General features: G+C 39.0%; 3 protein-coding genes across 6 annotated transcripts in view; 2 read left to right on the top strand and 1 right to left on the bottom strand.

Moving 5' to 3' along the window:
- Nucleotides 1-12,239: 12,239 nt before the first annotated feature.
- Nucleotides 12,240-67,803, bottom strand: pdgfc (platelet derived growth factor c). The gene is made up of 7 exons (XM_019267337.2): nt 67,782-67,803; nt 31,891-31,977; nt 29,719-29,911; nt 24,876-25,056; nt 14,339-14,546; nt 13,978-14,198; nt 12,240-13,312 (listed from the first exon to the last, which is right to left on the bottom strand). Exons 1-7 carry the CDS (start codon nt 67,801-67,803, stop codon nt 13,199-13,201), a joined length of 1,026 nt encoding a protein of 341 aa, XP_019122882.1. The 3' UTR covers nt 12,240-13,198.
- On the top strand, nt 64,724-92,533 carry glrbb (glycine receptor, beta b). Its single transcript, XM_010742918.3, has 10 exons — nt 64,724-65,213; nt 68,150-68,288; nt 70,901-71,007; nt 72,894-72,961; nt 78,895-79,121; nt 79,711-79,793; nt 81,246-81,386; nt 84,291-84,443; nt 87,767-88,059; nt 91,380-92,533. Exons 2-10 carry the CDS (start codon nt 68,167-68,169, stop codon nt 91,674-91,676), a joined length of 1,491 nt encoding a protein of 496 aa, XP_010741220.1. The 5' UTR covers nt 64,724-65,213; nt 68,150-68,166; the 3' UTR covers nt 91,677-92,533.
- Nucleotides 92,534-101,072: 8,539 nt separating this feature from the next.
- The window catches only part of gria2b (glutamate receptor, ionotropic, AMPA 2b), a 46,003-nt gene continuing 7,790 nt past the window's right edge, over nt 101,073-139,285 (top strand). For 2 of the 4 annotated variants that reach the window (XM_010742917.3, XM_019267352.2), the window contains exons 1-11: nt 101,075-101,541; nt 101,680-101,820; nt 123,139-123,378; nt 130,883-131,079; nt 133,239-133,292; nt 133,388-133,546; nt 134,960-135,127; nt 136,680-136,784; nt 136,920-137,027; nt 137,288-137,494; nt 137,663-138,030. In XM_010742917.3, coding sequence (XP_010741219.1) covers nt 101,457-101,541; nt 101,680-101,820; nt 123,139-123,378; nt 130,883-131,079; nt 133,239-133,292; nt 133,388-133,546; nt 134,960-135,127; nt 136,680-136,784; nt 136,920-137,027; nt 137,288-137,494; nt 137,663-138,030 — 1,832 coding nt within the window. In that variant the 5' untranslated portion in view covers nt 101,075-101,456. Of the gene's footprint in view, nt 101,542-101,679; nt 101,821-123,138; nt 123,379-130,882; nt 131,080-133,238; nt 133,293-133,387; nt 133,547-134,959; nt 135,128-136,679; nt 136,785-136,919; nt 137,028-137,287; nt 137,495-137,662; nt 138,031-139,285 lie in introns of all 4 variants that reach the window. The other 2 variants (XM_019267354.2, XM_019267353.2) reach the window with 2 other exon arrangements.

Here is a 139,285-nt window from a genome sequence, read left to right on the forward strand (position 1 = left end):
CTTTTGTAGCATGCTATATGTTGAAATCTTGATCACAAATTTCACAACAGCTTGTGGAAAATGAAAGACCTCTACTGGATAACAGCTACACCATTTTATGGACAAAAACATGACACAATTGTTTCGGTAACTGCAACATGAATTGCAGTAAGTGTGAACACAGTCGTTCGTTTCATTCATGTTTCAGCATTTACAAAAAAAAACAAAAAACGATTCATTTAACAAAAAGAGGTGGCAAGAAGAGATTCTTGGTTAATATTTGATTCAAAATATCAAGCAGCTTAACACTATGACAAGTTATAGCATCTTTTGTCTTGAGATTGTAGTAATCAATATAGCTATTATTTCCATTCAAAGTATTTAGAATAGCAAATACTTTACTTAAATACTTTGTCTACCTCTTGAATGCAAAAGAAATTAGTCTTTTCCAACCTATGCAGAAATAAAATGTTACATACAAACACATATGAAGCTATATTAAAAAGAGCACCAAATTCTTCATAGTGAGGAGTGAATGGTCAAGAAAGAATGAAAAGTAGCAGTCTGGCTAAGTTTATGCCCTGATATTTTCTGTCAAGAAATTCCTATAAATGTTTTTCTTACAAGATACTTTGGCCCTAAGGGGATGCAGCTGAAAGTGATGATTTAGGGGTCATCTAAGATTTTGCTACTTAAGCTTTGGACTGCGTTGCTTTGGTGATAGGACAGTTGGGTTTGTTTGCAGCCTCTGAGAGTACTGCCCAGTTTAACTACTGTGGAGCGCTGTCTTGCTTTTGACAGTTAGGTCAAACCAAAGCATCATGTTAAAAATGAGTATACTTTGAATCAGGATTAAACTTTCAATTAGTGATTTATTGTGTAGACTTAATGTTCACAGTACGTCCAAGGATCTGGGGAGAAATTTGGCCCTAGAACATGATGGATTTTCAACATCTACTATCAGGGAGTGTTTGCAGACATCACATAGAACAATGCTAACTATCTCAGATGTCTCAAATGCATTTGATGGAAAAGTTGTTTCCTTCAAACAATAGCTGTGTCCCACTTTGGGGACTGGATCTTCCAAAGTCTGCATTTCTAGACTGAAGACATCACAACAGCTCAATAACACATTGCACATGTCCCATTTCTTGTGCCTCAATTTAGAGCACACAGTCGTGACCGCATTGACTCATAATTACTATTTAGATTGCTCATAAGTTACTGACCAATATTTTGCTTTATTTAATCCACTTAAAATGCTACTGGAAGGTGTAAGTCAAAGTATATACATTAACCTGCTTCAGGACTGACTTTTATAAATGTAGCAATCTCTGTTTAATGTGGATAGGTTATGTCATGGCCTATACCCAATCTGCCAAATAAGATCAGTATCAGCAACTGGTATTGTGGTCATTTTGACTTCATTAGTTGACAGAACACTTTTTTTTTTAGGTCAGATGTCTCTATTCACGTTTTCTTCATTAGCATTGAACACTGATCTTGGTATAATTTTAAAGTTTGATTTTGTTCGATAACAGAAGCAAAGAATACAAAATATAAAAGACCACCGTCTACACAAATTTTGTGACAAGATATTCAAAGAACAAAATCTGAACCCATTGGCTAACATCTGATGACAAATTAAGCCTCTGGGAGTACAGCCAGTGCTTCTGAGGTTCCAGTGTAGAGAATATCCGGAAAATGGATAATGGATATCTGGGCCAAGACTTCTTCTGCAGTCAGATTAGCAAGTCGATACATGAGAATGATGAGAAAGACAGTGTTAATGTCAACAATGTTATGCTAATGCTAATCTCTATAAACAGCATTTAAAAAATAGCCGTCCGATGATTGCTGATTGGTTCCAAGAGTGCAAATGTGTTCCGTTGCTTTTGCTCTCCACAGGGACTGTTGTAACCAAAGTCCACTCAAACATGACTGGTCAATATTACTTGGACTTCTGGTGCCAAAATCTTAGTTCATTGCCTTACCTCCTTACATATTCTGCATGCACATGCGCATATCTTTTTACAAAGATTATTCAAATACCTTCAAAAGGACTCACTTTGTTATCAGAACATAAATGAAAAGTGTGAGGTAAATGAGTTCACACTCCACATGGCTTTCAAATCTTCACAGCTGAAGATATGTACCAACACCTGCAATATCTGTAAACTCGACTCCCCCAGCAGCAGCTTAGAGGAACACAGCTGGTGATCAAAGTCAAGCGCACCTCTTTGGATTAGAAAGGGCATTTACGGATAAAAATGCTACCACAGAACATGAAATAAAGAGATAAAAATGTGAGCATGCAAGAAAGAAATGTGGTGGTAGTAGTGAGCTTAAAAATGTAAAAACTAGAAAGAGGCTGGATTAGTTTAAGATATTTGGCAGGAAAGACAAACACTTGGCATCTAATGTAATGTTTGGTCTCCCTTCAAAGTGCATGTTGCCCACCATTACGTTTCAGAAATGGTGGTATGTTCAAACATTGTTCTTTCTTCCTTAAAAGGACACCGGCTGAGTCTATGTTTACAAGGTTATGTGATGGGAGAGTTTATTTTAGCTTCACTCAGGACTTAATTTGAAATTCTTGTCCACATTGTTAACAGAGAGAGAGGACAGAGAAAGGCTGATCTATTCAGAGCTCTCCTTGGTGTGAGTCTCATTAAATAAAACAGGATGTTTAAGGACTGCCTTAACGTTTGTGCAGTGTGCTCGGCTGATTCAAGTCAGTAGGACAAACATTTGCTTCAGATTAGTGCTGCGCTGATGCTATCACCACTGAATGCACTGATGTTGGGTGTTCACCGGTATACCTTGTATAATTATGAGCGATGTTGTTGAGATTTTCCAGAAGCTGAATGACTGGAAAGTCTGCAGGAAAGAAGACGCCCCATGTCATCAGCCAAGGCTAGTTTCCTAAATTTGTACACCTACACTACTAGAGTGTAAACTGACCCCGTCCGTTGTGTTTTTTTTCCCAGTGACCACATCAGTGGAGTTGATTTTTAAGAACTGCCTCAGCGGAGCCTCGACATGAATGGGACATTTAGAGGACTGCTGACTGGGACCTGTGTTGTGCCTCACATGTGGTCTGTGACCCTCATTTCAAACGGCGCTGCAAAAAAAAAAAGAGAGAGAGAAAAAGAAAACAGGATGCGTTAAAACATTTGACTCGGCCCATTTGTGCGTGTGACTAAAAGTGAGGCAATAGGGCAAGTCCAGGCTTGTAGAAAAGAAAAATAATTCATTGATGGTCAGTCTCCTGCCTGCTGTGCTGGATCCATGATTTAATGCTCGGCCCTTGAAATGCAAAGCAAGCTTCAAACCAAAACCTTTCACACAATCCTGTATAACCCTCCTGTGAAACCAACATTCTTACAGATACCTCCAGTCAACAATTCAACTTCTGTTTCAACACAAGACTGCAATACAGTTCCTCTTATCCACGCCTTTTGTCTAGTAATTTTATTTTTACTTTTGAGAGAACTTTGTACAAAAAAAGATAAGTTCTGATAATGTCTGTTTTATGCTTTGTAATATCTAAAAAAAAAAAGACTCATGTTTGATAAAACATATATGATAAAAATCATGCTTGCATGGGTAGTGCAGTTAAAGGTGCTCATACACACGCATCTCTAAAATAACACAACCTGGAAAACTCCAGTTTACATAGGGTTCCATATCACCCTTTCACCCTCAGAAAGAAACATAGAGTGGCATTAGAAGCCATCCATCTCTGTCTAGGATGTGACAGAGGGCCCTTGTGTTTAGTTAATACTCTGATGTTAAAGCTAACAAGGAGCAGCAGTGAGCTCTTGCTCTCTCATGTTCTAACTAGCTAAGTAAAAGAGGCAGTCATTGTGGCTGCCTGAAAAAAGAAGTGACATTGTTAGGGCAGAATGTGTAGCTATCACAACGCAAAACTTTTACATTTTTTGTGAACTTACTCTATAAATGAAATGTTTGAATAAACATTAGGTTTATTTGCAGATATACACATATGATCAACACAGTCAATGTCTTATGTTTGTCATTGCCCCAAACCTTTATCAAACTTTGATAAAAGTGAAGTTTGGGCATTGATGCAGAAGTTCCTCCATGTTAATTTAGAGAGCAGGCTGAAAATGACTGAACATAGAGCGAGAAGAAGTTAAATCAGTTTATACTTCCACAGTGGGAGAATTAATTGTGAACAAAAGCCGAGAAAATCCATCCATCCATCCATCCTTTATCTGTAACCACTTATCCTTATCAGTTGTGGGCTGGAGCATACCCCTGCTGGCTTTGGGTGATTGGGTTCGCGCTCAGTCATTCAGAGTTACCAGTTAACCTAGGGGACAACATAGGGAGAACATGCACAACTCCAATATCTAAACAATACTATAATAGTGAGAAGAAACTGTGCCTCATCGGGTACAAGCCAGGGTAGCATTGCAGAAAAACAAACACATTTGAAACTAAAGATATTAACGTTGGCTCTGTTCCATTTAGGTGTGCCAGACAGCCACACCTGTGAGTGAATAATGCAATTCCAGGACCCAGGCATAATAAACCATAAGAACTGCCCATTGCCTCAATCATGATAGTTAAAATTATTAAAGGAAATGTTGTAATGAGCAATCTTATTCTGCAATTCTGTGATCACAATAATTTGCTGTACTTGTAAATATGTTTGTCATTAGGTATATTTCAGCCTTTTTGTTTTGCATAGTTTGGTTTCCATTGGCTTGGCACATGTCTGGGTACATTGTGAGGAATTCTGGTGCATTGGTGGACATGGGAACCAGAACATGAAAAATTTAAAGTGTTTTGTAATTTTTATTTCACTGCAATAAAAAAAAAAAAATTAATCTTTTTATTCAATGTCTTATACATTCATGGAAGTTAATACATCCAGTAATGGAAACTTACAAGTGTCTCCTTCAATATCAATAAGCTTAATTCTGTGATGTTTATATGAGACGTTATGAAGGTATGTAAAATCAGGTGGCCAAAACTGCAACAGAGAAAGATAAGATAGATACAAAGGAGAATTATGCTATAGTTAAACAAAAAATTCAACTCTTCTGTGTATATTTAATCTACAAGATCAAAACTCCTTTTTTAACCTCTTAAACATCCACTTAGCTTTGAATAAAATTACCGTAATTTTTGGACTATAAGCCGCTACTTTTTTCACACGCTTTGAACGCTGCGGACTATACAACGGTGCGGCTGATTTATAGATTTTTTTACTGGCCAATGGCCACCCGGGGGCACGCTCTAGAAGTAAACGCAAAAGTGATACAGACATGTGGAAGATAATGCGCAGAAGAAGACACTAGTTTTGATTTTATTTTTGAACTGTCATTTTGCGCATCATGCACACACCCTCATCATGGAAAACACACAAAGAAATGCATATGATGCAGCTTTTAAGTCAAAGGCAATCGATCTGGCCTCAAAGAAGGAAATAGAGCTACTGCACATAATCTTGGCATCCCGCGTTGATGCCGTGTTGGTTGGCCGATTTTCAGGCACGGTTTTTAAAAAAGCGTGTCGTAAATTAAAACTTTTAAAAAATCTTCCGTGTACCGTCTTTCTGTGTAAATATCTCATGTTACAACATGAAAACCTGCAGCTTATATTCATGTGTGGCCTATATTGTACAAAATTTATTTTCTTTTAAAATTTAGCTAGTGTGGCTTATATTTAGGTGCGCTTGATAATCCGAAAATTACGGTAATCAGATGGTACTATTCTCATTTCATTAGCTAGCCCAGCATGTGGCAATCAACTCGAAGACAAGGCAATATGTGTTTTAGACAAAATATGAAAAATGTGTTTTCTTTGCCATTTAAACCACATCAGTGTTCAATCAGTCCGTAATATAACAGCAAAACATATGATTCAAACATATTAAATGTCTAATATAAAAGTACAGAAACAGTAAATCAGCTCCAGAAGTGCCAGGGAGAGTCTGCTTGGATATCTGTCAGTGTCAGAGGAGCGTTGGGATCCAGGTCCCCTGGCAGCCACATGGAGCTCCAAGTGAATGATTATCCACACACCCGTGGGAGACTGTGTGACCTTCACTGCCTAGGATCACATGCACGTGTCACTTTGCTCACAACATATCAGTTACCTGCCATGACATCTCCAACTTTGTATGTATGTAGATACAGATTCTGTCCATAACAGTCCCCGAGTCTGATTACTTCTCTCTTGCAGCAGAAATTCAGGCTGATAAACATTTTGTGAATTTTAGCAACAACAATGCCTCAGTTCTCAGTAAGCCAAATCAGTGCGCAAAGCACCGATGTTACTAATTACACCTGTGTTTTTTTCTGTTATGACATATGTCTGCTGTCTCTAATTCATTCTTCAGTGATTCAAATCCTCTTTACCTAAGAGGGTTTCAAAAAATTTTATTTTTTTGGCCCTTAATTATATTGAAATTTCATATCAAAGGCTAAAGAGAGAGCTGCCTTCCTTTTAGTTTGAATTCATCATTAGAGACCCACAAAATATCCCTTCGGGGTTAGAAAAACACACTGCCAATTAACTGGATGACACAGAAATCAGTAACTTTGACCTCGCTCTGTATTAGGGATGCATTTCCCTCGTAGCCGTCGGCAGGGTTTAGATGTTTGTAAGTAACAGTGTCAGCTGTGGGAGGCCTGTCAGAGCTCATCAGTCCAAGACCCTCTGTATATGTACAACACTGCCACCATCTTGTGTGTGTGTATTATAGAAGATATGCTATGACATGAATGTAGCTCACACACAATCACTGGCCCAGATGTGCTCAGGGATAAAGTAAGGCACTCAGTCTTGTGGTATTTGCTTAGAGATTTAGAAGTAAATTTCTATAATACAAGCAGAGGAAGGGACTCAAAAACAATTTACGCGTGATGACTTTTTAAAATGGTGATTCTTGCTCCATGATCTACTGTAAACGAACATTCTAGTAGATCATTCAGGTAAAGCACTCTATTCTGCCTGTGGTTTCTCAGTTTGGTAAAGTTGTGGAATATACTGTACACTTATGTATTTGATTTATGGCAGGATGTTTAATGCATAGTGTATTATAGAGTTCAGAGTAAATGTAAAAACGTTTCATCTTGGTGTGGTTATGTGCAGTGGTTAAACGTTCGACGTAATGAGGAGATGAAGGCTGAAATGGGAGACATCTGTCAAATGACTCAACGTACAGTATATTTACCATGGAGCTCCACTCTACTGTGCTGCTATGTAAATGATTCCCTGACCCATGATTAATACTATAGTAAAGTCGAGGAACTTACATCCCCTGAAACAACAACCGGTTCTCTGAAAACCGCTACTGCAGCACCCTATAATTATCAAAACATAACATGCACCCGTCAATTTGGCCTCTCCATCCATATACTGTGAACCAATTAGAGATGCTGGAGATGTCATCTGGATGGGGCTGCCATATTTTCCCCATAAGTCAATGCTCAAAGATCCAGCACAGTTATATATGACCTCAAGTTGCAATCGTTTCCCAGTCTGCATGTTGAAATTTATAGTCAGTTGCCAGTTACAGGAGATGGATGGTTGCAAATGTGAGGGCTCTGCAAAGGCTGTAGTGAATCTCCCAAGATCTCTTTTTGTAGGTGCAACAATATGGCATGAAGGAAAATAGGACAGGACTGTAACACTTTCTTTTCTGGATCACATCTATTTTCCATGTAGTATAGGTGATGACGTTTCAGACTGAATATGTTTTTCTGAGTTTGTTTGCTGGACTACTTTGACATTTTCATATGTAGTAGCTTTTCATCTTCATCTGTCACAGTTGGGGGAAGAAAAGCTTACCTGTTTGTTGTTGTTTTTTGTTCATTAGCATTCTACATAAGTCACAGCTAGTATGTGCTTGCAGCAAGATGTGACCCATGCTTTTAGAGTAGGGCATGGTAGCAGAACATTCAAACCACTTACATTAGAATAGATACAACAGCATAAAAATGTCACAATATCCCTTGATTGTTTTGTGGATCGTAATTAAAATGTCAGTCTTCCTTTAAAGGTAAGTTGACATAAATATACTTGAAGGTAGTTCATATTCAGTTAACAACAGTGCAGTCTAGGAATAGTTTGCAGTGATGGGAAATGACAGAGATATATGGAAACTGCACGACCACAGTTGTTGCTGCCATGGGCTAAAGTGCTGGTGGTTGAGATTTGAGACAGAGCCAGAGGGTTTTTAGGCCCTTGGGAATAGGCAAGTGTGACAGTTGGAATTTATGCTCAATATTCTGCAAAACATGCAGAAAGAAAGCATGTGAGCAAAAATCCAAACTTAAATCTAAAGGGGGATGAAATCCTTACATCACCAAAAATCAATGAAGATTCGTGATGTGATGTAATTTTATGGACTCGCTGTATACAAAATGAATGGAGGATGCAAAAAGAATACCTTAAACCTATTGGGGAATAAGCCTCTTGCTGAGAGTTTGATGAAAAGATCAATTCCACTTTCCTGTCTGTATGCTGAATTTGTATCTACAGCCACCAGCCAGTTAGCCTGGAAACAGAAGTCCAAAGGTCACACAATCCGTCTACCCATAGCTCGTTTGTCTTAATCTCTTTTTACAAGGGGTTATTTGTGGTACGATTGCTTGGCCTTGCATAGTGACTTTCCGGAGTCTTGTCTTCGCTTTAAGGCTTCCAGAAAACCAGCAGAGACTTGAGAAGTTAATTAGTTCTTAGTGAGCTGTAGAGGTGTAAGTAAACAGATTTTGTTACTTTTGGACAGAGCTATGCTAGCCAGCTTCCCCTACGTTTCCAGCCTTTATTAAGCCATCCATTTAAATGAACTAACTGAATACCAAACTAAATATAACAAGGAGGGTCATGAGGATCATGACAGACTGAGGGGGTGGAACAAACTCTTACAATCTTGGGTCCTATTTCTGTAGCTGCACAACGACCAGCAGAAACAACGCTCCAGACAGTTTGGTATTTTCCCGGCCTTGCAATACACTTTGTCTATTTGGTATTTTTGGAGGGTTTCAAATGAGGCAGTACGAAACAAGTTGTTGGTATTTTGGTGGAAATTGGGCCACTGAGAATAGACAACTCATGATTTGTGCAATTTCAGTCTGCTAACCTCATGATCTTCTCTACCAAAGCGAACAAAATACTTGGAGCAATAATACAATAATTATTAAAATGCAAATAAACTAATTTAATGAAATTCTCCACAACCAGTAGATGTGCTTCCATTGGCGTAACACAATTCCCCAAAAAATGTTTAATCTGGTATAGAAGCTTGAATGTTGCTAAAGCAGTTTTGATGTCTCAAATAAGTTAATAATAGTGATTATAGCATTATCTTTTATTCATAGCTGCTTTATCGTATAATATTTCCTTCCAGTTCATTAGATTCTTAAGGCCCACGCCACGGTCACAGGAGGTGATCGCTGCCAGTCTAATCTATGAGACCACTCACACAGGGCACAGTGAATCTCAACAGAGCAGATTGCACCAGACAGGAAATCGGATACAGAATGAACGTAATACACTTCTGCCCCCTTTCAAAATAAAACACAATACGCAGTTCATGTAGCTTATCACAACTTCACATCGACATTACGTCATGACCGTGAGCAGTCAATCAATCAAAGGCTCTCAATATCAACAATGAGAGACTAATTGTTGAAGTGGAACAACACACAATCATTTATGACACAACAGATGCTTTTTATAATCTCCTCCACGTCAGAGAAGCAAAGTCAGCTGTTTTTTGTTGTTGTTTTCTTTATACACAGTTTATCGCAGGGTCTTGCGTACGTCCAGGATTCAGGATTCTCGTGTGAACAGGCGCCCAGTGTGATTTGACGCCGGGCAGAGGACAGAGCTAAACTGTGGCGCAGCCGTTCCACGGCGCTTACATCCCCTGTGTGAGTCCCCAGTTACAGTCATCTGAAGGCAAGGTTTACACGCAACGCCATTTTGTGCATATATCCACTGTATTTTTTTTGGTTTAATCATATGCAAATGACCTCAGGCTACTAGAGAATAACCATACACCCCAGCTAGAAATCTGCGTGAAATGTGATTGGCACACCTGTTCCATAGCGATGGGACCAGTGATATGACTGACAGTGCATCTGTTAATCTGTTCACGCCTTCTGATTTATTTTCTCTTCTCCCAGCTCCCAGCTCCTGCACCTACATGAACTAAAATAGTAGATAATGAAACACCCACACTGTCTGTACACCCAGGACTTACTGCTTTGCACTTGTTGTTGCACTTACACAAGCTTTTGTCTTAATGGATTTCACAAAACTATTATGCATACATACAGAACTGCTACTGTATATGCAATTAAAGTTAATTTGTATAAGGGATAAGGGAACCAGATGAGAGAAAAAAATGATGCACCATCCACATTGTTGACAAAGAAATGTCAGGGGCACATCATTCATCAGTGAAGCATTCTTTTCTCAAATTATGTGTTTGGAGGTGTAGGAGGCTCCATCCTTTCAGCTATTCAGGATATGCAGAGGAAAGGTCAAACCTGCAGTTTATTAGAGGTTAGTCCTGCGATTTCATCAAATCAGTCCTTGTAGGAGGAGGTGTTTGAGCTGAGTGTGTTGTGCTTGTGGTGGAGATGATTCATGTGTAGAGGAGGCAGAAAGAAACTGTCCTTGTGCCTCAGCCAGTGCCTGTGTCAAGCTGCAGAAGCATAAAAAATAAACTCATGAGAGTCTATGGTTTTTGTTATTGGGTAACATCTGTGGTGCTTAGCAACTGCTGGTGTAATGTCTGCACTACCTTGTGAAACAGCGAGTTTCTATTCAGACAGCTCTTTTTTTTGTCTTCAGCCCACAGTGGCTGTAACCATTTATGCTAATTACTTAGGTTTTTTTTTTTTTTTACGAAAGTTGGTTGCAGATTAAGAGTTTGTTTTTCCTATGAGATAAAATAACTTAAAATTTAGTTTATTGCATTATGTAGAGACACTGAGGCTGCATTGGTTGGGCATGTGGGTGATGGGTGGAAGCGTCAAGTGCTGGATTGTAGTTGCATACATCAACACAAACACGGTCACGCATACACAAACACACTAAGAGCCTGACCAACTGCCCATGCTGTGTCACATCTTATGCCAGTGGAGTGAGGTTTCCTCTGCAAAGAAACACTGCACCGATGAAGGAAGTCAGTCTGTTTAATATTATAAAAACCACACTGGGAGCCGGCTGGTTTATGCAGTAGCATCTGGCGTCACTGCAGATGCCTGCCAGGGCGCACATTAGATCAGAATAATTGGCCAGGACAGCAGCGTGAGATGGACAAATGAGAACCTCCTCCTGGGTGACCTGATGGCCGAGGGGGAGAATGAACAACACTGCTTGATGTCTGATAAGGAACTTGTGAAATAAAAAAAAACAACAAAAAAACATAGATAAGCCTCTCTTAGGTCTTATATGTCTATTTTAGGTCTTATCTATTTTAAGGTAATATTATATGACAAAAATAACAGTAAGTCACAAGCACAAAATACTAAAATTCTGCATGGTAACAAATATGGCATAGGATGTTCTCTAAAACATTTTCTTGCATAATGCAGCACCATCTTTTAAACACACACTTGACACACATGAAAAATGGGTGGGTTTAAACAAAAGGTGCTATCTTCTACATTGTGTATCGGATCAAGATGTAAATACCTGGAAATAAAAGCTGAAATGTTGATCTTTTATCTCATATTCATCTTTTGATGTTTTCAGTCTAGAGCAAAATCAAGGAATTTGCCTCACTGTTCTAATACTTTTGGAGGAGACTGTATGTATTGTATGACTTGTAGTTGTATGGAATAAAGTTGAAAATAAATAAATAAACAAAAATGATGATCACAAAAAATATTGTGTGCCCTTCTTCAAAAGATTAGATAAGGTTGTTAATGCTTTCATTTTATTTAGATTTCACTTGGGCACACGCAAAAGACTTAACTGTGATTTTGTTGACTGCTGTTCTTTTTTTTAAGATTATCATTATTTTGGCCAATGGCATCTTTAAACGTATCCAGCATTGGGTATCTTTACTTTGGATCTCTGGTACATGCATCACTTTGTGAGTGGTTTAGCTGTTGTTTATTATTGGTTGAAATTATCTTCTATCTTTGTTCTCTATTGAGTTGTGACACTGTTTACCAGTACTAATTACTGTACCTCCATTCAGAAATGGAAGAATTTATTTTTGATGTTCAATACAATGAAATACATTTATTGCAAAAGTAGAGATAAATAACTTTGGCATACAGAAAATGAAAAACATCCATGACACAATCAAAATGCAAAATTACTAACAATAAAAACTGGCGGCTAATGTTAATGTACAGTGACACATGTAGCAAACAAGACATTTTGGACCTAAATTTCCCTTTCATTAAACAAATAAATATTTAATATGAACAATCTCAAATGTAGCATGAATTGCTTGACGCTAGGCATTCCTTAAGCAAGCAGATTTGACATTGCTGAGATGGGTCAAATGAAGAACTGATTCAACATTTATCCTTACCTTGAGAATCTTTGGTAGAAAAAGCATGATAGTACAGAAAAGAAATGGAAAAGACATATGTACACATAATACAGTCTTATTAGCAAGGCATTCCAGCGATGCTGTGTTTTACCACAGATTAAATCTGTGGTAAAACAAGAGAAGAGGAAAGGAAAACTGCTCATGAAAAAGCACCTTTCTTTGCCTTGAAGGTAATAATAGAGGTGTAGGGGGGAGTAAGGCAGCTGGAGCCAGTTCATGTATAGACATAAACGGTACTTGAACAAAGAAGCTCCCATTTTCCATGACAGTATCAGCCCACTCTGGTTGAACTTTAAAAAAGACCTCAAGAAGAAGAGGAAAAAATGCCTCAATGTTCTTATCTCTGAGGAGCAGAAGAAGATAGTCTTCAGAGCACATAAGTAATAGTCCAGAAGCGCTCCAGTGTCTTTTTGTCTCTGTAAAATGCACTCCGAGCACACTATTGGTATTCCACAGCAGTCAAATCCATTCAAGAGATTTATTAGATTTCAGTCGGTTCCACTCAATCCAATTAGCGAAAGGACAACAGGATAAAGGGAGAATCTTGTTAGCTTCCAGTGGAAGTGGATGAGATACAGAACATTGCAACAGCGACAGAGGTTCATTTCTAACATCCTGCGTAATTCCAGTGGCAGCTATTAAACATGTCAGAGGTCAGTCCCAGTCATCTTTGCACACACAGGCACACTCCTCATGGTGCTCCAAGGGCACATCAGTCATGGACTTCTGCAGGCCTCTGCCACCGCTTCGGTGTTTCAACAGTAGAACCTGGCAAAAAAAAGAGGACGCTTCAGTTAACAACTGGGCATCAAATACTTTCTGTAAAGCACACTAAGTCAGTACTGTAGGTTATTCAGAGACTGGTTTGTGTACCAATGCATTCATGAAGACACACAAATGGTTTTTTACCATTTTTCAAGGTTTTAAAAGGACAAAATTGGCTTTTCTGACCCATTTCACAGATTTTTGATAATTTCAGTGACTTAATCTCAACAAGTGATTTGCATTACATTTCACACAAAGTATGAAACTGACAAGAAAATAAATATATTATATATTTTGAACAGCTTTGTTGAGGATTGCTTTTCTTCGGGCCTTACTAGTACAGGAGGTAGATTTCATGGAATCTCCAAATCGAAGCATGAGCACAATGTGCTCAACAAATGTATGTCAATCACTGTACTGTAAAGTGGTTGAGTAAAGACTGAACTACCGAAACTGCAGGATCACAGAATATGCGCACTAAATGTTTCCGGTAATTTCACAACTTCACCTCTGAAATGTTTTAATTCTGAACTGATATACCTGTAGAGACGTTAACGCAAGAAGTAGAAGGGAAGGAAAATACCGCGTGAAACACAAGGTCAATGGCAGTCTCACTACAAAATTATTGTTACATGTTCATTGTATTTCATGATCAGCTTGATATTTACCTCATGGTACTTCTTTGTGACCCTGACGGGAACACACTGGCAGTCATAGCAGCGGTGAGAGCAGCAGGTACAGTTCCCACCACAGCGTTTCACTAGGAGGCAGCTCGGCCAGAAAATGGCATCTGTTCTCTTGAGCTCCTCACGCAAGGACACAGAAAAGTTGCGTGGAGTGCAACTGTACAATCGAACTTCTTCCCTCAACAGATTGAGATCGGCCCCTCCTCCAAGACACAGAGAAGACATCTTCATAACACATTTTGTCAAAAAAAACCAAAACAAATTCTCACAAACACAAATCGAGCACTAGACTGCTGAATCTATCTTTTAAATTACAGTAATTTGTAAAATAAATATATCCTACCTTTGGCTTTCTTATTATGGATGAAGGATTTCCCCAGCACATGCCATGTAGGTTTGTACAACTCTTCCATATCCACCTGCCATCGCTCTGGTTCCAGGTACTTCATGACCTCCTCCACAGTGGTCAGTCCTGCCACAGCCTCTGACAACTCCTCAATACCCTGCTGGGATGGAGGAAGAACCACAGGGACTTCTGGCTCGGATACACTCTGTAGGGAAACCAGCAGATCCAATGGAGAGAGATGGAAAATAAAACAATAAATACTGTAAATCAAATGTATCTATGAAATTACAAAAGAAAAGTGAATTCAATCTTAGGGTGCTACAATGGACCTGTACGTTTAAAAAAAGTGTCTTTCTCCTTCAAAGTAATGTAATGCTCATGTGATCACCATATATCCTATACTCCATATCAAAAAAAGCCTCATTGCACAAGCTGCCTTACTTTCTATGTCATTTAAGAGCTTGTAAGCTTGCTCTAGGTTCCGTACAGTATATAAAAATGAATGTAACTTTGTAAGCAGTGGCAAATGTGTTTTATTTCTATAATGTGAAACACTGTTAAGGCATAAAAAGAAGGGGGGGGGGGTTGACTGGGTAATGGTACATTTTATGTCATAGTAAAAAAAGTGGGTTTAAATTGGGTTCAGGCTCATTAAATGCTACAGTGGTTTGGACTTGAGTTGAGTTAAATAGAAATGACGATGCAAGCCAGCTGTGGCCCAATTTAAACTCTATGTGTTAGACCTGGTAATGTGTGGAAGAGTTGAAAATGAAGGTTTTGCTCAGCATTCCCACACTGGTCATCTCTGGATAAACACTTTGCCACCTCATTCTGAGAACTGATTGGGAATATCATTACCCAAGAATATACACATATATATGTAGAAATTGAACAAAAATATAAATGCAACAACTTTTTCTCCTGTATTTCATGAGCTGACTTGCACACAAAAGGTTTCTTTCGCTCAAATTGTGTTCCAAAATGTGTTGAAATCTGTTAGTCAGCACTTTGCTGACTTCTTTGGTATATTAAAAAAAAGATAAACCATCCACCTGGCATGGCATATCAAAATGCGTATTATAAAGAATGTATGACACAGGTATGCCTTAGACTGTAGAAGTAAAAAGCCACTCTAAAATGTGCAGTTTTATCCCAAAAAGAAAGACAAAAAACAAACACAAACATTTTGAAGGTCTAAACTTTGGCTATTTCACACAGAAAGCAGGCAAAGTCTTGACCCACCCCACTCTGCACACCATTCACATATTTTCCATCATTCATCTGGTCTTGTTGATGGATTTATTTGCTCTGTTCCAATGCCACCATTTTAAGTCATGTATAATTTTTCCTGCTTTTCTTCCAGTTGTGCTTCCTGTAGTCTCAATTTATATATGTGTGTTTTCCATTAATGAGGTTTATTTAACGATATTACACTGGCCCTTTGTCAGACACACCACTTACCCAAGGTCCTCTTAAAAGCTTTTTTATTTGCTATTAACAGTAGTTTAACAGTAATATTTGTTGATTCCCATTAGACTTTCTTCAGAGAAAAAGAACCATATAACTTGTAAGAACATTGTGTAGCACTTCAAAACATGGTTATTTTCTTACATTAAAAAAAAAAAAACGACCTGAGCGATTTACATCAAGTCCACATTCACACTTTGGGCCAATAAAGAACCAAATCCATCTTTTTCAGGATAATCCCCTCCATGTCAATGGATTGGTGAATGTGTGGTGTATTGGTAACACTTTCTATGAAGACCACATCTGTAGTCATATTAGCATTCATAGTGAATTATAATTGACTACACTCAAAGCATAATCCTTTCTGATGTAATACATCAACAGTCATAAAACATTACAGATGTGACCTATAATTAACTATAATTTTAAGTGTCTGGTGTATGGTGTATCATCATGACAACCTATACTCACCTATACACACACCTCAACAATCAACTGTACTAAGAACTTCGATGCAGTGTTTTTAAGTTATCATTATATGCGTTAAGTAAAGTGAGGTAAATATTGATGCATTTTATGATAATTCATATTTCATTCAAATGTTTCAGCATGGGTGCACATAGGCCTGAAATACACACACATGCACATACAGGAACTTTAGACACACATTCACATACACATAGTCACATTCATGCAGTTGAGGGTTTGGTGCCTTGCTCAAGGCCACCATGACAGTGCCAAGGATGTGAACTGGCACCTCTACAGCTAATAGACCACTCTCTGTACTATGGCCCGTGCTGAATGTGTTTCAGCTACTATGGTACTGACTGATCCACTGTCACCCATTTATAATTGCAGCCAACACTGTGGGAAACTTTAGTGTGTACCTGCCTCAGCTTAAGCCTGTTATCTGACATACAACTAAAAGTGTTCCTTGCACTGAAGTTGACTGGAAAAAATGAATGAATGGCATCATTTTTTTTATTGTCAAATGCAATCACATCTCTGTCTCCTCTTCTGCCCATTTTGCATTACAACATTTGTCCCTTTAGCTCCGGCAGGCAGCAGTACTATTTGTTTCAAGCTCGCAACCCTCCAGGCTACAGCGTGCAGTCACAGAGAAGATTGATACCTAAGGTGTTGGTGTTCCCACGAGAGAAGAGGCTAATCTGTTAAACCTTTCAGTCCTGTGACGCTACGTTTGTCCAACATGTCAGCTTGCTGGTCGCTCTAATCTTATGTGACTGACAGGTAGAAGGCAACATTGTGACAGTTAGAAAAAAATGCAGCTTGTGGAGCATCTGGCAGCTGGGCCTTTAAGCTTTAGGAGAAGCAGAAATGGTTGAAAAGAAAAAAAAAACATGATTCCAGGAATCCTGTATCTTTCTTTTGATGACTTATGGCAGTGAATTAGGAAGAAACTCAGTGAAAAATTAGGATTTGGAAGAGGAAACATTTTCCATGGCACTAATATTGCTATCATTCATGGTTTGATTCTTATTTACTACTTGTGCTAAAAGTGTTAGTGTGAAACCATCTGGACAAGTGGTTATTTTACAACCACCGTTAGAGCCAACACAGACATATGGAAAAAGCCATTTTTCACCTTGACTACACACAAGACAAGTGATTATTAGTAAAGCAGATAAGAAAGTGTATTGTATTGTATTGGCATCTTTTCACTGAGTAACAGATGTAATAAAGGAAACACCAAGAAGACGTATAAGCTCATGCAATGCACTCGAAATCCAAGTCCCTCTTGGTGTTGACTTTAACATAAGATGCCAGTGGTTTGACATGGCTATACCACAGGCTACAAAAATACAGCTGATGCACAGCTGTGCTCATGCCACGGATTTGACTCATTCTAATGGGTCTGCTGAACATATCTTTGGTTCATTTGGCACCTACTGAGATAAACAGACACAAATGTGAAAGGAATATTTGTGGAGAAAGAATTAGTCATATAACATCAGAGAAATATAAGTAAGAGTAAACTGAACCGTCTCTGAGCTGTATTTCCAGACAACACAGAAAAGCCGTGATTCTTATTATTTAAGCCTTGGCAGTGGCTAACAGCACGGACTGGAAGCCATTAACAGCTTGTGAATGTCGACGGCGCAACACTCCCCCAATTAGCGGCACTCTGCAAGCTCAGCTTTAGACAGAGAAGCCAAGCAATACTTCAGAGACACATCAAGACAGTGTGAATAAAGCTATAAGTAGTAGATGAGAGCTCCCATTTAAAAATTTCCCCAACAAAGTGCTTCAAATGGGACCACCGACTTCTCACTGGCATAAATTCAGAGCAGTTTCTACGTGTCAAGTTTCACATATAAAGGCTTCATGCATGAACACATGCACAAGTTGACAAAAAAAACAAAAAAAACTGCGAACTACAAGAGAAGAAGACTGCTTTTGAATTATGTTCAGCGAAACGACTAGTGATTTATGGCAAAATAATTCTAGACATATGATTTCACATGTTTAGATCCATGATGGATGATTTTTGTTTTAGTAAACAGAAGAAAACTGTTTTTAATTAACATAACTCAAAAGCTCTTCATTTGTTGCCATGTGTGTGTTAATGAGGGTGAGGCTGAGTGAGCGCAATGACATTTGACAAAGCCTTGGAATAGACAGAATGCTGAGATAACATGTCGAGATGACAGATGGACCTTTGCCACGGAGGCATTGGGTCAGTCCAGGTCCTGTTGCAGGTATTTACTTTTGGCTGGGTGACATACATGCGTATGTGCAACACTGTTTATTTCCTAATATTTCCCGTGAAAAGAATATCCTGAATTCAACAGTCCCCTACATAAACAATGGCCATGACACTGCATCAGTGTTACCACAGGCTTTTTGTATGTAAGAAGGCTTGTAGTATATAACTGAGCAATGTGAGGTGATGTAGATTTAGAGACCTAATTTAAAAAAAACTTCTGGTGATTTTGAACAATCTAGTTCTAAACTAGAACTTTTTTTTTCAATTCAGCTCTAAGTAGATCTTGACTTATAATCCGGTATCTCTTTCATCCCTACACTGCACCTGCACACCTTTTTCCACATCACATAACTTTGTGCCAGGTACAAGTCACACACCACCAACTATTTCACTGATTTTGGTGAAACTGGATCATATTTTATCGAGAAAATGGTTTCTGGTCTCAGTGATGTACAATGTTTCCCAATGGATAGTGGAGGAAACTGTTGTGAACTATAGCAGGCTGACTGACAGACTGTGAGTTTTGGGCACAGGGGAAGTGTTAGTGTTTGTACCACAGGTGTTTTGGACCACTGGAGGTTTTCAAGCCTGGGGTGAGGGGGAATGCTGATGGGGAGCTGAGTGGGTCTTGTTCCAGAACCATAGCTGGTCGAGCGGGCAATGTCGTGCTGGGCTTTTTGCTGTTGGACTTGTAAGTAATATAAACTGGCTATGTTAGCAAAGTTGTGAAGTCGCTAGTTTGTGACCACAAGTAATATAATCAAAACAAACGCACACGTTCAGCTGTCCATATTTACAACAGTGGTATTACACTCTGAATGAAACTGGGTGTGCAAAAACATCGACACAATGTTGCTTTAACATTTGGGAATTTAGACTAATAAACTCAAACCTCAATTAAACAAGCAGACCAAGACAGGCTGAACGTAGAAATTAGAGACCCATTGGAGCTAATCTGCTGTTCCAATACTGTGAACATAATAATACAAGCAGATGCATAATATACTCAGGCAGCAGGACGGTATTTAACAAGATTCCAATTGTGTTTAGCAAAGAGCACTTTCATTTCAAACCTAGATAACCAGAGACAGAAATGTAAATACAAAACTCTCTTGACCCCCCCTACCCCTCAAGGAAAACCTTGTTTCCAAGCTGTGATTACCTCATTTCCAGCTCTCTTTGTTCTCACACAGCACAACCACATGATCTTATTTCTGGTGACTAAAATGACAGGTTCAGCTAACTATGTTGAGATGAAAATTCTGAAATAGCATCTTGGGAGAGCTCTGGAAAACAATATCTTCTCTTTTACATGGAGTTGCAAACCACTTCCTTGCACAAGAGAGCTTTGAGTAAGCAGCAAGGGCTGTTGTGCGTGAATAAAGTGCTTTTTTCTCTCACTCTACGCCATACACTGCAATTGAGGTTGGTGTAAAAACAGACCTCAGTTTCATCATGCCAACGGTAAGCCTCCTGCATGACTTTCGTTACTATCTGCTTTGACTAGGATTTTATTCCTTGCTTCTTCTGTCCTATCTCCATCTATTCAAGTCCAATCCATTAAAATAAACAAAGCTGATAAAGTGATCTTCACGCCTAGGTAGTAGTGGGGTTTAATTCTGCATTGAGACCTCACAGAGGTAATGATGTATGTTTTGTTTGCTCATTCAATCCACCACTCAACACACCTCAAGCTCCATTGATCAGATTCCCTCTCTCTTATGTTTTAACAACCTCTTTGCCTCGGCTCTTTCACTTTTCCTAAAATCTCTTCCTGTGAATTACAGACTGGGCCCTTTTTTTCCCTCTTCCATTCCATGGAAGTGGTGGGGAGGGATTATTGCTTGTTTAAATATAAACTAAAGTGCCGGCCCCTGCGTGGCACGGGGTTCCAGTAGCTTCTGGTTGACCACAGAGGAAACAGAGTGCTGCTGTTCTAGCATGCTCCTCCTCTGTCAGAGGAAAGTTCAAAGGGAAGCCAGACTGAATTAGTAGAGGCCAAAGCTTCCTTTCCCCCCCTCATGGTTTCCACACCATCTAGATTTGGAATATGAAAGACAAACTTGGTCCCTTGTTCCATCATATAGTTAGTGGCAGACGTCTCAACACCACAGCAGTCACAATGGTTTCATTTTCCTGCAAAATGATGATATTTGACAGTTTTGTAGGGTGTTTTTACTTTTACTTTCATAAAAGTATTTCCTAAAGTGTAATATTACATTGTAGCATACAGCATAGCTATTGATTAGTATGGGTGTGCACTGAACCTCAATAATGACTTTTTTATTTATTTTTACAGGGCTGCTTATGTAACATTGAACTTGATCTTAAATTGCTTTTGTAGAAAAACAAACTAAACTAAAATTCTTAAAGTACATCTTTAGAAAAATTTGGTTTGGCCAAACAATAAAGAAAACAATGTGAACTGTTCGATAAAAACAGTCCAATGTCCAAAAATCAATTTATTCAGGAAGCTTGCTTACTTAAATCTAAAATTGGAACTGTAATGGGACACATTGAGCATCTAAAATGAAAATCTATGTTTACACAGTCATCAGTGAACCATTTAATATTTTATATGGATTTGCGTGGATTGTGAGCAAAAGTCGATTTTCGAGCCTCAACTCTCCTGTTTCTGTCCACCTCAGTTGGCAAACTATCAATAACAGGACCGTCCTACATGTTTCCACAGAGCACATTGGTCTAATTAAAGTTATTTTACTATTTTAGATTGAAATCAGCATAATCCAGGTTAATGGCCTCCTGACACTGATGTGCTTCATCAGTCTGACTTGGTTTAGGACGATCACAGAGCTTGTTGTCTGTCCTTGAATGAAAACTCAAAATGTTATTTATCCAAATCTATCCTCCTTCTATCTATCCTCCATACATTATGTAACAAAACATATAGCACTCTAAATGCTGATTGTAAATGTGAACAAATATGCACATTCCATACATAGAAAAGAAGTCATCAAAACGAAAAGTGACGTTTGTTTTTCATGTATGTTTGCAATTTATCAACCAATATTGTCATTCTGTATTCTGACATAATGCGATTTTATTATTCTTATTCTGTTCTGTCTGTTCTCTAAATATGAAATGCATTACATGTCTCCCCATCCCAGAGGAGACATTCATCCTCTGTTGCTCTTATTGAGTCTTTTTTCATTCTTTATTTTTTCTTTATGGTAAATAGCTTTTGGGGGGAATGTTTCATCATCCAAATTGTAGTTGTAAGTATAGATGATGTTGTATAGTGTGCAAACTGCAAAATTGCAAAAAAGCTGGACTAAAATAGACTTGACTTTACTTGGCTTGACTGAAACTCAGGTACAATATTAACACTCATATAGAGACGTTTAAAAGGATACCCAGCCCTAGTGAATTAGATACAATAATTAATGTCTAAAATGTCCACAAAACAATATCAAGGATTGTATAGTGCCTTATGATGACTTTAATATAGCACAGACTGTCGCTCAAATGAGTAGAAAGCGATCATTAGATGGCACTTCCCTCCACTTCAGGGATTTTGGTGTCTTATTGGATTAATCCATCTCCATAAAGCAAGACCTTGCTCACGGCTGTAACATCACAAACTACTGCAGTCAATTGATGGTAAATAGACAGTAAAATTTGAAAATGATCATTACTGAAGATTGAGTGAGCAACTTTCTTCTCAATAACTTAGTGATCTGCAATAATTCAACACAATGTATTGTCTCTACCACAGGGAATTTCTGTATTTTGAGAAACGTAGCTTTGATACTCATGGTATGTCAATGAATGCTGTGTCAGGTTGTGCGGCTATCAGCAATGTTGTTTTGAGTTTTAGGGGTGAAATAAGAATGCAATAGTGAGGAGAAAGATGAATATAAAAATATAAAGGTTACAGGGAGAATACAAAGTGTCTATTTGTACTTGTCAGATTTCACAGTGCTGCAGGCCATTAGGGATTAATGAGGAGTAGAGCTGTTTACTTAAAGCAAGTGAACTGAACTTAAACATGACAGGTTAAAACATGGCAGTTGTCTCTTCAGTTTATCTCTGGCTTTTGTCAGTGAAAGGAGCGGGGACGAAGGGATTCTCTCATTGTGTGTGGTCTAAAGATCAGGACAAAGAAAAAAAAACAAGTGAAAGAGAATGAGGAATGGGAAGAGAATGGAGCAAGACAAAGATGGCAGGCACAGTCTTTTAGCATTTTTTTATTGTAGTTATGTAAGTAGTCGTTGGAGTCAGATGGAGACAAAGTTGATCTTGTATATCAAGTTTGTTTAGCTGCTTCATCACCTCTGAATTGTTTACATTTTCAGATTGTTCAGAAATTCAACTTAATCTTAATCATAGATGGTTCCCTTGGTAGACCAATCACAGCTTTGTATGTAGGAATAAGCATGGGGGTGTCTTCTTTCTAATGCGCCAGCTAATATGGACGTGATTGCTACAGTTGTACAAGTTGTAATCTAATGAACAACTTTTGAACTGCCATATATACTTCAGCATTGGTGTCTACTACATAACCCAGGCCTTATTGGCGACTGCTTCCCCCAAACAGGAAGAAAAAAAAAGTTATTCTCAGAGAGATCTTTGAACCTATTGGCTATCATCTGATGACGGTTCAGCCAGTGTTTTGGTGGCTTCCAGTCTAGCCAGCGGATATCCGGAAAACATATCTGTGTATAAGACTTCCTGCAGTCTGATTTAGCAACTTGATTTGTGAGAATAATGCGAAAGATACATTTTGACTAATCTCCATGAACAGATATCTACATATGAATGCAGATAACTTTTTTAAAAAAGATAATCAAAAGCTAAATTGTTGTCAGATAGCAATGGGTTCTGGTGTTCTCCCTCTTTTGCTCTGCACATGAACTGTTTACCTGCATAAAACTAAAGCCCGCTCAAACATGACTGGTCAATATCGCTTGGACTACAAACAGAAACATTTCTGATGCCAGGATAGTGCCTTCAGATTCTGCATACATATGCAGATAACTGTTTGTAGAGTCATGAAGCATGACGTTACAGTATAATCTGACAAATATTTGTGCTTTGGCTCCACCGGTTGATATTTAGCTAATGTCTTTTTTTAACATCACAAATGTGAAACAGACCTCAAGAGGACAGTTGCTGCTGGGCCACTGTGTTCTTCACTGGCCTTTAGAAAAACTGGTGATGTACTGAATGAGTTAAAGCTATGCACACGCTGAATTTTATTGGAACGCTTCTGTCAAAAGTCTAAGAAGGTGAATGGAAACAAATGTTAGTGTGGGATGGAAGTAGTGATTATAGTCTGTGCTACAGGCAAAGACAAGCAAAATTGAGAAATAACAAGAAAGAGAAGAAACTGGTCGTGTTTGGTTGCCAGAATATGTTTCAGTTCTATGTATAGAGTACAATAACATGGGTTTCTTTGTGAAGTGGGGTATTGTAAAAACACATAAAAGGGGGTATTACTTTTGAACTTTACTGTATGTGATGATAAAATGCAAGCAGAAAATGAAACAGACAGACACCAGTGTGACAATTTTCCACACAAAAAGCACTTCTATCTCATAATTCCTACTTTCATTTCAAGGGCTTGAATGAATCCCCCTGAGGGTCAGAGGGACCTCTTTGTGAATGTGAAACCACTTATTTTCTCCATCTCAGTCTCAGCAGCACCATCAGTGACATTGAGACACCTCGCCTGTCACTGGATCTATAGATACAGTAGAGGTTCAGAGGCTAGATGGTTTTATATAGAACAGTAAATAGAACATAACAGTTTGATTATTTATAAATGGAAACAATACCAAAGGCAGAAATTGAGAAAATGACAGTGTTTTGAAACCATTTTAAGTGGATGTATTTGGATTTGTTGTGTTATGTTGTGTGTGTATAACTTTTTAGAACTATTCCAGAGTCCATTGCAGAAAATCCCCATTTTAATCATTGAAGGTATTGTTTTTGGCAACTATACCGTTAGGTTGCCAATGTGATTGTACCCACCGCAGTCATTACAGAGGCCATTGTGGACATTTTGTTTTGTTTGTGTGGAAGTGTATGAGCCGTTCTGGCTTGTGTACATATTCATAACTAAAATAAATGTTGGAGCCAGATGTTCCAAAGTGCTTAAACCTAATTTCTCCCCACTGATGTTTAAAACCTCGGGTACACATAAACATAAATGGATGATTGCAAATGAAGACACCATGTTTAAACCAGCAAATTAATTTAATTGTGCTTGCATGGGGAGATGCTGTCATGTGAACTCCCTGAAGTTGGAGATGGAGGCAGAGAAATGCTATGACAGCTAAGCGCTCAGTAACTCTTGACCATCGATATAGTACGCACCACAGGCAGGAGGGAGTAGTGGATGCAGAATCCCGGCTCAGAGGGGAAGTACTCATCAGAGATGAAGCGGATCCTGATCTGATTGCCTTTGGAAGTGTGACTGGCTGGTACCGTCTGTGACCCACACCAGCGACCCAGGATGGTCTTCTCAGTTGGATCCTCTATCTCCACAAAGTCGTACCTGGTAGAGTGAGACAGAAAAAAAGAAGAAATTACTTTAGTTTATGAGACATCATGAAGAATATTGAGCTGTTCCACTGTCTTCAAATTGGCTTTGTTAGTTATACCTGAACCATCTTCTAGCTTTCTTTTAGCTTTCATAATATAGACATAGACCTCTACACATGCATGTAAGTTAACTTTAACTTACATGCATGTGTTAACTGTATTTTTGCTTGTAAGCCTGTCAGCACTATTCATATTCACCATGTCACCTCAGCTGTGCCTCACCCTTCTCAAGGTGAGATTGCTAATATCAATAAAGCTGCCCAGGGAAATAAAAGGTTTAACCTCATTAAAAATAAATAAATAACAGGAATATAAATATCTTTACAGCGGGTTACAATATCTCAGAAGTGACAGGTGAGATCTGTCTGTTATTTACTGCCTGAATTAAACAAATTAAAATGGGCAGCATATTGCCAGTGTATTGGGGACAAATCTCAGGATGGTGGACAGCTGTTCTTACTATTTGGCAGTTGTGGCTGCTGATGCAGCCTTTTGACAGGCCTATTACACTGATGCTTCATGTTGTCATTGATGAAATATCGTTTTTAATTAAACCTTGCGCTCGTTATACTGTATTGTATGTTGACTGTGGGAGAGCTGCAGGCATCTTCACTTGGACTCCAGAACAGATTCTCAGCTGTTTGAAAACTCACTTGGTAAATCTACATGATTGCTGCTTTGTGCTACAAGGTTGGAATATCATTGTGAACAAAATCATATGAATAGCTCTATGAGGTTATTTTGCAAACTGATTCTGCAATAAGGTGCTTTCATTTCTTAATCTTTATTATATTGAGTATTCAGAATCGTATTTCCATTTTTGCTGTCAGCAACTCCCCCTCAATACCCGCAGAAAAGAAACCCATGTAATTGGACTGCAACAGAGTTTAAATTATACAGTATTTTTCTGGATAAACATTACAGTCACTGAAAGCAGCAGAAGCTGTTGGTGGTTGAAAATCATTATATACAAACATTGTATCTAAAAGGATCACATGCACGTTTAAAAAAAATAATATTTAGTTTAAACACGATGGGTTTAAGGACTTTTGAGGGTTTAGTGTCACGAATTTAACCAAACAAAAAGATATTATAAATTTGAACTGAGAAAAGTATAAATAAAAGCACCATTTTGCTTGTTGTGGAGATCAAACTTTGTGACTCTGTAATTACATGACAGTCTCTCTCTCTGCTGGTCACCCTGCCAACCCATAATACCAGTAAACATTATGAAGTGCACAGGCATATGGCCACACTCCAGATTCTTTTAGTGTGCCAAGGCTAACATCGACCAACCTCAGCACTTAAGACACGCAGTTCAGGAGTTCAGACTTTATTATTTATACCTGTGTGTGTTACCAGTGGCTGCACTGCATTGAATACTGCCTTGTTTCACTGACTCTTCACAGTCTGGGATTAATCACTTTGCCATTTGCGTCAACAGGCACGCTAACCTCTCATTCGATCCTGCCAATTCGGTTATTTGGATTTCAAGGACATTGTTTACATTTTGCACAGGCTTGACAGATTCAGCTCAAGCTGGTTTCAATAAAACAACATGGAGGGACATGAGCGAGACTAAAAATGGATTTTCTGTGATGTTAAATAAACTGACGGGGAGGGGGGTCGATAAATTTACTGACTCTGCTGCCTTTGATTTGAAAAGTTAAACAGGAAGTTTGTAATTTGCACAAACAAACACATTGGGGAAAGGTATAACTGAAACTTTACATTCACAGTTTAAATGATAGACAACTGCATGAACTATAGAACACTTATTCATATAGGTGCAAACCAGACTGGCGTGAAATGATTTTTCGAAAAAGGTTAAAATATCAGCTTAGCTTTGTGCCTTTTCTATAGAGGTCAGTGAGGAGAGAAGCTTTCCTCCCTAAAAAATCAGCTCCCAGACAGCTTCCTGAGAGCTTTGACAGATGGCTCATCAATAATGCAGGACGCCCTGATCATTACACATCGCCATGTGTTCAGAATCACCATGTCGAACAGCGGTTTCTCAGATTTACAAATGCACTGACATACATACCAAACTGCATGTACAGTCACAGTGAACAGGCTCAGAACAACAAAGGAATCTTATATACTAACAGACGTGCTAACACCTTCCTGCACGCTGCAAAGAAACTGTGTTGAACAAAGCTTTCTCCTGCATATTGTTTTTCCTTGTACATTATTAATAGATACAATATACACTGCTGATATGATGCAGATTAGCAGCAGGAACACTGCTTTTTAGCCATCTCCTTTCAGACTGAAGACAGACAGCATAAATGCCTTTTTGAGAACAGTCCTGTCTGTGAGCCGCCAAGCACGACTCCGCTGCCATGCCAACCAGCAACAAGACCAATCCCTCTCCAATATGCCTCTCCTCTAGTGGATTTGGTAAGAATGCTTTTCATCATGCCACAGACAAACAGAATAGCAGATGAGCATTTGACTACACAGCCTCCCCTCTCATCTTAGCAAAGACTTCTTGCTCCAGGCTTGCTTCCAGAGCCGAACACATCTCCCACTGTTGTTTGTTTTATCCCCTGCCATTGCTGTGAATCACTGGACAGGAGATTACATTCTTGTTTATTTGCATTACATTGTTCAACGACACAAGGGTAAGAGCAGTGTATCAGTAACAATTCTGTATGGATGTTTTATTTCTTTGCTGTAACACCAGTGGAATGAAGGTCTAAGGGCAGATCTTGTGAATGCATTTGTAAACACACATGCAAGAAAAAGTAGATATGCAGACGAGGGCAGAGGCACGTCAGTGTGAGTGTGTGCATGTGTGACAGAGAGAGTGTGCGTGTGTGCTTGAGAGTAAATGAAGAGGAGGGGTTGAGAGAAATGACAAGTAGATAGACTTGTGAGTGTGTGTCTGTTTCTGCTTGTGATTGCATGCTGCATTCATCTGTCTGCTAACCCTGCCAACAGTGTGTATCTTGGGATCCGATCAAAACCTGTTGCGCTTTCAGTAAAAGAAGGGAAGGGATGAAAAATGTGAGAGCTGGAGCAGTAGACGTGGCGATGACTTGCATGACCCCTGAAAAAGGATGTTGTTATTGTCTCTCGCCCCTCTCCCTCAGGACGCTGACTAGTGCAGTCTTGTAAAAGCAGAACGGCACAAAGGTTGTCAATCTGCACCCTGCCCCTCTGTGGAACTTTCCCCTCGCGGGGTTTCGACAGCTACACTAACCTCATTCGTCAAAAATCACCCAGCCCACCACAGAGGTGTGCTACTCGAATTACCTCCACTCACATCATGTTTTTTTTTCTGATAAGCAACAGCCAACAAAGGAAGGATACGGGAAGTATAATGTGGAGGCATGGATCCTGGATACACATTAGACAATTAAATCAGCTGCAAACCCGTCTTTAACTCGACTCTGGGGGAAAATCTGAGTCACAATCACAAACACCTTATTTATCAATGAGGTTGAATGCCCAGGAACTGTCTGGACCAAAAGCATACTGATTCATCTTCTTTTAATTTCCTGATGTGTGGAGTCAATTTCTTAAAAGACGTTGCATGTTTATCTAGTGCTGCCATGTTCAACATCTAAACCTTATCAGCTGTGGAGAAAACTGTTATTCACCTTGCCATCCATTAGGGGGCTCTCCAGGAGTGACTAGGAAGGTCACCCTCCCCCAGCTCTTCACTGATTGGGCCCCTTCATGCTAACCAGTCAGTTGTAATATATTGACAGCAGGGCACTGAACATAATGCACAGAGGGTAAATCGATCGTTGAGGCTTGGGATCCCCGTTTAAATTGAATGGCAACAGAGGCAAACCCAGGCAGTAATTGAAAGTGGGTTTCTTTAATAAAGCAGAGGATGTACGTATACACTGTATATGTGTGTGTTTGTGTTTATGTGTTACCCCACATGTCTTTCAAACAATCATGTGAACATCTAAAAATATCGAGTACATCAACTAAAATATGCTGGGCTGAACTACGTCATCATGGGGGGGGCGAAACAAATCACCTTGCTGCTGGATTTTCAATATTCACGAAGCTGACACGGCAGACCAAAGGCAATTTCACAAATGGCCACACACTCTAATGCTAAATCTTTAAAGATGGTCTGCAACACAGACAGAACACATCTTTGCCCGAGCCCATCGTGTTTCTGGCATGTCAACTTGGGAAGTCCCCATTTGATGAGAGTTAGCCGTGCAGCTGAAGGAGGTTATTGTACCAGATATTATTTCCATTTAGACGATTAAAGCTTCTTTTTTTTCCTTATCTTTCAAAATAAAATGTTTAAACAAAGAATACATGGTGCATGTTAACCATGTCATTACACTGGCCCAGTAAGTTAGCCTAGCTGAAGGACAAGAATGAGGAAATATATCTACAAAATCATTTGAATCTGGGCCCTTGGCTGCGTGTCATCCCCTTTTTCTTTCCTGTTTGTCTACTACATAAATACTTATAAACATAAAATAACCTTTACTTTGTCCAAATACCAAATATAAATCAAAAACCACTGACCAGCCTCCTGCTGGTGTTGGTCTGTTAGCACAGAGACACTCTGACCCCCAAAATGAAGTGAGATACTGAATTAGGATACTAGAATAATTCAACTACAGTATGTTCTTACTTGCATATGCCATCTTCAGGGTCCTCCAAACCAAACTTCTCATCAAAGGTGAACTGGATCCTCATGTTACTAGCGGCCACCAGTCTCCAGACCAACACGATACTCCTGGGATAAGTGTGTGGGAAGTCTGGGCTCTGAACCATTCCCTCCCCAGTCACTGTTATGATCTTCTCCTGATGGGAATCTTGCACTCCTGAAAGAGCAAACATAATGTTTGGTGTTTTGTGTGTATTGTAGCAGTTGGATTTGTTTAGATAGGGTTTGGATCGGGGAAGATGCTAAGCTTGTGATGAAACATAGACAAGCCCCGTGCAAAAGGTTATGCAGTATGAAATATTTACAAAGTGCTTAATATAAAAAGACCTGCTCAGTTATTGTTTTACTGACCCTTTGACAGTCTGGTAGTCCCTGACATACTACGCAAACATTAGCAATACTTACCTGTTACATGAACAAACTGATTATTCAGGAAAATTATTGAAAAATTGTCCACACTGATCACACCAACAGCAACATACATACACATACACAAAGGCATGCAAGGAAATATAAACATACACAACTTTCAACAGCTCTAAGTCTATTAAGTGTTTATCATTATTGATATTATTTCGATTTGTATTGCATGATAGAAAAAACTGATGAGGCAAACACAGTCTTGGACCTTGGATCTTGTGGCTTGTAAAAAGAAGCCTGGACATGCAGCTGAGTCACAGTCAAAGCTTTACTCTGATAGGTACAAGAGGTAGGGGGATAAGTATTGGGTGTGTGAGGGCAGGGCTGAAATAAGAGCTTAAAGAAGTGTGGAAAGGGACAGCAACAAATCAACAGGTTAGTGGAAATGCCTACAAATCAGCTGAAAGTTGGAGAAACGTACATGAAAATCTGTCTTCCTGAAACTAAACTAAACCTCGGAATTATATTATCTTATTCTTTGTACGCAGTCCTGTGTTTAACTGTGTGTTGATGACTCCACAAATCAAAAACATTAGCTCAGTGCACAGTACTTCATAGGGAACACTGCCTGATGGGTTTCTCCAAGCTCCTTTCATAAAGCCATTAAGGCCTAATGGGACCAGTGGCTGCAGGATTTAATCAAACAGTCACAAGTGCTGCACTCAGTCCCACGAGGCTCCATCAGGCCCCGTCACCTTCAGGAGAAAAATTGCCAGGATACTTCCACCTGCGCCTCACAACGATTGCAATGACAACACCCTGGAGCCATGTTGACTACAGGACTGTTTTCAATTCACCAGGTCAAAAATAATAAATCAAATGTATGTAAGTAATACACAGGGCCATCAATGTCTTCACAGTCTGAAGTACTACACAGAAATATGGGCGCAAATAGCTTAGCACACAAGAACTGGATGCAGAAGAAAACAGGAAGTCCATAAGTGAAAGGATATTAAAGATAGTAAGATAACTGCTCTCTTAGTTGGACTACATGTCTCATTTTACATATCTGCATGTGAAATGCACATGTAGAATTCTTATGGCCAAATTCACCATGGAGGTTCACTGTATGTAGCACTAAAATAGACGATACTTTGGTATGACAAAATAATTTCTCACAATATATTGTATTGCTGTAGCTACATTTGAGAGAGCAGCGTTCTTAGTTAGTCCCGTAAAGAAACACCGTGCTATGTAATACAAAAATAAATTAATGAAATATAAAACTGAGACAAACATTTGAGACGACAGAAGGCTGCACTGTTTGTTTTTTTTAATATGATTATGATGTGCAGTGTTGAATTTGATGACTCACTTTCACAGAGATTACAGCGATAAATTTATCCTATCCTCAGCCAATCATGAATTTGTTTCGGCAGTATTTATTTTTGTACGACTGATGATCATTCAGTATTCATAAACCAATCCAGTACAACCAGCCGTCAAAGGAACCAGCAGGGGTTTAATGTGCTCAGGAGCAGGAGTGTGCTGCTGGAAGTTTGTCAGTGCATTAAACGGATGAGTAACCATTTCCCTAGTGCAACTCATATAGACAAATTTATATTTAAAACACATTTTGAGCTAGATTGCTCTTTATTTTGCCATAACTTTGATTTAATGATGTGATTCATACCCAACAGGGCGATTCATTCCGAGATTATTTGCTCACAGCAGAAACAAAAACACAGACAGGTTAAGTTTGTGCCATGTGCTCACCCTGTATAATGTCGAATAACAGTTCCACAGCAACCGAGTTTCTCAGGATGGGTCCAATGAAAACAAATCTGTCTGAAGGAGTGGTCACTGAAAATAAGTGAGAGTGAAGTGAAACCAACTTCAGCAGGGTGCTGTCTGTCTTTCACTGTGTTTTGGTCATTTAAAGTCAGTAACAGTTCAAAGAGAGCTGGCAGTTCGCTCCCCTGTTGCTACGCGTGTCACACTCTCACAGGGCATACATAACAACTCGGATCCTTTGTTTTCTGAAACAATGTGTCCTTGATTTGAGAAAGAGATAGGCAGAGGCAGGCTGAAATGTTAACTGTCACTGGTAGAGCCAGCTTCTCTCTCTCTCTCTCTCTCTCTCCCTCTCTCTCTATATATATATATATATATACACACACACACACTATATTTAGTGTTAAAAGTATGAAAAAATTAAAAGTAAAAAAATGAAAGATCAGTTCCAACATGACCGTGTTTGCTTGCTTAGCTTACATACATGGGCAAGCAAAAACAGGTTAGATTTATGCTTTATTGTTGATATTAGTTGTCATTTTTAACGTGAGAAATTGCTTTTTTCGTGGTTTTCTTAACATAAAATCTACCTGTAGGCTTACCAAAAATTAGTATAGCGTCAATAAATTTAGTTTTCTGGTTTTCCGTTTTACTTTTGTGGTTTGCTTTTTATTGCTGGTAGAAATGTGTCCAAGATTTCTCTCTCTCTCTCTGATCCAATGAAAGCAGCATTTCAAGATGTAACTTGACGACATCCGGATTTTCACACTTGGCACCCTTACTGATGCTGTCTATCAAATAGAGTAAGTAGATAAAACAACAGTGACGCTTTCTTTAAAAACAATTACTTCAGATTATGGATACCACTTTGATGTTTTCATTTGGGTTTGGTGGTGAGCCAGATGGGAAAAGATTGAATGACAGTGTGCCAGATGCAAAGGAAAACAAAGCCCGGGCATGACTTCTCCATGAACAGACTCTTTCATAACTGTGTGAAGAGTTTGGCCTCAAGTACCAACTGTCTCACCAAATAAGGGCCACCTTCTTCGGGGTAAGCTTGTGCTAAATAATTTGTGCACTCCTTAAGGCCAGAAAAAATACACTTTATCTATTATTGTATTTAAAATAAAAACACTTAGAGCCATATTTTGTGGACTCAAGACTATCCAAATAAATCTACCAAACTTTGTGTCCCTGCAGTCAATATTTCACTGATTTCTTTTCAGTAAGTAATGCAAAAAAAATGGCTGATTGCTCTTTTAATCTTTGGTGCAAGTAGCAGCAACATGCTAGGTTTGATTGACTGTTTTTATATTCATTTGCTGGCTCAGGAGGAAACAAGCCGGTAGCTTTCATGCTATTAAAGCTTGGTCCTCTATCATGATGACATGTTTTTAATTACATCTCCATTACTGTGAGCTCCAACATACAGCCTCATAAAGTACACAAGAAATAATGTGAAAAAATATATATGGTTCTTTAATACATATGCCCAGATGTATGCTATGTGTGATATGATGTTCATATGGTACTAATAGAAGTGGCCAAAAAAAGTATACACAAGTATAAATAATGGCTCCTTTGTAAACTAATACTTGGGAAAATCTTTTAAATAATGATTGGAATACATTTTATTAAGACTATAATTAATGGAAGAACGTAAACAGAAAATTTGCGGAGAAAGGAGAAAAAGAAGAGGAAAAAAAAAAGGTCTTGACATGAAAGCATTAGGTCCTGATGAAAAGGTATTCCAGAGATCTGCATGGATGAAATCACACTTAATCCAAAAAATCTGCAGATATCCTGCGTAATCCTAACACACTCATCACAAGTAATTGCAGTAGGTGGGCGAACAATGTGTTCACATTCCTCTTCGGTTCAGGTCTTTGTGTGAGAAGATCAAGAATGAACCATCCAAGTGATTCTTTGCTGTGGATCTTTTGTTCTCTTGCATCAAAGCAAAGAGAAGAAAAAAAAAAGAACGTTCACCTTCAGAGTACATCAGCTGACAGCCAATATTTGTTTAAAGCAAGATCCACAAGACCATAAACCAGCTTCCTTCCTTTTTTTCTGAACCTTTTTATCAACCTTTTTTTTTATATAAACAATGCTGTCTTTTCATGTGTCTCTCTTTCCGACCTGCCCATTGATGTCCTCCCTCTCCAATTTACCCTCTGTGCACTTTAAAATACAGAGACACGCTACCAGTTGGGCTGGATTCTGGGTGTAACTTTGACTTGAAAATGACCTCACTCTCAGGGTTAACCAATGTCATCTAATGATCAGAGAAGTGGTCCCCTAGAGTAAATTACCTCAAACATGACTTTTCCTTGACCTACTTTTTTCCTCTGTGAGGAAAGTAGAGCTGACTATTAAGGGAGGAAGTGACTCTGAATAAATAGGAGCCTATACAGTGCAGCCATTGTGCTTTGTTCACACGTTAGAGGGTGAACCATTCATGCTGTTAAACATTAACCTTTCCCCTGCCAAAACAAAAGTGGAATGCACATGCAGAGAACCATGGACAACTCTCAATACTGCCATCACTACTTCTAGTGAGGACAATAACTAAATTATAATAGCAGTAAAAGAGTGATATAAAACAGTGCTCACCAATAATGCAGCTCAGTGTATACAGTGCTGTGCATTAGCAAATGTGCACAAAAGACACTTACAAATCCCATATACACACTGACACACAGACGTGCATGCATACCCAGATGCATTTATTAATGTTAGATGCCTTCAAGTAGAGATTAACTAATGAAAGCAGCAGCTTTGTCTGGAATGCTGCATGCATCTCATAAAAAAGCAGTGGGAGGAATGAAAAGCATTCACTCTGGCTTCTGTTAGGCTCACTAAATTCATCTTTCTTCACAAGATATCATTACAGTGTCTCACTACATAGGCCCTTAGCCTCTGCGTTTATCTGGTGGTTGTGCTGCATGATATAGTGGACGTGAACTTTGCTTTTCTTCTGCAAAGACTAGGAACATTTACGCCTGCCTGCCTGAAATATGAGGTCAGACAAGATACTTTTGAAGTGGAGCAGCCATTATTTACCATTTCATTTGGTCCTGCCTAAAATTAAATACATAAAAAATGTGTTGAAAAATTCTCATACCATTCAGGTCAGATTAAATTAGAATGGATTACACTGCTATAAGGTTTGTATTTTCTCTGGAAACTGGCAGATTTGTTATTTTCACACATTATAGGCTAAAGATTGGTCAAATATTATTACATAGTGTTCTCCTAAAAGACTCATGGATCATAGATAACCATTCACGACAGCTATTTCCTGTATGGTAACTGATAGTCGAGTTACAGTGACACTAAATCCAAATTGTTTTTAATGCCAACCCTGTTACCTGCTGATCAAAACGAATGTGAGGCCCTGAGCAACAGAGTTGAAGCAGCTTTGGTCAGATGATGAAACTATATCTAACAAAGAATTCCCTTTTTTTTTAATGCATGCTTTTCAGGCTTGATCCAGTCACTGCCACATCTGCTGCTTATTAAGACGGTGCAGTGGTTACTACAGGTGCAGTAAATTCCCGACCCTGCTAAGAATATTTATTGCTTTTGGGTTTACAGTTAGTTGGGCAAAGAAAGGGTCTGAAACACGCCATGAGAATCTTTCATACCATTATACAATCATTTGACTGCATGGGACCCTATGGGTCTGCCAGGCATATGCTCCTGTGTGTTGGGCTGTAGAGGAAGAAGGTTTGACACTCAAATTGCCTGTAGAGGTCGCTGAAATGAGGGTGAGAAGATAGCAGGAGCTGGTGATGTACAGGAGATAACTCCCCATAAACAGAAACTTGACTCAGGAACTTAATTTTTGTTGAACGCACATATTATGTAAAATATATTACAAGACACTAAAATGTCCATTTGCACTGTATGTTAGGTCGCAGTGAAGGATCATTTAGTCAGTGCAGATATATGGTGTGACTAATATCTTTCTCTATGTTTGTCAGTGTCTACTGTATATTTGAATCCAATGTGTGTGTTTTTTATATATCATGATACATATTTTTATTAAAGTGTGTATTTATTTAAATCCAATACAGTTTGATTGATAGCACGGGCAAAGCTGCATAATCTAGTTTATCCGACCCAGTGATTAGAGGCAATCTCATGGGAGAAATTTCACAGATAATATTGATCACTCTTTCAATCAATAACTGCGAATACTGCTGAAGAGCTGCTGAAGTGCCCTTTAGCAAAACAGCTTCACTCACCTCAAGTCTTACTAGAACAGAACAATGGACGCTGTTTCCCACTAATAAATAAATGATGATAACTGATGATACTTGAACAGTTAACTATCTTGACTGGTTGGCTTGGAGACAAGCCGCGTCACTGAAATTGGCCAAGTCACTGTTTCAGTGCATCCATTGTTCCCATGTTGGCAAGTAAATATCACAATGTATACCTATCTTTCTTAAGAATATACACACAGAGTCACCCACAACTGCAACACAACCACATAGGTTCCAGAACAAAACGTGGTTTCAGTATGAATACTATTCAGCGATGCATTTTAATCATGGTTCCAAACATTACATTTGCAATTTTGCATTGACACTGAAGGACGTCAATACAAAACAAACTTTTACAGCATAATCCACCTCAGTTGTATGAATCTGGACCCATGACAAATAGGTTACACCACTGGTCATAGAGGACAGGATATCTTTGTGGACTGATTAGTACAAACAATAGCAGGGATCTCAAATAAACTGTAAATGTTTTACATCTACAAAAGCAAAAACATCCCACAAATAATGTTGCATTTTCAGTTTAGGCCACAGCTCCTTTCTCTGTTTACTTCACTTTCTAAACATCTTAAACTTCAGCTTCCTTCATCAACAGGTGGACACTTATGACCCGTGAAAGTCTTTTAAGCTAGAGTGGGTCAGTGGTCAAAGGTCATAAGAAATACAATCAGTTCCAGTACAGAAAGAACTGAACCCTGGGGTTTTGCTGTGTCGTAACATTTATTATGTGATACTTTATTGATCCTGCCATGAAATACTTAATTTTCTTGCCCTTCTATCCACAGGGAGGCCACGTCAGCAACCATGCAGGGGGCCAGCTAGTAACGACCTGCTCAGGAACACTTTAGCAGAGCAGATAATTTCTAGTGGGGGTTGCTGCACTCACAGACAGAAGGGTGGTCTCTTTCTAACCAAGAGGTCAACCTGGCCAAGTGGGCAGGGGGGACATCTGTTGACACCTGCTGCAGAGGCAAAGCAAAACATCTGCAGTTTATATCAGGTGACTGAACCTGATACCACTAGTTTGTGTGTGAGTGTGCATGTGTATGTATACACAGTCATATTCTATTTACAGCTTTCCCACAGAGGGTTCATATTAGGTATATGTTTATGTGTTTATATTTGCCAACAGAACAGATGTCCAACGACATATGCCAGGTATGTTTCATTTTCTGTTATAACAAACAGTAAAGTAGAGTACTGCTTTAACTGCTAACATTATGACCATTACAATATATTGCAAAAATGATAGAATATATATGGTTAATTCTTCAATTAAAAATAGCCAGAGTTGAACAACATAAAAAGCCCTCAAGCCCATGAAGGATTTAACTTCCATAACTGCTATGAAATGTACCCTTAATGCAATGCAAGTGTTATCTGAGTAATGATTACAAATTGTGATAAGGCTTTATAAAGCCACAGCTGCAGGCTGCTAATGATAGTGAATGCACTATAGTGTTCAAACACATGCAATGCTGTGTGAAAAGCAGACACACCAAAGCTAAACTGAAGTCTTTCAACCCCTCAGGCTTTGGCCCGTCCAGAGGAGCAACTGAAACTCGTCACCACACAACAGCTTCTCCTCAGGTTGCAGTGCTTCCACGCCCCTGAATGATTTCTTGGGGCCTCTAATTAGTGCCCACACTTGTGTTTGGCATCCAGAAAAAGGAAGATTGAGTGTCAGTCTTTTCACTACAGCCGTCTATTAGTTGACCCTGTGGTATTTTGTGTCTGAGCCCCTGAGCCTGGATTTAGACATGATATCAGCACCAAAATCAGCCATAAATGAAGGACAAATCCATCCAACCTCAGTATTTGTCCTTTAGTATGCCACTAATTCCAGGCAAACCCAATGCAGTCTTTCTTATTTGTATTAGAAAAAACAGATGTTTTCCAGCATCAACACTGATTTAAAAAAAGAAATGAATAAGTGTCAAAAGGGAGATATAGCTACTACAGCAAATGAAAAGTGTTGCACCAGTAGAACTTTTCAGCGACAAAGAAATTACAAGACCACTGACAAAGATTAACAAGGGATCTTTACCGTGTAAAAACACTAAAGCAACAACCAAGAAAACAAGAAGACTATAAATAAAGAACCAAAACTGTTGCTAAAGCCGTCAATAATGAGTAAATATCCTATAATATCTGCACAAATATGTTTCATGTGTGTGTGTTTTTTTACTTTATGTACACACAACAAGTTATAACAGTGTACAAGACCCTCTGTTTCTGTCTTTAATTAAAATCAAGGCCTGCTGTCTAATTAATGCAGGGACCCCAGCTTCAATTTTCTTGTCAGCTGTCAAACTCAGAATCAGTATCGAAGTTAATTATTGTTAAGTGGTTGGACTGATGGTCTAGCACAAAAAAAGTAAAAGGACTGTGAAATGTTTCTCACAAACATTGAAAGATGGACTTAACCTCCTCTTCTGGTTGGAAACCTGACGTTGACAGATGAACCACGTCTTTTTTAAACTTCTTTCCACAGCTGTGGACGGAAGCTTCAGGCTGCTTTGTAGTCACATCTGTGAGCTGGACAGCTGGATGTTTGGAGAAAATTACAGTCTGATCTGTGGAAAACCAGATTGGAAGACAGCTTTGCCATACCAGGTCCAGACACTACGATTTAGACCCATCAAAGATGCAGGTTTTACAGTGAATGTAGCTGAGAGGATTGATAGCTGATTACAATTCACTTTGTAGCTCCCTGGCTCCAGGACAGAAACACTCAAATGTGCAATGAACAGCTTGGAAGAGGTCAATGATGTTTCCAAGTAATAATTTCTAAATTGATCTGGGACCACACATATCTGTGCTGGAAAGCCAGTAAAGCTTAGGTTGTAACTTGGATTATGGCCAAATTCACATAGCGATTCAGTTTGTCTTCACACATCTTCATCCCTTTGTCCCATTACTTTAATCTCATCTTAAATCATGAAAATCCAAGTAGCATTGCGTAGACCTCCCAATGCTCCCTGTATAAAATGTACTAAGCATTGTAGCCCCTATATAATAGTCATCTATAAAGAAGAGCTGTCTAGATTTCTAGAGAATCCTACAATTTACACAGCAAACATAACTTCTGAACAACCCTTTTCACGAAAATCAAAATCAAGAAAATGGGTGCAGCTTTCAAATGTCTGATAAGATTTTCAGCTGTGGCAACTGTGAATGATTAATCCAAAGCATCAGACAATGAGACATGTAAAAGAACATTTTAATTGTAGCAGTTCAAGAGTAAAATTCTCTGGTCTCTTTTTCTTCTTCCAGTTTCAGATTGATTTCTTCAAGTGGGTTGCCCTGGATCTCTAATTACTGCCACCCCACCAAAGCCTTCATAACCTTTTGGCCCAGCTGTCTAGAGAAGAGGAGCTGCAGTGCAGAACCCAGGGTAATGAAAGTATATTCCTTTCAACCTCTATTTACCAAGGGAGGATTTGCCGAGCACAACTGCTCTTTTCCTGTAACATCCTGTTCTCGCTTAAACAGATATGGACCTGTTGCTACCCACTACAGCCACGGTTACTTGCTTTGGTCAAATGACACCATGACGGCAGTTGCTGAAAGAGGTGAGAAGTGTGTCTATTACCCAGCCAAAAAGTTCTCACAAGATTCAAAGTGACCACCTCCTGGTCAAAAGCTTGAATGCCAAAACCAAATGCATGCCCTTCAAACTGCAGGGAACAATGCCTGTGCATACATCCCAGCATAACAACTTGCCAAAGGGCTGGCTTTACTAAACCAAGCAAGTTTGTACCTGGCTCTTCAGAGCTGACATGAGTAGCAATTTGAGGATTAGAAAATGGGAAAATTGATGTTTCTGAGGGGAAACGTCTGTAGGCAAGGGCAGTGACTTAGTGTCTGCAGGTTAATTCCCCAAAGAGGGGAATACAGTTATTGTATAATTGCAATGCTGCTCACAGACCAGTTCCGATGGATCTATTCATCTAAGGGTTTCGGAATGATTTCAATAACTATTTAAGCATTGTTTAAAGAATACATTGGAGTGTAAACACATTTTTGAAAGCAAAGTCAGGACCAGCAAAACTCTGAAACTTCAAATCTTTAAGAGAGAAACACTTAATCTCACTCTCCCCTCCCTCTGTCTCTCACCGTTCCTATCAAATGCAAACAAGATATAAACATAAAGATTTTACATCAGTACTATGGCTTTGACCCTTGCAAGTGTTATGGTTGGTTCCTCTGAATGTCGATGATTTACAGAAACTTTCATATGGATATGAAAAGAATTAACTTCTCATGGCCACCTCCACTGCAGTTTTCCTGTTTGCTCAATGCCTGCTCACGTCAAAGGCAGAAATTTATCACTCCCTACTGATTGATTTGGGCAGACTTATCATGCTGAATGAATGAACTGTAATGAAAAGCCAGTTAAATCTGTATTCTCAAGTAAAAGTGGGACATTACTCTTCGATGTAATTACTGAACACAAGATGAAGCTGTGGATTCAGTGACTTTTTTGTGTTGCACTCTGTCTGAATCACTGACCTAATAATTGGCTGCCTCTGCAGTCTAATTCCATGCGACTTATTAAGGCAAACAAAAGTGATTCTCATTTGTCTGCTTTGTATAAACACCTCCTGCAACTAAATTAAAATACCTGCAGCTGTAATTGTAAAAGTCACTCACATCTAGTAAAGTCGGTGGTATGTTATTCAATCTCTCTCTCTCTAGAGTCGATGTGATTACCTTTAAAACCATTAGTTTCTTTTTGCACAGGATGAATTTTATTTTAAAGGACCAGTGTGACCGATTTAGTAGGGTCCACCAAGGAGAAACTATGGTCACTGTGAAACAGTAGAAACATGGCAGTTCACCATGGTGGACTCTGGGTATCTGTCGGACTCGATATCTGTAGAGGCTCATTCTGAGGTAACAAAAACAAAGTCATTTGTATCTGATTACACCATGATGAAACCTAGTTATGCATATTATATTACATTTCTGCCATATTCTGTAAATAGAACATGGTAAATTTTACATTATATTCTTGACCTTTTAAGTAATCCCTCATTTTGCTGAGTTTTCCCTTGCCCAAGTCAAGGGTCTAAGGACAAAGGGTGTTGCATGCTGTATAGTTTGTAAAGATGCCTGGGCCAAATTGTGATTTGTACTTTTGGATAAAAAAAAAATAGAGTTTGATTTGATGTGACTTGTAATGATGTTACCCCTCTCACTCTCCCCCACCCTCTCATTTTGGGGAATTGTTTGAGAAATGACAAATAAATAGAGACACTCAGCACCCAATTTGCCCTTTTAATAGTCTACACAGGACATTAAGCCTCTGACTGTCCAACTGACAAAAGGCCTATCAGCATTGCTCTCTGACTCTCTCTAACAGCTCATAAAAAAGCCTTTCAATTATGTGTGTCCATTTGCCTCTAAATATATCCCTGCTGTTTGATGCAGTTGTTATCAGAAAAACATGAACAAATAACGGAAGCACACAGCCAGCCACTAAAAGCTTTATTTTATCTTTGGATCAATAAATATTCATGAAGCTGCATTTAAGGAACAATAGCCGTGTAATTACCTCCTGAGATAGATAGTTATAAAACAGATACCTTTCTCCGATGCTTGAGGAAAGTGGATATGTAGCTGCGTCTGGGTACATAATATGGACCAAAGATTGGCACGAACCAAAGTTCTTGACCAGATTTCTCCACCAATATTAAGAGGGCTGCATCAGGGTTAAACTCCTAAAAGTCCTACAGTGTGAGCCTGGCTTTCTGTTCCTGATCTTGTGTCTTTTTAGCTGCGAGCAAGTCCACATTCAGGAATGACCTGTTTTTTGTTCAGAGTTTGGCAGACAGCAGACATTTTGACCTGTCAGGTGAAACAAATTTCATTAATGGTGGTGTCACAGTCAGTTATGACGCATGCACAATATAAAATGTGCAATGGTCTATTAATTATAGCAATTAGCTGCTAATTTTTCCCATTATTAATGCTTCTGTGTTTACCCTTTTGTTAGTGCTGTAATTATTACTCATGATTTAACAATGTGTGATGTAATTCTCAGTGCAACGGGCAATAAGTGACCTGATGAGAACTGCTAAATTATCATTTAATAGCTGCAAAAGAGTTATATGTGCCAATTATGAGAAATCGCCTGAGCTAAGATGACTCATCTGTGTTGTGAAAACATGGGCTACTTATATTACTCATCTTTTAACAACTCTTTTAAAGGGTGATTATAGTCATAACCCATCATGGAGAATTCATATGGTAGTTATCTTACCTATTAACTCACACCCAGTTCACAATAGCCTTTATTTGGCAGTGAATGAGGACAATGCCCTTTTTTATATACCCTTCAAGCAACTGTATCCACTACAAATTATGTCTATCACATGGTAGCCTTCAGTATATCATCATTTGTTTGATTTGTTTCACTCTAAATCATTTGAGGCATTTTAAAATAGTAGTTATCTTAAATGTTTAATGACATAAGACATGAACTCAAGTTGTAGTATGGTCATATCAGTTTAATTTGTATTGGCCGTTACTGACTTGATTGGCAAACTGCCCAGTTTACGTCATGTTAATTATCGCCTTGATGGAAACACATGGAAACTCATTCCAGAACAAAAATCTAATATCTAGCCACATTCCGTCAAGATTAAAGGCCTTGAACTTAGACAACAAACCTTTTGGACAACTTTAGAACTAGATTATTATTATTATAAGATAATTTTTTTGGCATTTTCAGGACTTATTCCTGACAGAGACGGCTGAAGAGTGACAGGAATGCGGGAAGGAAGAGAGAGACAGGGAATGACATGCGAGAAAGAGCCACAGGTCAGATATGAACCCTGGGCTTTTGCAGCAAGTACTGAGCCTTTGCACATGGGGCGGCTGCTCTACCAACTGAGCTAAACAAGCTTGTATATTTGGAAAATACAGTTGTTCACAAAATGCTTGGGTTGTAGACATGTAACTGTCTGTAACAAGGAACTAACGTGGGTTCCTGTGTAAATGTGTTCATGTGTAAATAAAATTTACGTAAGTTAAGTTCTGTGATGAATTCACTCTGTTCAACATGATAGAAATACTGGCAGCAATAGAGTGTTGAAAAATGTTTTATGTTCACAGCATGCATGCAAGCATGTCGATGATATGCCTGAGAAAATCCATCACCTCGAGCATCCAATGCTGCAAATTAGGCCAAAAAACAAGCCAACTCTCTCAGTCTCAGTTGAGGCCTGTCAACAGGTGTGAAGGCAGACAAAGTGCTGAACAAACTTTGGCTGTCAAAGCAGAAAATGAAAGATAGATTTTGTCAAACAGAGTTGTGTGCATGAAAGATCTGCCTTGTCAATGGCGTCTCATCAGTTGGCGTGGTTCCGGGGCCCATTTTAATGCTGTCATCTGTAAAAGCCCTAATTAGAGGCAGCTGAACAGATGCTGCTATGATATTGAGGGAGAAGGAGGTGGAGGAGGAGGAGACAGAGGAAGAAGGGGATTAACACCTTCTCTGCTAACCGGTCGGTAACTTGTCATGCTCTTCTTGCAGAGTCTGTCTTTCTCTCAGCATTACTCATTCAGAAGGTGTCTTTCCAAGCTGTTATCACACAATCTTTCCTGTGAAGAAGAAAATGGAGTGAAGAAAGTGTTGGAGAGATATAAAGAGAGACAGTAACACGTTTAACATTCTGGTCAGTCCATTTCATATAGCTTCAAAGTGATGTTCTGCAATGGAATCTAACATATTCATGTAATCTGAGCAGTTAGTGCTTGTCATTGCAAGTTTGTACTGCCCTTCTTACAGATCACCACTATGAACGTCTCTATCACGTCTTCTTCTTTACTTGACTATCTGTAGGTGGCGCTCAACAAGTGGATAAATCAACAGCATTTGTTTACAGTGCACAATGATGAATTAATGCAAACCTAAATATTTGGGATGTGAGTTATGTTTGATTGAGGTAGATATTATCCACGCTTAAAAAGCATCACCTTCAGATGAAAAAAAGCCCTCGACATACTATGTTTCATAACTGAGATTTAACACCAAACATTAAACTGCTGACAGAACACATAAGACAGCAGCTGTATGTAGAACAAACACACATTAATATACAGCAAATATGCCAAGGCTGAAAACACAATGTAATGAATTAATCAATAATGTTTTCCTTTTCCAAATGTCTGTTACTGACTTGAGTGGCACACTGCCCAGTTTATGTCATGTTAATTATCACCTCGATGGAAACACAAACTCTCTCCACACTCATTCCAGAAGAAAATCCAATCTTTAAACACATTTATTCAAGATTGAATAACCCTGAATTTACACAAAATAACACAGGACTTTTTCCCACCATTTGACACTATGTTATGTCACCAACAGCACTAAACAGACCTTTCTCACAGTCCTCATTTTCACTTGTCAGTCACAGGTCTGAGTAAAAACATCAATGAGAGCTGCACTGCATTTAGTTTTGCAAGTTCTAGGACCCTTATGTTTTGTATTCTGGCACATTGGCACGGTTTACTGGCACACCTAAATGGAGCAGAGCCATAATTAAGCTTATTAGTTACACCTGTGCTTTTCCTGCCACGACATGTCAAAATGTCTGCTCTGAGAAACGCATGTTAACAAGCCAAACCCTCTCTGATAAGACTCTTCATTCATTACTATTTGTTTCTGAACAGTGCAGTCAAAATGCATCCCACCTACAACCAAATGACTGTATGCCCTACTGCCTAATACTTCCTGCTTTGGTGCAGCCATGGAAAAAACAATTAGCTTATATCACATTACTTCCAGTTCTAATCTTATTTGGTATCCTCTTAATACAACATCTATTCCCAATGTGCAATCCCAGATCCTTTTTTTAAACACCCCTATATTTTCAACTCTTGACTGAATTCGTCATGTGTTGTATGCCTCAACCTTTACTCTGAAATAAAACATCGGGGCACTGAGTCTTTTCCTCTCCACACTTCTGCAAGACGTGCCTAACCACCAGAATCAGATTCCCTTTTATTCATCAAGTAGGATACATTTACAGACATTGAGCATGGCAACGTGCACAAAGACAAATCAGCTACTCATAGTACGGACTGGCACTAGACTTCGGCAGTCAACTAGATGTCAAAGTAACAAGAGAACTAAAATGTGAAAAACAACTGGACATCTCTGACTTACAGGAAGGAGTGTGTATGTTTCGTTACAGGACTGCTGAATGAATAAAATGCACCCTTCCAGTAAATCGCCACGCGTTGCCAAGTTATTTCTTTCATTGTACAAGGACAGCAGCTCCTCACATTGCAACAAAGTTACAGATCTCACCTTGTATCATATTCACCACCAGAGTTTTCTCAATGAACAACTTGGAATTGAATGTGTCAAGTGTCAGGATATACATCCACTGTCAAAACAGATGTTTAAAAAATCATTAAATGCATACTAAAGTATGTCCTCTATTAACCTTTGTACCATCTGTCCTTTTTTAGTGAGTGTTACAGTAGAGTAAAAATCCAGATCACCCGTAGTAGAAGAAACCAGAGTGATGGAATATGACGTTGTAGCTCCAAGACAAAACATTTTCCAGCAGGACAGACATTCCTGTATTACAGAGAAGCTGACTGGAGTAAGAGGTAATTTCACTCTTATTTAGTTAAATGGAGATTGCTGTGGGTGTTGTTTAGCGTAGCTACACACAAACAAATGCGCACACAGTTGGCAAAATCATTCCAGTCAGTCATAAGATCTAATAGCTAATGTGCATTTTCATTCCATTTGTGCCATAGTAATGGATACCCTCCCATGAGGATCCAAGTGTAAGCATGCCATGGCACAGCGTATCCAGTCTGCACCGATAACCTATTTGTGCTTTGGGAAAAGCCATACATTCTCAAAATAGTATATGTGATTGGGTTACCGTCTCTGTATGCCACTGGCACAGTGTCGTATATCACATCTCACCATGTGCTAGGTGACATAATCCAGCCAGCATGGGACTGCGCTGCTCCGATGATTACTGGGACAGGTGTGTTTTTTATTTCTCCCCCTAAATGCATTAGAGCTGGGATATTTCACATCTCCATTTAATAGCTTCTGGTTCTCACTCTCCTCCAATGGCACATAAAAAAGACACAGTGGTTGTTTTATTTCCATGGACATGCATGACTTATGTGTTAGTATTATAAGTATTTTAGGTAATGGAAGTGAAAGTAAGAAAAATGCCACTGTATAAACTTTGGAGGGATGTGGGTCGCACCCCGTGTTACATGAGCAAGATTTACATTCACTATGCAGAAATGAGCTCTGGCAAGCCAAACAAGCTCAGTATTTCAAACCTGAAGGACACGAGGCTGCACTGCAGAAACTACTATACTTTTATAAGTATTGAGCCTAAATACTAAATACTAAATAACTACTTATTGATCACATTAAAGGGTTCAAAGGGTTATTTTTTGAGAAGCCCAGTCCTCACTAGAACTGTATCGACTTAAATAAATACTAAATAATGTAAACTAACATTATAACCTGCTGTAGCCAGTGCACAGAGCTTACAAGTTACTATAGCATACACTCAATATGTAATATATGAGAAATTAACCAACATTTCACCTGACAAGCAAGTTGCCATAGATTACCTGTAAATCCTTACCTTAAGATCTGATTGAGCTCACACTGAGCAGTAGCTAAGTATAAGTCCATTCAGTGGCTTACAAGAAGAGGTTTTAAATATGTTTTGGCATTCATTACGTTATTAAGAAAAGATTATTTTAAGATAATTATCTGGGTTTAACTGAGCCCATTCCAAGGCACAATCTGCCCTATTACATTCTGTAAGCACAGCACGCACTTTTTTTTTGCACAGTAAGGTTCTGAAGTCAGTAAAATTCTGTAATTATAGTTGCATCTTCGTTTTTCTTTTTCTTTCAAATGCTCAAACCAGGCATTTATATCGCGTCTGCAATGAAGTGTCCAATGTGTATCCCTAACTGTATGAGGCTTCTCACACATCAGTAGCTCTCATAGCTGCTTTCTAAAATTAGCATCATTAATGATGGTGCTTGATAACCATGAAATGTCTCTGCTGCATCTGGTGAATGTAGTAGCTCACGATTTCACACATGCGGCAGCCTTCATATCGTAATGAACAGGAAGGGAGGCACAAAGCAGTGAAGTGAAACCAGTGGAGTTTGTGGAGTCTGCCACAGTGGCGAGTTTGAGACAGTGTGTGTTTTTTTTGCTATCAAGCTATGTGGCTACATTGTGTTTTTGTGGAATTCTTGGATGAAAGGATTAGAGATGAGAAAAACATTATTTTGAAAGAAAATATGCTCCTGCTGGGAGGATTGTTAAATAAAGGTCTTCTTTGCACAATGTGCTGCTATTATGCAGTGAATGTCTGAAGGACCAGAAGGGGAAAAACAAAGTAAAAGTATGCATAAAAAAGAATGGTTCTTGATCCATTTTCATTTTTTACCTGATATAGAGCTAATGGCCAGTATGTATGATCATTACACAGTTATTAAGTTATTCAGGAGATATTCATGAACTAGAATTAACTTTGTTACTTTACATGTTTCATAGACAGATAACTATTTTAAATAGATGCACCTACATAACACTTTTGTCCAAAGTGCTTTACAAACTGCCGCTCATTTACACTCACTACACAGTGCTGGATTGTCCATCAGGAGCAATTTGGGGTTCAGTGTCTTGTCCAAGGACACAGGAGGAGCTCAGGATGAGACCATTCATCTACCTCATTGTACAGTGTTACCAAGAAACTCTTATGCTATAATATCATGCAAGACACAGCTGTGGATTTCTTCTGTATTTGATCTGGGTCAAGCTCCGTGTCAGTCAACTGCACAGTGATGCCCATGAAACCCAGTGAATTGAAGAGTAGAGACATTACATGACACTTTGAAATACCTCTCTGATAGGAGGTGATGACATCTGCCAAGCCATGCAGACATTCCCTCCAGAGATGGTATCCAAGGTCAACTCATCTCGCTGCCAAGATTTTTAGTCCGGCGGAATTCCAGTTGCCATAAGACAAACCAACACTCAAGGACAACTGAGGTCTGTGTAAAAACAGTGCCATGCTGGCAAGGTTTCACAGCCTCAGCTTGATCCCAGCCCTTTATTAAAGTAAGCTTCTGTTTTAAGGGGAATCAGTTCTGTAACAACAATAAGAATGATGATCATTCCTGCCAATATTTACAGAAGATCAAACGACTGTCATAGTTTTTTATACTACATAGCTTAGGAGATAAATCCATTTGCTTGCCTTGGCATGCAATGCAAAAGGCGCATAAATTACCACTGTGCTACTTTGACACCCTCCCTCATTTTAGATAAAGGTATTTAAGTATATAAAACCATGCTTTTAGGGAAACATTGGTTGGGTTAAGGTGATTCTGCTGTAGTTTTCACTTTTTGAATGCAAACTGCACATCTGTTATGTTGTTTGAGGTAACTTTCGTGACCCTTAAGTCTTTCAGTGCTGCTAAAGCTCACCTTACTTTTTAGATGTGTTGTTGACCCACACCAGCAATATGTCAGTGAAAGCAGTAAAACAGAAGGTCGGGCCAAAAAAACAAAGGGAGCTGAGGAAACGATGCTAACTCGCAGTGAATGACAGGTATTTGCTCTGACAAGTAATCTTGACTTTTGGCAGACATACTCCACCCTTCATGTTTAGACTACACCAGGCAGACACTTCCCTTTGCCTGTCAGAATCAATGTTAGCATTGGGACTATTTACAGTCCCTTGTTTAGAAGACTACATTTATATACTGTACATTTTTCTGTTCTAGGAGTCTCAGAGGCATGCACTTGACTCACAATTGCTCATTTTCTTTTGGCTTTGTTTTATTCAGTCTGCCTTATGTTGCTAGAGCTGCTTTGCTCTGTGCCAGCTGGTCAGATTGTAGCTACTTAACTCATTGTGCAGAAACAGCTGATAACATTTACCAAGTCCTTCCGCTAAGGAAGTGAAATTGCTTTTCAATTCAAGTCATTTAATTTTGTAGATAAGGAAATAACACATGGTAGAAATGTTATCTGTATTTATTTTGCTTGTGAGGGAAAGATATAATAAAGAATCTTTACAACTGGCAACTGAATTTGCGATGAATAATTGACAAAGCCACAACATTTAAAATGATATTGCCAAACTGATGGTGTAACCTGCGGTCAATATTTATCTGCAAGATGGTAATATTTCAGAAAGTGGGTTTCTTATTGAAGGGTGGCCAAAGGAGGCAGAACAATGAGGCCACTGCAGAAGCTGAGCTGATAAGAAACTGAATGAGGAGAAACACAGCCAGTGCGACACCAAATATATTATTTAAAGACATTATTTATACAGGCAGTGTTTGCTGAGCATGAATGAGTTTCCTCACCAACACCCTGCTATTCAGACAGTTTCAGACACACCTGGGAGCTGCACTATACGCCTTGTTGTTGAACTGATACTGGCCAATCTGTAGCTTGGAGTTAAGTGTCTTTTTTATGGAATTTTTTCAACCTCTCAAGTTGTGACTCCTCAGTTTCTTGCAAGCTAGCTAACTTCTTAATCGACTCCTCTTACCGCTTCTTCTACCACGGTCTGGATGAATACTCTATTCTGATTGGCTGCAGGGTCTCCACGCACTAAGTAATTCCAGTATAACTGCCTGTTCACTGTCCTAAAGTCATTCATTCATTTTCCATAACCGCTTATTCATATCAGGGAAATCACCTGCATGTCTTTGGACTGTGTGAGAAAGCTACAGTACCTGTAGAGAACATGCAGACCCCACACAGAAAGGTCTCCAGACCCAAAATCTTGTTGCTGCGAGGCAATACTGCCAATCACTGCACCACGTGCCGCCCTCTGTTCTCAGATAATGCATTGAGATAAATGAAATAAAAAAATCTGATAACTTATTTACAACACTGAGCGTTCATTACCTTAAATTAGGCCAGACAGGTTCTAGCTCGGTTTGTAAATGTCTGTGAGAGGTTGCGTGTGTGTAATTTTCAGCAGCAGTAGGTAACTGTTTTCAATGAAAAAGCCCTTATAAAGCCAGTGTGTGCTACCTGTTCTTACAGTTATCAGGTGATACACCCAGCAAATACACAATTTGCTGGGTGTGTAAGCTGTTTGCTAACACATTTGCCTGTTTTTTTAAGGTGTTAACATCTTGTGCTGCCCCCAAGTGGCCAAATCATCTATTATTGTTCAAAGCAGAATGAAATACTCATCCACTTTAAGAGAAGAGAACTTTACTAACATTGCTTCAGCTGGGCACAGACAGATCTGACGTCTGTGGAGAGCATTTCTTCTCCAGCAGAACTCAAACACGGGACCCAGTTCCCTTGAAAACTCCCTTGGCTTCTTGAGGAGGTGGGGGAGACGGTGCTCCCGTTGCCTAAAATGACAAACAGCAGGCAGGCGGTGGCATGCTTTCCTTGCCAAATACAGCACTCCACGTTCAAATAGTGCTGACAGGGAAAACATAGACACTGTTATCCAGGGTCCCCCACTCTGGAGTGAGATGTTGAGGGGGGAAAAAACTCTTCCTGCCAGTAGACATAGACACGCCTGTATTCAGTGGTCCAGGATTTGCTTCTATCGTGGAAAAATGAAACAACTGCAGATTTGGGGGTTTTCTTTTGATGTGTTTAGGGACTTTCAGGATGGACGGGCCCATGAAACCAGTTAAAAATCCATTGTTCAAATTAAAACCAAGATTGGCCTAATTGAGAAAATAAGAAATCATTTTAACAATCCTGACAAACCTCTTTTTATATTAGGTATATGGTTTTCAACTAACAATAGTGTTATGCTCAGTGTAATTGTTGCCCTCTTTTCTTCCTGCTGAGTTCATTGAACATTCAAGCCATCCATTTTCTTTGATGGTTTTAATTCAGCCAAGCACACTGGCTGCTATTGCACTGCCCGCTATAATGATTAACTGCATAGCGCGGCATTCATTCACTCAAGCATATCCATCAAAGTACAGCCTCTTCTAACTGGAAACAAGTTTTCCCAGGGAAACAGGCTCAGGAAACATCTGACCTGTATTAAAGAATGAATGGAGATTCCAAGACCTGCCAGTTTTGTCTTACTGGTTTAAGAGGTGTATCGTAATTTCAAATTAAAACACAGAGTTAAGCACTGTGGAAACCACTTAAGATAACATAGTGGAAACTTGAATGCCAGCTGGCCACACTTGAAGCTGCCAGTAGAAGAGGCTTGCACCTACAGTAGGCTATGTAAATCACTATGTTTGGTTTAGCCAGGACAGATTTGGTCACAATCGGCTGAGAAAAAACACATTTTGATTGTTCTTAACTTTAACCCGTTAACCAGTTATCTATGCTAGATGGCTACCTGCAATACCTTTGTGTTGTAGCTGCCATTTCCAAGGGGAAAAAGCAAATTCAGAAGGATCTGTCATTGCAATAGTTACTGAATGCATCTAAAATGGACCCAAACATCTAAAGTGAATTAATTTAAACCACTGAACACATTATCTGGTTTCTATGAAGTAGGCTGTTGTGCTTCAGCTCCCCATTAGTGGCACACAAAACTGAATTTTAAACTCTGTTATTAGATTATTCTTACCAAGATGCTTCCTGAGAGTGCGGATATTTTCTAATGTATTTGCTAATCTATCAACAGGGAGAGTTTTGTGCCTGTACAAGCCTTAGAAGTGCTTCAGCTGTCAGCAAACTAACAGAAATGAACAGGACTTTTACGAGCCAAACCCTGACTGATCAAACTCACTCCTCCCACTTCAGTGTGCTATTAATAACTGTTCTCAGCCATCTATGAATGAATGGGTGATGATGTACACTTCATATTACATCTGAAACAGTCATGGTTCCTAACAAGGCCACCCACTTTCTTTCCTGTTTTTAAGTCCCCACTCTTAAACTGCTTATTTGTCTGCATCATAATCTAATGAATGCACAATGCACCTCTGTATCTTTAACCCTCCATGTATGTTATGCATACGTGGAAAACTGCACATGGTCCACATGGGCCTGTGACCTTTATAACCTCAATCCTCCCCCTAATCTCGTAATCTTTAGCGGAACAGCAGCCTCTGTGATCATTGGCAGCTCTAGTGCGTTGCATACCTTCCTCCAGTGGTGCTCTAGGGGGATATGTAGGAATATATGCAGGTAATCCACATCTCCTACTGATATTTGCAGCCTGATTTTTCTTATAAGACCTGGGCCTGTGCTTATGGGTGGGCTAACATGGCCTTCTATGAGAAAGTAAAGCCAGACCACTTATCTAAGAGAAGTGATGTGAAGAGGCGCCCCCTGAGATGATCTGTGTCATTGGGAAGCTCAGATGCATCTTCAACTGGATGTGGAGTCTTATTCAAGTGGCAGCTCTGCCAGCAAATCATAGCCTAATAGAAAAAGCCATTGTAAACACTGTAGCATGAACAAATGCTATCTCAGTGTAATGAAACAAGCTTATAGAGGCCATTATTATGCTTGAAGACGAGGTGCAGCTATTGCTTTACAGTGAGATGCATGAGTCTAATTGTGTAAACGGGAAAACATTGATTGAAAGCACTCTAAAAATGCCCTCAATTAAATACATAAACTATAAATCATGTAGTTTTATATCAAATCACAACTCTGTCTCCCGTGAAATACATTTATACGCTACTAATTTTCCTAAAGGCCTAGAAGAAACACAGTGCTGTCTGTGATTCGTGTTGTTAGATTTAGGCAATGAAAACACTTTCTTCAGAAGAAAAGTCCATGCTTTTGGGTCACTGTAAATATTTCCTAGACCAAACCAAGTGAATTGAGTTGCTGTCTGTTTTTTCGTTATGTTTCTAAAAAATCTAATCTTCAAATTTGGAAAAACACATTTGCAAATTAGTTATGTAATTTTTAGGAAACCTAAAAGGCTGCTATGAATGAAGACTTCATTTTTTCCCTTGCCAGTCATTGAGAAAAAATATGGCTGCTATCCTAAAATGCAAAAAACATCTTTTTCTTATGAGAAAGAACATCTTTCTCTCCATAATTACTTTACAGAGGATAACTTCTAGACACAAACAAATGTTGTGGTGCTTGTGGTTGGGGCAGATGGGTACAGGCATTTTCTTTCAACCCTATTTCATTACTAAAACCAATCAAAGTATATTAGAAGTGTAACTGCAGATCTCATTTTTTGCAATGGTTTTTCTTAATAACCGTGAAACCTTATAGCCATGTGGTGAACACATGAAAATGACATGTGCTATACATGTTATTGTAACATAACCCTTGGTGGTGGAGGAAGGAAATGTTCATATTATTTATGACCACAACACAGAAAATTTACATTTCAGAGTTCATGCCCATTCTGTTAGCCTTTGTGAGGCTTTTGTCCAAATCATTTATTGTGACAGATGGTTACTCCTGACCGCACCGGCCCTCAATGTGAGACAGCCCCCTCTGATATCTTATGGAGTCATCAGCAGCCGCTTGCCAAGTTTAATATGACTGGGGACCGTAACTCTCCAGGCAACTACTACTAAACATGCCAGACAGATCTGGCTCCCTCCCCTCTCTCAGATCAATATCAAATTGTCTCACAGAGCATCAGCAATCAAGTACGCCAGAATGGTGAGCACTCAGACACTCCAGTCAGAGGTTACAGACAGACCATCTTTGCCCTTAGCTGTGTGTGTGACCGCTGTTTTAAAGAATTCTTTGACAGTTTAACATCTCTCCATCCCCCACAGCGCCCTCCTCCTTCTCATCCACCTCCTTCATCGCCTTTTCCCTCCCTCTCTCCTCCCTGTTGTTTTCCTTTCTCAGCCTTCCTGATTAAACCTGGAGATCCCAGCGGGAGGCTCTGATTTCCAAGCCTTGACTGTTACTGTAGTGAAGTCAGCGCTGCATGTCCTCACACAAGGCCAGTCAAACCCACTGGCTATAGACAACAGAATAATGAATGAAGTTTGACCAGTGCTACATCTGCAGGCTACAAGAATGATCTTACTTTGAACTGCACTCTGTGAGGTCTTATTATTTCTTCATCTCGTTGTATAAATATCTGTCAGTATGTCAGTCTCATTCAAATAGTTGATTATTCATAGCACTTTCCTTTATTAATAGTTAATAAATGATTTACTTTAGATCAGTTTTAAGCCATTAATGGAAATAAGTATTTAGTCTTCAGGTTTCAGAAAATCCTCCACCCACACAACAGTTACTTGTCTTTTTAGCCAGCTATTTAATTAATCATGAAGACCCATCAGATGGAATCACCTTTTAAAAAGAGTTATTAGCATGAACTAATATAGTGGTCTTCCTGATGAATTCAAGCCTTAAAAACAAAGATAGTATAGTGGCGGGGGAGGACAGCAACCAGTAGGACTGCAGAATATTGATATTAAAACATCTCCCTGCTCCTGCTTTATAGGCCTATACAGCATGATTAGTGAAATGCCAACTAAAGATGGACTACTTTTTGTAGATACATTGTATCCTATACGTCCACTATCCTGGATTAGCGTTATTGCTTTTAATAGCATGCATGAAGTATCATGCAAGTTGTGAAAATAGCTTATGTGTCTTGCAGGGAAAAGTAAAGAATCTGTGAATTAACAGACAGGATAAGAAAACAATCTAATCCGGTTGGTCTATGGTGTGCATCACTGGAAAACATCTAGAAATGTCTGTTGTTCTATTTAAGTTTGAGAAAGTGCCTTTCTCCACTACACACGCTCACGCCCACACGCGCGCGCCACTCAAACAACAACCAGGACCTTGATTGCCAAATTGCCCATGATGCCAAGGGTTATTATTTACTTAATCAAACTCCCGGTACCATCATGAATTTCAGCCAAAAACATTAAACATTGACAAAACGGGAATTCTGAATTTGATAGCGCAGCTCAGTGCAGTTCAGAGGGTAAGTAAATTACATCGCCTGGAGCCACAACTGCTGCATGAATGGAGCCTTTTTTATGATCACAGGGAAAACTTCTCCTGGGGGACCTGGAATTTCAGAGGGTTTTCCCCCTTAAACACACTCGGGTACACTTTAAAGGTAAAAGGTAATTTTGCACTTCCTATCCTGGATAATGCTGTTTGAACTGAATGAAACGCGTTCATTCATTCCATTTTAAATTCAAGCAAGATGTGCATTTTAAAAGAAAGCCCAGGAAGAATGAGCATTTTGTTATAAGTGTGAGAAATACACGAGTTTGAGCTCCTTTGCAAAACTTTTCTGAATGTTACAACCAAACATGCATTGAAAACTCACCGTTCTGCTCCTTTACGCCTGGAGGGTGAAATTTGCTGATATGACTTGATTCAGCTTCCGAGCCATATTGTTGGAGAAGCGATGCAAGAAGGAATAATAATGGAAGGATCATTTGGATGAGTGGTGGTTGGCAATCACAAAGCGCTGTTGACGGGATGGTTTGTATCACCACACACATGCGTCGTTTACAGGACAGCGGTGCTGTTTTGGACACATTTGGAGAGGATAAACGCAGAGTAGAATCCACATAATCTTAATCATCAGTCCCTCTGGAAAAAAAGTGAAATTTATATCTCCCTAAATCAAGACAAATCCGGCTCCAGAGCTTCCACACCAGTCGCTTCTGCGCAATGCAAGTGCGCACCTGTTGGTTCCTTGGAAAGTTGGATACTGAGTTGGGTAAAGTTTGGTTTTAAGTTATTAATCCTGGAATTAGTTGTGGAAGCGTCCTTTTGTAGGCATATCATTTATATTAGGAGATCATTAAAGAGGCACAGATGCATTTTGGCTAAAGCGCACGTCCACAGTGCGCTCTTGACTCCGTCTGATTTAATCCCCGCAGATCCTTACGCATTACAGCACACACAGAGACAGCGAGAGAGTCCAGCAACTTGATACAGTCTGTACCCAGAAACCATTCGTAACACCGAGACGAGTTCTGTTGTCTGGCGCGGTCTTGAGTCATAACTGAGATAAAATATCGCTGCGCGGCGAGGGTTGGGTTTTTGGAGACTGCCAACTGACGGCACAACAGGTGCTATACATAAAGTACAACTTCCCAGCCGAGGAAACTCCCCGGTATGTTAACTATTCCGTTGCTGCCTGGTCCAATGAGTTGTTTCACCGTTTTTATGTCAGAAATTGGCAAATATAGTCCCATTTGTTGCAAACAAACAAACAAAAATCCTCTGTTTCCAGGAAATGTGTCAGAGTCTCCAGATAATCAAGAGCAAAGCAGCTCAGCACCGCGATTTCTAAAGAAATGAGTCTTGATATGAGGTAATTCTTAAAATAAAACCAGATCAGATCACTGGGGGTAGACATTTCTGCATACTGGAGTTATCTGTTTCACACTTTTCTTTTTCACTGTCAAACTAATACAAACAGAAAGAGCATTTAGATTTGTGTCACATTCTAACATAACAACTCTAGTTTGAAGACTAAAAATGAAAAGTTTTTCATTCACACATTGTCTCACATATGAATGATTATATATTTCTGGATACTTTTGTCTAGTGTCAGTGAAAAAGAAAGTTTTGTTGTCTATTTGGAGGAAAGAAAATGAAATACGACAAAACTCACACGCTACTGTGTGTATCCCATTTGCTACCACTGTGTTAGTGCTGATAAATATTTTTTTTTTCCCCTACTCTTTCTGTTAGCCTTCATCATTGTGGTCCACTTACATTGTTTTGCCCGGTGCATCATGGTCCATCAAATTTCTAACATAAACTTGGTTAAACAATGAAGTTCACAGTTCATATTCACATGAGGAGTTTCACTATTCAAACGGAAACTTTCCATAATAAAATGTGACTAAGTAACCGTGCTGTAACCATGGAGTGATTGTTTAAAGCCTTGATTCATTTTCCTCATAGAGAGATGAAAGTTAAATGTGTACCCACAAAAGACTTTTCAACACGCTGGTGTGCATTCTGCCTAAATGTTTCTGGGGAAGGAAATGTTTAAGGGCTTCTCAATTTGTCATATCAAAGCAGAGACACCGCTTGGAACAATACTCCCTCCTGTTCCCAATTTCCTTCCCCCCTGCACACTGTTGTACCTCATCAACTGTTTTTCATGTGGTTCCTCCCTTTCTATTGTTGGCAAAATCCACCAGTGTATCCCCCACTGTATGGTAAGTCTGCTGCAGCACAGACACAACAATCAAAGTAGAGCTGGAAACATATTGAACCCATTGAGCCAGACACATGATGCAATGCTGCAGCAATTTACCCCCAGTCTCACATAGCTCAGAAACTACCACCTCAAAGAGAGTGCAGAACAGTCATCTCTCCAGAATCAAGGTATGAAGGAAGGTTGTGTGGTTTAAATTAAAGTTAATGGTTGGGAAAAGAAGGTATGGTGCACTGATACAGACATTTCATATGTTTGCTGCCCCCGTGGAGAGGGGCATATAGAGGTGTTCTTGTGCCTGCTGCAAGGGCCAAGGCCCTTTGTGTAAGGGAGAGTATCACATTCCAACCCTGCAAGGGCCTGCAGCAGATGTCAGCACTTCAGCATTGTGGAATCCCTCTCTCTTTTGCACACACACTCATTCTCCCCTTGAGGTTTTGTCTGGGTATTTTGTCTCGTTGTCCACATTTGATTGCCACTTCCACGGTGGTCTTGAAACACGGTGAAACGCGGAGGCTTTGATACAAAGAATATAATAAACAGAGGAAATTAGAAACAAGGCAGACCTCTGGGGTCACGGCTAACATGGAGAGACATGCCAGCCAGGAGGGGCTCTACGTCCACCAAGGGGAATGGAAGATGGAAATGTATACAACAGAGAATTCACAGCCTGAAGTTCGTAGCTAAATCCTATTAGACTTGCTTGCCTTTTCAGGACACATACTGTCAAACAAACAAATGCCCTCACAATCAGTCTGTGTTAGACAAGTCATCTGTTACAGCGAAACACCAGCTTTGTTCCAGGCGAAATGAAGTGAAACATAAGGGAACGGACATGTTTGCTAAATTCAGATCACAGCTCATTATTGCACCTTGAAGGGAAAAGGCCTTTGAGATGACTTCATTTATATGGTAAAACCTTGTGTAGCAGCAGCAGCAGCAGGAGCCTTTGCTGTGTGGTCCTCTGAGAGTCATTTGTGGTTTTTACTGCAAGTATGGAATGTGCAAGCAGAGGAATTTAAAAGAAATGACTCACATTTACCCAGAATCTTTTATATTTATTATAATGTCTGATAACTTCATTTAATTGAAAACACACATTCAAGGTTGAACTAATATTTCTCTGTCTTTCCTCTGTCCTTCAATATGTGAACACACTTTCTTTTACATCAGTGAGATCCTTAAGTTTTACGGATATTACAGCTTCAGATGTGAAAAGTGTGGCATCATGGTGATTAATTGCCCCTGGCTGCATTTGGCTTTGAAACCAGAGCCCCCTGGTGGTGCCCCTCAGGGCTACAGTCTGGTCTTTGCCCCCTGAACACTTGTTTGTGCCACTGCAAGTACTGCGGATAATTTCTCAGTTCAATAACTCTTGTTTTGATTGAAGCCTCCACTAAAGGAAAGCATGCCATCATGTGATTCATATAAAGTCTCTGGAAAGACACGACAGCGAAATGCTTCCTTAATGGAATCATCCATCCATCCATCCATCCATCCATGCATCAATTTTTTAATCTGCTTATCCTCTTCAGGGTCGTGGGGGGCTGGAGTCTTCATTTTCAAGCATATTATTATATATTCTACCTCTAAAGACACTCTACAAAAGTACAATATAAAAGGTAATATTGTGTTTTTAGGGCTTGGTTTGTAGTCATAGGAAATTATGCTATGACTCAGAAATCCCAGATAGTCATCATGATGAGAACATGCTGCTTCTTAAATGAGGCTGGACACCAAGGGCTTCATCTGCATTTAGAGATAATCTACAGTGTTTCTCACTGACTGCTAAAATATAGATCCATCCTACTGTGTCACTGTTGCACTCAAGTGTAAGCTGTTTTATTCTGTAAAATACACCGGACACTGGCTTCATTTGCAGTCTAATAATCGACTCTAGGGTGTAGTCACGGGTTACCTGTACAATATGATCTAATCAAAAACATTATCTCCATGAGCAACAGTTATCTGCGCTGGTGGAAGAAGTATAAACATCTTTTTTTTTTAGGGTAACAGGTAGTAAAAGACCTGCATTCAATATTTTATTCAAGTAAGAGTGCACAAGCATTACCAATTAAATTTACTTGAAATATTCAATATACAGACTTTTTGGTTTATCATATTGTTGTATTATGCAACATTTCACCTGAAACTGGACCCATTTGTAAGTCTGTTAGGGGTCATGCCTTTATATTTAATAACCTTATCATGTGTTTTCTATCTAAAATCATGATCTGCAAAGTAACTATAGCTAAATGTAGGGAAATTAATGTAGTGCAGTAAAAAAGCTCAATATTTCTGTGAAAATGTAGTAGAATAGAGGTGTTCATACAATTCAGATGATGGAAGTAGTTTAGTTCAAAAGCCGCCACTGCTGTAACAAAGTACAGGTACAGTGAAACAGAACGTACTGCACACTAGTAATTGTAAGGATGGTCCCAGAGGGCTGGTACAGACTGAGATCAGCATGTAAGTGCTGTGCTGTACCCATTACTACTATTTCACTGAAACACATTTATCCATTACACTTGTCTACAGAAAAGAACCCTCGCTGAGTTGAATTTAAATTCAGTAATGATACCGACTGACTCTATTTGTTATTATCTGAAGTCTGCAGGTTGATAACAAGCTGGCATGAAAACATGATACCTCATTTGAACTGATGAGTTTTTCCTGTTATTGAAATAAAATAAATGTTAAAAAAGAAAACCTAATCTCAAGTGGGGTTTATTTCTCAAGAACTCATCTGATCACATTAACAGAGGAGCTATTATCATATCATATCAAATCAAATCAGATTTTATTTGTATAGCCCAATGTCACAAAGTACATTTGCCTCGGAGGGCTTTACAATCTGTACAGGGAGTGACACCCTCTGTCCTTAGACCCCCAGGGAAAGAAGGTGGAAGAAACCTCAGGAAGAGCCACAGAGGAGGGATACCTCTCCCAGGACGGACAGACATGCAATAGACGTGTACAGATGCAAGTAAAAAAAAGTTTGCTATGAATTGGCTCCATGTCTCATTTTGAAAAAGAACCTCTTGCTCCTTGAGGATTTCCCTCCCTGAGAAGAGTCCAAAACTACTGGGAAAGGAGTTGTTCTGCTAAACAGCTTCCTGGCTCGATGCCGCCGTTATAGTCTCGGTTACTGTTGCACTTGCTAAACATCTGCTAACGTGGAAGACTCAGTTTCCATCATGGCAATCCGCTTATTTAATGATCCATGGGTCAAATCCATAGCAGTGCCGAATTTCATCAATACAGGATTTTACTGGAACTTAGCACTGTGCAGGGATGGACTGCATTATATTCAACGTCTGCAAGCCTGCACTCTGTAAATCCAATAGGTGAGAATAGACATATGCCCAAAGTATGCATGTTTAATATGTGCAGTGTGGGTGGTATGTACTGGTTTGTGGTGTTGAAAGATGTTGCAAATCTGTCTTACATTAAATTCCTGAAGGCACTTCTAAGCTTCTAGCATGTGTAATATCGGTTCATGTGGATTCGTTCATATTTCATTTTACAGGTCAGATAGAGGAAGCACCATGCAGAGCGGAGACACCTGGATCAATAATTAAAGGAGAACTCAGCAAATAGAAAGTTGCCAGTACATAAAACTTGTCAATATTCTGTAAATCTGTTTATTGTGCTGCTGTAATGAGAGCGTTGATTCAGAAAAATAAGTTGCAAGTGCAGTAGAATCTATTCCTTTACAAATGAGTTTTGAGTTTTTATCTTAAAATAATATAAGGAAAGAATCACACAAAAAATAACCAGCTGTGGCCCAAATATGGGCTGGTGGAGGGGGGTTTGTGATCCTATCGGTAAATCATTTTACCCCAGTATCACTGCAACAATGAGTGAAAACAAAAAAAAGCAAAATGTTTTTTTCAAATAAGGGATTGTCAGTGTATTTCAATATCACTTACTTTAATCTTGATCTAAATGGAATAAACATCAAAGAGCTCCCCTGTAGAAAGAGACCGGGATAAGGACTCTCATTATCAGGTTCAGTAAGCATTTTATTTTGGGTATATCATTTTCAGACATGTGCAAAAAAGGGTGCTTGTTAAGAGATTAACAGAAAAACACGAGTCTATAATTATTACAATGGATGTGCCGGAACAGATGAGCAGTTTATTGTGTAACTCCCCTTGAAAAGCACATCATCAGATCCCATGAAGAGTATTTACAGTAAGATTCACAAATAACAATCATACACATCCCCCATGGCATTTAGTTTATCATTTTTAGTTCTTTGCCCATGACATGTATTATATTCCCATTTATCAAGATCAAGTTGAAAATATTTAAATCGGATCTCTTCTGCTGATCTTCATTTCACTGTCATCCGTCATGATTTTCATCAAAGTCTTGTTCACTTTGACAGCTCATATGACATCTGCTTCTTTCTCTTCCAAGCTATTTATCTTGTCTGAGCTAAAGTTGCGTCTGTGAAGCTTCTCTGGGTTTAGTTAAAGAACTTTCCATCGCTTCGGAATTGAAAACAAACATATTACTTAGTGGCACATGGTGAAAAACTTTCATTTGAATATGAATGTGACAACACATATAACTCTTCTGAGTTACAGTAGTAGCAGAAATGTGGTTTGCATGCCAGGTATAACCACAATAGATTGGTTCAATCCAGCCTGACATATTTCTGGAATGGCAAATGGTTGTCCATCAGACGCATGGCTTGAAGCCAGTCGGTGAACATTTCTTACTGTAGACAACACAAAGGGATCCTTGTGCTGGATTGCAAACCTCTTGATTGTAGCACCAGAACCATGCACTGTGACATAAATCATTAATGTCTATGCATATGGCATTGATTAATTTGTGTATGCACATAGAATGCCTTGTCAGTCAGAATTATACTATGGGAATCAATGTGAAAAAAGGCCTCCCAAGTTGTTTGACACAAAGTAAAGAATGAGATATGGATCAAAATTGTGAGAAAAAAATCAGCTCAGTTGCGGTCTGCGATGGATTTGATTTTCACAGAGAACAAAAGAGCACGCTTCCTGTACAGCTCTCAACTGCACTCACAAGACGAATGAAAAATGACACAAACAGTTCTGATGTTTATAAAAAGTTCTTTTTGTTGAAAAGTTACGACTACAACCAAATCCAGGCGAATGTGGTGGTGCAAAGAAATAAATGCCAAATCTGCTGAGGTAATTCAATTTGTAGCATGCATTTCTATCACCATCAAGATCAATCAATTTAATTTGTGACCATTATAAAGACTGACTCAGATTTTATTACAGCATAACATTTATATATGAGCCATTTGGACTTCAGTTAAAATTGGAAAGTTAAGGTTCATCAGATAAAAACACTGACATTAGATAACTGCTGATAACTCTTTTTATTGTCCACAAATGGCACTGTATGTAGCGTTTCCTCTCTATGATCTGATTCCCTGTACTGTAGTATTATAGTACTGTAGTAGAGATCAGTCTTGCTGTCGAGCATTTTTTGAGGGTCTCTGTCTCACATCGGAATCAAATTTTAACTTGGTTTTGTCTCGGTCAAGTGCAAGTGATTTACTTAAGTAAAAACTTCCTGCTTCAAATGAAACCGATAACCCCCCCCCCACCAAGAAGGAGTATGGCTAACATGGCGGCGGTCAGTGGCACATATATTCAGCTTCAAGCAGCTCTTTGGAAACATGTGGGTGACGTCCTAGGTGATCCCCAGGTTTCTGAAAAGCTGTTGTGAAGTTTAGCGTTGGACACTGCCATCTTGGCAGCCTCTGACAGCTCCTTACTCATCCGAAAATGGGCAAAACGTGAAGCGTGGGCGGCTACCTTTAGACACCAAAGCCATTTTTTGTACCAGGCTGTGAACATGTTTATTTCTGCTGTGAAATTGGACATTTTAATATAGGGGGTTATGGAGATTGTCCCGTTTTTGCAGCCAGCCTCAAGTGGCCATTTGAAGAAGGTTTTGAGACTTCCACGTTGGCTTCATTTCACATGGAAGTTGCTGTTTGGTATGTGGCTGTTCTCAGACAGGAAACTGCATCATATCAGCAGTTGTCAACATTATATTCAAACTTGAATATACATGCATTTGTTGACAGAGATGAGCAGTATTGTAATGTTTGTGTTGGTTGAGCTTCTCAGCCTCACATACAGCAGAAACACATTTTGAGATATTACTCATCACCAGCAGCAGAAAGGTCACCTCCATACAGAATACTTAAGCGGAACATAAATCATGTGTCGCATAAAAATCCCTCATAGACTCATAGACTGTGTATAAAATCAATCTTAGGCATATTAAGCGATAATATTTAATGAGTTTGTAACTGTTTGGTCCTTTGCCAAACATTTTCAAGCCTCTCAGGCATTTATTCATTTGTCACTCACTCCGTCAGTTATGTATCCTACAATTCACTCACCAGCCAGATAAGGGCTCTTCCACCGCCATGATGAACAACACATACTGCAACTTGCTATTTTCCTGATGGAATTCTATTTTATCAGGCACACTCACACTGGCTGAAAACTACATCTTATTTTGTTTAGCAGCTGAGGAAACTACAACCGAGGTCCATTTAGTGTGAGCTGTTCTGAAGCTGCAGAGTTTGCAGAGTCTCTTCAGTCGCTCCAGCCTTCTCCCACAGTTCAGAGATACGTAGTTAATAGGTTATTGGGTGACTCTAAATTGCCTGTAGGTCTGAAGGTGAGTGTGAATGATTGTTAGTCTCTATGTGTCAGCCGTGTGAATTAACTGGCGATCTGTCCAGGGTGTACCCCGCCTCTAACCCAGTGTCAGCTGGGATAGGCTCCATCCTCCCACGACCCTGCCAGTGATAAGCAATTATGGAAAATAAATCAAGGAATGTTCTGGAGCTTTCAGTCACATCACATTGTCTTCATCTGCCCAGTTGTCAAGGAATTGTAACTAGTTTTTTTTTTTTTTCTGAACAGCTGAAGAACTTTAATCTTCATTTAGTGAGCAAATTCAAGTTGACATTATTGGGAGGATATTAAAAGCTTAGATGAGTAATATGTGTATAATACTGTGTAAACACACTGATAAACTGGGTGACGATCATACAAGCAAATACACCTTGATGTGTAGTAAAGAAAAAACACATACAGTCATTCTTCAAATTCACAGATAAACACGCCCATCGGATTTCAAAATAACATGTCAAGGACTTTATGCAAAGCCTAGTCCTATACTGGAACATGCATAGCAATTCATATTCATAACAATAAATACCAATAGCAGCCCTGAGCATAAACTGTATTGCATCCATTATTTGCTGCTGGTCTCTGCTTTATGGTCTATACAGCCGCGTACAGTCCTTATTGTTCACCTCCATCTGCCGCTAAATACCACACAGACAATGCCATAAATAGTGAGACGTTTACGCCCATCACGTGAATGAGAGCTTTTTCTCCCCCCCTTCTGCCGCCATCCACGTCACGGTTTGAACGTTCAGCATCGTCTGTGGATGTGGAGGCGGGGAGCGGCTGTCCGTGGTGCTGATGGGAGGACTGATGATGCTCTCGGCTCCGTGCAGCCGCTACTGCGCATGTTGCATGACAGGTACACGCAAGCCTCCATCTTGGGCATCCCGAGCTGAGGCAAAAGGGCAGCAGCCATATACACAGATTCCAAAATAACAACAAACCAAGCGCGGGAATAAAGAAAGAAAGAAAAAAAAATTGGCAATTTGCCGAGATGTAACTTTCTTTCGGAAACCATTCAACACATTGCTTCAATGAGGAGAGCGGAGAAGAGAATGGAAAAGGAACACAGCGACTGGTCCTGAAGGCTCTGTTAACGACTACTTGCACAGTCAGCTTTACAGGGTCTAGTTTTCTAAAGAATTGACAGGTGCCAAAGCCAAACGGTAAGTGACACTGCATGGCATGTTTTGTCATAAATCACTTCAGTGTTATTAATGTCGGCAGCGTGCGCTCATGTCAAACCAAATCGCATGATCGCCTTCATGCGTATCGGCGTCTTCCTCCTGCATCCCCCTCCTCTCCTTCCCGTCGTCATGGTGGTCGCTGTTTTGCTGTGATGTTCCCACTCCAGCCCCTCTCCTCCTCCTCAGGCTTTGGGCAAGTGTCAGCCTCTGTTACTTACTTTTCTCTTGTTGTTAAGAGAGCCAGCACGACGTGCAGCCACAGGTTGTGAGTGTCCTGGCAGTCTGGCGGGGTTGTTTTGCATTGTTGCATCTGTATTTTGAAGCACAGCACAGGCCTTTCCTCATGGCTAAATGCTGTTTACAGTTAGATGAGAACAAAATATACTCCACTGAAGTGTATTATATTATGTTATTAAAACAAAATAGTGAATTTACATATTCATTACACTAAATCACTTAGTTTTATTGTATTGGCATTCATAATAGCTCATGAATGATAATCACTGATGTACCTAAATACTCTCACCCTCTTACAGAAATATTTTTTTCACAGAACTGGATGTTTATGGGTCACAATTTAAAAGTACACCGCCTGAGGAAGTCACTTAGGCAGAGCAGAATTGCTTATTGACCTTGGACCAATAGGGCAGACCATGTGAGTCTGCTTGAGTCACTGTCAGCCACTGTATGACAAAGCCACTGCAGTTTTAAACATTGCCAGTAGTAAAACACAGTGAAGGCAATGTTCTACTGTTGACTCAGACATCGCCAAGGTCAATTTATGGACTTTTTCTCAGCTGAACCCACATTTCTCTGTACAGAGATGAGTTTAGCAAGCGCGTGCATGGTGTCCTGGTTGTTGGTCGGGAATGCGCACAGAACAAGGTGCAGACTAGTGTGAGCTTCAGTACAAGATCAACAACAACACATACAGTAGCAACAACTGCTCAAATCTGCTCCAATTAAGTCATTCATTCATGGCACCTAAAACAGAAAACAGCCTCTGATAACAGCTTGATTAAAGTTAAAGCAACTTATTTAATTGTAATGAACCTATTTTTATATTTTGAAATGAAAAAAAGTGAAGTCATCTGTTTTTATGTCATCATAACTGCACAAAATTATGTTTTTATGACTATCTTTTTCCCTCTAAAATACTGAGTTTTATCTTGTCACGACTCTCTCTCTTTTTAACATTTAAAATTCAAACCCCAAGAACACAATATGACAAATCTTATAGTGGGGATCGTGAGAAAATTCAGAATATATGTTTATTAATAATTAATATGTTTATTTTATTTTATTAGGATTAAATTTAGACAGTCTACAAAGGGAACTCCACATTGGTTAATCTACTCACAGATAAAAAATGCATGTAACCTGTGACAAAGGTTTAGAATGAGACGTTACTTGGGCATGAAGGAGTTAGAGCCAATACAGTTATGAACTAATGTAATACCATACTGTAAGTATCTGTAACTGTAGTATGACAATAGCAATAGTTATTTTGTAATAAATCTTATTATAGTGTCTTCAGTGGCATGTATTCCAGTCCATACTGTGCTCTTTCATCCTCCTGGTTGCAGTAGATATTAGAGATGCCATGTAGAGAAATCCTAGAAGGGGCTTACTGTAGGACTTGTAGGTCACACAAGAATTTGTTTCTAAGAAATGTGGTGGGTTGCCAAGTTAAACATTCCCCATCACTCCAGCTGCTGCCAACTGATACATGTGGGTCAGTGTTGACGTATGTTTTTCTCCTGCACAATGGGAACCCCGTCCAACCTCCCATTCTGCAGGACTCCTCAAGACTGATAAAAAAACAATGTTGACTTAGCTTGGGGGGAGATAAGGTGTTTGCATGGAGACAAAGGGTGCTGAGTGGAGCGCTGGAAACGATTTCCAGTGGAGAAGATGATGATCAATGTGCAGGAGAGGAACAGTTAGGGAGTTACTGGGCCAAGGCAGAGTGAGAAGGAGAGAGAGAGAGAGCCTCTCTGTCTAGACAATAAACTGCTTCAGTTAATACACAGTCTTGCTGGTGGGGTGGGGGGATGAGACTGTTGGCTTTGCTGTAAGTCTCAGTGTCCCTATGCAATGAAAGGGCACCACTTTCCTACCTAGATGGGGAATGAATCACACAGGTAATGTGGCTGCTAGCTGATTAATGACTGCTATCAAGAACACACTGCCTTTGCAGGGAAGTGTGCATCTGTACATATAGAATTATGTTACTGTAAGAATTGGCTTTAGGTTTTCTAACAAAGAGATTTATGGTAAACACACATGGACCACATTATCTCCTACAGTTTAGCTATTATGGTGTGAGAAAGCATATAACAACATGAACTATAACACCACAGCCACAATAGATCAAATCTAATTATATAGTTCACAAAGATCATGATAAACAGCTGTGGTGCTAAAAAAAAAGAGAATCTGCAGTTGCACGCAGAAACAGCACTATCAAGGCCTTTCTGTGCAAGTTCTAGACTGAAGGGCATTTCAGGTTATTTATTTCAGACATTCATTCGAGGTCACACTCACCTGATGGGTCCTGAATGACCATCGTTATTCAGGAGCATTACTCCACTGATTTGATTTATGCTTGAACTTCATTAAACCATGTCAGATGGATTAATTTACATTTCAAACATTTACCGTATGTGACATGCATCCAGAATAAATAGGGATGCGTCATGTCAGGACAGCAAGAGGCAAAGTCATGGTGTCCAAGGGAAAAGCTCAAGTAGCTTCTGTCCTCGTGTGCAAATGAATGAGGAAATTTGTTGAATGTGATGAAAAAACAATTGAGCTTGAGCTTGGGTGATTGAATTTCACACCATTAAGTGTGAGTAATTTTAATGCAGCGGCCCATTTTCTTTATTTTAAACTGTTTTTTTCCCCCTCCACAGGCTCAGCTCACACCAGAATGGGAATTAAGAAGCTCGCCATCTTTCTCCTGGTCCTCTCTCTTTGCCTAGAGGGAGGTTTTGCCAAAGAAAAAGGAACAAAGAAGGGAAAGAAAAAAGGAAAGCAGGTTTACTGTCCTTCGTAAGTATGGAATAGACAACACTATGGCCTGTTAAATGTTGCACTTATTGCAAATAAGTGCAATAATGACAATGTGATACTCTGAGTTCATTTCACATTACAGTTTTAAGGTGAGTATCTGCTCAAAATCATTTCCAGCATATTTAAATATATGGCTTGTTTCTGCTAAATTTCATATCATATAAGTGCAGGGCTCGACAAATGGTTGGCACGTTGCCATTGACAACCATTTTGAGAAATTGAAAACCAATTCCATTAGTGGCATCCAGTTTTTTTAATATATAAAAATATGGACAGCAAACACCAGAAGTTGCAGAATAAATAAATGTTTAATACTTGTTGCATTAGTGATATTTACAATGCGCAGACATATGTTTTCATATAAATTTAATTTTGAGGGATTTGTGAAGAAGAAAATTCGTGAATATCAACACAGCAGAGGATGTGGTGGCCTGACTTTTTACTCTACTACTACCACTCTTTAATTTAAAGTTTACAAAAAAACTGAATCCATTTCCCAACAATCCAGCCAATAGTATATTTTATAACCCTGTCCTAACCTGGCACTGATGTCTTCTAATGTCCAGTTGGTAAGTGAGATGATGTTTAACAGCTGTTTTTTTAATTGGCTGAGTAGTACACCCTTTGACTAGCAAACTGACCTGTACAGATGCAACTCCACATCAACTTCCTGATGGAGAGTAAAGTAAACTGCTGTGAATTATAGCTGCTATCAGCTGAGGTTAATTAGCCAGGCTGCCTGGACTGTGAGCTCAGAACACCAGGGGAGTGTTAGTGTTTGTATCACAGGTGTTGTAGAGCACTGAGAAGAGGAGGTTTTCATTCACACGACAATGATGACAGGGAGCAGAGCCTATGTTGGGCCAGATCCAGAGCTGGGCAAGCGGGCAATGTAACAGGACTCAGCAGCCTCTACGGACACAGAGGAGAGAAGAATAAAGAGGACAAGAGTAGAAGCTAGATAGAGAAAAGGAGAGTCTTATTTTCTAGTCTTTATCCATCATGCTTGGTTTAATCTTGTCAGCTGCTTCACTGCAGAGTGATATAAGACTGTAACACAGACAGTATGAACATCCCAAAGATTAACACAGATGCCACTTCCTTAAAAGAAGGTGGTGTTAAAAAGCTGAATATGTGCAATGTGGGATGTTTAAAAAGTGACAACTGCTTTTGTAAGACTTATGCTATTTTAGCCACTTTATTAGCATTTCCTTATTTACTCCTTGCCAGCTGTCTGGTATCATATGCTGGTGTGTTAAAAAGGTACTAAAGCAGTGTGTAAGTTGTCTGATCATGGAGAAACTGAACAGCTTTCTGTATATGTCTCATAAGAGAATGAACATCAGGATGTCCTAACATGCCTTCGGACTGTCCATTTTCTCTGTGCAGTGGAAACTCCTTAAATGGTAACAAATGGCTCAACAATGAAACTTCTTGAGGGAGAGGAAAAGAGTGTTTGATGTAGTCCCAGTATTGGCAAGTGTAAGCTGGATGACATATTTCGTGTTTAGTTCTGCGGATGCCTTTGTGGATCAAGGGAACCACTTGGTTCCAGTTTAGCTGTTGTGCTTGTCAGAAGGGTCTGTTAAAAGAGTGAAAAAAAAGAGGTTTAGTGGATGGGAATTATGTGTTTCACTTTGATCAGAGGAACCGCAGAACGTACACACACTCCGCAGCATTCCTGTGGAGCACTTTAACTCATCCTCAGTGTATGATAAGGTTTACATAATGATATGTAAAGTGCTTTGAGAAGGGGAAATTCTTTGGCAGGAGAACTCATTGCCACCCACAAGGAGGCTTTCCATTTCCTGCTGGATTGTGTTCTCCCCTTTCCCCTTTCTTTGTCCATTGTTTTTTCATCAGTCAACCTCAGAAAACAAATGCCGTTTGGCTGAATGTCACCACTTTATGTTATAGTGGTAATTCTAAGCTGACAGATGTTTTTTGCTATTTTGCAGGATGGTTCAAAGTGAAAATTTCAATTTGGGTTCAATAACCACTGCAAAAATAACAAACTGTCTTGAGTCATTGCCACCCACGTGGCAGATTAATTGACTCAATTCTTTAAGGGATTTTTTTCAAGGTAACAAAAATATTTCAGGAAAATTGCGGAAGAACAGTTTCAGTTGTTTACCTTGTAAATGAACACTTAGCATTTCTTTGAAAACAATAGTTACTGTATCATATCAAAGCATTTGACCCTTGTTCCTTAGACAATCTACCCTCAGCTGTACTGTTTAGTGCTAATTAGCAAATGCTAGCATGATAACATGACGAGATGGTAAACATTGCCAACTAAACATCACATCATAGAAATTTGTAGGCTACTAATTTTTTGTCAAAAGAAATAAAAAGTGAAAGTGATAAAATAAGCTCTATCTGCCTGAATAATCATGTCACCTTTCCCATGCCTATGGCAAATCTTGAAAAAGTAATTTAATCCCTAACTGGAAGCTCTCTCACGCTATAGTTTAATCAGAAAGTATGCACAGTAGAAGTGAATGAACTGTGCATCTGTGCTACTCATCTGCCAGGAATTTGACCTAATGTAATCGTGCCTACAGTTCCCTCCCTGTCTGTTTTGTTTGCAGACAGCTGTCATCTGAGGATCTGGCTCGTGTCCCTGCAAATTCAACCAGTAACATCTTGAACAGGTTACTGATCAGCTATGATCCCAGAATAAGGCCTAACTTCAAAGGTAAGCCTATTTTCCTCTTCATCTGTCTCAGTCTATTTTTAATTTACATTTTTGCTGCAGTGCTGTCATGCTAATTCAAGAAATGTGTCTGCTATCTCAACATTTCTTCCATAAACTTGGTGCATGAATAGGTCTCTGCAAAACTGTAGCTTGAGACATTAATGAAATGAAATGAAATGTAATAGTGTTGCAAGTTGAGGTGCAGGATACAACATGTGGAAGATTATACATCATGTTGCCCGGGCAGTTTGCATGAAAAATACACTTTTTATTTCAGGCTTAAAAAAAACATGAAACAAAGAAAGAATGTAGAGAATCCTTTGTTCCCTCTTCACATCTGAAACAGTTATGGTGCTGCTCTTCACATAGGAAACAAAAAACAGTCTTTTCTCCCCCATTTCCTTATACTGTATACTATGAGAGTCCGCCTCTCCAGTTCAAACTAGCCTATCAAGTTAGAACCATGGAATGAAGCATTGACAAGGTTGTCAAGAAATATATGTCATTTTCTTAACTTGCTCGTACCAAAAAGGTCTCATTTGATTCTCCAACGTATAAACAAAAGCCAATATTATGTACACCATGCAACTTCATTTCAATGTTACCAATCAAAATCAAGTATTTACCCTTTTTTAACAAATGTTTTAAATTGTGGAATTAAGCTGAAAAGTGGCCAAAACAGAGCACATACTGGTCAATAAATGGAGTCTGTGTAGAAGTAGAGACAGCTCCTTGGAAGCTGCTTGTTGTGGCATTACTGTTAGTCTGAATGGTTTTGTTGCTCTGCGTTGTCTGGAATTATGCCAAAAGTAAGCATTACAATTACTTAACTCCATCACATCTAACTAGTTAGGATACACCCCCCAACACAGATTTTACTTATGAAGTGAAGATCTACAGAAACAACAAAGAAACTCTCTTTACCCCCTTTTTTTCATTCTTTCCTATACCCCACCAATCTGTGTTTACAGCGTATTGTAAATGTCACACTGTAGGGAGCTCCGGGCCTCAGTCTCAGAGAAACCACCATAAAACTAACACAGACATGATTGGTGACCTCTGTGCCTGACTGATGGTCTTACAAGTCTTCAGGTAGATCCTCAGTTAGTTTCCATCTTCTGGCACTTGGCAGCAGGAGCTGTATCTGGGATTCGATGTTTGATGTGTTGTGAGTAGAATCAGAATCCCCCTCCGACTCCCTGTGACTGATCCTACGGCCAAACATCTGCTCTTGATTTCAGGGTGGGCTGAAAGCTCCCCGTCCATTAACATCCATGTCATAATCTCCCAAATTACATCCTAAACTGTGCCTTGTGCATGACTCTGCCCAGGCCTATAAAATGGTGAGCTGCTTTTATAGAACATATAGAGAATTCCAAGCAAAACACCAAAAGTGTTTCTTGTATATAAATTAGTTTCCTTGGTTGCATTAATGCATGTGAGCTATATGCTGCCTCCAAAGTATGCACATTAATATTGTAAGCGGCCTGATAGAATTTACCGTGTGAAACTCCTGAGCCTTCAGTAAACACCTCAAAGGAAATCATTTATTCAAAGCAGGGTGAGCTGTATTCATCATATTTTATTAGATTATGCAAAATACAGAGTGACAGGAGGTTCCAGTGTACATGTTTACGGCGTTAGCTTAGAGGAGAGGCTTATGACTTTGAAATGTTGAGTCTTTCACAAATCCAGATGAGTAACACAATCAATTTAATCACCAGATACAACATCAAGAAATAAAGACGTACATGGTTTTACAAAGCATACTGACACTTGCTGTAACACACAAGCACAGAGCTACTTCACTCTCATTACAAAGCAGCTGTAAAACACAGTTATTCACTACTACAATCTCCTCTTTCCTTTTTTTTTTTTGAATCCAGGAATTCCTGTGGAAGACAGAGTGAACATTTTCATCAACAGTTTTGGCTCCATTCAAGAAACAACCATGGTAAGAAGTCACTTCAATACCACTACATCCCAACAGTATTGATAATCAATATTTTTGCCATTCAGAGGCAGTGGATCGGAGCTTAAAACTGCTTGATTCTTCAAGCTTTAGATAGAATGTGTTTTCCAGACAGTATCAGACCATTTAGCAGTGAATCATTATGAACACTGGGGTTTTCATGCCTCATTTATCTGATGGCTTAATTGCTGATAAGGAGTGCTGTTTGAATGCAAGTGAATAGATTAAACTCAAGGACGTCGCTGGGTCGACTCTTGATCACTTATGAAACAAAAATGGAATATTCCTGACTTACCGGTGCATTTTAATTTAAAGCTGTTGGAAACAGCCAGGTGTCGCTCTCAGTAAATATATTCAATCGTTTGACAAATTGATTGAAATGAATGTAGTGCAGAGTGACTGGATCTTTAGTTTGACTTGATTATGTCCCATGACCTCCTAGTTTTAATCTCTAAAGTTATTCTCACAGAATAATTGAAAGCAGGGTCATAAAACAAGACTGTTGATTCATGCAGACACTTATTAGACCTCTAAGTAACAGGTTGGATCATCAAGCCAAATCTGATGTAACATTAAACATTTGAAAAAACTAGTGTGCTTTCAAAAGCTGTGAATATAGTGTCCCTGTTCAGTCAATAGCATGCATGTCAGAAAAACAACAACAGCTTAACATAAACCAGCAATAATGGCAATGCATATGAGCTGCAAAGACTTGCAGGACGTGCAACCCATTTATGAAAAGTAAATTTAGCAGCCCAAACTGTGTACTGTGTAGATAACAATTCTACAATTCCTTTTCGCTTGCAACTGCACAATTTTGCCTATATGAACCATCCAGTTTTAGTTTTAAAACATATTGCCAACCTCATGTAAAGGATGAGATTTTTCACTTTTGCTTCCAGAGTTCTGTTGATAAGAATGATAAATGTTCTTCTACTTGATTTCATGAGGAGTGACACCTTAGATATATTCTGGAATTGGAGCTGCATGAAGATCTACCCTGGAAATATTTCTTTTGGCTGCAGATCAGTAGACTAAGTGTGTTCACTTATAAAATCTTCCTGTGGAGAGTTTCACACCACGACCAATTAGAGGACCGGTTAGGGTGATACATGCTGAAACTGGAAAATCCTTGGTGGCATGCAAGGATGGTGGAAGAAAAGAAAAAAAAAGAGAAGGAAACAAAAGAGGAATGAGAGCAGGAAGGTGGACATAAGGAAGAAAAATGGGACAGTAAACGGAAAGTAAAAGGCAGCGACAGAAAGAAGGGCGTAAAAGTAAGCCAAGATGTTAGAGAAGGGAAAACAGGACAAAGGGAAGTGAAGAGAAAGGGAGAAGAAAGACAGACAAAGGAAGAGGTAAATTAAGAGACGAGCATGAGGTAATCAAGCAGAGGAAAGGGAGGAAGGGAGAAAAAGGGATTACTGTAAGTAAGAGAAAAGCAGAGAAAAGTGAAGGGAGGGATTGAAACAAGCAAGATAGGATTGAGAAAGAGCAAGTAAGAGCCAAGACTAAGACAGATAAAGAGAAATGAAGAACTCCCAGATGGCAACTTCTGTCTTCCCGCTTTCCCCCTAGACAACCAATGAAAGACAGGAAGAGAATAAATGTGAGGAAGGTTCAAAACGAATCCCTGAGAGGAGACAGAAGAGACAGCTGGCCACCTCTCCCCCTCAATTTATCACTCTGTGGGGTATTTGATCTCAGGAAACTCTCTCATCATTTACACCTTCCTCAGCTGAGCACCATCCGGCGTCCACTGTAGTTAACACATCTTCTTTCACTTTATGATTGTATTCATCAGGAGAGGATGACTAATTTGATGTTGTGAGATAAAATAAATTGCCGTTGTGGGTATTTCTCTTTCTTTTTTTTTTTACTGCTCCTCAGCTTGAGTCTTCCACGTTGATTACAGCGAGCGGTCGTCTTAAATCTCTCCGGAATCGAATGCAGTACTGGCAGTCTGATAGTGAGCCAGAGGGAAGATATATTTCCTTGTCTGGTTTTCAGAAAGGCGAAGGTGTTGGAATTGGCCTGAGATGAGCTGGAAGCTGCTATTCATGCTGTCGCTTAAGGGTTAGCTGGAACATGGGAGTCTAGAATTAAGTTGTACAGAAATGATGGTGGTGTTCTTTCCAAAATGAGATCAACAGTTTGACTTCTAGTCTCCCTTCCAAAAATGTTTACTGGCAGGAAAATAAAATGCACTCCGGGTTACTGCGGAATTTGTAAACCATTTTAAGACCTGTGTAAAGAAATGGTGACAGCTGACTTTTTGAATCCTTAGTGCATATCCACCAAAAATGATGGAAACCTTCACGTGTCTTTCTTGTCTCCTCATAAACATTGTGCATCAACATGTACCACAACAAATGACATGGCTCAGTCATACGTCATATATTTTCTGCATTTTATCAGGAAAGTGATCTGTCACTGCAAATTAATACAAAACAGTTCAGATGCATCACCTTTATCCTATGAAACATTTTTATCCTGATGGGAGGCACCCCTCTTCCAGGATGACAAGGCCCCATGACAAAGTGAATCATATGCTATGGGCCTCACAGTCACCGCATCTCAACCCAACTGAATACCTATGGGAGAGTTTGTACTGACGTGTCAGACAGTGCTCTCCGCCACCATCATCAAAACATGAAATGAGGGAAGATCTTTTGGAAGAAAGGTGTTCATCCCTCCAGCAGAGTTCAGAATCAGTGCCAAGGAATGAAGCTGTCCTGGCAGCATGTGTTGGCCCAACACCAACTCACTAAGACACTTTCTTGTTTCTTTTGCTTTTATCACTTGTCTGTAAATAGCACAAACATCAGTACAAAAACTGAGCAGAAAGGAAAAAGGACAGTAGGAGTCTAACTCTACATGTTTGCAGTATTACTGTAAACTCAACAAAGATATGTTTTTACTTCCATTTTTCATGAGATCTAACTCATTCTCTTCACACAAAATGTTTATTTTTCAAGATAAATCTCCACATTTTAAAGTGGCCTTACATTGTGACCAGTCCAAGGCACACCTTTCATAATCATCCTGCTTAATCAGCATCTTGATTTGCCATACCTGTCAGGTGGTTGGATTATCCTGAATGAAGAAGATTTGAACTAATTTGTGGGCAGAATTTGAGAAAAATAAACGTTTTGTGTGGAAGCCTTAGATCTGTCACTTGAACTCATGATCAATGGAAGTAAAAACAGAAGTGTTGCATTCCTATATTTGTTATGTGTATGTGAATAAGAACACACACAGTCTAGTTCAGTATGTAGCATATTTGACTGTAGATGAAACAATAAAAACGTTGCATAACCAATGTACTTTCATGAATAACAGATGCACCGTAAAACCACATTTAGGTCTACTGGCTGTCTCTCACTGTTCGTCAAACCTGGTTGTAGCTCAAGTTTCCATGCTGTAGGAATATATTTTGCTACACAGTTAACATACAAACAATTTACATACATTTGTGAAAGTTTTTAAAAGATAAGATGTCAAAATCATCCCTGCTCACTCAATCTGGCTTAACTAAAATATCTGTCAGCAAAGCCTGTGCAATTCCAAAATAAAAGCCGCAAAGTGAGGATCTGCTGTGACTGCGATGGCTTGGCCATGTTCTGAAAGGATAAGCTATCCAAGATGAACTTAACTTGGAGTGTTAACATATTGCCAAGATAGGATCCAAAGAATTGAGTTTGTTATGGTAGATTAAGTAGATGAGAGTGTCACTGAGTTAAAAGCAAGACCCTAAAAAGGTGTTTGGTGATTTCTGTCATAGTGGCCAATCTTGCACAAACACATTGCCAACCAACATGTTGTCACTTCCAACTTGTCAATACGACAGCTTGGTCAGTGGCCTTACAGTTCAAACTAGGAGACAAGGTACCCGATCTGGTCAAATTAACAACAGTTAATATGCATGCAGGAAAGGGTCATGGTTTGATGTTAAAATAAGTAAGTAACTTAACTTAGGTCATGTAAATTCAAAATAATTCAATGTTGACTCATGGTTTCACATGAACAGCAATCTTGGTGAAAATCCTGTGTATACTTGACCCATCCATTCACCATACCTCTTGCTTATGCAGATGTCCTTGCTCTTTATTCTATATCATCTGACTTGACAACACACCAAAACATTACCCCAGATTGGCACATACTGTATAGAAGTAATGCTAGAGGGATACCTACAATGTCATGTCAAGTGTTGGGCCACTGACAAAGCTGAAATATTTGAGAAGTTGGGAGCGAGAACGTGTTAGTTTGTGTTTTTGGCTTGCTTTAAACTTGTGACCTTCTTGATCTAAGCCCCATTAAGCTCCTTTTATTGGATCATATCCATGGCAATGTCTTGAGCTTCAAAAGTTGGAAGTGTGAATGGGATGCCATGACTGTGAAAGTGTAAAATGAATACATTTCCTAAGCAACACACTTTCTAAAACTACCAACAATTTTAACCAGTAGGTCCAACAGGCATATTAATATTATTTTGTCATTCATGTATCCTCGGCCAACAGTTGGTTTCAGATTCATCTAGAGACAATAACACAGATCACATGTGTAACAGCCATCAGAGGTAATGACCTAAGTGAGCAGATGTTATTGGAATGAATCCACCATGTTTGGATACCCTATCCAATGTTTAACCCATGTGCAATTCGAAGGAATGAGTTCCTTTGACCTGAATTTACCAAAAGAAAAACAACACATTACATCATGTTTATTCTAGCCCTATTATTTCCATTGCAGTTTATTACGTTTCAGTTTTTCTCCATTTCAACCTGGCGAAAGTTTTTTGAGTTGTCAAATACTAACATGAATGTTATTATGATTCATTATGGGCCCTGCTGCTGACTTCATGAAAGCCTCTAACCGCTGTATTCTTAGTAGGAAACAAATTGCACCATTTTTAATCTGAAAACACCTGAGTGCATGAAGAAATGACAAATGTTGGCTTTTAGCTGACTCTTCATGAGTTACTGCATCAAAAATGAAAAAGAAGCCAACCAATATTATAAAAAGTGGGAAGAATAGGAGGAATGGAAGGTGGAAGTTAATTTCTTACCCAAGAGCCCCCCACTCACCTACTCATCCACCCACATACAGCTGGTATTTTGGCAGCTTTATTTGACATATCATCCATCCTCACATTCAGCATTAATAGTTCTTCCTAACACCTGGTCCCAGAACAGCTTGAGGCACGGCATCAAAGCAGGCACAAAAAAAATAAAATAAAATGCCAGAGCCTCAATGAGATGATTCTTTCCCACCAACAAGAATGTCGAAATTTTACTAATAAGCTCTCTAATGAGGTATTTGCTGTATTACATGTTTCTGTATTGATAACATTTGACCCTTGGACAGTTTTCACTGCAGCTGTAAAATGTCAACTCGGCACGTTGAAGTGGTCCGTTGAAGTTGTTGTTGAAATGTTTGCTTTGAGAAAATGCTGCTTGTCAAGGAGTTGAAAATGTTAGCGGTAGAAGATGTAACCTGTCAATAAGATAGAACTGCTGAATGCTAAAAAATGTTGTCTTAAATGTAGTGTAGGGAAGGTGCCAAGTAACAGGAAAATTCCCACTTTTACTTATTCTTTAAGTGCACATGAAACTACTAGTAATAAAAATGTTTTTATTGCCCTGTTAAGACTTTTTGAGACACCTCTTGGGCCATTGTGGAAAAGGGTTTTGACCAGAGTCCAAAAATCAATCACTATAAAGCATCCATTTTGTCAACCATCCTTTTTAAAGCTTCGTGGAAAAAGTGAATATAAAATAAGGGTTAGGGTAAAGTTTCCCTTTTGGTCATCAATCCAAAGGACCTTTTCAAAAAAAGGACCCAACTGGTGTCGAATAGTGCCAAGATGATAGACATTAACCACGTTTGTGCCTGTCTGTTGTAACCGACAGGATTACAGAGTCAACATCTTCCTTCGGCAGCGCTGGAACGACCCCAGACTGAAGCTACCACAAGACTTCAAGTCAGATTCTCTCACCGTTGATCCCAAAATGTTCAAATGTCTCTGGAAACCTGACCTGTTCTTTGCTAACGAGAAGAGCGCCAACTTTCATGATGTCACCCAGGAGAACATTCTCCTCTTCATTTTCCGTAATGGAGACGTCCTGATCAGTATGAGGTAATTATTTTTTTTCTGTTAGGTTGTGACATTTCTGGCATTTTTACGATACATGCTGTCCAGAGTTAACATTAGTCTTTTTTCCAACTCATACTTTGAGTCTTTGGATGTTTCAAATATCACTTGATTAAACTTAACTACTTAACTAATTAAGTATGTTCTAATTGTTTAAGTAGTTATGTAATTGTTGAATTATTGAAGAAAATGTCACTTTGCCTTGAGAGTTTTAGTTGGTGAGATTAACAACAAAGAGTCATCCTCTAACTGATTTGCTTGCTACAAGGATACAATAATTCAAAACTGACAGAGAAATAGCATGTGGATGAGATAAAAGAAGTAGTCTGAGTTGTTATCAGTCCCTCTTACAGAAATCACAGCTTCTACATCAACATATTTATTTGCTCCATTAAATATTAAATATTGAATGCCGTTGTTTATCCAATTCTAATGCATATGTCACAAAAAAGAGATAAGGATTAAGAGTTCTCAAGGCAATAGCAGTGTCTCACGAACAAGACCTCTGTATGAGTGTAAATGGATATATTTAAAGAGAATTAAAAAGCTGAAAACTGTCTTCACCCTTCACCAGGTTGTCCGTTACACTGTCGTGTCCGTTGGATCTGACCTTATTCCCTATGGACACACAGAGGTGTAAAATGCAACTTGAAAGCTGTGAGTTTTTCTGAAATATTTTTGCATTAAACCACTTCATCAGTTAATGTCCAACTGAAATTAAATTGCTTTTTTGGTCTGCTACAGCATACATATTTTGTGTTCTCCTTTGAGAGAGACGAAAAAAAAACACAAGTTAAAAGGAAGAAATGTAATTTAATATTGATGGTGTCTTCTAGTGCTGTGCTTTAAATTAACCAAATACTGAGACTTCGTATATTTACGGGCCAAATAAATCTAGCATTAAGCAGACACAACAGCATTTGATGATATGCTGCTTTCAAATAGGGTCGAGTTTACTGTGCTCATAAGAAGAGTCCATATGAACACCCCTCTCTTGTGCCATTCATGACGTCGTAACTGGACAGTTCACACGTTTGTGTACAAGATTTCCCAGCTCGTAACCACAAGCTCATGAGTTGAATTTGTTGGCAGCAATAGGCAGAGCAGGCGGTCACACTGAGCCAGACAGCAGACACAGGAGCCACACACTTTGAACAACAACCCACATTGGCTTTCCTGCTGAAGTCCCCTGCTTATCTAACATGCTTGTCCTGCACATTGGCTTGTTGAAGCCACCAAACAAACAGGGTGGAATGCCAATTAGCTGCTTAGCTGCATGTAGCCTAAACACACCAGCAAACTTTGGTCCAGTTAGATGCTGCTGCGGTCCTTACTCTTTAATAGCACAAACACATGTTAGTTTGTTTTGTCTCTTATTCCCTGCAGTGTAATATAGACACTGGCAGCCTGCCTGCTGCTGTCAGTCAAACACAAACACAGAGTGACAAAAACAGGCATTTCTGATATTTCCCCTGAAGGCATTTTTTCTTCCTTTTAATAATATAAAACTAGTAAGAATAACACGCTGTCATTATTCTTTGACTACAAAAAAGAAGAACTGAATGTGGTTTCAGTTGGACTTGAACAAATCTGCTTGCTCATATTTAGGAGGTACAGTTTTTGTGACTTGGGAATATGTTTTTTTATTTATATATACATATAAAAAAATAGTAAATTGGGGTACATTAGGTCTTTGCTTGTGTTTAGAAGCCGATTTCAGTGGCGGACTTTACAGAAGGGGAATAAATCATCATACTTCAAGGCTGTGAAAGTCTCATAGCTAATGGAGCTCGACTGTGGTTATTGCATCTTGTTTACAAAGCAGTTTAGACTCAGATAAGCAAAATAACTTCAAGGCTTTTCCCTATAATGCCAAATGCGACAGCTCAGACTTATAGCCTTCTGCTAATCTGTGTGCATTTTGATTATAGTACTCTGATTTTATGTTTCTGTTTGTGAGTGAATTCAACATGCAAACACATATTGTATGTGTATACAGTACCCTATATGTATATATGCCTTTGTGGATTAATGCGGTTTCAACAACATATGTGCACTTGTGTGCAGGAATGTCTCACTTTTTGTGTGCCTTTTTCTCTCTTCCTCAAGTTGGCTACACCACAGATGACCTGCAGTTTATGTGGCAGACAGGAGATCCAGTACAAATGGATGCCATCGCTTTGCCGCAGTTTGATATCAGACAAGAAGATATTGATTATGGGAACTGCACTAAATTCTATGCAGGAACAGGTACTGTCCTTGCTGTAAATAAAACTTCTTCTGACAATACTTTATCAACTAAAGATAGTTATGTAATCTGTCAAAATACTCATTTGAGCCAGTACTAGCCATAATTCACTGCAAAGTGAAATATTTTGAACCAGTAAACATAATTTTTTTCATTTTTTTTTTTTTACTTTGTCATTGGTATTTATCTTTGAGCTGTCCTTTCATCCATTCATTTAATATTCTCTCTGAAATGAGAATTTTTATTTATTTAATTTTTTTATTATGCCCAGAATATTTGCTCAGGCTAGGTTAAAATCTATGCTGTCCCTCATATGTTGCCTTTTGCCTGCCTTAATTATTATTAACTCAGGCTCATTTTCACTCAAGTAAGTTTATACAGATAAACAATAACAACCAATTACTTTATTTTGATCTCTGCAAGTTGTATCATTTTGGCTGTGGCTATCATACAAGCAGTGTTATAGGTTCCTAGTCAGAGAAATTGGGACAGGCTGATGGGTCTCTTTGTTAAAGTAAGATTAGTTGGGTGCAGGTGATTGAAAGATGAAATCTTAGCAGATCAGATCCTGGGCAGCAGGATTGCATGTTCTTATCTGACCAGTGGTAATGCTCTGTGACAATGTTTCCGGTGAAGTCAGAAAAGTCATTACACCTTAATCATCCTGCCTTCATTCGTTCAAGGAAATTCAATTTGAACACCTGAAAAGCCTATATATTAGAAAGATGAACTGGATTATTGTGTCCTGTTGCAGTTTTTTATGATGGAGACCAAAGACGTACATGCACTGTGGTGTGATCATAACTGTTTCCACAGATGTGCCATGCTCCTGTGTGAACTGGCAGAAACAAAAAGCACAGCACATAATAAGAATCTAAAAGTTTAGATTTTTTTTTTTTACATCCATCCATTATAAGTGAGTGCTTATCTTCATCAGGGTGCGGCTGGGGCTTATCCCAGCTTACTTTGGGTGAGAGGGTTAAATTTGGACAAGCAAATCTCTATGAAGTTGGTGTAGGATTTAGCTCATGGTTAAAAAAAACAAACAAGAACCAACACGTAAAAAAAAACATTATTTTAAGCAATTAATTAAGCAATTGCAAAGCTGTATTTGCATTGCATCTTAAATTGAGCATTGCTTATATTCTTGTTTCAAGAATTCTTTGCTCGAGACCTTATTTTGATACACCCAATCAGACCTTACAGAAAGCAGTAACACAGACTTCAGCCCACATTCGCTGTCTTACTAAGGTCTCCTTTTTATCTAACTAACAGACATGAACACTAATCTTGTCCTGCACCACCAAGCAAACATTCACTGGCTGAGCTGCAGTACATTAACAGCATGTAAACGTTCCTGCAAATGTCACTTCAGTCAGTTGCTGATGTTGCTGTGATCCTTACTCTTCAATACCACTAAGACCAATCTTTCTGCCTGTCACATGTGGTCTACGGCACACCTTTGTTTAGTTTGTCTTTTGTTCCCTCAGTGTAACACCGCTGGCAGCTCAATTTCAGAGTGTTCAGAGAATTAAGGTTATTTTCAGGATTAAGGACAAATTCAGCTAGTTTTACATTCAGTGTTACTCATTAAAATGCATTATATTTATGCTTGAAGAATCAGAATTAGATTAATTGCCAAGTAGGTTTTCACATACAAGAATGTGTCGAAGTGTAAGGTAAGATACAAAAGCAAGTACTTGCTAGCAGCAGTCAGACTAATGCATGACATGTCACACTGACCTGTTCCCCAAGATGCTGGCAGTTTTAAGTCTACTGAGTATTTTTATAATGAAATAGAAGAAAAGCTACATAAAGTACTCCTGGTACTGTGCCATACAAGTATTTAGACCAGTGTGAGTACAAAACGACATACGCAGTGAAATGGAAAATCTCTATCAGCCAACAGGGCTGGTATGACCTCAGTGCTCTCGCACTTTGGAGGCACACTGCTGGCAATGAGTCAGCCTTTTAACGAGTTGCCATGGCAACATGGCCAGACACAAAGATCACCTCTGTGTACAACTGGTGCGAGCCTGCTCTGCGACACAGGCGGCCCTTATATGCTGTGTAAAGCTCACCCAGAGATCCCTTGGCTAGTTAAATATTACTTCAGCCCAACCACTCTACCATCCCATTGGACCTAGAGACCAACCTCAAAGAGCAGAAACACAACACTGCTGTAGGAGGTCTGAAGGGTATAGGTGCTTATTCCATGTTGGTTTAAGCCCAACTAATCAAGACCATATTTCCAGTAGAGATGCATCGGTTCGTACTGATCATGAATGGAAATTTATGCTGCACTGCTAAGAATGACAACCTTCTGAAAGCAGGAACATGTTCTATCTACTAAAAATTTGAACTTTGGCAAAAGACAGGTTTAGTTCTCCTACGTGGTAGGCACGTCATCAATGGGAAGCACTGCTTTTTGGTGGTGCTGCCCTGGGTGCTCTAACTAGCTTTCTCTATTACTAATGGTGCGCACAGCTGTGCTTTACTTTGTGCTTGGGCAAAAGTAGGCAGATTAGATACATGACTTAACCTGGCTCCCACCTGTCCTTTTAAATGCCTAATGCAGATTTAATAGACCAACTCAGTATAGAGCCATTTCTCTCACCTGCTCTGTTTCAATTCATGAGGTGTATTCAGTTCACGTTTCCTTACTTCCTGCTAGACTGAATAAGTCTTAATTGGACCTCATACAGTATGTGAATTGACAAAGATGGTAGAATGTTGTGTTCATGTCTTATCTTTCAGACAGTAATTGCAAGCAGCAGAATTCACATCAGCCACCTGGCAAATCCGAGGCGGACATATTGGGAATTTCTATTTTTATTCCTAGGCAAACTGTGTGTCCCTATGAAGTTATTTAATCCGATCTGCCTGTTGTTGCCTTCTACATGCAGGGTACTACACTTGTGTGGAGGTTATCTTCACCCTTAGGCGACAGGTTGGCTTCTACATGATGGGTGTCTATGCCCCCACGCTTCTTATCGTAGTCCTCTCCTGGCTGTCCTTCTGGATCAACCCTGATGCGAGTGCCGCCAGGGTCCCTTTGGGTACGGATTATTTGATCAATTCCACCATATTCCACTGACGTTTAAAAGTACACATGAACTGTGAATATTTCTTGTGCTGTTAAACCAGGGTCGAGTGTATGAAAAGCTGTGAAAACTGGTTTTGTAAAAAGCCATGTGAAAAAGATTAAATACAAACCTCTGTGTAGGATTTATGTTTTTAAGGATCACTGACATTACGGCCCCAATCATCTCCATCATGACGCCATCAATCACTTTGACACCATGAAGGACTTTATCTATCCAGCATGGTGTCACATCCAGTGTTGTTCTGTATGTGATAAATCACTATATAAGGCTGGACTCGACAGATGGGACCCACCGCAGTGGTACTTTAGTATCTAGTGTAGGTCTAAATACAATTTGGGCCCATGTTTAAGTGCAATAAGTCCATATAAAAGCTAATTTTGTTATTGGAGGCACCGAGATTCAACCTATGGCTAATAGGTTTGATTTCCACATCTGTCATTGATCTGCCAGCACACTCTGGCAGGCATCAAATGACCTAAATGTCTAAAATTTACATTCAGTTTTTTTTAGCCAGCCACTTTTCCTTTTGAACTTTGATGTTTAGCCACATACACATTTCTCCCCTCCTACTTTTAAACAACATTTTGAAACTTTTGTCTGCTCAGGTTTAAAATATGCAGGTACACGGCTAATGGTAGAAAAGTTCATGCTCTTGTGTTTCTGGTGAATCCTAATGTTAATCAGTGTGGGCAGCAAGACTTTTTAGGAGACAGAGAAAACTAGGAGACGCTCAGCTGGCCAACGAGGCACACCTGATCCCTATTAACCCAATTAATGAAGGGCTGTGCTGAGGAGCATGAGGAGCAGAGCTGTTTTTCCAAACCAGAGAAGCACACAATGTGTCTTGCCTCAAGAAGGTCCGGCTAGATTACTTGACTATTAGCCTGAGCCCCGAGGGGAAGCAAGAAGGGTTCAGTGCTGGTAGTGCCTAATTTATTATGTGTTTTTGTTCACGCACTGAATGAATCCCAGGCAAGAAACAGATGGGCAATCAGTAGTGTCCCTCTTGCTTACGGTTTCGGTTGTTCACACTAGTTTCACAGAGCTATGCATGGAAATGGAGAAGAGACAGACACTTTCATGCTAGGTTCATACACTGACCCAGTCTCATCACATATTGTACGTATTGTCTTTCTGTATCCCTGAATTTTGAACAAAATCAATGAGCTATGTTCCAATAATAGACACTTCCGGACTGACAGTTTTGACACATTCTTATCAAAATAAGATAAAACAGATGCATCATTTGTTCCTACTTTTAGGACAAATTAATAATAAATTAATACATTGAATTGAATATAATATTTGTATCCTAGCAATGTGTGAAATTACAATTTCAGCGTGAAATAGGTATTGAACCTGTGTAGAGAAAGGTCTCCAGTTTAATTACTAATGTTTCAAGTTAGATTTTCAGATCTGTAATCCAACAAACTAATGTACTTAGGGCCCTGCCATAGCTTATGACTATGTACTAGGTCGTAGGCTAGTTACCCGAAAATGTTCAACTTTTGTATTTTATACCAACGCAGGCAAACATGCTGTTTAATCCATTTCTGACACTTTTAGGCTTCAGTGTCACTGTTACAAGAACATCATTCACACCATTCTAACAGGTTTGACAGGCCTGATGTGCTGAGATAAGTAAACTATAAATCAAATATCATTGTTTTTTATTATCTGTTTTATTTAGTATTTTAAGTATGTGCTAAAGAAACAAAAATTACTAATCATTTGTGAAAACCTGCGGCAGACCCTGGTGTATATTACCCGTCATCATTTAGAGAAGTGTACTAGTGGCTATTTTTTACATTTGTTTATGCTTTTGCCACCACATTTCCTGCACATGGAAGAATAGACATACAATATTAACAATTCATACAAAGCTTGTGTTTGCTGGAAAAAATGTCCATTCCACATCTTACTTTTTCTTCCTCCCCTTCCTCGTCTATAATTTAACCTGTGTGTAATATGTCAGTGTCAACCACATACAGAATCACAGGGGCACCTCTGTGTGTGCAGGGCTGCATGACTAAGATAATCCATTGTTATCCCACTCCAATCCTCCACTGCTTCCTTTTCTCCATCCTCCCTCCAGTTGTTTATCACCACTTTCATCCCATCATCACTTCAACTCCTCCTGGAAGCCTCCTCTGACTTCTTTCTAAATGGGATCAGTCCAGGTCAGTCAACACCCAGGTGTGGGACTACTCTCATTTATTGCTCTGTGCTGTGTGTTTGTGTATCCACATACATGTGTGTGTATACACCTCAATGTGTCAATTTAACTGTGCTTTTTCATGTATATATCACATGGATGTGAGCAAATGTGTGTTTTTTTTTCTGTCGGATAAAAAGTCCAAGTTTATTTTGTACATGCAGCTCAGTGTGTCATTGAGGGAACAAGGCGGACAAAGTTGTTTTAGTATTTCCACAGATTACAGGTTCCAGGTTGACAGTGCTCTCTTTGTCTAGTGAGGAAGTAGCACTTTGATTAGATTTGAACCCTGTACGAACTCTGCCTTGATGAGTGACCATAATGAGGCCTGGGGGCATGTATTTATGATCTCTCTAAAGAATCATTGCAGTTTGGGAAGGGGAGTGAAGCTCTTCATTGGTTGTTATAACCCTCTGAGTTGTTGTAATTCTACCTGCTGTAGCCTTAAAGAGCAGCTGTGCTGGGGGAATCTCTAACCTGTAATCCCGTTAGCTATCGGAGATAAAAAAAAAACTAAAAAAAAACTTAAATGACTATTATTAGAGTCTGTCTGAGCTCTTAGAGATGTCCTAATAAAGGAGGTAAAGGAATGGTCATGAATTTCTAATTGCATTCATGTTCTCTGAAGCTGTGTGTAGATGTGAGAATATTATTTCGGCTTTTGTGTATATGGGAAGATTAATTTGTTCAGTATTTTGTACTTTGAAGAGGACAGGCATCAGTTGTTCTTTCCACAGTGGGTGCATCAAATGCATTTCCTCAGTGTAAACAAACATCTAGTCCACACAAGAAGGGTTGTCTGGTGTCAGTGGTGTATGTTGACAATCATGGATACTATTATGTGATTATCCAGAGCTGGGTATTATTTATGTGTCTGTACCTCTGTGACCATGTGTCATAATTAAAAAACTAAATTATAAAATGCACAATGGAATTGTAGGAAGTGTAGAATATATATTAATCATAGCTCCTGGAAAAGTCACAATTTCGATTTATATTCTTGATCTGTCTTCACACTCACGCTTCTTGACAAGGTTACTTGTCCTCCCTCTTTGTCTAGGCATCCTCTCGGTTCTTTCTCTATCCTCTGAGTGCACCTCCTTGGCTTCGGAGCTGCCCAAAGTGTCCTATGTCAAGGCCATCGACATCTGGCTCATCGCCTGCCTGCTGTTTGGTTTTGCTTCACTGGTGGAGTACGCTGTGGTTCAAGTGATGCTCAACAGCCCGAAGCGCATCGAAGCCGAGAAGGCCAAGATGGCATCGAAGGAGAAGGCTGCGGGAAAGAGCCCCGCTGCCAGGAACAACACAGTCAATGGAACCGGTGGGACGCCACTTCATGTCAGCACCTTACATGTAAGTGGATTTGGTTTGATAACTTCAGTGTTTGTGTTTGTTGCCGTTCATGATATACATATGAAATGAACTGAATATACTCTTTACAGTAATAGCTGTGTTTACGATATCCATTGAGAGTAAAAGTCCAACAAAGATCTTTCCTCATGGTTATTCTTTCATTTTTTTTTGTATCTTGGCTGATGCATACCAATGCATACCAAAGCAACATGGCCAGGTATATTTCTTGCTATATCCCTCTGTTGCTTCCCTTATTTCCTGTCTGTCTCTACACTGTCACTATCAGAGAAAAGATTGCTGAATGTTGTTTTTAACAGTGCAAATTGCTTCAGCTGATGCAGCATTGACGGGGTGCAACAGGCACTTAATGGGGCTCAGGTGTAGCCAACAACTAACTCAGTGATTCCATGGCAACATCATACTTCATGTTTGCAGCACCTGTATGACGCTGACAACTGTGGTGCCAACATTTCAACCCATGTTGAACCCAAATAAAAAATAAAAACAAATGCACACTATCAATACCTTTGTTTTGATATTACTAAGGCATAGAAGGTCCTATTAAATGTAGTTCTTGTAACCTTGAAACACATTTCCTTTTATCAATTCATATACAAATATTTATTTTAAGTTGAAAACCCTTGGAAAAAACAAAATGACTTTAAATGATGTAAAATTAAAACCAAGACAAAACTTTTGGGGTCCAAAGGCTTTTTGTGTTTTTGTTTCTCACTGATCTTGTTAATGTGAAACCATGCCTAAAGTTTGTAAAGATTTGTCAAGCACAAATATAGAGCCGATTCAGACCAAATCAGGCATTGTGATGAAAGGGCAGCTTTTCCCATTTATTTGAAGTGTGGTAGTGTCATGGTTGCACAGGTTGACCCAGAATGCAGGCTTCGGACAACGGTTAGAGAGAGAATGGGATTTATTGAGGTGTGGGACGAGAGGGGAAGGAGAGGGCCCGATACGAGGTGGAGAGAATGGCTGAGGTGACGCAGTGGTGGGAATGGTTGGAGGAGGCACGGAGTCTGGACTGTCTGAAGGTGGTGGATGGAGAGCAGGCAAGCAGGTGGCAGGAGGTGACAATGGTGGACCTGAGCACAAGAGATCGGAGGTTAGAGTTCAGGAAAACAACAAGGAACAGGTAGTTAAAGACGGTCCGAACGTGATCTGCCACAGAGGCTGAACAAACGATCTGACAAAGAGTGGGAGGAAGGCCAGGGTTTATATGCAGGTGGAGTGATGAGTTGATGGGAGGCAGGTGAGGTGAGGAACGGCAGGTGTGCTTCATTTGATGATTATCCAGGAGGCCCAGGGAAAAGTGCCACGCCCACAACACAGACAGACAACACAAGGATGGGAAAAATGAAGGGGAACACAGGGAAACAACAACAGTCACGACTGCCATCGTGACAGGTAGTCGGTTAAGGCTGCTGTGGTGCAGGGTACAAGGTATGCCAAAATAACTGCAGCAAGCTGAGGTGGAGACTTAAAACAGAATCAACTTTTGGAGAAACGCAACTCGACGTAAGGCTGCTGTGACCAATCTGACGAAACTGCTCCACAGCCTAAAATATCACTCGTTGCTATCTAGACCAAGTTCATGGACCAAGCTATGATAGTTTATCAGTTGTGTCCTGGCATGTTGTGTACTAATTTGAATTACATTTTTCCTGGCAATGCCCCTTCTTTCATACTGTATGATTTTAATATGTAATGCATTATGTGTATATCCAAGTATGAAGAATGTCCTCTGGGTTTTTGATACTGTAGTTAATCACCACAACATTTAAATGATGGAGATTTTGTTATGGAAGTGTGCACTTTGTGTTTGTATGTCTATGTTTATGTATATGATTCTAAGTAACCTCCAACCTACAATAACACACAGTACAATGAGAGAATGCATATTACGGATCCAACATCCTTCAGGCATCAAGATCTAATCTAAATGCAAAACACGGAGATCTGATCATTAAAAACTGGCATTGTCTCTAACACACGCTTTCTGTAAACACAGCTCTGTCAGGGCTCAAGTCTGATATTCACATGCACATCAGGCATGCAATATGTGTACCGGTCTTCCAATTGTATGCCTAATTGAAATTAATTTGCCTCTAGGTCTGTGTTTGTCCGGACCACATTTGGTTTGAGAGGATTACATTATTCCATTGAGGTTTAATGGGTTTTCTTGTCAAAACCAAATCAAAATAATGAAGCTTTAATGAGCTTAATGACTTCAGTGAGTAAGCATCCATAGTCTGATTAGATCCTGTTCACCCTGCAGGCCTGGAGGAAAGTTGATGAAAGGAATTTTTGGATGACATTAAACTACATCCTTTTGCTGATCCTTACATGCACTGGTTGTTTGATGTGATGGCATGTAGAGGGTGAAGAGAGGCTACAAGACCCCAGATGAGAGAAGAACCATATGAGGAAACGTTGTAGAGAATAAAGAAAATCTTGGCTACAAGGATTTTTTTTTCTCTCTCTTAAAATAACAGCAGTTTTTGTATCATGAGTTCTGTCCATGCTTTAGGATCAAACAGCTCCTTCACTGGGTTTTCAAAGTTTGGTCAGTTTTCAAGTCAAGTCCAACAATCCTAAACAGCATCAGTCAAAAGTTTGTTAAAGTTAAGATGAAACCTGCCTGCAGCGTGAATGTGACGTCTCAGAGATATCACTGCTACTGTTTTATGTCACACAGTAGTAGTAGAAAGTGAATTCAGTTTGCTGGCATAGGATTGTAGAGTCAAGAATGTTTCTACAAGATGATTTGTGCAGTTTGGTCCATGACCAAGGACAAACTGAACCATGAACCATGTTTAGTATTGTAATAGATGTGAAGTCTATACCTGGTGCTTGTACAGTAGCTGTCTTGTCAGAGAAACTAACAATGTATGTTCTTTACAAGGTCGTCTTGCTGTGTTTTTCTGGCAGTGCACAGTATATAGATACCTAGACAAGGGCTAGAATGCTATGGCTACTGAGCACAGTAGATAGGGAGAAACTAGGATACACTGAGTAAATAATATAGGAATGGGGGAGTGTGAATGTGGATACAGAGTTGAATAATCTTTGTTAGTAGCACTAGTCCTGAGTGCATAGCTCTATGCCCAGTAACCTCAGTGTACTGCTCAGTTTTAAACCACCTTAGCATGGTTAGACTGCCTCAGGGGCTGCCAGCAGCACTTTCCGGCTGTTGGCCTAATCTTATCTCGGTTCGTATGTTTCAGATAGACAGATGTGCTTTGCAATGAAATGCTGAAGAATTTAATAATCAATTCTGTCCCCAAATGTTGTTGTCCTGCACCCAGGTGGCGGAGACTCGCTGTAAGAAGGTGTGCACCTCGAAATCAGACCTGCGGACCAACGACTTCAGCATCGTGGGCTCACTCCCGCGAGACTTTGAGCTGTCGAACTTTGACTGCTATGGGAAGCCTATCAATACCGGTGCTGGTGCGGGCAAATCCCAGTCCAAGAACAACAAGAAACCTCCTCCCCCAAAACCAGTAATCCCCTCTGCTGCCAAAAGAGTTGACCTGTACGCCCGAGCCCTCTTCCCTTTCTCCTTCCTATTCTTTAATGTGATTTACTGGTCCATATACTTGTGATTATCTTGAAATGATTTGTATTATCCCCCACCCCACCAACCCACTCCACTCCCATGAGTACTTTAATGATCTAATTACATTCAAAACATTAAATTCCAAAGTAAACATTGAGAAATGTGATTGCTGAGAAGAAAATAAAACTACAATGTATTACTATTATTACCTTTATCTTCACATAAAAATAGTCAACTATCATTATTTGTGTCTTCAATGATTATAACTTAATATTTCTTTACATAAAATGAATATTATAGCATCTTCTATTGAAAAACTTTATTTATTGATAATGGTACTTGAAAGGCTAATACAGGATTGCAGATATAACTGTTTTGATGAATGGTGTGCAGACGAAAGATTGATTGTGTAACGACCGAGCAGAAGATGCACAGATCTATAAAAGAGCATTTGTAAATAGCTATTTGATTTTGCGCCCTTGCCAAGTGGGAGTCTGCCCGCAAGTTTAATAAGTTAAAGCGTTTTATTTAAGCTTCAATGCAAAGTGTAACATTGCAATCACCTTGCATGTAAAAAAAAGATGCATGTATATGAAGATAAAATCTAAATCTATATATATATATAAAGTATTTATTACATTTTATTAATCATATGATTTGCTCTTGAAAAGATAAGTGGATATATGAAACAGATGGTCATGTAACACTGTACCAATGTAATGTTTGAAGCACTCTGCTCCTGTCCAGATGGTCATGTGACACTGCCACTCCTTCAACCAATGTAACGTTTGACATCTCCTCACCTGTAGCGTGTGCAAATGGGTCACTAGTGAGTTGTGACCATGTGTTTGTGAAATTTACAAGCAAAGTTTAAAAAAAATTAATAAATGACTTTTCACCATTTGTTGTGATTAAAGATGAACACGTGTGATTCTTAAACGTATTTTTATTTCTATTTTGACACTAATTAGCGAGAGCGCAGCTGTAAGGATTCAAACTCAAGTCTGCGGTTTTGCCACATATCTGGAAATGGTCTGTATCTGCAGCATCTCCCCTTTGTTCTGGCGGCATGTACCCCGCACATCACCACAACAACACATCTGTTTCTCCCACCGAGGCTTGACCTCTCCTAATCTGCCAAACCAGCCATTTATTATTCATGCGAACCTGCTTGGAAAATGACCCCTGACTATCATTGCGAGAAGCCTCATACGAAATCTGTCTCTGGCTTAATGAAGCAAGATAGATGCTGACCTCATGTCACGACAACAGGGTCATATTAATGAAGTTTGAGGCAAATTGGCTCAGGATTGCTCATGTAAAGGAGAGCAGAATTGTCATTGCTGGAATCTTTTTTTTTTTTCTTTTTCTTTTTGGTTAGCACAAAATTAGAAAACACGTCTCTCTCTCTCTCTCTCTCTCTCTCTCTCTCACACCCCTCTCTCTCTCTCTCTCTCTCTCTCTCTCTCTCTCTCTCTGTGGCTGCCATGGTTACAAGCATGGGAAAGATTTTTTGTCTGTCATTACAAACACCTGCCTGAGATGCAGAGTGAGAGTCAGACTGCAGAAAATGCAGATGAATGAATGAATGAATCATCAAAGTGATGGATATGTTTTCACAGATGAATGAAAAAAAATATTTATTTGTGGTTAATTTTGATATGAAGCCTTATTGCAGCTCTGACTGAATCTCAAATGAGAGTGATTCTGCATTGCAGTGCCCTCCAATGGCCACATCTATATTTGTTTAATGTCATAAGGAGACAAAATGCTCTCCTGGGAGGAAAAACAGATGTAATGCCAGGTTGTGTGTGAAGTATGATAATGGCACAAGGCGAGACAAAAGCAATCTGATTCTGGTTTTCCATTTGGTGCACAAACCTGAATTATAAGACATTTTCAGAGGTAAAAAAAAAAAAAAAAAAAAAACTTAAATTATTAATGACAAAAATCGTTAGAAGATATAAAGTCATGTTTAGCATTTCAGCAGCTGCTTTTTCTTAAAATATGTTGAACATTTTACATTCCCGAAGCTGTTATCTGCAACAAACATGACAGACATCAGCTAAGAGATGCACCATTTATGCAAAGAAACAATCCACAGCACCAGGGCAGTATCAAATACAGCCCTTGTCGCTGAAGTGACTCATGTGTCTCTTTGTGTTTGTGTGTGTCTCTGTGCAGACTCCACCCCCGCACCCCAGCACCCTGCTAGTAGCTCAGTGCGGTAACCTATATCACACAGGATGCTTTCTAATCCAACATGACCTCTCACCAGGCTGCCACCCAGCCTACCAAGAAAACCACCATGACAGTCAGGCAATGATTAGTGGAGGAACAGTGGGGGAGGAGAGGCCACGGGGCTTATTGGAAGCTCATTTACTGTGAACAAGGCTTTCACACATCAGTGTTGTGCTTTTACAACCTTATTCTAGCCTCAAAGATAAATACATAAAGAGTAAACATTGATTTTTTCTATAATAAAAGAATAGCATCTCTACCTTTATTAAATGGGATGTAGTGTTTTAAATCATTTTCTATGAAATTATCATACCATAATAAAACCATATGGAGAATTTTGTTAAAGAATAATGTTAAACTACATTACACCTACCATCATTACAGTCCACTGACTTCTACAATCTGTGTATGTGTTTACTTGCTGTTGTGTTTGTACGTCATGAGGGAACTTTCATGGTTTTATCCTGAACCTCAGACATAATCGACTATTTTCCGAATGTCACAGTGGATTTCAGGTTAGCCACAATTTTCCGTCCCACTGCGGCTGTTTTGGTGGCAGTTGATTTTTGGCAGAGCTCGAAATATGGAGGTCTAGAAAGTGTGGAGGATGGCATTTCCTGTCAGAGGTCAAAGCGACGACAAGTTCAGTTCCAGCCAGACTGAACCAATCTATAAAATAGCCATGACTGTGGGTCCCGTCATTACAGTTCGTTCTGCCCAAACAAGAGAGTTAGAGTGAAGAGGGACAGGGTGGTGAAATGGTGAAGGTGAAATACTGTCAAGTCTGAAAAACCCAATAGTTGAGGAAGCGGAGGAAGAGAGAATGGTAAATAAAAAATGGAACTGAGGAACAAAGGAAGACAATGTCCTCAAATGTTGTGTCTTCAATTTTAATTCAATTTTCAAGAAAGTTTACAATTAGTTATGTGTCTTTTACAGGAATGAAAGATATTTTCATAATCATGGAGTCATAAAACAGCAGCAAGGGGTTCGGAAAGATGCATCATTACTAATATAATGAGGGAAATGAATATTTGATGTGAAATACAAAATGCAGACAGCTGGAAACTGTTCTGCTTGTTGGTGAGCGAACATGCTTTCATACCCAGAAGCACAGTTTGAGTACAAAAATATGCTGGCTGATGTTTTAGTATTTTAAAATCACATATGATTAAAGTTATTAGACATACTTCTTTCAATGCAAGAACTAGTTTCAAACCATCATTTTTTGATTTTTCCATCTGATCTAAGGCTAAAACTGTGTCAGAGGATAAATATGAAAGGGGCTCGGTTCAACATTGTTACAGATTGAATGCTACTGACATAAGCTGATGCAGTCAAAGTGTCCGCCTCAGCACTTTTTCCGACCTTGGGACCAATCCTGCAGGTTGAACTCCTCGGAATAGTTCTAATGGCAGTATGTGCTTGTCTTAGCAACTTCCATGTAGGCCTTGTTACGTATTCATATCACATCTTTACTGTATGCTTCAATAGCCTCTAAGGCACTGTCACGTCAGCAGCAGCTGTAAGTCACAGCAGCACTGCTGTTTTCAAATTCCTGATCAACTGCAAACCTACAAAGGTTAGTCAAATTATAAATATGATTCATTTAAATGCTGTTTTGCTGTTATGCTAGCAACAAATGTGTGAATTTCACAGTATTTCATGGCTAATGTCCATGATTACACATGTTTTACTGATGTCCCTCATCCGTGTTCTGTTGATTAGTGTTGTAGGAGTTTGTTTTAGCTGTAGGAGACATAATATGCTCTTCTAAGTGCATTTAGTTTGTGGCTGTTTAATAGCCTTCTGCACTTCATCAGCATTAGGTTTTTTTTTGTGCCTTATGTAACAAAAATGTTGTTGTGCAGTTATGTAATAAATCAAAATGTGCACCACACAATCATATTACAGGAGAAATGTAAATACATGAACCCCTAATGCATTATGTTCATTATTTTCTGTAATATAATTCACATCCTGCATTATTTTGTCCAATTCTTAATTTGGAGTTGTCATTATATTTGTATTGAAGATGAGTGAATCTTTAACACAAATGATTTAATGTTTTTTCTTTATTTTCATGACTATTTACATTGCATATTCTCACTGAAGACATATGTGGAATTATGTAGCGAACAAAAAAGTGTGAAATTACTCAAAACATATTTTATATTTTAGATTCTTTAGATTCACACTCTTGGCATTCTCGCGAGCTTCATGAGGTACTCACCTGAAATGCTTTTCCAACAGTCTTGAAGGAGTTCCCAGAGATGCTGAGCACTTGTTGGCCCTTTTGCCTTCACTCTGTGGTCCATCTCATCCCAAACCATCTCGACTGGGTTTAGGTCAGGTGACTGTGGAGGCCATGTCATCTGGCGCAGGACTCCATCACTCTCCTTCTTGGTCAAATAGCCCTTACATAGCCTGGAGGTGTGTTTGGGGTCATTGTCCTGTTGAAAAATAAATGATGGCCCAACTAAACGCAAACCGGATGGGATGGCATGTCACTGTAGGATGCTGTGGTAGCATTGCTGGTTCAGTGTGAATTAATAAATCCCCAACAGTGTCACCAGCAAAGCACCCCCACACCATCACGCCTCCTCCTCCATGCTTCACGGTGGGAACCATGCATGTAGAGAGCATCCGTTCACCTTTTATGTGTCACACAAGGACACGGTGGGTGGAACCAAAGCTCTCAAATTTGGACTCATCAGACCAAAGCACAGATTTCCACTGGTCTAATGTCCATTCCTTGTGCTTCTTGGCCCAAACAAATCTCTTCTGTTTGTTGCATTTCCTTAGCAGTGGTTTCTTAGCAGCTATTTGACCATAAAGCCCTGAGTCTCCTTTGAACAGGTGATGTAGAGATGCGTCTGCTACTAGAACTCTAGGTGGCATTTATCTGGGCTCTAATCTGAGGTGCTGTTAACTTGCGACATCTGAGGCTGGTGACTCGATGAACTTATCCTCAGCAGCAGAGGTGACTCTTGGTCTTCCTTTCCTGGGGTGGTCCTCATGTGAGCCATTTTTGTCGTGGCGTTTGATGGTTTTTGCGACTGCACTTGGGGACACATTCAAAATGTTTGCAATTTTGCGGACTGACTGGCCTTCAGTTCTTAAAGTAATGATGGACTGTCGTTTCTCTACTTAGCTGATTTATTCTTGCCATAATATGAATTTTAACAGTTGTCAAATAGTGCTGTTAGCTGTGTACCAACCTGACTTCTGCACAACACATCTGATGGTCTTAACCCCATTAAGAAGGCAAGATATTCCACAAAATAACCCTGACAAGGCATACCTATTAAGTGAAGACCATTTTAGATGACTACATCATGAAGCTCATTGTGAGAATGCCAAGAGTGTGCCAAGCAGTAATCAAAGCAAAGGGTGGCTATTTTGGAGTTAATCTAAAATAAAAACATAGTTTGGTAATTTCACACTTTTTTGTTCACTACCTAATTCCATATGTGTTCAATCATAGCTTTGAGTCTTTACTGAGAATCTGCAATGTAAATAGTCATGAAAATAAAGAAAAAAACATTAAATGAGAAGGTGTGTCCAAACTTTTGACTGGTAGTGTATATATTATATAATATATATATAATATATATATATATATATATATATATAATATATATTATATATATATATTATATATATATATAAGGCTCCAGCCTTGTGGAACTTCGTGAAAAGACAGAGACATTAAAGAAAGTTAATGTCACTCGTTGAACATATCAAACCAATATGTGAGATGAAACCATTCAAGCTTCACACCGTATCATCTCTCTGACTGTTTTCTGTCATCCAATTAGATTGAGCATTCACCTTATTTCAATTTATTTTTGATGAAAACATGTAGGGTAGCTAATCTCTTGAGATTCTCTACAAACCCATTTTTTAAGGTCAGTCTAAACATGGAAGTTAATTCCAAAATGTGAAATTAAACAACAAAGGTGAGAAGAAAGCAATCAGGCTTCCCAATGGACTTCCAGAAAATATACACCATTCAACATTTATCCACCTTTTTTGTGTACTGCAGCCAATGACAGCTAGGGAGTCAGTCAGTGTTTGTCCATCACGAGCTACGTTTCTTGTTTCAGAACCCTTGAGTGAGACATTAAAATGCTGCCCATTGTAAATCTCTCTAGATAAGAGCATCAACTAAATGCCAGAAATGTAAAGGCTTTCCCTGGAGTAGGCACACAGGATATCTGGGACATACAAACCTGAGCAGTGACGCTTTTCTCAAAAGGTCACTGACTTGGTTTTACCTGCTACAAAGTGTTCGATCACCAGGAAGACCAACTGTTTCCATTAGCATGTGTAAAATTTCAATCTCACTCACTCGTGTGGTTTATTTGTGTAAATTACCTCAAAGGTAAACATACTCACACAGTCAGCGGGTTCATGATTTGGTTATGAGTTATTCTCATTTCACTCCTGAAAACTCATCAGAACACTCCTGAGTGTTGTGACAGTTAAATTATCTTGCAGGCTGCAATTTCAGTACATTGCGGAGTGTGCTGTAAGATAATCAAACTGAAATTACATTTCAATCTAGCAGCAGCAGAGTGAATCCATGCATGGCGGAACTTCCAGACAAGGTCAGACAGATCAACACGTGTGATCCTGTTAAACAGAAACAGATGAACATACAATATAGTTTCCTATGAGTAGGATTCCTAACGAGAGTGACACCAGAAAACAAAGGTTTGGGTGTGCAACATATGGATTTTTTCTTATTGTTCCTATTGCTACGAATAATATTTTACCCAATAAGTTAATTGCTGAAATCTGAGAATATGGTGTCATTGGTAAAGTGGAGTAAGACGAATCAAGCAGTAATGCATGTTTTAAACAAGCTTTCTCATTACAGTGTACTAACAACGAGACAAATAATCAGAACTGAAGAAGCCTCTAGGATAAGAGGTCTTCAGGAAATGTCTTCATGGATGTACAACCAAGATTCACAGACCAATAGTGAACATTTTGTACATTGTTCATTAATTCCAACTAATCGCTGACCGTGAATAACCTTGAGCATCCTTTAATTTGTGTAAAACAATTAAACTGAACATGTAAAAGTCAACAATTCAACATGATTATTCAGTTTCTAATGCTGAATACGATGCATGTTAGAAATGATTTGGGATTTCAATGTCCCTAAAACATTTTCCTAATCATTATCTTGCAATAAGAATCCATTTAAAACATCATTCTCCACCAAGATATGTTTATATTTTCTAAAAAAAAAACAAAAAAAACTCACTGCTCTGAGGTGGGGGAGGCTCATTTGGAAAATTGTGTTCTCACATATTTTCCCTGCACTGATTTGAATCCATTTATTTTGTTTGTGTGTTGTCTTATGCATTGTTAAAACCTTGCCCACACAGCCCTAAAAGATTTTTTCCCTGAACTTTAGGTTTGATTGTTGCTTATTAAGTAATGGATATTTAATGTTATGAGAAAATACTTTAGTTGAAACCATGTCAGGCCTTTTGAATGGAATCATTCTTTGGAGGATATCCCTATAATCAGTACCATATTTTATTGTTTTGTTAGTTTTTTCTGGAAATCTTTCACTGATATTTCAGGTGCTGTCACTACTCATTTTTCATTTTATTTGTCAGTGTTCAGATATACAGCGTCGTATCCGATAGAAATGATCGTGAAAATAAGACAATAGGAATCATTTCATAATAAAACGACCTCTCCTGTCTGTACTGTCTGTGGAGCTTTGTGATGTGCTGTCCATGGTGCTGAAATCTGACACACTGTTGCGTCTGACTGTCACCAGAACTACCACTCACTCTCAGCCTCATTTGTTTGCTCTCAGACTGCTATCTCACACTGTCCAATGATTAATATACATCTGTCTGTGTGGGCTGAGATATGCATAACATAAGAGCAGGGAACAGCCATTCCATTTATTTCCTGTTAGTTGTGAGGCAGATCTCCTCTTTATAACCCTGCTCAAAATTGCAGTTACAAGCAGCCATAGATTTGCATCAGATTTGTATGCAGAGGGTGGGACAAGGTGCTAGATCAAAGCTAAAGAGGAGATTCATTTGATGGCTATTTCTGCAGGGTGTGAGTGATGGCCTCCAGCTGATGCACTTGATGAGTTTTCTCAGTATGAAATGTTGGCCTTTAACATTGTTTAAAGGAGACTTGATTTTCAAGTAACTTGAAGAACATTGAAGGTCTCAATTCAAATTGTCTATTTAATATATATTTTATCAAAATTACTGTTTTTTTATGTCTTGTTGGTTGTTAATATCTTTAGTGCTATTCCAGTGTGCATGGATGTTGGGACTTATCATCAGTTTTAAAATCAAGATATCAGAAGAATGTTTGTGTCTGATATACAGCTGTCTGACTCTAAGGATGTCTTTACCCTATTTTAAGGTCATAAGTCGGATCTCTGCAGGAGCCACGGGTTTCACAATCCATTTGGCCCCTTGAAGTGACCTTAATCTGCTTACTCTCTCATTATAAACCTCAGGGCTCAAATGATTAATCGAATCACTGATCAACAGAAAATTAATTTTGATAATCCTTTAATTGTTTCAGTCCCTTGTTAAGCAAGCAAGCTATGCTTCCAATGTCACCATTTACTGTGTTTATCATTCTGTTAACCTTGGGTACTAGGAAATCATAATTTTGCATTTCTTCTATATTTAATCAAGTAAATAACTGCAGATCGTTTAAGCACAAGTAGAGAAACAATTGTTTGTTGCAGCTTGTATAAACTCTGTAAGGCAGTGTCAGGCAAGTGCATGGAGTGTTATACAGTCAAGGTGTACAGACTGATAGACAAGATCTGCTACTGTGTTGCTGAAGCGTAAACTTTAATCTACTCACATTTAACTCTCTTTATTGTTACATTGACTTAAAGGACTCCAGTTGTTTAGTAAGTAAGACAAGCTCAGTACTGAAGATGACAACATTAAGCCAGTCCACATGAGGTCCTTGATGTTGGGTTGGTAATCCTTGTGACATTTGAGCTTTGGAAAAAAAAAAAAAAAAAGTAGCTGATTGACCTTTTGAAAACTCTGTAAAGGAAATGTGCTGGCCGTGCTTCATAAAGCCAACCATCAACAATATGAACTCACTGCTGTAATGTTTTAATGGCTTAATATTCCCAATTAACGCGAGATCTTTTACTCCCACTGTAGCACTCTTGTCACCAGGTGGTTGCCACTCGGCTCTTTTCGTCTCTGTCCGCCTCCCGATTAACATTCCTCACTTGTGGGTGTGATGCCGAAAGGATCTCCGGCGCGCCGAGCGGAGACGCGCAGTGTCTCTGTGCGTTTAGAGGAGGTATCAGCTGCAACGAGGAGGAGCGGAAGAAGAGACAGCAGAGCTACATCGCAGGCGACCATTCCTTCACTGCTGTTGTCCTTTCACTGCTAGCCACCTGCAGAAAAAAAAAATCTGTCCTTTGCTGCAGATTATTTTTTTTTTGTTTTCTCCCCAAGGCTGAACGTCTCCAATATGTGTCGGATCTAACATCTCCGGAGAGAACGAGGAATATCAGTCTCCCGTGGTGGATGTGAACATCTGAACTGTGGACATGGAAAAGATAGTAAATTTACCCCTTTCAGTTCTGCTGGTTTTATGGGGATGCGCGCTTGGAGGCTCGCCCAGTGTTCAAATTGGTAGGTATCTGTTAGTTTAAAAAAAATGACTGGCTCAAAAGCGACGAATCCGTGCGTAAAATGTTAAATTTGGATAGAAAATGTGCCTCATGATGGAAAAATTGTTCAGGTGTAACTGGTATTTTGTGTCGGTTTCAGGGGGACTTTTTCCAAGGGGCGCGGATCAAGAGTACAGCGCATTTCGGATAGGAATGGTTCAGTTTGGCACCTCGGAATTCAGATTGACACCTCACATTGACAATCTGGAAGTGGCGAACAGTTTTGCTGTTACCAACTGCTGTGAGTGCAAAAATATGTTTCCTCCCTTTTTGAAATGAATCTTTCCCACAAGTGTTCATGACATCCATGTCCATATTTTATGAGATGAGTTTGGATAAATGTATCAGTTATTACACATGAGCTGTCTAATGTGCATTTGTCGAGGCAGTAAGATGGGTAGTTGAGGATGAACAACATCGTGTAGGCAGGGGAAAGTTGGTTTCCACAGAAACAGTCAGTCACATCCATTATTTTCAGTCCTTCAGATTCAGAGATCAAGCAAGGCACTGCAAAAATGTCGAGATCTTTTCATCCAGCAGTCCTTTAAACCGACTGATTCTTATCTAAAGTGAGTGGACAAATAAATGAGTTTAATTCCAATGAACATCGACCTGTTTCTATAAGACTGCCAATGCAGAGATCTGACTTTTTTAGCCTTAAAAAAAAAAAAAAAAAAAAAAGAAGTCAAACCAATGAATTTAATCCATCTCTCGCCACATTCATTCGGCTTTCATGTTTCGAGAGGAAAAAAACAGGACAGGACTTGCTGAGATGAACATTTATTGCAGTGCACCGTTGTCACGTCTTTTCTCAGATCAGAAGGAGCAGGGTTCGTCCATTGTTGGCTCCCATAAAACAGCCTACACAGATTTACAGCGTTCAGCGTATACCGAGGATTAAACAGAATGTATGCGGGAGTTGAGGCCATAAAATGATTGGCAGATCTTTGCGAAAATGCAGGAGATGATAGCTTTTGATCAACCCTAAATCACGACTCTCGACTCAAGACAGCTCACATTCAACTCCATCACTTCATATACCGTTTTTCGATCAGACAGCAGCGAGTTTTCAGTTCTAATCCTGCGTCTCTTTCAAGATGCTGATTATTTTCTTTGAAACAGCCGCAACAAGAGGCAGCAGATAGGCTCTACGGTCGCTATTTTTAATAGCCACAGCTCGAACATTTCATTAGGCGGTTGCCAAGCGACTACTCCTCTCAACAGTCCCTTACACATAAATCAAACGCTTCTGATTGGTGCGCGCATCGGTCCAATCGATTTCATTACCATATAAAAGCTTCCTGCTTGGAGTGCCTCGTTGCGTCCGACAGATCACAGCGAGAGCCCTGGCGATGTGCAACATACAAACATCAGTGCCCCCTCTTGTTGTCATGAAAGCTCGGCTACATTGTATATACAAAAAAAAAGAAAAAAAAGGTGCTGTTAATAGCAATCTCCAGCAAGTGTATCCACTCCAAATACAATGTGCACAGACTGTTTTACCATTGTAACACCATATGAACCTGAACAGAACAGTGCTCTGAGTAGATTATTTCCAAACTTTTGCAAACAGGTGTGACAGTTGAACTCAGTTAACCCATTTATGATCAAAATGTGAGTAATTCTGACATGTTTATTTTAGGTTTAGGGTTTCTTTAGTTACTGTGGCATGTAATCAATTACTTTAGTTACGCACATGCTCCCCAAATGTGAGGGATGGATATAAATGAACACCAACAAAGTTGTTCTATTTACTTATTCTTCATTTATGTCACACATTATGACTGCTGCCTTCCACATATCCTCCTAAAAATGAACTTGATTACTAAACAAAACATATAAAATCAGAGTTTTGGTGTCATCAATGTGCTGCAGTCCTTGTGAGTGATTTGAGCTGTTCATTTTGGTTAAGATGAGTATTTAATGTGTATGTAATTAACTCAATGGCGATCCTCCATGATGGTTTTGCTAAGCAGCTGACGCTCAGACTGGTGGGGTGTGGCTGGTTCACCTCCACTTCGCACAGCAAATGACTAAAAGCTGCACACAGTTATCACACACAATGAATGCATGGCTATTAAAAATGAACAAATAAATGCAGATTTCAAGATGAGTAATGACTGACGCATGAAATATGGAAAAAGCTGCGAGTTTGTGTGTCCCTTAACAAAGCACCAAAGCTGCACACCTTTGCTGTTTTCGAAATGTATGTGCTTGAACTCTATCTGCCTCCTCTAATCGACTACTTGAGTGGGAGTTGGAAGTAGGAGGAGGTAGGGTGAATGGGGTGAGATGAGGTTGAAGTGGGGGGATGGGGGTTGCCTTTAAGCCGGTAGATGGCAGCCTGCCTCACAGTCCACCTCCATGTGTAATTATAATAGATTAAAACCGCTGGCATGCCTTTTGTTAAAACGTACGTTATGAGACAGCACGCCACGGAGAATAAAAGGAGAAATATTGAAGCTGACGTGGCATATTGAAAGCTAAAACGTTATAATTGCAGGTTCTTGTAAGCTCTCTGTTGAGCTCCAGAAGACCTCATACAGTCCATTAACAAGGACCTGCTGCTGTGAGCGTTCATTTTGGATCAAGCAAAAGTGCATTTGTCTTTAATGCAGGATAGAAAAATGTGGGAAAATGTCAAACTACATATGATTTCATTGAGGTTCTACAGGAAGTGACACACTTGCCTTTCTCCTAAAATAGGGAAGAAGCAAATATTTAATATTTTATTAATTGTAGATTTTATTGGTCTCATAAAGCTTCCTAGACTTTAATCATCTCAGTATTTAATGAAAACATTATTAGAGATTATGAAATAAGACCCTGAACATATGGATCTGTACCCAAAGACATATTACACTCTGGTTGTGCTTGGTCTGTGCAACAGCGTACTTCATCAATACAGTGTGTCAGAGACAGTGGGAGGGAGGATGATACATTTCTCCATCAATAACAGTTCATCTGGACAGGCCTGCATCTGCTGCCAAGACCAGGGGAGTTCTGCCTGTGTGCATGTGCATGTGTGTGTGCTGTTATATTGGTGTGCTGTCCACCAAGATCAATAAATTTAAAAGATTCTCATTCAAAGTTACTAGAATAGAGCCACCCCTGAGACCACACATGGTTTAATGACTAATGCACCCTGAAACGCTTCTCTGCTGTTAAAAATAACAGATTTTCACAATTTCTTTGGCCATGTTATTGTTTGGTGTCATATTTTCTAATGAAGTGCTAACTAATATATGTGTGCAGGAATAATCTATTAATAAGGATGGGTTTTTGACTGCTGGGTTGATTTCCTTACCGCTATTAAATGGAAGTACAATGTTTATGCCCATTGCAAAATGTTCCTGAGAAAGTGTTTTATTTCTGTGGACGACCATCCAATGCAGATATTATGTTTCCTGCACAGCTCCGCTGAAGACTGAAGGGACACTCCACCAATTCACACATGAACATTGGTTAACTTGTCACGAAGAGTGAAAACAGTTTCATAGTGTCTTCTGTGGCTCTGGAGGTTGTATTTAGTTTGAAAGATGTTGAAAATAACCAGGGTCTAATAAAAGATGCTATCAAGTTGCATTATGGGAAAAGTATGTCAAGGGCTTGACTCATTGGAACTACGTACAGAGATATTCAGGATGCTTTTGACTATTCTTTTTTTAAATGTGTGTTTTGCACTGAAAAGCTGTAGAACAGCTTGAGTGGGATCAAATAATTCAGCTACAGAAAACATTAGGATTTAGTTTCAGTCCCATAGTGGTGATCTAGGGAGTCATAAGATAGGTTGTAAAATATTTAGTAGGGCCGAAAACATGTTCGGTAAATCTTCCACAAAGAGTGATGCTTGTTCTTTAGTCTGTTTTCTAATCTTTGCTTTTTTTCAAATGACGTCTCGCCTCACATCATGATTCAAATCATTCAAATCAGCAGCACGAGAAAAAAAAAATCACTCTTTGATTGAACTGCAGACAATTCATAGACCAGTGCCTTACTGTATGATGAGGGGTGACAGAGAGACTTTTATTTGTATTAAAGGGTCATGAACAGGGTACCCCTCTAAAGCCTTGATGCATGAACATGTAATAATCTCTAGAATGCAGCTACAGTTAACACCTTTGTCATGGGCAATGCACAATCTCACACCTCATCTGACAATTTTTGTGTTACTTGAACAACTGAGACACACATCACAGCATCATCCTCTCTCAACACACACTTTTTTATTTATAATTTGACAAACCACCTACACAACTTCACCCAATTAATACAAAGTAGTGCAAGCTTATCTAGTAGGGATGGACTTTTCTTTTAAGTTAAAGTGAAAAGTGTCTTACACTGTCCACATGACTATGTGCATGTGTGCATGTGTGTGTTTTCCTGCCACATTGAACTGCCACATATTCTGCTGTAGTACGCTCCCATGCTTTTATTTCTGATGCCCACCTCTTTTAAAGCACACCACTCTTCCTCCTTTGAGAGCAACAGAGCAGTTTGAGGTTACTGGCAGTCGGCTGGCGATTTAACACTTACAAAGTTCTAGTTTGTCATGGTTGAATCACAGCATACTGTAATTTCATGCGTCTACATGCACATAGTATCCTGAGAGTATGCATTCAGAGACCTTGCTGAATGATCAAAAGCCTAAACCATATATGTGAAGCAGAGCATTGGTTATAGCCAATTTATTGTTCACACTTAATTAAGCGCATTCTCCTCCATTTCAGAGGGAGCTGTGAAATATTAAATAGGCCTGGGAGCTGGCCGGTCAGAAAATGAGGCTAAAGAACCCTCTGTGGAGCTTTGCTTGCCCTGAATAAAGCCCTCAACCAAGCCCTTATCACTCTGTCCTCAAAAAACACAAGACTGAGATAGAATCAGTTACAACATGATTCAAAGGCTTTCAGCTGGAAGTCGGCTTACATCCAATGACTTAGTTTTCTGCCTTCAAGGCAGGTGGCTCAAATGCATTAACTGGGAAGTAACTTGTTTGTCCTCGAGTGACAGTGGCTAGTGCATCTCGAAAAAGTATGGAACTTGAAGCGACGACAACTGAGTCAACTTCCTCCAATGATGACTTCAGAACAGATGTGCATCCTGTCACTAAGAAGATAAAGTTTAATTCATTCATTCGATCCTTATCCGAGCAAAATGTAACCAGGGCTTTATCCTTGGCCCTCTATCTAGATGTCCCCTCTCATATCTCTCTGAAAAATAAAAACAACTTGTTCAATACTCTGCAACCTTTTATCAAACTCTAAAAGCCTATGACAACAGTGTCAGCTCCGTTTACTCTTACCGTTCTGATATGTGTGTAAGTCATGTACCAGTGTACGGCTGTCGCAGCGGCAGAAGCTACATTTATTATGAGAGCATCGTGGAGATGCAGTGTATGTGTCTCGAAATGATTACAGCTCAGCTGCCATCACTTCATCACTGGCTAAATGGAGTTTTGCAGCCATACGGTCATCTTGTCAATTCAGTAGCAGCTTAAAGACATAAAAACACAAACAGATGGTCATATTTACAACATTTATGTCTTTCGGGCTCCAGCATAGAAAATACCAACTAACAGCCAGCCAAGGTTATTTGACAGAAAATACATTTTCTTAAAACCAGAGCAAAACAATTATTTAGCTCTATTTTGCCATCTTTATGTTTATGTGCAAGGGCTAAGTCACATTCTTTTCATTTTAAAGTTGCCAAATCATAATTTTGTTAACAATTTATTAATAAAACACCTGAATAAAGTTTACCTGCAGAGCTACAGTATTAGCTACGTATATCTCATGGAGTATTTGTAACTCAGTTAGCCACCAAAAAACCAAACAATGATTATTTTTATTATTAGTGCATTGTTAACATTTTTACACAATGTGAAAGTGGAACTAGCTTCTCACAAGTGTTTAAAAATCTAAGAGACCACTTCTCCATGTGAATCTGACAGTCTGATTTGAATTTCTTTTAATTCACAGAAAAACCTTTTCTGCTGAAAGGGGATGCGCATTAGCATGCATAGAAGAGACTCTGTCCTTCTCATCATCGTGTGATTAAGATTTGATCTGGTTGCCTTGTCTGGTCGTACAGGGTGTTCTTGTCAAACCTATTAGGAGTTGAGTGTGTGTGTGTGTGTGTGTGTGTGTGTGTGTGTGTGTGTGTGTGTGTGTGTGGAGAGAGAGAGAGAGAGAGAGAGAGAGAGAGAGAGAGAGAAAGAAATATAAAAAATGATAAATGAAAATGACAGTGCAGAGATGGAACAACTTTATAGGGTGATAAGCAGAGCATGGGTGCAATGTACAGACAGGAGTGACCCTGTGATCTTTGTTGTTGTAATGCTATGTCTTGCTGAGCAAAATGTAAATGTAATGTAAATGTAGAGCGATTGTCTTTAGGCCGGCTGTGTCCTTTGAAAAAGGGCAGGATGACTCAGGCTAAAGGTGGATACGATCAGGGAAAATCTCTGTTTTGTGACAGCAGAGTAGCTTTTAACCTGCTTTGTAACCCATTAATAAATATATTCATCTATTAATGCTTCATTTAATTCACAAAAAGAACGTTTATGCAACTGGACATCTACTGGGATTGGGTACAGGGACTACTGACAGAGCTTTGCTCATAATCATTTCACATTCATATGCAATTAGCATAATTCATCCTCAGTTTTATCTTATGTAACATTGATTCACATCAACTGTTTTCTCACCTTTTGCTAAAGAATGTGTTTCTGCAAATTCCACAGTGTCATGTCTCCAAGCAACCAAGTAAATGAGCATGCAGGGCTGATGAGTACATTTCTGTGCAGTCTGCTCTGTCTCTTAACTAGAGCTCACTTTGTCTACTTCATTTAGAGCTTTGATCCACTTGAAACACGTCTTTATGTTGTCAGCAGTGCTGTTAAGCAGTGTCTGTTTTCCAGACAGCACTATTGTACTTGTGTCAGAACTTGTTCCCTATAGGTCTTCCTGCTTAAACAAAAGGTCATATCTGGACTTTAGTCAACATATCTCAGCAAGTGTTGGCTTGTCAGTTGTATTTTCTACAATTATACAGAATTGTGTGCATGATGCACAAAAGGTGCGAGCTGTGGAACTGATATTACACTTTCCATGTTCCTTGCTTATTCATTTAGGGGTCTCTATTTACAGACTGTAATAGACAGAAATTGATAAGATGCCATGTATTTTTATTCATTATTATTATTATTATAATATTATTATTATACTGAGCCTTTTAGATCTACAGCCATCGCAGGTCCTCTTTCACCAACTCCGCCATTTTGAACTGCCATGTTTCTAGAGTAGCCCAGAATGGACAAACTAAACACTAGTGTTTTGCTCTTTTCATGGCTTTCACAGCCACCGTAATATAGCAACTACACCACTAGATGACACAAAATCCTGCACACTGATCCTTGTAAAGCAAACAAATCCAATGTTATAACACTTTATAATGTGAATTTACTGGAACCATTTTCTTTGTCTGCCTTGTCTACTTCCCCTGTTTTTATGCTAGAAAAATTGTTATTAATTCCAAAACTCAAAACCTAAAATGTTGTGAAAAAATAAAAATAGCATGGCTCGGCTCAATTAATGACGTTTAACATTAATCTAAAATGATGAGTCTAGAAAACAAATTCTTAGTTTTTACCTTTAGAGGCCAGCAAAACAGTAACATTATAACTGATATTTAGTGCACATGTGTCACAAAGTTGACTGACTCAACTACCTTTGTTACTCGTGCAGTGACAATGAGAGAATAATATGTAACAAAAATATAAGAAATTGAGATCAAATATTGAGCGTGCATACTGAGCGCTTGTTTTTATGTTTAAATCTGTAAAACCTGGCTGCAAGTGCAAATTTACCCTGACAATAAAGTCAATGTTGAAATCGGTTTATTATCATTACAAATGAGTGGAGTGAAGTTTGGAGTGTTCAAAGGTGAACCTTCAAGTTTGTTTTCAGCTGGCCTTGCTCTCCTACTGCTTGGCTGTGTGAAGATGTTTAAAGGAACCTCATGTGCTCACCATGTGAAGGCCTGTAAGGCCAAAGTCTGTGAGCACTTTCTTTGATCTGCGCCGTCTCATGGGTCAGTTTTTGATGAATTCAGTGGAGAGAGAGAAACAGGGCTGCTTACTCATTCTTAGAGTGAATATGCAGTGAATGTTTGGTTGTGTCTTTATGTGTCTGAGGGTGTTTTTTTTAATGTTTTCTCGTATTTTTGTTTTGATCTATTACCCTATTGGTTTGTTCAAAGATAAAAAGGAAAGGAACAGTCCATCACTAAATTGCAAAGTTACTGTTAAAACATTCCAAAATCAGACAAAAAAAAAAAGAGTATTGAATTAGAGCAGAGCATGTAGAAAATAATGCCCTAAAACTCTCTCTGATCTTGGGAAATCAATATACAGTAACAGAACCCTTTTATTTACAAGAAGGGACGCATGTCTTATCCTGCAACAAGAAACCTGACTGTTCAGTTTAGAAGTGGTATGGCCTTTATTTTTTATACAACTAATAACACAATACTGTCTCTTCTCGGCCTGTAAGCTACTGTTAGCAGAAAAATGTCTTTGCATTGTGTCTCGCTACCCCTGTCAGTTCAGCCGTCAGTCAAAATTATATACTAGCTCACCCACTCTGAGATCTTGGAGGCTAAAGGAACATTTCTGATGCTCGTCCAGAGATCCACTTCTTCTTTTTGAACACCACAAAAGAAATTGAACCTTAGGTGGCCACTAAAAGAAACCTAGGCACATTAAATCAAAATTATCTTATTGTCTGGCTGGATACCATTACAGTGATGAAGTGTTTTTTGTTTTTTTTGTTTGTTTTTTTCATAAGGTGGGTGACCTGACCCTTTAAAGGGACATTTAGTAGTTTTTGATCGTCCATTGAGAGAAATTGTAGTCAGCAGAAATTGCAACAGTGGTAATAGGAAAGCACTTAATCCTCATGTTTTCTGCAACAGAAAATTAATCATCACAACAATATGATGCAGTGCTTTGTGTAAAAAAATATATATTGCAAAAGAGCATATATAGGGAACCAATAATGTCTAACTAAATATAGTGTAGACTCAGCAGACTCACATAGTAAGATATGGTTAAATTCACAACAGTAAAACCAATTCAAAGACTCAACCCCAATGACAGCCAAGTATGTAATAGGTGCCAGGACAACACCATTAAACTGACAATGACATGAACCACTGGGAGTAGATAAGAAAACAAATCGGACTGAAATATGATGAGGCAGAGAGAGATAGGGCTTTGGCCAGCGGCAAGTCCACAAAAGCTAGGTCAGCAGCTGTACCCAGCAGCAGGTGATATCACTATGTGTGACAGGTCCCTGACAGACAGGGCAAACAAACAGACACCTACATACACACACTCAGAGAAGATATATTCTGCTACGTCCACACTCGGGCAGCAGTCAGGCAGAGAGTGTAATGATGCAGCAGGCAAGAGGAAACTCCAAACTGTTCCCAACTGTCCTCCTACTTCAAAATAAAGTTGAGAATGTTGGTCCTTATGTGGACATCTGTATAACTTTAGGACATGAGACCAACAGTCCAAGTCCAGCACAAACATTTCAAAATGACACGAGCTGAAAGAACAGCCCTCACATCTCTTAGCAGCTCCACATCCCCCCTGCTGTGATAAAACAGCAGGAGAAACATTGGGAAAAGGGGGCAGCTGCATAAATTATCTGACATTTTATGATTTCACCATTTGCTCGCCGGAAGGAAGTCAGAGTAAGAGCAGTAGATCCAATAAAATACACCCAAATGTTGACCTTTTATTCTCTCTTTGCTCTGCCTAAATGAATAGGATGTCAGATGATAGACATGGGGATTATCACTTTATCTCTGCTCCTAACCCTGTTTTGTTGTTTGTCTGTTTTACTAATGCATTTATGATAATTTTCAGAAAAAGCAAGACAACAAAATCTTGGAAGACTTACCAAAGAAAAGTTGATAATTTCTAACTATGAGTATCCATATTACAGTCGAAATTATTTAGGACCTGAGTTGACAGCCAGCTTGTCAGTCTGTAAATGCTTACATGAGCATGTTCTCAGTTATAACAATGACAATGCAAACATGCTGGCAGATATATTATTTACCATGTTCACTATCTTAGCTTACTGTTAGCTTAATGTTCACATGCTAATATTTGCTTATTAGCATTAGGCACAAAGTAAAGATGGTGTGTGGAACACGAGTAAGTGCTAGTGGCTTATAAGAGCCCAGCATAACTGTGCAACTTTCTGCCTTTAAGCTGTCATTCATTGTTTAGTTAGGTTTGATTAAATCTAATGAGAATGCGGACTAATTTACCACTAAACGTGGTAAGTTAGATAATGTGAAAATATTCTTGTTTAACATGTATAATAAGTCTGTCATCAAGTACTGATATCCCATTCCCAGTCTGTCTCATTGTGGTAGTACAGTGATAAAAATGGATGGATGGATGGATGGATGGATGGATAACAATGGAAGATCCGTCCGTCCTCTCCCGCTTATCCAGGCAATGGAAGATATTTATTGCAAATATCTAGACAACAAAACAAGAGAACTCTGCTAATCATAATGGCAGTTGTTGCCAATTCATGATTAGATTAAACTGTATTGTCATTGTCACTTTGTAGTAGTAAAGATGAACTGAACAGAATTAGGACCATCCACAATGTCTGCTACATTACTATCCTAATCACATTTAAAACCTTATATACTGCTATACTATACTTTCTATTTCTTTTCAGCCATTCACAAAGATTGCTGCTGAGCAAATATCACTATTTCATGGTTCAGTGTTCTGTCAACATAAAATGTTCTGTTTTGTGCCTGCACTACAAATTAGCCTTCTATATAATAAAGTTGTTTGTCAAAAAATGATTTGTATGAAAATACCCCACAGTACGGAAGACATTGAAAAAGACTGCAGCTGTAGTCTCAATCTTACTTTTTACTGCTCATTTTTTTGTTGAAATCCAAGGCCACACTGATCGGGGGTCACATCTCTGTTTGCTTCCATTTGAAGTGTGTGTACTGTGTAATATCTACAGTATCTTCTTCTGCGGGACTTTACATTGGCACTAATTCAAAGTTTGTAAGCTTTGACACAAAGACACAACGTCAAACATGTTTTAGAAAGTAAAGGGAGCACTGTGAATGGAAAATGAAGTAATTCTCAGGAGTTTCTGTCTGTAAATAAGTCAGTCTGCACCTCATCATCTCCTCTGTTTAATTATGTTATGTATAGCATTATATTCCATATATCTATTAATCACTGCTGGTTCTGTAAGAGTCGGACTTTTATTTCTCATTTCTCTTAAAAAAATGTCCATGTTGACTTGTTGCCTTGATAAATTTCCATAGTACTAATTCTATCAGTATTAAAAGTATTAAAGTATTAAAAGTATTTCTATTGCTTGGTTGAATTAGTGATTTATAAATGAACTTTAAGAGTACAATTCCACCTTCATTTCATGTTTTACCTAACCTAACCTAATTAGAGACTGGCATTTATGTCTTTGTGCTGGCCACATCCATGGATAGTATACATTTAATACTAATTAATCTACTATGGCTTAATGGCTAAAGACCATATTTGATTTTGATAGACGGGGATGTGCTCTATTTTCAAATAACCACACGGCCTTGTCCCTGCTGCAGTTTCAACATGTTACATGAATGTTATTTTACCAAACCACATCCACAACTGCATTAATTCAAGTATTGAAATAAGTGATTGATAAATGGTTGTGTAAAGGTCGGGGACAAAGGGATGTACTTAAGACCAATGAAGAGGGAATGAGTTAGGGGTCAAATGGAGATGGACAGCTAATGAGAAGCCTGGGGTCATCTTGAGTGACCCAGTGAGCTGATATTCATGGAGGTGGCAAGTTCTTATTGATGGGTCATCTCATGACTTCTCATCTTTCTCCCACTGTTGTTATTTTGATGAGAGAGAGAGAGAGGAGAGAGAGAGAGAAAGGGGGAAATGGCTTTTTGAGATAACAGATGTGAGACAAACAAGAAAGTATTTGGTACACTTAAATAGGCTTTGACATTTTACAGTGTTACTAAAAATATTATGATTGGATTTTGATAATATATGTATGATATAAAAAGTAGTTTGAACAGGAACCATCAAACACAGCATCTTGTGTATTCTCGCATTGCTCGCTCTACCTCTCCGAGTTGATCCTTATTCATCTTTAGCAAACACAGAATGTCTGGTTGCTATGGCAGCTGCTCCCTCAGATGCTGGATGAAGCTTTGTTTTTATAGATGTAACTAATTTCGGTCTGGCAGGTTCTGAGATCATTAGAACAATATCAGATCCAAAGGGCTGCTTTGGTATTTCCACTAAAGGTCAGTGGACATGTGATATGTTTTATTATAGGAGTCAGATGAAATGTGAACAAAGACACTGTGTGTGATGTATGGGCCGAGTTCATAGAATCAATATAGCTGAAGAATTCTGTATTGTGCTTAGTGGGATGGATTGGGCTGCTTGTGCACAGCAAAACAATGGAAGGCTATTCTTTATTCAGATCTAAAACGCAGGACTTCAGCTGAGATTTGAAAATAGGAAACATATGAAAAAAATATAATTGCTGAATAATGTTTACATACAACTGCCACTAGTAGGATGTTCTGATTTAATTAATCAGAAGTCCAGTGTTGGACCAATAATAGTGTTTCTTTACAATATGCATCATTTATAAGTAAGTAGATCTGTACATATTAAACTAGAGATAATGTTTTTGGGCTTCATTGGAATTAGATTAAAGAGTCTAATTGCACTGGTTAGTATGTGAAAATCCTCTTCTGCAATATGATAAAATCAATGTTGACTACATTTTTATAGTTGGTGCATTCAACAATATTGTAGAAACCATGGTCCAAAAATGCTGGATCATACACTGGACCCAAGCTAACCCTGGTGACATCACTTTGGGATTTATCTTCCAGACTTTAAAATGGTCCTCTAGAGCCAAATAATCCTACAAATATTAGGTACTGAATAATACTAATCATGATAAACTAATTAAATGACTTTGATGTATAAAATGAGTGGAATTTTTTTTTACATTTTTACATTTTTTTTTTTACATTAATTATAGTATCGACTCAAAATTCACAGGAGAAATGCTGGTGCAGTACATTGTTAGTAAGTGGACGGTGATGTAGCTATAGTCAGCAGTCCAACTCAATAAATGGCATGGATGAGCTGCTCAGGCAGCTTCCAGCTCCTCCCCCATCCCTTCAGCCATTGGTTGAGCATTCAAAAGTGCACAGATAACAACAAAAAGCAGAGCTGAAATGATGACTGGGATATCGGGGGCGCTATGCAACGATTGGTCCTATAGACAGCATTCAGCAGGCTCTGTTCTCTTGAAGCCTACATCCTCCCTCCACAGCCATCAAAAAAGCCTTCAGGAAACAGGTCAGTGAACAAAAGGAAAGATGGAGAAAGAGACAGAGAGAAAAAGGATGGGAGATGGGAGGAGGAGGGGTCAGAAGTTGATAAGAACTGAGCTGTACTGTTCTTCAAGACACCAGCTGCCGGAAGAGCTGCTCTAAGGCAGACAAAAACACTTCCCAGTGCGCCTCACTGGCCCACAGTGACACCTCCCAGAAGTCTTTCTATCGGCCACTCAAGAGTGTGACTGAGAGCTGTCACCACGGCAACAGCCTGCGATGCTGCAATGCATTTTATTATATAGTAAAGTTTAATATAACCTCTTTAAATTCAAAACTAACAATATTCACATGTATATTTTGAGAAGTCTAACCCATTTGGCTGATTCCTTCAGTTGCTTTCAGAAAAATGACATTTCATGCCTCAACACTGAAATGATGTGCTGAGGTGAACATTTTCTGCAGTGTAGAGAGGGAACATGGCTGAAATATATTACCCTGGCAACAGTCTACAGAGAGAATGAAACCAGATCGTGCCTTTGTGGGCTGCAGACAAAAACTCTTTAGTTTAGTTAAAACACTGCCTACGCTCCATCAGTTTCATAGCTTATTGATATATATTTTGTTTTTTGCTCCTTATGAGTTGTGTGTTCCAGCCTTATGAAGCATGTCAGGTCTTTTATATTCTTTTAGCCTAAAATGCATCCTTTGGGAATCAGGAAACTACAAATTCAGCTGAGGGCTATAAACAGTATATTAATTTAGATGAGAAGAAAAGAGAAAACAATAATAATAATAATAATAATAATCTCAGAAATGTTCCAGCATCAGAGCCTCAAGTGAAAGATGTCTGACTGTTTTCTATTTCTGAGGTTTAATGATATGGAACTAAATACATGAAAATAGAAAGAGTCTAATATTACAAGCACATTTAGAAAGACAGCGATAATTTTGGTTTCAAAAGCATATTGGAGTTGTCTTTGCTTTAGCGACAGCAGTGTAAGACTCTGAAAGACCTTTGAGAGTGTTGCGATCACCCAGGGGAGCTTAAACAGGATTTCTCTAAATGCTTCAGTGTGTCTGTTGCCTTGAATAAAGCAGAAATATAGAAATGTTATTTTCATTCGGCAAGTTAGTCAAGTCAGTATTTTTTTTTTATTGTCATGCACATGTTAATCAGTCTTCTTTAAAAGGCACTGGTAGGCAGATTTTGTTACCTTTGCTGACCAGGCTAAACACTAAAAACACTGGATTGACCCCATCTGACCAAATGGCAGCAAGGATCGGCTTCAGCCTCCCGGGACCCTCCAGAGAAATGGTTACTGATAATGGATGGATGGATGAACGGGTAAAAATAGACTCAGAATGGGGTTGGAGCACAGACACAATACTGGGTTAACTTTATTCAGCACCATTAAGGGGTTTTGGACCCAGTTTCATTGTTATTTTGACCTTAATTTTACATTTAATGTATTGGTACTTAGAAAAGCTCAATAACACTGACACTGGATAAAAACCCTCAATTGTTAATGGCTAAAAGGTAACTCAGTTATGGGTCAGAGGTATATTGGACATGCACTCTGGGTTCATTTTTAACCTGTTTTTCCATGATAAGTCTTTATGCTAAAATAAGCTCCTAGTCCTAGACAGACACAAGAGTGGCACAAATATGTGTATTTCCCACAAGGGAAATACACATATTTGTGCTAACCCTATCCAAGCAGTTTTAGTTGCCTAAAAAAAACATTCTTTAAACATTGTGTGGCAGTATAGAAATTACTTACAAGCTGTTTTTGGATCAGTCATATGGGTCACTTAGGAAAGCGCAGACAAACCACCTAGTTTTTCCAGTTTTGCTGGAGATATACAAAGTCAAAATCTAGCTGCGCAGAAACTATATCGGTGATAAATGTGCTCAGGTTGCTCTGACGGAAGGAGGGTGGTGGCTTTAAGCTGCCTCGCCAACTGGTGACAGATCAGTTTTACATAAAATCCCTAAAGTCCAGAGGCCTTTTTCTCTGTGGTGAGAACAGGGGTGTTGGAGAGGGTGAGATATCTAACAGTCACTTCTGTTAGCTGTGACTGGACTGCTGATGATCATCACCACAGTGACGTGGTCTGTGCGTGCGTGTGAGTGTTAAACTGATTCATCATTTTGCTGATGCACTGAGCTTCTGTCTTCTATAAAATATCAGATAGTATTTAATAAAAGTCCTCTGTGATCACCACAGCTACATAAAAACATACCATAGAATCTGCAATGAAACATTTTTTTACTCAATTAAAATGACTAATGTATGCAAGTCTCGTATATGATTATGTAGATCGGTGTAATTGTTGTGTTAGATGATGAAGTGTATAGCTTAAAACCCATTGCTAATGACTTAAATCCTGGCATGACACCTATGACATTTAAAAATCCTGAAACCAATGGATTTCTTGTAATCAATGGTGTACATAGTATACGTTTGGGGGTTATTTGGAATGATCAAACTAAGTGAACACCAAAGACCAAATTAATTACCAGTATCTGTCATCCTCTCATAAAGGTTCACACTTATGTAAGGTATATTAGATTTGAGCTGAGTTTGGATTTTTTTTTTATCAGCTAATTTGTTCATTAATGCAAATTTTATCTTTGATCAGTGACAGGGCAGTAAACAGTGGTGAAGTGGTGGAGATGCCTTCAGTGCCATAGTGGTGAAAATGAGGTCATCTAATTGGGACGGCTAAATATATTTCACACGGTGCACCTTCTCCTCGGAAGGTGATGCAGTTCCAGAGTCACTGCTGCGACAAATTTAACATGCTGGTGATAATGAGGTGATTAAGACCTTCTGATGACCACAGAGTGTCTGATGAGGGCTCTTACATCTGTGGTACAAATTTACAGAAACTGCAGGAGCAAATTATTGAGGTGTAAAGAAATGAGAATCTTTTCCAGTCATTTATCTAACCCCAACTTTAGGCTAAGTCAACACAAACAAAAGTAACATAACCACAAATGATTCAGTTTGTTTTCTGTTTAATGGTGCTGTGCATACATATATATTGTACATAGTTTATGTACAGTACATAAACTTGTCCGTGCCGTGCCCCATGACTTGCCCTGAGTCTGCTAGGTTCCAGCCCCACGTGATCCTGATGAGGATAGGCTGTTACAGGTAATGGATGGATTACATATTAGTATATACATTCATGGCAGATTTCAGGTTCAGGTCCATTTACAATCTTTTCTTCTTGCATTTCTTCTTGGTTATATGTACTAGTCTCAACATGATGACTTTATTAAGCATTTATTTTACGAAATTATATAATATTATATAACTATTAATATCAAACCAATCAATCAATATCAAATCACCACAGATAATATATATGAAAAATATAGCTTATTCTAATATAACTGTAGCTTTTATGGAATAATTTTCTCAACTGTCAGTGTTTATCAACAACAATCAGTTAAATGCAAGCAGTTCTTTGACCATATATGTGGGAATATTTACTTCCTCAGTGAAAGTAGTCACTTGCATGTTTTGAAAATTTGACTGTTTAAAGCTGCTTCTGATGAAGAAATCATCTAAAAGATCTTTTTTAGCAAAACCAACAATATTACAGATACATATTTTAACAAAAGTACAAAACAACTTGACTTTTAGATGTGAAGGTTAGACATATCTCCTTCTCTCAGGGAACACAATGCATGAATGAAACACACTCACAACCCCTTAGGCATGTATGCAAACATCACAGAAAGATATTCACCTGATGTTTTTCTTTCAAATAATATTTCATTTTAAATACATTTTACATGTAGATAAATAAATATGAAACATAGTCTTACAGTAATATAATGACCATTCGCTTTGCTCTTGCTCTACATATACAACCTTCTCTTAGGAATTCAACTTATGTTTTACATTGTCCTCATCAAAAGACTAATTTCCTTACTTTCATTACTGGATCACATATAAAAACCATTAAAAACATTCAAGAAGAATTTTGAGACCAGCCAAACAGAGAAAGAAACAGAGAAACCAGAAACACATGTACGAGTGCACATAGAGTGTATTATTCACTATGCATTGTTGGCTGTGACTACAGTGTTAGGATTACAAGTCCCCACGTAGACAGTGTGTTTATCTTACTTGAACATTCCCAGATTAAGTCCTTTTATCTTTTTGAATAGCAAGATAGGGAGGGAAAACTGGGTCCATACCACCGTTTACACACCCAGCCCTGAGCAATAATAAGGTTTGTTACAACATTTTGCTCATGGTTCCTAATTAGCGTGACTTCATCAGCACTGAAAAGAAAAAGATTTATCCAGTCACTTCTTCTTTCTGTGTTCGGAGGGGGATTTCTTTGGGAAAATGCTTCTTAGTTTCATTGAAAAGCAGTCAGATGTGACTGAGGCTTAATGGCTTTTTCCACAATTCTCGCTGTTTCTAAAAGTTACAGTGGCTTTTCTTCCTTAATCAAACTTCCTTAATTCTTGAATTCCTCTATGCAGAGGAACACGTAGGTTGCCCATTAAAAACATCTTGCTCTTCATTCTTTTGCTGTCACATTCCTGCAAAATCCTATCTGAACAGACGTTGCACGGAGAAATGGCTAGCGCATTGCTTCTGGATGTGAATTACCATATTTGGTAATAAAGTAACATGTTGTCAAACTGTTCGCGCTGGCATAAGCTGCAGCACAGTGATGGGGATATCCAGTCTGTAAGCATGAGCTCGGAGAGCTTTAATCCTGGGCAAACTCAGCAAGCTCTCTAGTGAGAGAGCGTCAGCAAAGAAAGAAACATGACAATAGAGACTGTCAGAGAAAAAAACAGAAGGAAACTACAGCTCTATCAGCTTCAGGGAGTGGCAATGAGGAGTACTAGGATATATTTGTTCTGTGTTGCCATGATGAGATAGGATGTTCTTTTTTTTCTCTTCTGAGAACAAATATGTCAGACATGCAGCCAATCAAGACTTGCGTAGTCAGGTGCAAGAAGTCTTCAAATGATTTTCTTGAGCTAAAGTAGCACTCACATTATGCATGGCAGTACCATACAGTGCAGTGTCAAACTATCAAAACTGAACATACTGGGCAGAACTAGGCAGATCTCACTGGTTGTTTAAACTATAACAATATTTTCATTCATTATTGTAAAGATGCAGCTGAAGAGTTTCAGGAATGTGGAGAGGAGAGAGATAGGGGGGATGACATGCAGCAAAGGAAGCAAGGTCAAATTCGAACCCATCAAACACACGGCCATTAATTATCATGTAGCATAACCCTCACCCTTCTCTGAGGAATGTTTAATCCTCTTCACTGAATTGTACAGAAGCATCTTCCTATTTGATCTCAACAGTTAACAAACTCAGTTAGACAAAAGTGAAATTGGATTAGTGGCCACATCACTGGCCTCTGTCATCTGCTAAAAACATTAGGAATGCTGCCACTGAATGATGGAGGTGCTGTTAACCGCTGTTAACAGTTTGTCTCGGATGACTGCAATGAACATTTAATTGCTTGAGTTGACGGACCGGTAAAGATTTTGGAAGCACATGAATACTGGCAGTAGATTGAAGCTGGCCGTGTCCCCCATTTATTTTGGCCTGTTCTTGATGATCTCTGCATGTTTTGAGACTTAAGGGAAAAGTGCAGCAAGGGTTGAACTAGCCTTGAGATCATTGAGCTTTTGATTATAGAATGAATACCCCAGACTAAGTAGAACATCTGAGTTTGAAGTGTATGAATAACTCTCTTTGCTTGACAAAATATCACTTGGTGAACAGCATTCAACCTACTTTTTACTTACCAAGGGATACATTTAGAAAAATTAAGTATATATCAGCCAGCAGCAATTAATTAATATGACTATCTTTCATTAAAGAGCAACTTAATCCCTAAAAACCAGAATGTTTCTGTTGTCCTCTTGTGGTTAAACTTTGCCGCTTTGCAACAGTGTTGTCAACGTGTACTCCTGGGTGTGTCAGTACTCCATGACATCACTCTTGTTATGGTAACAGATGCAAAAGAGCACACTTAGGTTAGGTAAAACACTCCTGACACTTTGAACCAGAGAAGCACACTTTTTTTAGCAAGATGCTTAATGTAGAACAATCTTTCCTTGAATTGAAGGGTTGTCAGTTAGAAATTTTTATTTTAATAATATCATCAGAATCCTTTAATATAGACACATGGGACTTTCATGGATGATGCACCATTTCTATAAGTGAAGGTTTGCAGACATCAGAGAATATCTGTTGTTTTTTTTTCCATTATTTTGGTATAGCAAATGTTTTTTATCTAGAAAGTGAATTGATTGAAGACTCAGATATTATCAGTTTTATAACAAGCATTTTATAAAACTGATAATATCTAATGGTCTTCAGACCATCATGATGTCTGAATGGATCCACCTAAGGGCTTTTTATTATCATTAAAGAACCAGCAAATGCTTGTTTGTTCCACTGATGATTAAACAAGAGTTTCATGTCCACCCAAGCCTTTAAGTGCTCCAACTGTTGGCCACCATTGTCTGTGCGGAAAATAAATGAGACTTTTACTTCAGGAACCATGGGTGCCTGAAATAACTTCACAGCCCTACTCGAGACAGGAGGAATTAGTTTTAGTTTAATTTAAGTTCTTCATGGTCCAAGTGAGTCTTGTCTCATTCAGCAGAGACAACTTCGAAGAATAGACGAAGACTGAATACTGCAGACTGCTTGATTCATTCGCCAGAGACAAATTTTAATGAGCTGCTGTTAATTTCCACCCAAACTTGAAGCTGCTCAAGAACAGAAAGAAAGTGGCTCTAAAGAGTACTCACTGTGTGTTCATGTGAAACATTAAAGCAGGAACTGAGCAAACACACAGGCTGAAGAGCAAAGCTTCTGTGTGAATCTGATGATAACATTCCCTTACTCGCATGTCGCTAAGACCACAGCAGTCTCTCTTTGTGCTGCCTAACATGTGTACATCTCATCAATGATAGCTGCCACAGTCAGTACATGTAAGTGTCAGGATGCTTACTTATATCTGATATATGGACTCCAGTTCCGTGTTGTCAGCAAGTCATCACAGTTATATTGTGCATAAGGAAATTACTCATTAGTTTAATTACACTGGAGGACACATATGTCCAAGTCAATAAGCCTGATTAAATTACATTTGATCAATACACATTTACAGGCAACATGCCGATCTGCTGACCCTGGTACAATGTTTGAGAAACCGCCTGCAACCTCAGGATTACTTAGACATTCAGCATTCATGTTTACCTTCAGTCCACAGCGCCCTTTTCTGGTCTGTGCATAATGAATGTTAAGAGGCCAGCAACGGTACTGTACTGTATGTACCTAAGCATGGGCCATGAATTATTGAACAAAGATGATTTTGCAAAGTCAACAAGATGAAGATTTAATACAAATAATCTCATTCAAACACACAGTCATCATAAATGCTGGTTGCATACACTAAAGGGTCTTAATAAGGGCAATCATTTTGGTTTATGGCCTACCGTATGCACATCTACTGATGATGTGATCATGAAGCAGTCATCTGTGGCATATGTGCTTGGCTATGTTCTCATGTAGCAAAAGAAGCCTGAATTAGTTTTCTGCCTTAGGAGAAATCAAAGAAAACACGGCACCATTACAGAATATCATGGCACAGTGCACATGGATATTGCATATGAAGAATTAATGTGCGGTTTTGGTAACTGCTTGACTCATACGCAGTGTAGCTTATTCCCACTGTATCAAAAAGTCATAAGGCCACTCATAAAAGTTTCACATAGTGGCTTGAGTACAGTGGATATCTTACTCTAGGATACAAGCACTCCCCTGGCAGAGCTTATGGAAAGCAGCTATACATTAATCAGCCGAAAGAAAAACTGAAAGAGACGTCCCTTAATGCTTATGTGCAGCCCTAATGTGCACTACTGGATTGCAATACAAGTCTTGGGTATATACGTTGTCATGAGTTATGGCAGAAAGCTGTGAAAGCCATGCAAATAAATGTCAGAAAGGTTTGTTTGTGAAAGGAAAAAACCTATGAGGAACAGATTTAGAAGATGGGTATTATCAAGCAACCTACCTTAACAAAACCTTTTCTTCTGCTTCAGTTTGTTCGCAGTTCTCAAGAGGAGTGTACGCCATTTTCGGATTCTATGACAAGAAGTCTGTCAACACCATCACGTCATTTTGCGGGACGCTCCATGTCTCCTTCATAACACCCAGCTTCCCTCTGGATGGGAATCAGCAGTTTATCATCCAGATGAGACCTGATATCAAGGGGCCTCTCCTCAGCCTTATCGAGTACTACAAGTGGGACAAGTTTGCCTACTTGTACGACAGTGATCGAGGTAAGACATGGACAACATTTTGGCTCTTTCGAAAGCATGTTCCGCATCTGAATTTCCTCTAATGTTATCACCGTTTTCCTCATAAGAAACTACAGCTCTAGAGTCTAATGGGATATATTATGGGGCTATATATTAACAGCCACTTATTTCTACCATGTTTAAAAATTACATGCTTTTTCCCTGAATAACATGACAGACTATACCTGTCATAATTATGTCTTTTTCAAAGAATGGGAAATTATTTGACTTCATGAAACCCAAAGAAAACTCCTTCTTTTAGCCAAACACCAGTTATGTGCAAAACACACTGTATGCATGTAGCAAAGTGCAGGTAACTCTAGGTAAAGGGCATTTTGCTTCATTACAAACAGCTTGTCACATACAGTCAACTATAGCACCTCTTGTGTTTGAGAGTCTGTTTTATGTACTATCAAAGGGAGGGGAGGCTGTCATCTTTGACGTGCAGTGGAGGCGATGTGCCTTGCAGACATGTACTCGCTCATTCTACACATTTGTCTGGCTTCACAAATAAAAATGTTTGTCCATATCAACCTTGCTGTATGAAATTATGCAGACAGGTGTTGAACAAAAATGAGAATCTTCAAAATCCAAAACATCAAATTAAGAAATTACATTTACAATTTGGAATTAGATTTGACATTCAACCAGGTGTTATACTATAACAAATCATTTTTATTGGATTTGGGGAATCAACAAATACAACAAATCGAACATTTACCACATTATACTTTTTTTTCATTAAGTGAATAAAATCTTCATAGATTAATAAAGTCACCCTTCAGGAAGGGGTATTACCAAATATTCCACTTGTCACCAAAAGACATATTCTAACCTCTACTGGCAGCAAAACTAATGTCCATGGAAGGTTTTACTTACAGTTGTCTGTTTATCAATTGCATTCATTTTAAGCTCTTTTTCAACTCACTACTTTGCACTGGGGACTATTCTTATACTCTTGGCCTCTGGGTCAATGGTGCCTTTTAGTGCAACAACAAATACCCACACTTATACCAAAAACACACACATACAAACACACATAGCCAGCTGGCTAGTGGTTCAACCTCATTCAAGCCTCACCAGCCCCTGGTCAATCAATCAGTTAAATGAATAGACCTTCCCTGTAGCTGCAATTTAGTGAGTGCATGCAAAAGGATGCTAAAACATTCATTATTTATCAGCATGCACATTCAAGTAAACAAAAAGTAATTATAGGTCCAGATTTTAGGGGCTCTATTTACAGATATATGGCAGAAATTAAAAAATAAGGCTTTTATATCTACACATGCTAGATGTCACTAAATCCCACACACTGCTTCTTTAATACAGCAACAATTCCCTTTTAGCGGTTTGACGTAAAAGTGCGTACATGTTAAATCTGTGCACCTGAAATTGTAATTGGATAATATCATGGATTGATTTTTTGCAAGGCAGTAAAAGATGAAATATTGTCCACCGTCAAACTGTAATATTCAGACTTATTTCACATTTAAATTTTATATTCTGTCTTTATTCTTTTATCCTTTTCATCAATAATGTTTTACTTCTCCTCATTTTTAGCAGATATCTGCACTGTGTGAATGGTTCTGTACACAATACATATTTTATCAGCTTAAACAGTTTTTCCATTACTATACATGCAGGCAATGTCTGAGTATCACACAACATGGCTCTTTAAAAAGTTACGTGTAAAGTGTAAAAGGTTAATGAACACTGCTTGCTGCTTGTGTATTATTTGGCTTTGCTGTGTCATGCATCTCATTTCGTTGTGTCGTTTGCTAATTATGATTCTCTGAGTTGTACCCTTTCAGAACAATGCAGCCTCTTGCAGCATAGAGGGACCATACAGCACTGAAAAGGAAATCTCTTTGGCAAATAGAGTTTAATTCTATTTTAATATCGGTTGCTGCCATGAAAGAATACAATTAGGACCTCAATAGTATCCAGTTACAGTGGAATAACACTAAGAAGTCTTTTTTTAACAGGGATGCTTGGCTTTCAGGTTACATTTCATAAGCCCCTCCATTACTCCCCATTATAGAAAGGAACATCTTTAATTATTTTTATTTTTAGCACACTCAAAGGATGTGTTTTGGGATCACGTTCAAAAAGCACTTTGAGGGCATTGAATGATACTTTATGAATGCCCTAAGATGGCTTACCAGAGATTTTATATAACACATTGAGTGGCTTAAGGTGAATCTACTCAGAGAAATGGGATCATAGCTTTCTATACACGTGTGTCTAGGCTGAATAAAATGCAGAGCCAATGATTTGGGAGGGATTTACTGCATTTCTGCTCTGTATTACTGTTGTTAACTATCATTTCCCATCACTCAAACTCGACTACTTGACCCTCCTCGGTCTCTTTCCGTTTCTCCCAGAATCCATTGCTAATCTCTCCAGTCAGCCATACTCTGACTGCCAGCAGAATCAAAAACTGTTCGTCTCCAAATCAGTAGGGAAGCTGCTTCAGATTGTCCTCATGCTAATGCTAGCTCTGACCTCCTGTCTCTACTGTACATCCACAGTGGCACTAAATGCCCTGTTGTGCATATTTCATCATTGTATGGCTGTCTAATTAGGTCAGCGTGATCCACTCATTCCCATGGCAACCAAAGTGTGGAGAGAGATGGAGAGAGACAGAGAGAGGGGGAGAGATTGTAAGTAACTGAGCTGGTTGGTAAATGATGCAAGGATGAGTGTGTGGGTGTTTCTCAGTCAAAGAAGGAGCCAAGGGAGAGGAGGCAATACAGTTGCCACTGGTTATGATGAATTCTATTATCACATTGAGACTAATGGATGAACCAACATAACCACTGTCAGCAGTTGTCAGTAAGTCAGTTTAGATAATGGATGGATAAGTAGGCGGATAGAAATTCATTTTTATACTTCATTGGCTCACTGAATGCAGATATGTCCTTAGTGGAGTTTTAAGGAGGATTTCTCACCAGATCCTTGATATTTTAGTACTGCCAATTCGATTTATAGGGAAGTAGACAAGGGATATAAAGACAAATATATTTTTTTTACAACCTATGTATTTGGGAACCATTCCCATAAAAACAGCCTATTATCCTGAGGAACTGCATTGACATCCAGAGTCAAAGTTCAATGTCAATGCAGGAAGTACTGTGCACATTATTATAGAAACCCTTCAAGACCTATAAATATTTTTTTTTTCTTTTAGGCACAACTTTGATCTTCCCCTACCCTTCCTAAGTATCCTAAGCAAGGCTCTAACCATAAAGCTGCTGGTGGATTCTGTGACTATGGCTAGTTGTATGTGAAGGGATCGCTAACGATGAACTCTCCTGATGCTGAAGCTGAGCTCTGACTGTAGCCATTGGTACTTGCTACAACCACTGCACACCTTTTGCTGCGACTATAGCCATTTTGTTATTGTGGCTATGGCTTTAGCTATTGCTGACCAGCTAAGTTTTGTTTCATTTAGGTACAACTAGGCACTTGGCCTGCCAGTCGCTTCAGTTAGAGCTCAGCCCAAGCTGGTAAATTCATAGAAGCATTCAGTAGCTAAAAAAACATTTATTTTCCCTAAGAGTTAGTTGGTCCGTGATATAACCATAAGAGGTGATTTTTAATATCAAAGTTTTTGGCTAGTGATGGGGTTGTAAAGTATTTTGTTAAGATAACATTTTACTTGACTTTAAATTTTACAGGGCATCTTGCTCACTGCTGATACTACATGTTTCCATTTGCATGTTTAGATTTGTTTAATTAGTATGTTTCATAATATTAAAATACCAAATACAAATTAAAACAATTCATAAACCATGAGAGGATGGAATTACCATTTGCAAATTTGAGCTCTTTCTCTAATGGCACTAGTGCAGGCAATCACAAAATGTTGCTCTCATATCATTCAAACAGTGCCTATAACCACTTACCAATTGATTTAAGTGGTGCTTGGTATTTGTATAATGCAGAAAGTGGACAGGCATACCTGGGGGAAAGATGCTGGACCTTTACTATGGTAGATGAGTGAGGCAACAATAGCTTGAAGCAAAGAGATTATAGCTCATATGAAGCTGCATTTGCAGGTATTGAACTGCTTTCCTCTATGCATTATTTATGAGCCTGTTCTTACCTCATTTGAATAGTTTTGCATTGCATTATGCATATGCCCATACATTCACATGCATCAACTCACTGAGATGTTTTTGATCAATAAGCATGAAGTTAAGCTGTCACAATCAAGGCTATGTGTGCAATCACTAGAAGAGAAGAAATAATCTCGTCACCGGGGAAAGAGGAAGTTATGTTTGTTGTCACTCCAGCAGCACAGTTGTGATTACGTGTATGCTTTTTCAAAATGCTACTTTACACAGTACTTCATGTCTTGCTATTCCCCCATGACCTTTTAAATCCAGGACAATTTAGGGGTAAATGTGAGTTCACATGACATATCTTTGCTCTCCAACGCAGTGGTAGCTCTGTGCCTGCTTGAATGGATGGTATAATGTTGGCTGCAAGCCAAGATAGAACATATGTCTCATTCTAAACAGAAGCGATAATAAGCCATTCCTCCAAGGGAAAGAATATGCCGCAGTTGAGGAACTGCAGAGGAAATCCTAGTTTCTGTGTAAATTACATATATATTCATTTACACAGATATACATATACAGTGGAGTAATGTGCAGCAGATTGGAGAAAGAAAGACAAATCATTAGAATTATTTAAAGAGTAGTGCACTTTGTGACATTTTGATATCATTGTGGGCATTAACTCAAATCTAGGTAAAGGAGGTAACTGGCTAACTGTTGCACCATATTAAACTAAAAATGCATCTTCAGTCCACTCCAGATTTTTATTTTATTTTATTTTAAATACCATTGGCCGTAATGCATTACTAACTATATAGTTAGGTTACTTATCGCATGAACTACTTCAACATTTTGGGTGGTGGCTTTTAAACAACTTCACTAGGAGTTGGATTTGAGAATTGATTTGACATTTGTCTCTGTGTGCTCAATGCAGGCTTGTCTGGGATGTGTTGTCTATCTGCTTGGAGCAGGGGCGGCAGGTTGGAGGGAGATGGCTATAGCTTCTCTCCACCTCCAAACTTGCCTCCAAAATTCACAAAATACATCTTGTGAGCATCATCTTAGCTGACCACTTGTAAGATTGCAAGGACCCGGTTTAGGTTCAGAGTTGGCGGAAAGGAATTCTAAAAGTTGCAAATTCAAAGCTAGCATCAGCTTGTGATGGTCATGTGATGCTACTTGTTAAACTACAACACATCGTAATTAATTCTGACATATGTTAAATATGGTACAGACACATGGAATGTAATGAACAATGCACCAAACTACTTGTATCAATAAGTCATTAACAAAGTAATTTTGATGAATAATGCAGAACACTTTTGAAGTACAAAACTAACACTGAAACACTGAAAGCCTCTAGCCGAGGTAAAATAACTCCTTGTTTGTCTTTTAGGTGACTCATGGTTAGAACTGCCAGCGAGATTTAAATGAAGAAAAAACACTGCTGCCACGGTTACCTTGGGCCCCACTTGTTAAACTGCTATTTTAGATGTCTAGTTAACAGAAAGGAACATGTTCCATGTTACTCATATTTCCGTCCATGTATAGTTTTATTTTAATTGAACTGTGTTGGCATCTTTTTCAACCTGAATGAGTAAACATTACTGTTCTTTGGTAGGACAAGCTGTAGTTTTGTAGTACCTTTTCTAAAAAAAATAATTAAAAAAAATGCTATTATTAAAAATATAAGAAAATGTAAAAATCTACTATCTGGCATGCTCACTACAAGGACGGCCCAACCCTCACATGCAGTTCAAAGACAATAAACATGTAAAATTATTACCTAACCTTAATCATGTTTAATGCATAATCAACATTTGCTTTAAAATTTTGCTCTCGTCGTTGCTTTATCTTCACTTTAATCACTTTTATCACTCTAAATTCTAATGATCTCATTTAATAAGCATTAATGAACAGTCAAATCTAACCACACCATAATGGCCTTACTGTAATTATGATGTAGAGTTCATTCCGATAAAACTGCAAGCCTCCATTTTCCTCTCTACCATCGTAAAACCGCTGCTGTGTCGCATGAAATTGATTACATCTGTAATTCACCTCGCTGTAGCAAGGCAGAATGAAACACTCGACCCTTTTATCAAACCACTCTCCAACTGCCCTCTGCAGACCAGGGATCAATATCAGTGGAGATTCAGCTGTGAAACTCGACGGAGACGGTGATAGGAATATAAGTTAAAATGGAGACTGTAGTCTTTGCCTTAAATAGACTGCAGTTCAGACTGATGAACGGGTGCTACATGTAATTGAATCACTCAGATATGGTTTTGGGGTAAAGGATAAAACATGTGAGTGCATAAGATGGTAGTGATGTTATTAACGCCCACCAACCTAAGTAGGCATGGGGGAAGTTGCCTCAAGGCTGGCTTGAGTGCTTCAACTAACATTTAGTCATTTTAATGGGTGGGAAGCAAGGGAGACATGGAGGGAACAACACGACTGTCTACACTTTTAAAACAATCTCCATTCAAGGTGTTTTTTTTTCACTTTTCAGAAGCTTTTGACCATATAATGTTTGCTCAGTTGTCATGAAACTGTATCTGTTTAAACTGTTGACCTCAATGTTAAACTCTGACTGTTCATTCTGGTTTGAGCATCTTGTGTTCTGTGTCAACTGAACAAACTTCATGTGCTGATGAAGGCTGAAAATGATCAGAACAAGTTAGAAAGTGAACCTTAAGAAGAGATTATTTCGTCAGTGACTAAGTTGTTTGGAAACTGTGAGGAAAAAACACAAAAGGTTATGTTAAGAAACAGCCAATAATCAGCAATATAAAACTTTCGGTGTTGATGCAGTCAAGTATATTGTTAGACACACTTTCCTCCCACATGGTGGTCAGGTTCATGCCAGAACTCCTGTGAGTCATCTTGATGAGCTCTTTACATAAGGCTCTGAGTCTCGATAAAACCTCTGCAGGCTCTGAATAAGCAGACAGTGAATACAGCCAATATGCAATAGAAGAACTATGTTCATCCATAGATTTGAAGATTTGTCTGCCCATAATTTGTTTTGAATTTATTGTCATATTTTCCATGCTTTTGCCATTGCTGTTTGTGCTATGTTGCCATAACATTTTTTGTACCAGCTTTTAAAATTTGTTTGTGGTTGTGCCCATAATAACAATAACAATCCACAAAGCCTCCACAAAGTGGTATACTTTGGCGCAGAGGGGTAATTTCAGGGAAATCAACAACAAAGAGAAAGATAATGTGCAGACACACAATGCATAGTGTCTTCTTTATTCATTTGATTCTAAGTGTAAATTCTAAATGTTTTTGGTCCCATTTGTCATCAGCATGTCTCTAAAACATCAACAGTTGTCTAAAAGTCTTCAGTACCAATAAATCAGTCAGCCAAAGTGTATGAATGATGTTTTCATTGAACTTATTTCCATCTACAGGCCTGACAACTCTCCAGGTTGTTCTAGACACAGCAGCAGAAAGGAAGTGGCAGGTGACAGCCATCAACGTGGGGAACCTGAAAGATGAGAGGAAGGATGAGGCCTACCGCTCACTGTTCCAAGATCTGGAGAACAAGAAGGAGAGGAGGGTAATCCTGGACTGTGAACAGGACAAAGTAAAAGATATCATGGAGCAGGTAAAGTTCCAAGATGAGATGATAATCATTCTAATCCTTTAAGCTACTGATAGAGCAGAACATACTGTTTCCCTAAGAGGTATAATGTTCTTAGTAGCTCCAATTTTACAGAAATACTAAAATGTTGACACCAGTACACAACAGCACATTACACTACAGTACTAGTGTTACCTTTACATGCATTGGACAGCTTTGTTAGCACAGGGGTTTTAGTGTTGCATTCATTTGATCTGACAGTGAAACAGTTTTGTATTTCTCTGCTGACACCACACTTTCGTGCGGGTTAAGTGAACTGGGATTCAGGTAGAGGAATACTGGATACTGCTGCCATGTTTTCGACTTGGAACAAATATTGCACTTAGAGCAGCAGTCTGCTGTCAGAAGTCAGACTGCTGTGGGATGGTCAGACCCAGCTTGGCTTCTTTTAGCTCTTTGATTCCAAATGTATGTGGCTTCTGGGTGTCATGGGGCAGACCTCTGGTTTGACAGCAAGTCAACAAAGCTAGTATCTTATGTTTTTCTCTTTACTGTCAAATAAAAAGTGTTAAGGGACAAATGATGATAAAAAAAAAGATGTAGGAAATAATCCAGGTTTTGCCTGCTGTCTGCTACCATATTGTCATGATCTGGATGACATATCCGTGATGTCACCCACAGGTTTCTAAAGAGTCGTTGTGGTGGCTCTGGCTGCCACCATCTTGGCAGTCCTGCCTCTTCTGCCTCCCAGTTAATCTAAAAATGGGCAAAGATGTGGATTGTGGTTGGACCTGAGGCAGGCTTAATGATGCCTATGTGAAGTTGGACATTTTATTCTGGGGGCTTATGGAAACTATGACTTGTTCTGTAGCCAGCATTAAGTGGCCATTCAAGGAACAGTAGTTTTTTGCACTTATGCATCGGCTTCACTTTCCAAGCACAGAGGTTGGCGCTTGTATTGAACTGAGGATGGGTGAATTTTATTACTTGGGAATTCAAGAATTTATTTGTAAGACTGAGAAAATTTTCTTTTAAAAGTTACAGTCTCACTTTAAGTAAACTGCAGCTGAGTTAAGTCAATAGACAAACATTAAATTAAAATAATCTTCTTTGTATTTGGCCATGCTATTTCATTTGAAAACAGTTAAGAAGAAAAAAAAACCTCATTATGTGAGAATAGCATTGAGAAGTATAAATAACACAATTATTGGCAGTATTTTTTGAAAGAGTATGGGAACACAGGAAAGGCTAACAACTCTATTCTCCATTAATTAGGACAAAAATGATGTCCAGCCCAAATGTGTGCATTTGATACAGTGCTTAGACAAACAGCATTGTTACATGGATGTGGCAGTCCAGCAAATGTAGAAAGGCACAATAACAATTATACTAATTGTTCATTTAGTCTGTAAACAAAACAGCAATTAAAGGGAAAACAGACGCACATAAATGGGTTATTTTTACTCTACCTTTTACCCAGGGGAGATGCTTATCGATTAGCATTTAAAGCATGCCAACATCTCTTTAACCACAATCAAATTAAGTCCTGCAGCCTCAGTGCCTGTTTATCACGGAAAAACAGAATCTGTTCAGGTGGAAGATTTGTTTGCTTCATGTCAAAGACATTCATGAGGGGGGTATTAGCTGTTATTATTTAAATGTGCTTCAAGTAGAAGCCCTGACAAACAAACAGAGGTGCCAGTCAAGCAGGAGGATTAGTTTAAGGTGTGTCATTCATGTGAGGTACTGAAATGCCACATGGTTTAGATATTGCTGTTATTTTCTGTTGCTCTATTGCTCTACTCCGACACCACTTTGTTTGTCATTGCGGTAAGTCACATCAGTGTAGAGACCAATTAGAATATCTGAATATAATGGTAGTATTATGTAGTCTGAGTATAGCTATTACATTTATGATTTCCTTATCTCTAGTTTTCACAATCTTAGGAATAACAGAATGTGACAATTACAGTTGTCACACTCAATGTAAAAAGAATAATAATAGTGACAACAGAAACAAGCTTTGATATGGCGAGTTAGTTTCAAACTATGTTAGCAAAGTCACATATGGAAAAAAGAACTTCTTTCACAAACTTTTATTATGCTGTCTCATTCAACCAACATTTCTTGATTTATTCCAATGGCATCTTATTCTTATGGTTTATATTTGTGTGTCTCTGCAGGTCATCACAATCGGCAGACATGTTAAAGGCTACCACTACATTATAGCCAATCTGGTAAGTTTACGTAACGTATAATGATTGTGTTATGTTTCTTAAATCCCTCTTATTGATATATAACATTTGTGGATCTTTTTTTTCTTTTTTTTTAGGGTTTCATTGATGGGGATCTATCAAAAATCCAGTATGGTGGCGCCAACGTGTCAGGCTTTCAGATTGTTGATTTTGATGATCCTTTGGTGTCCAAGTTTGACCAGAGATGGGAGGCTCTAGAAGAAAAGGAGTATCCTGGTGCTGACAGTAAAATAAGGGTGAGTCTAAGCATTCAAACACACACTTCCTTTATTTGTGGGGCAGGATTGTCAGTTGAAAATGTCTTTGTAAGCACCTAAATGTGCCTGAGTTGCTATTATGTGTTTGTAACCTCAACATATATTATACCGCCTTCACTTACATCACCCAGCTTTCCACTCATTGTGTGCATTATTAAACACATCTCTAAATAAAGATGCATATGCACTTTTTTATGAGCTGACTGAAGTAGCTTTTTATACCAGTTACCATATGTCCTATACTTGTATTGTAAATGGCTAATGATACTAGCCCTATAATATAATATCTCCCTCAAAAATGAAAACTCTTTGTCCAAAAACTCAGACACTGTAAACTTCTCATATTTGAAATCACCCATCGCCAGAAATATTCTCTAATTCTTATTTTTATATTTATTGCCACACAGCCCGGTGGTTCAAGTCTGGGTGAAAAATCATTCTGACATTTACAACACAGTGCTGCACGGAAGATAAATACAACAGCTAAAAAATAAAAAAGACCACCGGCACCAGACATAAAATGCACCCTAATTAAGACAAGATACCATGGAGGATAATGAGCAGGATGCGTGGTGTGTATGTGTGTGAATGCTTTAGGAAGAGGAAGAAGTTTTATTTTAAGTGGCTCATGTTGGTCATTCTCATTTGTTTGATAGGTGAATTTTAGATTAGAACTTAGAGTTTTGTAAACTTATGATTCCATCCCGAAAAATTGGATGAGGCACGGTGAGGTTGTATGTGAGATGGTTTGACTTGAGGTACCAACTTTCCCTTCCAACTGCCTTAGACATCGCCAAATCATATTGAAATGCATGCATGCTGTTAAGACTACTTACAAAGTCATTTGCAGTGGAGCAAAACATCACATTCTTGCTAACTGAGACCCCACAGATTTGCCATTGTTGCCATTTTTGGGGGAAATCTGTCGACCCATAGCAAGTGACAAAAATACATTTTGGTGAAAATTTATATGCACTGCAATGTCTGACCAGTGTTGCATGTACTACTTTTCATGTCTCTGACGTCCTTTAGTATAGATCTTTAATCAGCTGAGCTGGTAAACATGGAGGTTAAGTCCATTAAGTCCTTCTCTTTTGCTCTATGATCTAAGCCCATTCATTCCTGTTAAAATCTTAAAAATAATGTATTTATATATATCACGTATTTAGTTCTAGTTTTCTAAATGCTACATAAATCAATAAAACGGTATTCTCTGTAGCTTTTAACAATTGGCACAGAATCAAAAGTAAAATGGATGTTTTCCTATAGGCCTCAGTTTTAGGCTCTGTGATTTACATCTAGGCCTTTTTTTTGTTTAAGCCACATCAGAGTTGGGTCAGGCTGAGGGTTACCTCCTTATTCACAACATCTTTTCTCGTTGTCCTCCTCTAGTACACATCTGCATTGACCTACGACGCCGTGCAGGTGATGACAGAAGCCTTCCGCTACTTGCACAAACAACGCATCGACTTCACCAGGAGAGCCAACAATGGTGACTGCCTTGCCAATCCTGCTGTTCCCTGGGCTCAGGGAGTGGAGATCGAGCGAGCACTGAAACAGGTAACACATTGCACATACATACATACATCCTCTTCCTCAGATATACTGACAGCTAGTCTTCAGAATAGAAACAGAAGTCTACTGAAAGACTGTCCTCTGAGCTTTGATGCAAGGCAAGATTAGCTTTACTCCTGCTGAGAATGAAGCTTGACAGCCAAAGTGAAGCCAAAGTGATTTTTTTTCTTTTATTTGAAGTTTTTCAGGTTGTAGCTGCAGATTCTGAACTTGAAACATAAGTTAAATTCAGAGAGGTTCTGGCTTGTATGCCAAAAGCAGCTGATGGCAGATCTCAATGGAATCTCTTGACATTAGGTATTCACATTCAGAAAACATTTTCTTCATCTGAAATTACATTGTGTATCTGAGGAGATAAATTCAAAGAAAAAGCACCTGTCAAATACATCAGGCATATTCTGCAAAGACGCCTATTGTGTTGCACCAAGGGTTCAGGGTCATCATCTTGGATTCCCATAAGATCAATCAACCAACTGACAGGTTTTTCCTTTCATCTGTATCTCTGCCACTCATTCATGAGGTACCATCGAGATGACAGCTGTAGGGTGAGATTTCTGTGCCGTTTGATAATGGAGGTCTCAGGGAGATTCTCCAGAATGAATCGACAACATGTAAAGTATACTTGGCTTTGATGCTGGAGCTTTGAGTCTGGATATGCATATATAACATGAGGATTAGCAGCCTTTAGCCACCCTGTGAAGACAAGGTCACTGTGTCAGGATCAAACATATCAGACAATAAGTCCATGTTTTATGAGAAATCTATTTAACATGTTTAGTTAGGAGTTTGTGTCAGTATGTTTTGGTTGGGAACACATTTAAATGTAACTGTGTTTAAACCCTTCTGTTTTTAAGATGGCTGCCACTAAGAGAAAGAATGGAGAATATTTTTTCAAGTGTTTAACACATGCTGTGTCTATACTGCCATCTACTCCCCCATCCGGACACTGTTAGTTAGACATCAGTAGTTTCTTTATATCTTTCCACTGCTTTGTAGCTCAGCTTGAAACACCATTTGAAGCCATTTAGGATTTTGGCATTGACTTAGAAGAGGAGAGAGTAACAGGATGCCCATCTCCACTGTGTCTAATGGCCAATAGGTAGAGTTCAGTATCTTCTGACAGAGTGACAGAGGATGTCTATCATAAATATGAGATGATGATCTCCTGGAATGCAGTAAATAAAGTGACCTCACTGCATAATAATCGGTAGATGGAAATTCTATCACAATTTTGTTTTTCTCCAATCACCCTCTTGTTGTACCACTCCACTTGCATGCTGGTGGTTGTCTTCACTATTAATAGACTTTGTGCGGCAGTATAAGATTACTGAGCATTTCTTTAGCCCTTGAGATTTTGCACATTGTCTCTTTCAACAGTAACTCACATTCCTCTACCTGTTTCAGCCAGAATGCAATATGATGAATTATACAAAATACATCAAGAAACTGTTTTCATGCAACAGATTAGTCTCAGTGCATGCTGCAAATGCCAGTTTGAAGATTGTGTGTTGTAACAGTTTGATGTTCTGTCTCAAAGGTACGCGTGGAAGGCCTGACAGGAAACATCCAGTTTGATCAACATGGCAAGCGAGTCAACTACTCTGTGAATATCATGGAATTAAAGAGTAACGGCCCTGTAAAGGTAAGCATTTGGGTTGTTCCCTTCTTAGAAATGAAGCTGAATACATATGTAATGTACATATGTTTAATGTTGATGGATAAGAAGATTATTCATACATGTTGCTTTCATAAATATCATGTTTTTTCCTCCTGACAGATTGGATACTGGAATGAAGTTGACAAAATGGCCGTCACCAAGTCTGATGTCTTTGCAAATGACACAACAGGAATGGAAAACAAAACTGTTATCGTCACCACCATCTTGGTAAATATTTTATATATCTCACAGAAGGAGACTTACCACTTCTGCTTTATCTTATCTGTAGGTTGACAACCAGAATAACACTATGCTGGCCACTATTTTCCTGCTACAAGAATATGCTTTGTTTTAAAACCAGTACCCTCTTTTATTCATAATGACCTGTCACCCTGATGTGAAACCCTTGTCTCTGAAGCTGCTTTTTACATCGTAGTTCAAACCTCTTGTGCTGAGCAGTGTTTTCTGTTTTTGTGTCTGTCCTCCAGGAAGCACCATACGTAATGCTGAAAAAGAATGCTGACCTTTTTGTTGACAATGAGCGCTACGAGGGTTACTGTGTAGATCTGGCTGCAGAGATAGCGAAGCACTGCGGCTTCAAATATCAACTGAAAATAGTAGGAGATGGGAAATATGGAGCCAGAGATGCAGAGACCAAAATCTGGAATGGGATGGTTGGAGAGTTAGTGTATGGGGTGAGTATTTTTAATAAGAAGTCACTTCAAACCTTGATTAACCTTGCATGCTACTTATTCTGCTTAATATCTCAAGACAATGCTTGAGGCTGGAATTGCAGCATTTTCATAGCTGATCAAATATGTTTCATTCCAATTTAATAACCGTTGTCCTGTTTTGTTTGATAGAAAGCAGACATTGCAGTGGCTCCTCTGACCATCACTTTGGTACGAGAGGAGGTGATTGACTTCTCCAAACCCTTCATGTCTCTGGGAATCTCTATCATGATAAAGAAGCCTCAGAAATCGAAACCAGGAGTCTTCTCTTTCCTGGACCCACTGGCCTATGAGATCTGGATGTGTATCGTTTTTGCCTACATTGGTGTCAGCGTGGTGCTGTTCCTCGTCAGCCGCTTCAGCCCATATGAGTGGCACACAGAGGAGTATGAGGATGGCCAGATCCAGACCAATGAGTCGACTAACGAGTTTGGCATATTCAACAGCCTGTGGTTCTCCCTTGGAGCCTTCATGCGCCAAGGCTGTGACATCTCACCTAGGTAGGTCATGAAAATCAACAACTGTGGTGTTTTTCTCAGTTCAATTGACCAAAAATAACTGGTGACCTCATGCATTTATAACTCGAAATGTAAATGTGATTCATCACAATACACAGTAAGTGCTTACAGAGATTATTTGCAAATTCAATTTTGTAAATGCAAGTCAACAAGTGGTATATTTGTAGGGATGGCAGTGCAAGTTTTAGAGTTTCAGAGAGGACAAGGATCAATGGACAAGGAGGGTGATTATAGCCTATTTCAATACGCCAATGTCTGTATGACTTCTCCAGGGTGTAACCCACCTCTCGCCCTAAGTCAGCTAGGATAGGCTCTAGCCCCTCTGAGGATAAGCGATTACAGAAAATGGATAGACGTCTGAAATTCTATCCAATTAAATAAAATTAAAGAATATCTATAAGTCTAATGATGTCAGTCAAAGCAGTACTAAAACAAATAAATGCTTTCTAATTTCAGCATAATCACATGCTAACTGTTGGTGCATCACACTTACATAGCAAAATGTGACCCTGTTACAAAACTGGCATGATACATGTGACATGCTAAACATCATTATGGAAATATCCAGTAGTTGAAAAGCTGACGTTAGCACAATGACATAATGTTAGCTTTGCCACTGTACATTTCTAATTTACACACAAGACAAACTTTTGCTCATTTCTGGCACTAATCTTTCAGATTTTTATTTTCCGGTTGGTGATGGCTTTATAACCACATAGTACCATTAGCACAGCTGTGAACACTGAGACTAGTAGGATTTTAGGCAAAGTAATAAATAATAAAAAGAATATAAAAAGAATGAGTAACTTTTTCAATGTTTAGAAGGTCAGTGTTGGTAGCAACAGTCCCGCTGTGCAATAATTTATTCATCTGTGGATGAAATGATAGCATCATTAGATTTTGTCTGTGATTGCTCATGCTTTCATTTAGATCTTCATATATGTCATATATGTTTTCACATTCCTTGCATTTGTAAAGGGAGTTAAATAAATGATTCTACTTGACACATGAATATAGTGTCTGATAAACATGTCAATAGATTTAATAACTCATGAGAGCAGACTTGCTGCTCAGCAGTCAGGCTGGTAAGGTTATCTCGATGCATTCACAAAGATGAATCCAACATGTTTTTGCTATCTCATCCCAATGATGTGAAGGGTTTCAGCATGACTCAAAATCAGAAGATAGAGTTATACATTAATATATTTTATTTCTCCAGCTGAAACAAGGCAGTCAG

This window comes from Larimichthys crocea, chromosome I, assembly GCF_000972845.2.
Source record: "Larimichthys crocea isolate SSNF chromosome I, L_crocea_2.0, whole genome shotgun sequence".
Taxonomy (NCBI): domain Eukaryota; kingdom Metazoa; phylum Chordata; class Actinopteri; family Sciaenidae; genus Larimichthys; species Larimichthys crocea.

Bases quoted from the DNA above. Each gene is read 5' to 3' on its own strand.
- pdgfc (XM_019267337.2), bottom strand. From the start codon at position 67,803: ATGGTCATTCAGGACCCATCAG. The intron at 14,199-14,338 runs GTAGGATATATT...TGTGTCTTGGAG, and splicing joins CCATAATAAGAAAGCCAAAG to GAGGGGCCGATCTCAATCTG. The intron at 13,313-13,977 runs GTAAATATCAAG...TTTTTTTGCCAG, and splicing joins TCACAAAGAAGTACCATGAG to GTTCTACTGTTGAAACACCG.
- glrbb (XM_010742918.3), top strand. From the start codon at position 68,167: ATGGGAATTAAGAAGCTCGCCATCTTTCTCCTGGTCCTCTCTCTTTGC. The intron at 79,794-81,245 runs GTGAGTTTTTCT...CTCTTCCTCAAG, and splicing joins TAAAATGCAACTTGAAAGCT to TTGGCTACACCACAGATGAC. The intron at 88,060-91,379 runs GTAAGTGGATTT...TCCTGCACCCAG, and splicing joins TTCATGTCAGCACCTTACAT to GTGGCGGAGACTCGCTGTAA.